The sequence below is a fragment of the Phyllostomus discolor genome, chromosome 8 (genome assembly GCF_004126475.2).
Source record: "Phyllostomus discolor isolate MPI-MPIP mPhyDis1 chromosome 8, mPhyDis1.pri.v3, whole genome shotgun sequence".
In the NCBI taxonomy this organism is placed as follows: Eukaryota; Metazoa; Chordata; class Mammalia; order Chiroptera; family Phyllostomidae; genus Phyllostomus; species Phyllostomus discolor.
Window position 1 is genome coordinate 63,898,403 of NC_040910.2, and position 143,705 is coordinate 64,042,107.

Sequence of the window (143,705 nt, forward strand, 5' to 3'; positions counted from 1 at the left end):
AGAAACATGTGTTTTGTTCCTAGCTGCCTCGAGTCCAGTTCTACCAGAGGGGAATGCAGGAATGGCTGCCCTATGGCTGAAATCCTTATATTTGTATCTTTTAAAAAAACGAAAACAAGAAATTTGGCCTGTCAAACCATGTGAAGGCTTTTTACAGCAGAGCTCTGGGATCTCGAGTCCTTCCCGCAGCCGCCAGCCGCAGACACACATGGTCTTCCACTAAGCCTACGCGGGACGAATGACTCACACAGGAATGGAGTTTCGGACCGACCTGAGGAGAGGCCTGAGCCTGCGGGGACACGTCCCTAGCTGAGTCCAGAGCAGCAGTAATCTCGAGGCCTGCCGTCACCGCAGCTGGCCCGAGTCCAAGCTCTGGGCGGAGCGGTGACTAACGGAGCTGCCTCCCGGAGGGAGGAAGCAGTAAGTCCGGGCGGCTGCAGTCGTCTGGGCGTGGCTGTCCCAGCCGGCTCGGGCTGCGCAGGTCCTGGCCCGGCTGAGGAGCAGGACGGCTGAGGAGGCAGAGCCTTCCAGATGGCTGAGCTAGACCTAATGGCTCCAGGGCCACTGCCCGGGGTCCCCGCTCACTCTCTGGTCACTCTCAGCCCAGACTCTGGGTCTGACAGCCCAGCAGAGGCCGAGGACCAGGGCTCCCTGGAGAGCCCCCCGGGGGAGCCCGAGGGTCTGGGCACTGGCTCTGGCGGCGAGGGGGAGGAGGAGATCCTGTGTGACTTCTGCCTCGGGGCCAGCAGGGTGAGGGCAGTGAAGTCCTGCCTGACCTGCATGGTGAATTACTGCGAGGAGCACCTAAGGCCACACCAGGAGAACAGCAAACTGCACAGCCACCAGCTGGCGGAGCCGGTGAAGGACCGGGACCTGCGCACCTGCCCAACCCACCACAGCCCGCCGGTCGCCTTCTGCTGCACCGACCGCCAGTGTATCTGCCAGGAGTGTGGCCAGGGCGAGCACAAGGGCCACGCCTCAGTCCCCCTGGATGTCGCCCGTAGGGACAAGGAGGCGAGTGCTGGGGCCCCTCTGGGAGAGGAAGGCGGGGAGGTGGTGTGCCCAGGGAGAGGCTGCGCGGTTGCCGCATCCCCAGGGCTCTTGCCTGCTCTTCTGTGCTCCGATTCACCTGAGGAGAACTTTACCCTGGTACCCGGCTCTTTTTCCAGCGTAAATATCCAGTTCCTTTGGCTTGGAAACCTGAAGTAGGTCGCTCTGCCTTATCTCGGCCCACTGCCCCTGCGCCATCTCCAGTCGTGTCTGCCTCTCCTCCTGCGGGTAGTTTCCTGCTTTTTCTCATGCAGCTTTCGGCGATTGTTAGGAGGTCAGGCCTGGGGGCAGAATCCGGGACGGGGTTGAGAGCAGTGATACTTCCCTCTGCCTGGATCTGTGTGGCAATTAATGAAGTGTAAACCTTGGCAGAAATTCAAGGGAAAAGAATCAGACCATCCCCCTAATTTCTTTTCTTCCCTCTACCCCAAACAAGAGACCACTAGAAAGTGTGGATTTCGGCGTGAAATCCAAGAGCTTGAAAGGACTAAGATTACATAGAGTTGGAAACCTAGCTCCAGGTACAATGTCAAGGACAGCAAACTAGGGGAAAATAAAAGTTCTTTATCAGATAGTGGTATAAGGAGAGACTGAAAAAAACAAACAAACCCCACCATGTGCATAGCCTGTAATATTATTCCCATCAGATGGGGAAGTTGTGTATAGAACAACTAGCCCTACAGGTGAAAACCCAGAGTTCTTGGGAATGAATTTAGCAGCTCTATATGCTTTGTTTCTCATACTTCAACTTTCCTAGAGCACTTGTTTTATTCTCAGTGGGAAACTGCAGGTGACTTTTGTCCCACATTCCTTAGAGTCACACTCCTGGCAGGTCTCCATTTGCATTGTGCATGGGGCGTGCAGTCCCACCCTTGGCCCAGGCTTCCTGGGCAGCAAAGGGAAGAGGCTTCTGGGAAGGGTAGTTGGCTTGCCAGGGCCCCACCCCCATGCTCCTCCTCAGGCATGGATTTTACCCCATGCTAGTGGGAATTATTTTGGAAAGCTGTGTAGTCCAGATGCCGGTGAGTCATTGTTTCCAACTCTGGAAACCACTTCTAGGGTGGTTTCTAGGGATTCCAGAGTCAGGGAATACCCCTTCTTTCCCTACTTCTGTTAACCATGAAGGGGCTCTGCACTAACAAGTAGGCAGATCAAAGGAAAAGTTCTGCATGATTGAGAAAATTGGTCTTCGTTGAGCATTGCTATGTGTTAAATGTTTCCCATGGCTTTTCCATCCCCAGATAACTCCATGAGGTTATGATCTTTTATCTCTACCACATTTGTCCAAACTCATACACAGGAGTCATGCAGAGAGGAATGAAGGGCTCCAGGAAGCTACCTGCTGGAGGGACACAAGGGAAGGACCCCAAGATCACAGTGTTAGAACTTTACCTTCTTTATTTTTGGCACTAAAAACCTACCAAATGTATAATAGAAATATTAAGGCAAAGTGTACTGCTTTTCCCTTTGGGTATAATATTTGAATTCCATTATACTTAACTGGAAAAGGGATGCATCTACTTGTTGGAAAACAATCTGCACCAGATTATACCAGAAGAAGTTCTCCCTCCCACCTGGATCCCTCATCCTCCCTCCTTGGAGGCAATCACCATCTTCTACACTGCCTCCTGTTTTCTTTAAGAAATGTTCTATGCCTGTAGCAGCATAGACACACTACGAATTTCAAACACAGCATAAACGGATGCATTACAGAGACTTAGGGTTATTGTGATTCTGAGCAGGAAGACTTGTGCACAGCATGTGTGGAACCCCAAATTCAGACATCCTAAGAGAGAACTGATAAGGTAAAATCAGGACACCTGGATAAATGTTCTAGGGTAGTTTTTAGTGATGAAAAGTGATCATGGTTATACATATAGTGTGATAGCTCCAGACCCCAGAGTTTTGGAGATGGCCCCAGTTCGTGACCTCTGTTTTCTGGTCTGCCTAAGAGTGTCCTTGCCCTTTCCACCCTGGGTTTTTGTTTTCAGTTCAGATGTTAAGTTTACCGTATAGGTGGCAGCCACACTCTAGATGGCTCTGCCAAATCTTAGGAGCCAAAAAATTTCTTGCCAGGAGCCCAAGAGGATTAGTCCAGCAGACTCAGTGCTCTGATGAGGCTACAGCTGCTACTGGGGTCATTTTGAAAGTTTTGTTAGACACAATGAAGGCTCTAGAAGTCCAACGTTCCCTTCAGGTGGCCCAGGTCTGCTGGTGTTACTTGATGAAGGTCACTTTGGGTCATGTTAAGGACTAATTACTCAGGCAGGCACGTGGTGCCTAGAAAACTGCAAATGGCAGGGTCAGCCACAGGGACACCAAGTGGCTGAGATCCTTCGCTGGGTCCGCAGAGCAACTTATTTCTCAGTTAGCCAAGTGAGCCTTTTCTGGAATTCCCATGGTCTCTAGCTGCGTCAGGGGCAAAAACTCTGAGTTTTGGGAGTTCTGGGTGTTCTTTGATTATTTTTTCTATTCTGTTTGACCCTTCCCAATGGGGAACTCAGCATGTCCCTTTGCTCCAATCCTGCTTCCCAAGCCCCCTTCGCTTCTAAGAGCAGCTGGCCTTGACTTCTCTTGGCTCCTCTGAATCTCAGGCTGGCTGCTGCCATGGAAATGGGCCCATGTGTGTGCATGTGTTGTAAAACTGGTGCTCCTTCGGACTGCCTTCCCTTTTTTTCTGACTCTCGAAATGCACATGACTCTTGTTTTCCCTCAAGTTTATCAAATATTGTGGAGTGCTTCCTAAGGGCTAAGTGTGAGGCTACAGTGTCTATCCTCAGGGAGTGTGGACTCTAATCAGGAAGCCAAGGCACATTCCATGGCCCCTGGAACACCAAATGGCTGGAGTAACACACTGCCACAGGTCAGAGGCAGGTGCAGTTGTGGTGAAGGGTGAGGTCAGGGCAGGATTTGTGGAGGAGGGAGAGTGATCCAGGCCCTGTCTCTGATCCTGAAGTTCATTAGTGACACGTCATTGCAGTCAACATCAGCACTGGTTCCAGAAGCTTCAGAGCTGAGTGTTGCCCACCGACAGAGTCCCCATATAGAACAGGAGCCAAGTTCCTGGGAGCCACAGGTGTTTGTGCATCTCAGGGGAGCAGTCAGCCAACATTGCTCGCAGCCTGTTTGCTCGTGTCCAGAAGGTAGGTGATTCAAGGCCACTCAGGAAAAGAATTTCTTCTAGAAATTTTGAGTGTGGCCTTGGACTCAGTGTTATGTAATTTGTTTTTTCTTAAACATTCTACCAGGCTGTATGTCTTTCGAGATCAGAGAGGATGTCTTATTGTACTGGACTGGCATGTAGTAGGTTCTGACCAACTGACTGAGCAAAGAAGTCAGATGTAAACCAAAGGCAAACACTCGAGAAGGACCAACATCTCATGGTTGGAAATATAAAGGAACTAACACCATCTGGAATTTTCTTCTCTTATCTCATGCCTTATGCTCTTCATATGTGCATCTCTAACCTGGTTCCTGGCCACCATGCTCTGGGTTGCCACCTTTGCCCTGTAGATAGAAGCAGGGACAATTCTGTTGACAACTGTTATAGCCCTATGCCAGACGAGGTGCCAGATGATTTGATAAAGATTGTACAGCCAACAATAGCAGGTCTTCAGGCCCCAAATATGGAACCTTTTGCACATTTGGCACTCCCCACTGAAGTCAGCAGGACTCCCTGTGCCCATCAGCATGGGGCCGTCTGTGCTCTTTGATGCCACTGTCCTGCTTGCCCCTGGCCTGAGATTTACGTGGCTAGCCTCTTGGGAAAGCCTGAAGCCAGAGTCAGAGCCACCCTATCATTTCCTAGGAGGAGGAATAACTGGAGATACTGGTTTCCCAAAGTGGCCCCACCTTTTGTGGGAAGCAGGAGTGACTTCCTCTGGGGTGACTCCCTCAGAGAGGTCTCCATTAGACACTTAGGAGCCACCTTCTCCTTTTATGGCAGTTTGCAGAGCTTGGAGAGAAGTCCCTCACTGGAGACTCTCTGGGTGTCCCCCTGTGGCTCAGGATCCTACGAGGGCTGACTGTGTCACCACTTTGTTACATCTGTGCCCGTGGCTAGGGTGTGCTGCTGGGGCTGCCTCCACCTTTAAACAAACAGTTTGTGTTTCCTTCTGCCTCCTCTGGGGCAGGTCACTGTGTAAGCCTTTTAGATTAGGAGTCCACAGTTGCCCTCAAATGGGGCTGGCCCTCTCCCCTTCCACTCCCCCTCCTCACTCTGGGCAGCAGGTCTCAAGTGTCAGGACTGGGAGGCCACTGGGGTTCCATCAGCTCTAGTCAGTGCCCCAGAGCCTGTGCCAACATTACCTGCATTCTGAGAGTGTCCATGTGAGGTGAGTCCCCTGCCTGCCAAGGCTGCCTTCCTTCCCTGGGATGCCCGGAATTCCCTGAATTTTGGTTTCAGTGGGAGAAAAGAGAGACACTCATTTATAACCTCTGAGTTCCATTAGGGCATAATGACTCACAGTTATGAATGCAGACATAACCTATTAAAAGTCATTAGAGCCATTCTTTTTCTTTTTTGCTGTTTCATGTCTTTGTGGAAGGAGGAAAGTGACATGGCCACTGAAGTTTTCAAAGGCTTAAGTTTCATGTCTCAGGACACTTTTTGGCAGAAAGTGCTAGGGAGTCCCAGGAGGCAAGAGTGGAGTGGAGTCATAGGGTCAGAGTGGGTGCCCGCCTTGGCTGGTCCGCTCTGCGGCCTCGGGGTGGACAGGAACGTGCGATGGAAAGCAGCCATGCAGCAGTGGGAGTAAGGACAAGGACACAGTGACGGTGATGATGGCATCACTGACATCGATGCAGTACTTCCAATGCAGCAGTGAAGTTTCCGTTAACACAGTTACCCTACAAATGAGGCACTTTGGTTGTCCCCATTCCACAGGTGAAGAAAAGGAGGTCTGGGTGGAGGAGGTAAGTAGATTTTTCCAAAGTCTCAGCAGCTAAGTAGAAAACCTGGGATCCCCACCATCAGCCCCAAGTCCATGTTCCTTCTTAGCTGATTTTAGGTCAGATGGCCTGGGCTCAACTCCACTGTTGAATGTGTGTGACCTTGGATTAGGTGACTCATTGTATCACCTGTAAAATGGAGATAATGACCTTTACCTAACATGGGTGTGGTCAGGACGATAGGAGGTAATTCATATGAATGCTAAAAATGATGACAAGCACAGCACGGTGTGTGTGCTCTCCGTATTTCAGCCAATTCATGCTGAGTTCAGCTCCAGGAGGTACAGGAGGTGCAGGAGGTGACCCTTTGTGCCTCCCTTTAGGGTGCTCTCGGCTGCTTCTCAGAGCAGCTTCTGAGGTCGAACTGTCCTTCCCATGGAAGTAAGTGGAGCGTGCTATTGCTCCTGTCAGCATTGGACTCCTCCTCTTAACACTGTCCTTTCCTTTTCTTAGGCTGAGCTTCGGGGCACCCAGTTGGACCTGGAGCGGAAACTCAAGTTGAATGAAAATGCCATTGCCAGGCTCCAAGCTAACCATAAATCCGTTTTGGTAAGACTGGTTTGGGTCACCTGTCAGGCTTTAGGGCTCCTGGGACCTACTGTAGGTTCAGTGTGGCCCAGCAAGGTTTTAAGACATAGAGCTGCAGGCTCCATGTCCACAAGCTACTTGGGGTCCCTCGGCAAATGAGAATTACGGGCACAGATAGAGTTGGCTACACCACTGGGTGGCCTAAACTTCCCGATGGGATTTGCTATGAAATTAGGTTAAGGTTCAAAATTGGGAAGTGAATTACTTTTTCATACTATAGAATAGAAGCAGACTAGTCCTATAATAACAGCATTCTTATTTTTACATTTGTGTGTGCTTTCTTGACCAGGAGAAAGGGTGTGGGGGAATGAGGGGGGTTAAGATAGAGCTCCCAGAATTATACATAGTCTTGGGTTGTCCATCTGCATGTGGATGTCACCAGTCGTATGTCCTGGCAGCCAGGAGAGAGTTGAGGACTGTTGGATTCGCAGATGGTGCTGTTGAGGTCAACGGTGTGCCTGGCTACCTAGTTTTAGTCTCTCTGATTTTATGACCACTTTCCACATAAACTCTATGTAGACCCCAACAGTCCCACAAATGCTTTCCATTAGTGGCAAACCAATAACCACCACTCAGTGGAGAATGCCATCCACCTACCCCATGGCCGTAAATCAATCAGCAGCATCATTCTTTGCATATCAGGAATGTTTCTGTGCCATCTGTCCGTCCATCCATCCCTCTGCCCACCTACCCATATGTAATGCATATATTCATTTCAACTTAAAAATTTTCTCCTTCTTAGTGTTTACTACTAACTAGCTACTGAAGGGTAAATACCTCTTTCTTACATAATCTTATGAAAATAAGAAAAACAATTACCCATTTAAAGCTTTATAAACCTTCACAGGTTGTTGATTTCCAGGCTCAACATAATCTGGTGAATCACACCCAGCACCTTGCCTTTTCCCAGTTCTTTCCTTTTCAGGCACTTTGATCCCTGTGCAGCTCTGTTCGTAATTGCATGGTGACTACAGGAGGTAGTTATCACACTGCCACCTGCAGTCAAGGGATGTGTGTACGAGGGACATGAAGACAGAGGGAGGTGATGAGACTTGTCTGTGAGCCTGGGATTGTTGCACCCTTGACCTGAGAGTGACTCAGTATATTAACAAACATGTATACCATCCTCTTTAAACCATTATGGTTGGTACTTGGGTATGTTTGTGGTCCTTCCTCCGCTTAGTATCTATTTATTTGTCCTCATCTGGGCAGTAAATTATACCCTTTATACACCCCATTTACATGCAAGGAAGAAGTGTTTCTCCCTGGGAAGGCTGAGGAATGAGTGGCTCCACACAGCAGAAACGCCGCCTGTCTACCCCTCTCCCTCAGGAGGACCTCAGGGCAGAGGGAGGGAAGGCATTGGGACCCTGAGGTTTGTCTTTAGTCTCTGAGCTTCACGGCATCATTCTTCTCTGAGGAACCTACATGCCATCAGTACAGGGCGTAAGTGGATTCTGCTCCTTTCTCACAACACCCCTGGCCAAACCAACATTGCCTTACACACCAGTGTTTGCAAAGCTACCAGACAGCAAACCTCCTGACACAAGGACTGATGGTTATGGACTCTCTTTCTGAAGACTGAATCAGAAACCAGCCATGTACAGCTAAAGAGTAACTCAGCTTATTAGTACCAATAGAAATTTATTTTTCTTTTATTTATGCAATTATTCCCTTCCTTTCCTCACACAGACCCCTTGCCTTCATTCTGTACTTGGGACACTATTTGGGTTTCTCTCTGAGCTGCAGTTCTTTTTGATTCCAAATAAATGTTTGTTAAAGATAAAGGATATATAAAATGAAGTCACTTTCAACGAGCTTCTAAAATTATTAACATTTTGAAAGGTGGGGCATGAGGAAATACTGTATTCTTATCTTAAATATCTTGGTAACTTAAATTTTTTTGAACTTTCCACTCCCGTGTCAATGCCTGGACACACATCTAGACACACACCAGACCTCCACATATCCCTCTGATCACCCCTTGAGGGACTTGCATGTCTAGGCCACCTGGCATCCACGTGACATCTGTTATCCAGATCACTGAATGTCCCAGACTTCCTGGGACTCACCCTCTAGAGCACCTGGCATTCACCATACAGACTAACTAATTTCTGACTGATGACCTTTTTGGACCTATTGTAGGGCTAAGAGCACAGCACTAATTATTTGGAAGAATGCAATATTTCTACTGCATTTCAAGAACTCTTAACTACAGTAAAAAAGAAATTTTTACTCTAAGAACTGTCAGCACCAGTACTTAAGAAGTACCAAAGAGAAGAGGAAGTCATTTAAAACTTGGACTGATACTTTAAATATACTCTTGGCTGAATGCATTTACAAAGACCGTTCACCGTGTGAGAGGACAGGGTCCCATGTGTACGAGTGCCATCATGTAAATCCTTAATGTTTTCCACATTGAGTTGTTTTATGTTTTATTTGACTGGAGCATTCCATTCTGTCCAGGTGTGCTCATCCTGCAATGTATGGGTACTGTGGTCACCCACACATACCCTGAACATTTTGTGCCTGGTTGGACTCCATAAACTTACATGTGCTTTTGGCTCTGATGGCCTCAATGGGCAATTTAACCAGACATAATGACATGCTAAAGAAGCAAATTCATGCTTTGAATTATATGAGGAAGCCAAATTATTGATTGACCACAATAAATATAAGTATCAAGTAGACGGAATACTTGAATTGCCCTAGTAGAAAACTTGGTTTGAGAACCATGAATAGCACCCCAGCTGTCAGATCTGGAAGGGGTCTCAGACATGTACAATGCATTCTCTCATCCAGCGGATGGGAGACTAAGTTAAAGATGGGTAAGTAGCCCTGGCTGGTGTGGCTCAGTGGATTGAGTGTCAGCCTGCAAACCAAAAAGTTGCTGGTTTGATTCCCAGTCAGGGCACGTGCCTAGGTTGTGGGCCAGGTTCTCAGTTGAGGGTGTGGGAAAAGCAATTGATCCATGTTTCTCATCATTGATGTTTCTCTTCTTTCCTTTTCCTTCTCATCTCTCTAAAAATAAATAAGATCTTTAAAAATAGATGGGTAAATAAATACTTGCATGCTGGGGAGTCAATATTGTTTCCCAAGAACCCTGGATTCAGATGAGAATAAAAGCTTTCTTTTGCAGTAGACAATTACTCCTTAATTTACAGGTTTATCAAGTTTACATTTCTGTGTGTTGAGTTTTGATAAAGTTGGACACCTTGCTAACAGGTTCTTCCTGTGTCCCCCTCACTCCCACCCACCCTGGTGCACCAGGTGTCAGTGTCAGAGGTGAAGATGGTGGCTGAGGAGCAGTTTGGGGAACTCCTTGCTGCTGTGAGGAAGGCCCAGGCTGATGTGATGCTGTTCTTGGAGGAGAAGGAACAAGCCGCCCTGAGCCAGGCCAATGGCATCAAGGCACACCTGGAGCACAGGAGTGCAGAGATGGAGAAGAGCCAGCAGGAGCTGGGGAGGATTGTGGCCATCAGCAACACTGTTCTGTTCCTGGAGGTACGGGTTTTGGGGCAGGGTGGAGGTGCCCATGAAGCTAAGGGCAGGGACCTAACTGGCAGATGCAGGAGTAGAACTGCTCTTTGATAGATGGGGTGCATAGGGGGCCTTCTGGACAGAGGGAGCAGGTGTTGATTCCGCAAAGGCAGGAGTACTGGAAGGGTAGGAAAGCCTTCCCAGAACGGCAAGCTGGAGCCAGCTCAGGGCAGATGAGTAATATTCAAAGAGAAGTGTGCTCCAGGAGATGTTTGAGAGAGCACAACTGGTTGGAGGGACTGGGTGCTTTCCCAAGTGATGGGAGATGGGGCTGGCCAGGACAGACTGCCTTCTGACGGTGGTAGAAGTTTGCTTTTCATCAGGAAGTCACAGAAGCCAAGGGAGGACTTCTGATGGGGGAGGGGTGAGCTCAGATCCATGTGCTTTGGAAACCACTCTTGACAGTGGGAAGGAGGCTGACCTGGCAGGGTGAAACTGGACACCTGTCCCATGTGGGGGGTTGAGTGAGCAAGGCCTGGCAGAGGACACAGGACTTCTCATTGCAAGGTACCCTTATGCACTAAGGCACATGCTATTAGGGCTGGGCCAGAGCACATGTAAGGGAAGGACACTGACTTGGGCATTAATCCTGTCATCTTGGATCTGTCTCTGACTAGCTCTGTAGTTTTTAGCAAGTCACTAAACTTCTCTGGGTCTCAAATTCCTCATTTATCAAACAGTCAGGTCAGAGTAAGTAATTAGTTCCTTCAGGCCTAATATTCCTAAATACAGATAATTTTCTTAATAGCATTTTTGAAAAAATTTCATTCCAGTTACAACGGACATAAATGTTTAGTGTGGAAAAACCAGACAGGTATGAAGGAAAACAGTCATGCACCCTCCCACCACAGTTTTAATGAGGGAGAGAGAGAAGCAGAGACAAAATACCAATGGGATGGCTTTCTACCAGTTCCTTGCTTTTCAGTATCAAAATGTGAAGAAAATATGAATAAAAATTGGCTTCCCATGTCATGAGTTCCCCCAGAGTATATAAATAATTTTTCTTTGTTTTTGTTTTCCTTTTATAACTGTAACATAAAAACTTTAATATGTACCAAATCTGTTTTAGTATAAGTTAATTCATTTATTTCGGTTAAAGATATCTTCCTTTCCCTGCACTTGTTAGCCAGTTGAAACAACACATATGGATAACCTATCCTTTCTCCCGCTGATTAAGATGCTTTCATCATGTATAGTACAGAATCTATACAGAGTTTTAAAATGTTTCTCTCTCTCTGTCTCCCAACAATCTGGTTTGGACTTTTTCTCCCCTCTGCTGATCTGTCTCACCATCTTGGTACCACGGTTTTCATCACTAAGTTTTATGTGTATCCAGTCTGCTCTTCAGTGCTTCAGTTGCATTTCAGTCTTGATAATAATGTGTTACATCTGAAAGCAACCTTTTCTGGTCATCACATTGCTTTGAAGTACAATTGGCTTACTGTGATTATCTATGTGGAAACACATTTTGAACTCTAAGTCACAGTAGAAGAGAGAGCTGTGATTGACAAGGAAAAGGCAGCAAGCGCTCCTGTCTGAGAACTTGTGTTTAAATTATTTTTTTAAAAAAGTCCTGAGGGTATGCATAGCAGGAATGTTACCTCCATTTGGGCTATTGGCACAGAATGTTTTTGTTTTTCCGTCCAGTCTGGGCTGTGTATTGGAGCTGTTCATGGACATCTAGTGTCTCTTGATTTTTAAAAACCCACTTTCCCAGTTTAAAAAATAAATGTTTTCTATGATGTTAGACCCGGAGCTGGACACATGACATACTTTCTTTGGGGAGTACACATCACACCAACCCACTTTACAGCTGCAGAGAGTGAGTGAAGAGGGCAGCCCAGTTTAGGAGATACAGAAACCAGGGCGGGTGCCGCCATGTTCCCTTCCCTGCAGGAGTACTGCAAGTTTAAGAACACTGAGGACAGCGTCTTCCCTAGTGTTTACATTGGACTCAAGGACAAGCTCTCTGGCATTCGCAAGGTCATCATGGACTCCACTGTGCACCTGGTGCAGTTGCTGCACAACTACAGGAACAAGCTGGAGGAGTTTGCAAGGGAAGGTGAGAAGCCTCCTGTGGGCTGTACTATGTGTGCCTCTCCAAGTGGTCCACGGGGAAGGTGAGAGAAAGAGCCAGGGGAGGAGGGCGAAATCAGGGGCACTTCTCATTTTCAAAGCCATCCTCCGGCTACACTATGTTATTAATGGGCACATCTTGATTTCACTTTATGATTGAGACCCAGGTAGGGTGAATTAGTCTGGTCTTGCAATTGGCTGGCATTTCTATGTTTGGCTTCTCAGATTGCTAATGCGCATACTTTTAAGTGAAATCCAAGTTAGTCTGGGATCTTTTTCAGCCTATTTTGCTTTATCCATGAGAGAAATGCAGCCCAGTGAGCATGGTTCCCTGAGGAGTGACTAGGTTCCAGCCCCACCTTCCTCCAGGAGACCGGGGAAGTGTGGCTGTGAAGACCCCCTTCTTATGTTCTCCTGACCACCTGAGCAGGTATGCATTCACACCTCTCTGATTTTCTAGAGGAGTATGACATCAGAACTCAAGTGTCAGCTGTTGTTGAACGCAAATATTGGACCTCAAAACCTGAGCCCAGCACCAGGCAACAGTTCCTCCAATGTAAGTTGTGAACAGCTCTCCCTTCTTTAGTTACTGATGTCAGTGGAATGCTTTGCGGAAGCAAGAATACCATCTCGCACATAGGGTTCAGGTTCTTTCAATCTTGGTCTATCCCTACATGGTACATTTTAAAAAATTTAATTGCAAAAATGTTTAACTTTTCACTTGAAACAATTTCAAACTTACAAAAACATTGCAAAAATAGGACAAGGAATTCCTATGTACTTCTCATCCAACTTCTCTAAATGTTAACACTTTACATAATTACAGCATATTCAGCAAAACCAAGAAATACATGTTGTTGCTACAGTGCTATTAACTAATCTACAGAATTTCACCCAGTGTTCCAACCAATGTCCTTTTTTGGGCCTAAAGTCCGTTCCAGGGTCACAGATATTTCCATGCCTCCTTACTGTCCCCTGTCTGGGCATAGTCCCTGAGTCCCTCTTTGTCTTCCGTGACCTTGGCACTTTTGTAGAGCCTGGGCAGTTACCAAATCATTCCCTGCTAAGTCTGGCTTGGGCAGAATTGCATAGCCCATCTTCCTGTTATTATGTGGCATTGAGCTGGTCTGTTAGCATTATTAAAAACACTGTATTTCCAATCGGTACTTCACTATGGTTAACAAGCCAGGGAGATTTCATCTGCCAGTAGAGGAAGGACTCCATCTGTACATTCAAGGCCATTTTTTATGGCATTTGGCAAGTTCATCTTTTTGGGACATGCATTGAATAATGCTTCTAATTGTTTCTGGAGGTGACTGGTGACTGATGAACCCTGAGGCCTCCTTTCCTCTGGTTATTCCATGCAGCCTCAGGTTCTGATGCCAATCTGCTCTTCCTGCCACAGCCCTGACTTTCCCAGGACCTCTTGATTTCCATAGTTTCCGTTATTTATTCTTCCCCTCTTCCTGACAGAAGAACATCTATATATCACAAACATATAATTAGTACAAGAACACACTTTATTCTTAACATCAAATAAAAATGACATGATATCCTATTATAAGCTATTCTTTTTTGAATGACAACTGTCTTTTTGTATATACAGTATTCACTTTTTCTCCTTGAGCATTGTTCTGAATCTTTAACTTTTTATAGACTCAGATTTTTTCCCTTTTCAACGTTCTGGGGCTCAAATTGCCAACTTGACCAGCTCAGCTGCTTGTACACTGGCTTCTTCCTCCTTCAAACATTGACATTCTACCCTTGATATCCCTAAAAGTATCATTGCTTGCTGGAATAAACCGAATGTTCCAGACACATTCTGTTTTTTTTTTTTTTTTGGTTCGAAAACATGGAATCACCTGGCCCCCAGGGAGTCCTGGGTCTCCTGAGTTGAGAGGAATATTATTGCTCAATATCTGCTCCTAAGGATTGACGCAGGAGTTGGTGGTGGGCGTGGGCACTGTTGGGGCCACTTTTAGTGGTAGCTGCAGGTGGTCCTCCATTTATACTCACTTCTCCTTTTAAATTCTTGGACTGCTGTGTCCTTGTTTTCTTCCAGGATGTGGTCTCATTGACCGCTAAGAATTCCTCTTACCAAAAGAATTTGGAAAGCTCCTGGGTGAATTAAGTTAATTTTTTTTAAATTAATGGATTTTGAAACAGCCTTTAATATGCTAATTCATTTGGCAAGGATATTTTGTGCATCTTCTCTGGACTGGAACCCCAGGATAGAGTCCCACATAAAGTGTGCATCTTCCAAATAAGAAGGAGGAAAAGCATGAAACAAACATACAAGTAGCTTATTGCAATGCTTTAAAAAGCCAGGGTGCTCAGTGGGAGTGACTCAGATCAGGGAGCCACTCTGAGGACACCGGCTTCCAGCCACAGCCTCAAAGGACCAGTAAGAACCACCAGGCTCAGGCTGGAACAATGTCGACATTGCAGAGGGAATGGTCTGTGCCAAAGTCCTGAGGTGGGTTCAGTGTTGGGTGGGTCTGAAGTCAGGGTGCTGGAGTGTGGTGATCAAAGGGGAGAGGGCAGGAGACAGGGCTAGCGACACAGGCCATATAGGCCATGGCGAGGGGTCATTGCTTCATCCTAAGAGCAAGGGGCACCATCAAAGAGCTGTAAGCTGAGCAACATGATTCACCTTCACCTACACCCTGAAACAAGCAACGCGGCTCTGTCGTGGGGAAGGTACAAAAGGGGAGCATGGGAGAGCAACATAATCAGTATGGAGCCTATTGCCCCAGTCTGGGTGAGATTGGAGGTGCCTTCTGTGGGAAGTGAAGCAGTGCCCTGGAGAGAAGTGAGTGGAACCTACGGGGCTTGCTGCTGCCTGCGTGTGTGAGGGGGGACGAGGCAGGGGTGAGGCTGTGGGAAAGAGAAATGTCAAAAGTGGCTTTAGTGAGATTTGAGCAGCTGGGTGCATGGTGGTGCTACCGTTTTCCAGGACAGGGAAGAGATGTGTGGGGATGACTTCAGAGTTCACCTGGCTAAATATTGGTCAGTTTTTAAAGTGGATTAAACATGAGCCCATGAAGGCCTGTTCCCCCAAACGCTTGCCAACACTGGGTAGAATGGTGCCTTGTCAGCACGTACTTGTTAAATGAATGAAACAGTGAATCAATAGATTTTATTCCTTGATTCAGTTCAGGAAATAATACAGGAAGTGCCAAACAATTTGATCTTCAGAAAGAAAGGAAGTGAAATGACTTGTTAAAAAGGGAGGAGGTGATTGGGACAACTGTAGTAGAATAACAATAAAATATTTAATTAAAGAAAAGAGTCTGGGACCACTTTTAGCATGTGTGGGGGGTTTCCCCAACAAGCAATCCTCCACGGCACCAGCTGGGTGTCCCACAGTTTAACTCAATTCTGCCACTGCCCACAGTTAAGGCCTCAGTCCCAGGAGACTGCCCCACACTTCAGATGCCAGTCACAAGGAGTAGGTTCATCAGAACTTCTGTCCAACCCAGCTACACATCAGAGGTTCTCATGACCCCATCCTCGGTCACATTAATTTGTTAGAGCAGCTCACAGAACTCATGGATATGTTTACTTATGTTTACCGGTTCATTAAAGGTTATGATAAAGGACACAGGTGAATAGTCAGATGTAAGGATACATAGGGCAAGGTCTGAGAGGGTCTTGAACTCAGGAACTTCTGTCCCCATGGAGTTAGGGTATGTCACTTCCCAAAGTGGATGTATTTACTCACCTGGAAGCTCTTAGAACCCCTTACAAATGGGATTTTTTAATGGAGCTTCTTCATGCAGGCATGATCAGTTAACTCCATTTCCCTCTCTCCTCTCTGGAGAAGTGGGAAGGGGAGGGGCATGGATGGCGCTGAAAACCCCAAGTTTCTAATCAGGGTTTGGTCTTTCTGGTGACCAGCCTGTCCAGAAACCCACCCAGAGTCTGCTCATTAGAACAAAAGACCTTTCTATCACATAGGAAATTACAGAAGTTTTAGGAGTCCTGTGTCAGGAACTAGAGTCAAAGGCCATAGATTATTAGAATAAAGATACTCCTAGTATCTTATCACTTAGGAAATTACAAAGGTTTCAGGAGCTCTGTGCCAGGAAGGGGTGGGGGTTAGGGACCAAGTATGTATTTTTCATTATAACTCACAGTATCACATTCGTGTTCCCTGTTTTCTGGTTGTCACCAACCTGGGAAAACTGAGAACAGAAAGAAGGATATTTTCTCGTACTTTGGAGGCTGGTCAGGTTTGACCTACTCTCTCTGACTTGTGTATCTCCTCAGATGCAAGTGACATCGCGTTTGACCCTGACACAGCACACAGGTACCTCCGGCTGCAGGAGGACAATCGCAAAGTCACCAACACTACGCCCTGGGAGCATCCCTACCCGGACCTCCCCAGCAGGTTCGTGCACTGGCGGCAGGTGCTTTCCCAACAGAGCCTGTACCTGCACAGGTACTACTTCGAGGTTGAGATCTCTGGGGCAGGCACCTACATTGGCCTGACCTGCAAAGGCATTGACCGGAAAGGGAAGGAGCGCAACAGCTGCATTTCTGGAAACAACTTCTCCTGGAGCCTCCACTGGAATGGGAAGGAGTTCTCAGCCTGGCACAGTGACACAGAGACCCCACTCAAAGCCAGCCCCTTCCGGAGGCTGGGGATCTATGTCAACTTCCAGGGAGGGGTCCTTTCCTTCTATGGCGTGGAGCCTGACGCCATGACTCTGATTCACACATTTGACTGCAAGTTTTCAGAGCCGGTCTACCCTGCCTTCTGGCTTTCCAAGAAGGAAGACACTGTGCGGATTGTGGATCTGGGAGAGGAGCCTGAGAAGCCAGCATTGACCTCAGGGGAGGCTGCTCCCTAGACTCTGGGATCCACAGTCCAAGCTTTGCTAACCACAAGGCAGTGAGTTGCCTTCTGAGGGTGACCTGGGGGCAGAACTCTCTACCAGGGTTCACTGGCTTAGAAATCCTGGGGGTCTGTGAATAAGGAGATGAGTCTCTGGCTTCCTTTCCCTCCGTGCTGTGCTGTTCCCCATGTTTGTAGTCATCTTCAGGTGAAGGCCCTCTTGCGTGATGCTTGAGTCTCCCATCTTTGATATTCTCCTGTCTGCTCTGGTGAACAGCAGTGCATTGGGCTCAGAATTGCTAACCAGGAATCTTCAGAGATCAAAAAGATCACAGATTAATCATAATAAATTGCTAACTTTATGCATTTCCTACGTCCCAGACACTGTTTTGAGTGCTTCCTGTGAATCTCCCAACCTGACCCTCATACAGTCCCATGGGCTGGTGTTCGTATCAGCCCCAATTTGCAGATGGGGAAACTGTGGCCCAAGGGGGAAGTTAACTTGCTCAAGGTCACTGGAGTCACATGGTGAGTAAGTGACAGAGCTGGGGTTCAAACTTGGAGGCCTGAACTTTTGAACTTGATGGTCTGACAGTGGACTTTTCACCACTGTACCATGCTGCCTTCCTCATTAGATTGTGGGTATTGTGTGTGAGGGAATAAACTACATGTTGAACTGTTCATGTGGAAGTAGAGCCTCCTCAACTGTCCTCTCAGAGTTTGACAATCTCTCTGCACCCCCCACACCTGACGGGGCGGTGCAGCTGTGCAGCAGCGGAGAGCTCACGCCTCCATTTGGGGGACAGCGAGGATTATAAGAAACGTGCTAGTGCCGTCCAAGTCTTAGTCCTCATGACCTCTGGGAAGGGCCTCATTCCTCTCTTCTGAGGTCACTGGAGTAGATGAGCTTGTCCGATTTCTTGTTCAAAGGCCATTTCTTTGAGTATTGAAGGGTAGTTCTCACAACACATCCTCCCAGGACGTTTTCCACACGGTATTTCCCACTTTTCTTGTTTACACACTGTCTCCCACTTTCCAGATCTCTCGCTCTCCTGGTCATTTCATCCTCCTTTCCACAGATGTGCTCCATAAAGTTTGCGGTGAGCATTCAGCTAGCCTTTAGGCAAATGACAAACTGTCTTTAAATTACTTTCTGAGAACATAGCCTGAAGCTCCTGTAGGAAATACAGCTTCTGGTTCTGTGTCAAGGCAAATCTGTTTACCCAGGCCACTGTTCCCCTGGAAAAGGGGAGAATGAGACCCAGAAAGCACAAGTGTGGTATTGTGATTTATAATAAGATATGCATCGTTTGTTCCTGCCCCACCCCCCCAAGTTCCTGACACAGAACTCCTGAAACCCTTGAAATTTCCTAAGTGATAAGAGCACTAGGAGCATCTTTTGTTCTAACACTTGTCTTGCCTTTGACCAGTCAGATGTTCCTATCTCCAGAGCACATTACTTCAGCACTGCTAGATCTAGGCAGGCCTAGGAGGAATGAAAATCATCAGATGAGAAAATGGCACCGTGGGAAGCTGCCTACAGACCCTACCCAGGAAGATTAGCGTAACAGGATGCAGCTTTCACCCAGCAGCTCTAGCCAATCAGACTCTAATACCCCAAACGCAGGTTTTTGCGTTTAAAAACCCTGACCTAAGAACAAGCGAGCAAGTCCCAACATCCTTTGGTTGGCACCACTTTCCTTTTAACTTCCAGTGGTTGGCTCCACTTTCCCTCTTATTACCCGCAAACAAACCCTGCTCTCCTTAGCTCGCTGCTTCTGTCTGGTTTCTTGAGTGACTCCGACCTAACAAGCACCACTGGACTTGTTGCCAGAAGCCCGTGCTATTATTTGTATGTGAGGATATATGTGGTGTAGGATTTGAACTTCTTACTGAATTTTTTAAAATTTGAATTTTATTGAATTCATTTTTTGCTTGAATTTTAAATTTCATTACATTATTGCTACTTGCTGAGATAGTTTTTTTTTTCATGATTCTATTTCCAATGTATTAGCTGTCCTTCTTGGCCTACAGTCACCTCCAGAGTTGTTAAACTTTTCTGTTTAAGTCTTGATCTTGTTGATATATATATATTGTTTAGGGGAGGGCCAAATATGGAATCTTGCAGCACTCACTCAGCCGACTGTGGGTTTAATTACTCAGTAAGCTCTGCATCCGTAGAACCCGATAATGAGGTGGCTCTCCTTTTGCCTCTCATCCACTGGACCAGAAAAGGGCCTTTGCAATGGCGAAGATGAAGGTCAGCTGTGGTTGCTCTCCATTGCTGCCCTGTCTGACAGTGCTCTCCAAAGAGAGAATGAGGTCGGCGTGGCCTGCTTGTTTTTATTGAACCCCTGTGGGTTGCTGATGTTCGTCACTTTTTTTTCTAAATACTCACAAAATATTTGATAAACCGTTTTAGAATTCTGCTGTGGGTTAACATCAAGTTTACTAGTCTGTTTTTTTTTTCCAGAATCTACCTTTTTTTTCTTTTTAAAAATCAAAACAATTTTCCTGTCCCCATCTACCATTCTCCTCAATTTTTCAAAGAGGAATGCCTGGTGTTTAATCACACTGGTAAATTGTCTCAGTCATGAGATGTCATTTCTTAGACCAGAATATTTGACTCATATAAAAGGACTGCTTTGGGTGTCTCCTTGCCTGTTGTGAGCTTTGTTTCCCTGTCAGCTCTTTTGTCTTCTTTCAGTTTCAAGACTTTTCTTCTTGATATAAAAGATCAAAGCAAAATTGAGAGTTAAGAATATTTGATTTCTTTCTGTCATTGCCTCAACAGATAGGCATAGTTTTTTTTCTTTTTCTTGGCCCACTAACTGAAAATTGCCTAAAACAAATAAAAAAAATGTTTAAAGAGAACAGAGGCCGATTTTATACTCTCTGTCACTTCCCCCTGCTGTGTGTGTCAGCCTTCTGTATTGACCTACATCTTTTCCCTCTTTCATTATGTGGAATCATTTTGGAAAAAAATAATCTGAAGTCATCAAGAGCTCCTTTTGGTGCCAGATTATTTTGTTCCATTGCCAGATTATTATTTGTGATTGGAGAGGCAGAATGCAGTTTTAGCTACTACATAAATTTATTCTTGTCAACTTTTTTCTTTTTAAAATCATATAAATTTTTTTCAATTACAGTTGACATACAATATTATATTCATTTCAGGTATACAACCCAGTAATATAAATGTCAGGTGACATTTATATAGCTTACAAAGGGATCAATCGCTCTGATAAATCTAGAACCCATCTGGCACCATATGTAGTTATTACAATATTATTGACTATATTCCCTATGCTGCACTTTACATCCCCATGAATATTCTGTAACTAACATTTTGTATTTTTTAATTCCTTCATCTTTTTCACTCATCCCTTAACCTCCTCTCATCTAGCAACCATCAAAATGTTCTGCTTATTTGTTTATTTTGTTTTTTAGATTCCACATAGAAGTGAATTCACCTGCTGTTTGTCTTTCTCTGCCTGAATTATGTCACTCAGCACAATACTTTCTAGGTCCATCCGTGTTGTTGCAGACAGCAAGATTTTATTTGTTTTTTTTAGTGGCTCAGTCATATTCCATTGTATATATGCAGCCTGCAGGTGGCTGTTACTTGTACTTTACTCTTTTTTCTCCATCTTCTCTTCTACCATCCTTTCTATTATTCTTTTCTTTGTCCTTTCTCATTTCTTCCATTTATGCTGTTTTAATCTGCTCCTCAAACTGGCCACTGTAACTTTGGGGTTTTTTGGGCCCCATCTCAAGGAAGTGAACTTCCAGCTTCGCCCCAGTCCTTTAAGTTCTATTTCCACTGAAATGTATTATTTGTCACACTAGTTTTCATCATTGTGGCCTTCAGCTTGGGCATTCAACCAGTGATATTTGGCTGTCTCAAGCATTCTGGGCCTCAGTTTCCCCACATATCAAATGGCAGTGTTAGACTCCCCACATATCTCTTAAAGTCATCCAGCCCTAAAAGTTGGCCATTTTCTTTAATTTTTTAAATTTTTATTGAACTTATTGGGGTGACACTGGTTAATAAAATTATGTAGGTTTTAGGTATATAATTCTATAATACATTATCTGTATATTGCATCGTGTGTTCACCAACCAAAGTCAAGTCTCCTTCCATCAATATCTACTTCCCCTTACATTCTCCTACTTTCCCCACCCCCTTTCTCTGTGGTAATCACCATACTTTTGTCTGTGTCAAAAATCACAGACACTTCATGAATTTCTGTCACTTTTGTGCAGGGGCCATGTTAGTCATCTCTGTACCATTACGATTTCAGTGTATGCGCATCCGAAGCAAGCACAGCCTGGTCCTTTTCTTAGTCACAGAACATCAGTGGCCACTTTTGCACCCTTAGCCAATACATCATTTTCAAGTTACTGTGGCATGATTTTTAGGGCCTTTATGAACAAACTGTGTGACTGGCACACAGAGGCCCTCACTATCCCTGGCAGCTCCCAAATACAAATAAGAACATGTAAGAGCATACTGAGCTGGTCAGAAATAGCAGAGATTCTGGGTCTGTTTTTCTCTTCAAATCTATCCCTGGCTACTATGTTCCTGTGCTGAAGTTTTGTTGAGGTCCTTAGGTATCCTCTCAAAAGCTTAGATTGTTTTTTAAAGATTAATGAGAAGTAGAAATGGCTTTAGAATTTGGAATAACATGTTTGAATACTATTTCTCACTTTTATCTCATTCAGTCTTTGCAGCCTTGTGAGATAGATAATATTTTCTCTATTTCATGGAATGCAGCATGGAATGGTGACTCAGCAAGGTTAAATAACTCAGTCAAGGACACTCAATAAAAAATTTTGAAAGAATTAAGCCTTATATTTATTTCTAAAGTGAAGTTATATTTTACAGATACTGAAACACAAGCATAACCTCTCTCTGTGGTTCTCAAAAGTGTGGTTTCCTGACCAGCAGCATCAGCACCACCAGAGAAGTCACTGAAATGCAAATTCTTGGGCTTCATCTAGGATGTACAGACTCAGATGGGGCCCAACACCCTGTTTTCATAAAGCCTCCACTGAGGTCCACTTAGGTTTGAGAGTCACTGGTTACACTTAGTCTCTGTCTCCTGTTCTGCTTGTCAACTATGAATAGCAGGTGCCTGCGAGTTTTAGTACAAACAAGAAGTTTTTGACTGCCTCAGGGGTACACAGTCTTGGGTTTTTCAACCTTTTTTTTTTTTTTAAGCTAGGCTGAGAACTTTTCTGTGTTGTCTTGGTTCTCCCTGTTCATTTCTAGCCAATGCTCTCTTTCCCATGTGCTTCTTTTTCTTCTTTTTAAAAAAAGATTATTTATTTATTTATTTATTCTTATTTATTTATTTTTAGAGAGAGGGGAAGGGAAGGAAGGGAGGGAGGGGGAGAAGCACCAATGTGTAATTGCCCCTACTGGGGACCTGGCCCACAACTCAGGCATGTGCCCTGACTGAGAATGGAGGAGGCAACCCTTTGATTTGAGTGCTGGAGCTCAATCCACTGAGCCACACCAGCCAGGGCTCCCACGTGCTTCTTGCTGTGGACAAAGGACAAACTGGCAACCTGGAAATTCGCTGATTTCTCATGGACACAGACTTTTCTCACTTAACTTGGTCATCCAGTGTAATATCACATGATCTATGGTTTTGCTTTTTGAAGTTTGTTACCTGCAGTCATCCATAATCCAAAAACATTAAATGGAAATTTCCAGAAATGAGCGATTCATAAGTTATAAATTGGGCATCAATTTGAGTAAAATGATGAAATCTCATGCTGTCCTGCTGCTTCCTGCCTGAGACGTAAATCTTTTACCCAGAATCTCCACATGGTACCCACTCCCTGCCTGTTAGTGACTTAGTCAATTAGTAGCCATCTTGGTTATCGGATCAGTTATCAGCTGCTTTGAGAGACAGAGATCACATAACTTTTTTTCAGTATATTGTTATAATTGTTCTATTTTATTATTATTTATTGTTGTTAATTTATTACTGTGCCTAACTTATAAATTAAACTTTGTCACAGGTATACATGTAAAGGGAAATACATGCTAATACAAAGTTCGGCACTATCCAAGATTTTAGGTGTTCACTTGGGGTCTTGGAACTGTACCTCCCACAGATAAGGGGAGACTAATTTTCTTGCATAGGTCTTCACACATTATAAAGTGCTTTTTCTAAAACATCCATTCATTTGAGCCTGACACCTGCCTGTGACCTGGGTTGAATTATAATTTCCACCTTACCGAAGGGGAGCAGGCTGAGAATAGAAAGTGCGTTATCCTGCTCTGTAGTGCAGCCTGGTTTCATTACACAAGCTCCTCCTCTGGACTCTGAGCCCTTCCTGACCTCCCACTGGCTGACCCAGGGCAGGTAGCTTTGGGGGAGAGCCAGAAGAACCTGGGTGCAGTGTTAGGCAGGACAGCACAGCAGGGGGTGGGGGGAGCAGCTGTCCTTGCAGGTTTCTCTAAACCACTTGGGAGGGTAGGAAAAGGAATTAGAGATTTGGGGCCATAAGGCAAGAGGATTCAGTCAACATCATAAACAAGGAATAATAGAAGGCAGAAAGGAAAGGTAGGGAATGGGTCTTCTGGCTGCTGGTAGCCTGGATATTTGAGAAATATCTACTTCTCAGCCCCAAAGCCTTCTTCTTAGAAAAATGTTTTCCTGTCCGATGAGACCTCTTTGCCTGCCTGCTTGCCTCTTTGAGGATCATAGATGCTACTCTTCTACCCTGGCTTATCCCATCTGGTCATCTAGTTCTGCCCTTCACCAAGGCCACTTTGTAAACTCTACTGCCAGATCCCAGATGGCTTCAACTTCCCTGCTGGAGTGAGATGAGAGGCAGTGTGTGCACACCTGTGTGCATGCAGAGGTGGGGAGTGGAGTGGAGTAACTACCACACTCATCTACTTGGTTACATTACAACATCCCACGGGCAGGGAGGATCATGTGCATCTACAGATAAGGAAATGGGGGCTCAGAGAGGCTGGAGTAACTTGATCATCACCGCACTGCTAGTAGGAAGCAGCAGTGGGATTCCACCTAGCCTCTGACTCGCAAGTCTGTGCCCCCCACTGGTCCTCTAAGTGTGAAATAAAGGCTGAATTGGGTTGGCAAGGCTGCTTCCTTGATGTATGTCAGCCTCACAGATTAAAATCCTGATTTATTTGGATCTTTAAAAACAAGCTACTTTTAGTCTGTAGCACCTCTGGGGGTTATATGTCCTTCCCGTTTAGGTACCCAAGCCTCTGCTTTGGGCCTCCCTCCTCCTGGCCACCCTCCTTTGTCCTGCCTCTCTGATGGATTAGATGCTGATCTGCTCTTGCCTTTCAGATACCTCTTCAGAGAGAACAGGCTGCACTGTGAGAACTCTTCTCTCAAGCTTGAGTCTTGTCCCCGACCCAACTCTTGGATGAGCCTGCCATTGCAACCAACTTTGGCAATGATTTCCAATGCCTTTTTTTTAACTGGGCCAGGCCTCCAGATGTGGGTGCTAGAAATGCTCATGACATTTAAACCTTTTGGTTTAATCTGGAGTAATAACAATAATAACAACAACAGTAGCAGTGACACCGGTCTCACACATTTGATATAATCCTAGAAGGTGTCTCTAATTTTTATTATCCACCTTCACCTCTGCCATCCTCATCAGTAGGGTGAAGAAACTGAGGCTTAGAGAGGCCAGATTACTTACTCAAGATCATAGAGTTCCTATGTAACAGAATCAGTGTTTGAACCTAGCCTTGTCTGAAGTGGAATGGTCTCAGTGTACCTTTGACCTCTTTTCTGGGCTGCCAACATTTGCAAGGGTATTTTGGCTGTGGTGACAAGCTGGGTAGCTGTGGTAGGTAGTAGCCTATTATAGTAATTTTTTTCCCAATTTAGCAGTGTATCTTTATTAGTTATTTTGAAAAATTTCAAACCTACAAAACCCCAGGAGAATGTAACAATAAACACTTACATACTCTTTGCCACATTCACCAATTATTAGCATTTTGTTACATTTGCTCTTTCCCTCAGTGTATGAGTTAGTGTATGTATTTTTTTAGTGGAACCTTTTGAGAATTATTTGCAGACACTCATCCTGGATATGTCAGCACTTAAGAGTGATTTTTAAATTGTTTTTTGTGCACTTCTGGCACATGGGCACAGGATCATTTCCCTTCTCACAACAAAAGCAGGGGCATTCTTGAGTCTTCAGGTTTGCCACAAGTAGAACCTAGAATCCACAGAAAGCATTTTGGAAATCACTAATTTAAATTTTGTGGATTTTGAAGCTGTTGTAAGACAGTGTCTGTCATCTCTAATGTCAGGTTTAAAGGTTTTGTCTTCATCAGAATAGCTCCATTGTTCTCAATAATTGCCTAGCTAACAAGTAAACTTTTGAATTAATGACATAACTTGGTATTAATGAAATATTATGTTTTTTAATGTTACATGTTGAGTCTTGACAAAAGATATGATTTGCAAGTAGGATTTTGCTCTTAGAAACTGTTGGAAAACCCAGTGAGTCCTTGGCCTTTTTCTGGGTCACACCTGACAGCTGAAGCCTTCTGTGGGGGAGCCCCCATGGCCACGTCCACCCATGTGTTGGCTCTAATGGCCTAAGTTGTCTCTGAATGGGTCATAAGCCAGGGCTAAAAGGTAAACATCAGGAAATAGGCAAGTCATAAACACACACACACACACACACACACACACATACACACACACATTACTTCTTTACATGCATCCCAGTGTATGAACATACACACATATGAACTTCATAGTGGACATTGTCTGGCTGCTCAGAAGAAAGATCCCAATGACAATGATGATGATGATGATGATTATAGGACCATAGTTAGCATTCATTGAGGGCTAAACACATACTAGGCAATCTTCTAAGTGCTTCACATGTGGTGCTCATCTAATCCTCACAGACTCTATAAAGTAGGCACTATTATTGTCTCAATTTCACAGAGGAAAAAACTGAGGCAGAGAGGATTAAGTAGTGTGCCTGTGTTCACAGAGCTACACCTATAAGTAAGCAGGTGGGCTGGAGTCCAAACCCAGGAGCATGGCCCAGACCTCGTATTCCTCACTCCCAAGCTGTAGCTGTATTGCCTCCCAGACACTCAGGTGAGCATGTGATTGAGGCTGGAAGTCCTCCGATACTCTCTTAGACACAGTGAAAACCCTTTCACTAAGGGGTGTCTTCCTAAAGAGGTTTCTGGCTAGCATTCTGAAGCAGTTCAATAACAAATTTACATTAAACATTTGTGTTTTTACTTCGATGATGAGTTAAGAAAGTGAATGTAAATATATTCTGGATCATTAGGATAACTACCTTATAACCAAACAACTATAACCATAAGAAGTTACATGTAATTTTATATTCAGAAATATTTAAAACTCAATAATAATAACTGAAGCTCAATACCAGGCTCCACATATTTTTTTCCCTTTAAAAGTGGTCTATATGTTACTTAAATTTGATTCACCCTATTCTTGTTCTAGAAATGAAGTGACCACCTCTTTCAGAATATACAGCAACTGCCTCCACATAAAGCAGTGCCAGGTTTAGGAGATTTACGGTAGAGCCATGTTTCCTAGGAGGTCAGTACAAAAAGCCAGACTTCTACCGGCAGTTTCTGGGAGAGATAAGCTTTCCATCCATGGTAGAGGTTAATTTTTTCTCTAGGAAATGTTTATAATAGAAAAGGCTCACTTGGGATATTTATCAGCTTCTCCTGTCCCTCTGCTGTTTGGTAGAATTGACCACAGAGAAGGATAAAATGAGCTGGTTACCTCAGGATCATGGCAAACCTGGAATCAAGGCTCAAGAATGCCCCCTATTTTCGTTGTGAGAAGGGAAACGATTCTGTCCCCGTGTGCCAGCGGTGTGACACATGCGTCTTGGCTCGGAAGATCTTCTTTACCAAAGAGTGGTTCCAAAGGATCGGAGAGATATCTCAGAGGAGGTTTCTAGTTAGCATCCTGGAACACTTAGATAGTTTATATTTGTTACACTATTTCCAAACTATCCTTCAGACCACACAGGGGAAGGATTTCATCTATAACAGGTCCAGGATCAACCTCAGCAAGAAGGAGGGGAAAATTGTGAAGTCCTCCTTGAACCAGATGTTGGATAAAACAGTAGAACAGAAGATGAGAGAGGTATTGTGCTGGTTTGGGACCACCACCCACAAGACTAAGGTGAAGTATACACTCTTGCTGCTGCAGATGTGTGACCCCAAGTTACTGCTCACGGCCGCTGCTGTCATCAGGGTCCTGTTTCAGAGAAAGCACAACAATATTTCAGGTACACCGGCCATGGGGGGAGACTGGAGGGCCCCAGGGACCAGGGAGCCAGGCTTTAGGACCTGTACAGAGACCAGAGGTGTGGACAAACTGAGATAGATGGGGACTTCCCAGAAGGCAGCAAAGAATTCTTTGCCCTGACACTTGATCCTGTTTACCAAAGGAGAAATTGCTGAATGTGACTTCCTTCTAGAAAACTGTCAAGTGACAAATGCAGAAGGGTGTATGGAACTTTTAACTGTCAAGCATTTAAATTGGATTTCTTTATCCCATTGACTCAGAAATGGGTGGTGTGTGTCTGTGTCCCTATGACTTAAGGCTGGAGTGGTGCAAGATCAGTGAGCTAGACATTAGACTGGCCTTGAGAGGGATATAAGGGGATAGCTATTGAATTGTCTTGCCCTTTACCTTGCACTGCACAAAAACCAGGCCAACTGGTCAAAACTTAGGGTTTTTTCCCAATTCATTCCACCATATTCCTTGCTTGCACATAAAATCCAGCCTTGAAGTGCAGTTTATCCAAAGCTGGAGAAAGTGAAAGGGCCAAATAAGACAAGCACTGTAGTTCTCACATTTTAGTTTGTATGTGAATCCCCAGGGAGGCTTATGAAATTCCAGATGGCTGGGCTTGCTCCGGTGTCCTGACTCAGCAGGCCTAACAAGTGGCATCTCTAACAAGCTCCCAGCTGATGCTGAGGTTGCTGGTTGGCACTTCACTTTGAGAGCCATGGGTCTAGGGTGTCAGTGAAAAGATCATGGAAATGTTTAGTGCACTCAATCAGGGAAGCAAAAAACAAAAAACAGAAAACAAGACAGGAGGCAAGAGATAGAAGATTCCACAGAGATCTGGGAGCGGAGGGTCCACTGTGGGAGGCACAGGTTTGGGGGGAGCAGGTAGGAGAAGGCTGGGGGGCGAGCAGTATCAGATGGAGGAGTTTCAGAGTCTTAGGTCCTGAAGGCTGAGAATACTTAATGTCCATGAGGCCTGATTTGTGGGTGTAGTTGTAGATTAATGGAATCCCAAACAAGTTTAAAGCTAGATGACCTATGGGCAGTTGGATCCCAATGTACGCCGCTTGACTTCTTTGGTGCATTAGGGAGGCAAAAGAACAATAATCTGGAATGAAGGAATGGTGAAAAAAATTAGAGACTCCTACAAATAGATTAGAGGTCAGGCAGGCCAGCTCCTTAATGTTATAGATAAGGAAGCCAAAGTTCAGGGAATCTGAGTGACTTGAACAAGGCCATCCAGCAAGAGGGTTGAGAACCAGGACTACTCTCCTGAGCATCTCCCACAGTGCAGTGCTGCTCCTCACCCCGGTGGGGCCAGGCTGTAGCAGGCCTGGCTTTCACCCACATACACGTTGTTCCATGGGTCTCTCTCAAAGGCTTTCCTCATTCTCCATAGGAATAATCTACTTATGTTAGAGTCGAATCCAGTTACAGGTTATGCAGTTTTCTCCTTTCCTAAGGAAGCTTCTCTCTTAAAACACTGAATTTTCTATTTTGACCAAAGATTAGTTATGAATATCATTGAAGAAAATTAGGCCAGAGCTTCAGAAGAGCAGTTTATCTTCCAGCTCTTGCCCACAGCTCTCCCACGCTCTCTCCTATATGGAGAGCTCTGATCAACTTTGCACTGTAGGTGGGCTGGCAAAAATCTATTTAGGGACTTTCTGTGATTTTTGTGTAGAAATTCAGAAGCCCCAAAGGAAAACAGACATAACTGGCCTGGCCCATTTTGTGCAGAAATAAAAGAAGCAAGTAGAAATTAAACCATTTACCTCTGTCTCTTTCTCCTCCACATACCTGCTTAAAGAACAACCTTGCATTGATCTTTTGTTTTTCAGGGCTCAATCAAGATTCCAACCATATTTTCTTCCCTGAAAAAGACTACAGCCGCCAGTTTGATACTTCACATGTCTACTGGGCTGCCAGAAACAAGAACACATCCTTCCCTTTGTTCAAAATTTCGGGAAAAGAAAGTGCGTTTGAAAAGGTTGGGAGGGAAGCATTGAATACTGGTAAGTCAGCTTGTGGTGAGAAAGTCAACAGGTATGAGACTGGGAAGTCCCCATGGAGGTGGAGGGGCTGAGACAGCAATAGCATCTGGGGATGACAGCTTCGGGGAATTAACATTCGTTTTTCACCTGTGGTGTGTTGGACCCCCCTGATATTTGTTCCCTCATTTAATTGCACATCTGGAAAGGGAAGAAGCAAGGACAAAATCACTCAGGATGACCCAAAAGGCCATGCTTTCACCTTTCCAGTGTTACACCTTTGAGGGACACCTGAAAACAGAAATCAGAAAGGAAGCTGTTGTTGAGGGCTTCTTTGGAAATCTCCCTCTGTCCCAGGCCACAGTCCCTTGTCTAGCCCCTGACCTGTGGCACAGTGGGCACCTCTAGAATTCAATCCACTCTTTTTAAAAAACTCAGGGGCTATTTTTGCAGCATTGGATTCCTTGAAGAGGAAATGAGTAGTGGGGAATTTGGACCCTGACCTCAAGGCCATCCTAAGTTGGTTTTCAAAGCAAGATGTGTACATGAAACAGTGACAGGAAACATGACACATGGGTTCTAAGACATTTTCTCTATAGAAAATGTCAGATTCCAAAAGTAGTTAGGTCGGTATAATAACCATTCACATAACCATCACCTCGCTTCAATAATTAACAGAAAAGCAAAGAGCACTGTGTGGTAGTTCAGATTTCTAACTTCTCTTGAAAGCTCAGATGGTCCGTGAGGTTGAGCTCCACAATCTCCCATGGCAATAATTAGCTGCAGCTGAGTGACAACTGGCCCCTTCAGGTGGGAAGTGAACCTCTTCATCACGATCCCATTGTCCCTTACTGTTCATACCACCCACCACCCTATTCTTATTTCATCCATGCCTCTCTTTTAAAATTGTTTAAAATACTTTCCTGTCAGAGTGATTTAAAGGAAATTCCAGACACCATGGCATTTCACCTGCACAGGGCAAGCTTTGAGGCTATAGACATATCCTTGAGCTGAGAAGGCTAAAAAGTATTCATATGTTTAATTAGGGAGTTTCTATTTTCATTTTGGCAGGAAAAAAATGACAAAATCCAGTAGCCTAAGAGAAGACTCTAATGAATTCTACTGGTTTGGAGTTTCCACAGAGACAAATCAACCATGCACCTTTCTCTGGCTTCATTCTAGAGGGACAATGGAAGTGTTCGCTCCAGTGTATTTCTGAGATGAATAGGCTATTTCCCCAAAAAGCAGACATGCACAAGACAGGGTGCACCCCCTCCGATCTGTTGGTTGACCTGGATGCTGTCAGAGACCTATCTTCTGGAGTCAGCAAATACCGGGACTTTATCCGTCACCTGCCCATCCACCTCTCCAAGTATATTCTAAGTATGCTGGGCTGTACTGGAGGATTTCTCAAGAGCCCTCACATTGCAATCCAGTTTGAAGGTTCCAATGTTTATCTTTTTTTCCCCTCAGGTATGCTTGATAAAAGCAGCCTGCACAGATGCACCTCTGTGAGCCAGCACTGGGCCTCACTGGCACAGCAAGTCAAGATGGACCTATCTATGCACACGTTCATCCAGAACCAGATTATCTTACTGCAGGTACTTTCTGCCTGGGAGGGGTGGCCTGAAGACCTGCTTCCTCACTGAGGCTAGCCTGGCTGTGAGCCTTCCAGTCCACTCAGGAGACCCTTAGTGGGGGGGGGGGGGGGGCCTCCTGCTCCCTGTTTGCTGCTTCATAGGTTTCAACAGTCATCTCCTTTTTGTGTGGACTCCCCATTAGTCACCATCCACTATACAATGGTATAGTGCACCCAGCAGGGACAACATGTACAGAAATCTCTTAGGAAGAGAAAGGCAGGGTCTGGTGAAACCTCACAAAGCAGGAAATCCTTCCCCATCCCCACACCAAGAACTGCATTGTGTTTTATGCAACCAGAAAGCCATTAGTATATTTCTAGGTCAGCCTGACCTGGTACACGGATATTTACAAGGCTACAAAGTCTGTTTTTAGGTTAAAACACAATTTTCCATGGTAATAGCCATTTCTGGCATTTTTTTGTACTTCTTGCCTGATGCCTAACTTGAATCATGGATTCTTGGTAGCTGGGACTTTCCCAGCAGACATCAGTGTGAGAAGAGGGACAGAGGCAAGCATGGTGAGAACGGCTGCACTCTGGAAAGCTGGAAATGACTGGCTATGTTTTTCTGGTCTCGGTCCAGAGTTTTGGCATCATTATTCCCTAACGCCAGTCTATGTACCTACTGGCCTACCTGGCCAGGCCCAGGCCTTCCTTAGCCAGAGCTTGTCCATCTTTCAGATTTGCTGAGCACTAGTTTCCCCTCGAGTTGGAGAGTAGGAACCAAGAGTAGCCATTTTCTGTTTTTCACTTCCCAGGGGTCCTACACAAGGGGAATAGATCCTAATTACGCCAACAAGCTTTATATCCCAGTTCCTAAAATGACAGAGGATGGAAAGCGCATGCGTGTGAAAAATCAGAAATGGAAATTGAGAACAAAGGTGGGTTCTGATGGCATCAGGGCAAGTCACTGTGAGTGTTACACTTTTATTGGCCATTGAAGGCTGAAGTCCAGGCTCAGTCCTCACATAAGAGTGTAGGACATGGGAGGACATAGGATATAGCATATGGATGTAGGATACTATGTGGGATACTCTGTATGGATATAGAGTTACTCAAGAGGAGGTGACATTCCTTAAGGGAGACCAGGGTTCTGTGCTACATGTTCTTAAGTACGTCACTTCCTTTTGTTAAGCCTTAAATGCTTCACTTGTTAAACGGGTGGATTGATTTAGTTGTCCTCTCATGGTTTGCCCTTACTTCAAATCCCGTGGCCATGTCCTATGTCCATGGCACCAAGTCACCTGGTGGGGCATTCAGAACTAGAAGCATGTCAGTGATAGCTGGGCTTTTCCTCTACTCCCAACAGCCCATGTATCTAGAGGCTGCCAGAGCCATGGCCTTGGGATGAGAGGCCATGAAAAGAGGGCAGGGCCAGTCCAGAATGTCCAGGTTCCAGGATCAATTAAGCTTTCTCACTTTTTACTTCCAGGTTCATTCTGACTCAGGGATGGAAGGGGAGAGTTACTCAACCACAGGCCTCCCACCCAATCTTGGGCAATATTGAAGAGCAGGTGGAAGACTCTGAACCCTATGATCTGCCTGTCTAGGCATAGTTCATTTCTAAAACCATTAGATTCCTGCTCCCTACTCTTTGCTCAAGGGCCTTCTATTTTGAAACTATTCCATGGTCCCCAAAGAATACCTAGTGAAAGGTAGTCATTAAGTACTGACTGAAGCTTCCGATAACAAAACTGTACAGTATAAGTTATAATTGGAGAAACAGAAGCATCCAGAGAGACCATCTAGTTCATATGTCTGTAGAGGCCAGACAGATTCCACGAATAAGGGAGGTGGGTGGTGTGAACAGTAAGGGATGATGGGACTGTGATGAATTAGAAAGTTCACTTTCAATCTGGAGCTCAACCTCACAGACCATCTGAGCTTTCAAGAGAAATTAGAAATATGAATTATCATGCAACACTCTTTGCTATTCTTAAATGCTGGCAACCAATGAAAAAACACTTAAATTATGCAGGGCCAAGGAAAACATTTGTTTACCTCATGTGACCAGAATTTTTTTTATCTTTGCATTGGCCCATTCACTCAGAAAAAGAAACTGAGGCACAGAGAGTTTCTGGTTTGTAGCCAGCAAAGTGACAGAGAACAAGTTAAATGCTGACCTGCTCATTTCAAGCCTGTTTCTCTATTAAGTATAGTGAAACAAGAGCACTTCTTCCTTTGGTGATGTAGCTATAATCGCCTGACAAAAGAGGACTACCAGGCAGTTTTTAATATTTTAGATATGTATAATTTAAGAGCAGAGGGAGGAACAGTTAACATGAGATGGAGACCAGAAGAGAACACATGAAGCAGCAAGACTAAGCAGTTAAGGGGTGTGCTAGGAAAAGGTGGAGGTGAGTATTTCTGAGTAGTGCTGATTGCAATGGGCACTGCGCTCAGTGTGCCAGGCATGGTGCCAAGGGTTTGTATACATTCTGTATTTTATCCCCGATATAGGTCGGGTAGAGAGCATTGCTCCCAGTTTATGGATGTGGAAATGAAGGTTGTGATGTTAGAAAACTTGCCCAAGTTCTCATAGTGTGACAGTGGCACAGCTGGAATTTGAACTCAGGTCTTGTTCTTCTCAATGACTCTACCATGATGCTTCTAGACCCTTTAAACTAAACTGATGAGCAAGAGCCAAGAATTCCAGCCTGGGTTGTGGGAAGGCAGGGAAGCCTTTTTAAATTCAAGGCAGAATATCAGAGTTGCTTGCACTCTGGAGTGGAGAGACTTCTAGGTGGATATCACCACTCTCTTACCAAGTGCTGATATCCATTAAGATGGAGAGTGAGCTGAGGAAAGCTGGTGTCCTGAGGAAGGGTCTACAGGCATGGAGGTGGCTAAGGTTTGGAAGGAGACTTAGGAAGAGATGTGTCCAGGAGGACTCCCAGATGCAAACATGAAGGTGTGGACCTCTTTGCTTTCATGATAAACTTACTCTGTTTGTTTTTGGTTTCTTGGTAGTATGATTATTATTCTCTGCTGTTGGAGGGTGAAGAGTATGGCTGGGAAGAAGATTGGAACTAGGAGTCCAGTCGAGTCATCTATGCCAGAATTTAGCATGCCTGGCATGCCATAGCTGCTCAGAAAGTGTGTGATTAAAGGAGGGAGGGAGGGAAGGAGGAAGGGAAGGAGGATCAAGGAAAACTGGTGTCCTGAGGAAGGAAGAAGAAAGGAAGGGAGAAAGGAAGAATTGAAAAGGGACAGCAAGCACTTCTGTTGAGATTTGATATATTGATTTCTCCTTTTTGAGGCTCAGACACCTCATCCATAAAATGATGAGACTACTTTGTGGAGTAAATGGTGTACTTAGTGAGGCCGCAGTAAGGAGATATTAAGGTTGCAGATGTATGAAAACTTTTAAGTGCAAATGCACAGAGTGTGTAGCAGTAATTTCACATATGGCCTGGGTTCCCAGAATATACTTTGTACTGTCAGATTCCTCAATGTAAATGTGAAAGCCCCTCTCTGTGAAGTGGTTGGTTAAAGGGCACCTGTGACTTTAGTTGTGAGCATACCCTTTGTGAGCTCATTTTTAGAAAAGTTGTCTTATCAGGGACATTGAAAGTTCATGGGATCAGGACACACAGGAAACAGAAAGAGGTGGAAGAAGAATTAGGACTCTGGACTCAACACCTTTGAACTCATAGATTACTTTAGTACCTACTCATTGGCCCCTCTGCATCAGCACCATGACAACAGCCTAAAGAAGAAGAATCCATGGGCCCTTGTGTCCTGACCAGGGGAGACTCTAGGATGTGCATAGGTAAAGTGGCTGCCATACTTTTATTCCAAGCATTTCTTTGTTAGAATGACTACAACCTGTGGACAGCATACCAGAACCAGGAAACGCAGCAGGTCCAGATGGAGGAGAGAAATGTCTTCTGTGGGACTTATAACATCCGTATTCTTTCTGATACGTAAGTACTAAGGTCTGAATCCAGATCTTCAGAGACCCTGAATTGCCCACATTGGCATGTTAGGGTTCCCATGACCCTTGTTTACTTGGAAAGGCTCTAGCTCCAAACTACCATGAGAATAGATGCTTGATTTTTGCACCATGTTATCAGCAGTGTACAGAAGACACTTCCCCTTATAAACTTTGGGTATGCTAGCCAACAAACTTTTGCAAAATTTATGTGCATAAAATCTTTCTTTTTTGAAATATCTTTACTGTTTTATTAGAATTTTAGAGGTAATATATTCTTAGTGGGAAAAAATCCACCAAATGACAGAAAATGTATAGAGAAAAGCAAAGATCTATAATCTTGTCATCTAGAGATAACCACCATTAATATTGGTATCTGTTCTAGATTTTTTTGCATGCATAAACATATATTTTAAATAGAAATGAAGTTATGCTTTACATATTTCTGTAACCTACTCTAGCATAACACTGTGGATATCTTTCCATGTTAAATATGAAAATGGTGTTTATGATAACTGCATAGTGTGACATCATTTGGATTTGTCATAAGAAGACCTTTTAATAATCAACTTTCTGCCATGCTTTAGGCCCAGGACTTCACTCTCCATTCATAAGGTTTGTGAAGACCATCCCTATTTTATTTTTGGCTCTGAATGGTACTAACTAACAAATTGCATCTTGACCAGTTCTTCAGGGAAAGACAGAACAAAGTGGGGAAAGTAAAATTTGAGTTTTTATGAGTAGTATGGTGATAAGTATTCTTTAGAAGAGAGGATGACTTGTTGAACTCAAAATGTGACAAATGCAATGAGGACAAAATTGCTCATATTTAGAGTGACCACACTTCCCATTTTACTGAAACGTTCCCGCTTTACTTGATGGTCCTGAAGTAATTAATGTGTCCCCTTTCACAATAAAAATGTTTGAACAATAAATCATTTGGTCATCCTGCTCATATTTTATCTATTTGCTAATAATATAATTATTGGAAAATTAACTCAACTCACCCTGTTTTACTGGACCGCAAGCTCATTGAGGGCAAGGTCCACATCCTACTTACCTTTGTATTTCCTTTGGTTCCTATAAGCACAGGACTTTGAACTTAATATGTGGTCATTGGATACTAGTTTTAAAAAAAGAAACAGTGGTATGTGCCATGGGTATAGGGCTTTCCAGCTGTGTTCCTCTGAGGTTTTCCATGAAAAAAGTTTTCTTTGGTTAAATAAGTTTGGGAAATGTTGCTTACTCTGTTCTGTCTTGGGGATGTATCTATCATACATTAGTTAGCAGAAGTTTTTGGGTGGGTTGCCATTTGTCTTTAGGTTTTAAATCTACTCAAAATGTATTTTTTATTATGGCAGGGCTCTATCAGGATCCATTAATACTAGGCCTTGTCTTCTACTAGTTTCTGGGCTGGAAGGCCTTGAGTTTTCTGTTTTATCTGCCATGAAAGCCACCATGCTAAGTGAGTTCCAGGCAGGGCACTAACTTTTTTTCACAGACCACCCTTTTCCCCGGCAACTCAGGTGGGACAGAAACAGAATCATCCACTATTCTGGGGGATATATGGTAGCTGTGTCATCCAATCGGAAGATCCAGCTCCTGGACATCCTACAAGTGAAGGAGGTACCCGTTGCGTTCCGGGGCCACGCTGGCAGTGTCCGTGCCCTGTTCTTGTGTGAGCAGGAGAACTTCCTTCTGAGCGGCAGTTACGACCTGAGTATCAGGTGAGTGGTCCAAGGAGGCTGTGGTTTCCTCACCCTGCCCAGTGCCAAAAGCCACCCGGTGAAAGAGGCACGCATGCTTTTTCCTTTTTGTATTTATTGGCAAGCTATCCTATGTGATACTAACTTCTAGAATAACCCACAACATTTTTTCTTTTTTGGCAAGGTAAAACCCCAAAATTTGTATATCATCTACAGTTTGAATGAGATAGATTTATAACAATTATGGAATCTATTTTCTAGTTGAAAACCATGAATCAAAATGTATCTTTTTAGCATTCTTTAGATAACGGCAAAATTTATATTTGTTTTTATAGATTCCTTCAGGGGAAAGTAGTTTTTGTAGGTATGAAATATGAAGTAGAAGCAAAATAATGTTTGAAGTGTACAGATACATTTATTTTTAAAGAATATAATAAACAACCATGCACTTATTACTCAGGCCACAAAACAACACATTATCCTTCACCAAGTCTTACTATGTGCCTTTCTCTTATTGCTTCTTTCTTCTCCCAGCTAGAGGTAATGGTATCCTTAATTTATACTAATTATTCCTTGGTATTTTTATAGATTTCTTTATAATTTTTCTTTTTATATATCTCCAAATATATTTATTATGTTTGTCCATTTTTGAAATTAACATAGATGGAACTGTGTTTTAAATGTTCATGTGAACTTGATTCTTATACTGAACTATGATGTTGAGATTCATCCATATGATGTAGGTAGCAGTAATTAATTTATTTTCACTGAGATATAGAGCATTTTATTGGATTAATGTATCTTAACTCATTTATTTATTCTTTTGTTAATGGATATGTGCATTATTTCTAGTTTTTTTGATCATTTCAAGGAGTGCTGCCATAGATGTTCTTGGATTTGTCTCTGGGTGCCTGTGTATATAAGTTTTTAGAAAAACATTGACATATAACATTTTAGTTCTAGATGTACAGCAAAATGATTTGACATATGTGTATATTGCAAATGATTACAACAATAAGTTTAGTTATATCCATTACCACACATAGTTACACTTTTTTGTTGTTGTGATGAGAACTCTTAAGATCTCTCTTAGCAACTTTCACATATATGACACAGTCTTGTTAATTGTAGTGTGGATTTTTTAAAGGTATATTCTTAGTAGTGGAATTTCTAGGTAGGAGTGCTAAATTATTTGCCAAAGTGCTTGTATTTACTTACAATTCTATGGACAGGGTATGAGAAGACCCTTTCTTATAAGTCCTCAACAGTATTGGCAGTATTAAACATTTTTGCCAATATGATGGGCATTCAATAAATCCTCATTGTAGTTTCAATTTTCACTTTCTTGATTACTAATGAGGTTGAACCTTTTTTTCCTATGTGTATTAGTCAGGATAATATGTATATATACACACATATATAAATTACAGTGAAGTAGATCCTGAGATTATGGAGTTCTGAAAAATAGCATCTGTGGGTAGTATGGGAGAGGAACCCTGCCAGCTGCCCTTTCAGTTCTCCCCCTAAAGCCCTAGGACCTAATCTTTTCTCGAAGGACTCTGCCCACTGTGAGCCATATCCCCTCTGCTGCAGCCCAGGGTTAGTGGCTGTGAACAAGATTTTGTGTGTTGGCCCTTTGAGAGCATGTCTTGGTTTTTGGCAGACTCCCATCTCTTTCTGGCATACAGAATCCCTGCTGATTTTTACAGCCAGATATTATGTGGGCTCCTCTTCCTGGCACTGGTGCTGTGGGCCAGAGAGCCTGGCATGGGGTTGAGACACCATGTTCCTAAGGTGGGACCTTTGCAGCTGAGATATTCTTCCTGATTCTCAGTTGCCAAATGTGGGTGCAGGGTTAGCCCTTTTTTGCATCTATGCCCTTTCTACCAGTCTCCATGTGCCTTCTGTATATCCTTAGTTACAAGACTTCTGTTACCTAGTGATCAGTTGGTTATTCAGGTTGATTGTTTTATATGTTAGTTGTAATTCCAGTTGGTCCTGGGAGGAGGTGAGTGTAACTTCCACCTGCTTCCCCACTGTCTTGGATCTCCTAAAAATTCTTAACATTGATGTAAAAGAAATATCAGTTTATTGAACTTTTTTCTTTTTCTGGTCTTGTGTCTATGATTCTTCCCAACTCTAGGTGACCAGGTTATTGTTAAACATTTTTTCTATTAACTTTATATTTAAGTTCTTTACTCTATTTTCAGTCAGATTTTGTATGTGGTATTAGGTAGAATTTCTGCTTATTTATTTATTTTTAAACAAATTGAGCAGTTTTCCCCCACAGTAGCTATTAAATAGCCTGAAATTCTCCCCCATTGATTTATGGTGTAATGTTTTCACATGTTAATTTCCCATATGTAGGAATTTATGCAGACATTTAAGAATGTCTTTGTGAGCTCTCTATTCCAGACCATTGGTTTGTTTTTCTTTCTTTGTAACTAATTTTTTTTTTAATTTTAAAGATAGTGTCAATAGAGCAGTTTTAGGTTCACAGCAAATTTGAGGGGAAGATATTAAGATTCCCTGTATGTTCCTCGCCCTCATGCAGGAATGGACTTCCCTGTTATCAACAGCCTCCAGCAGAGTTGTGCATTTGATAAACCTACACTGACACATTATAATCACCCAAAGTTCATAGTTTACCTTAGGGTTTACTGTTGGTGTGGTATATTCCATGAATTTTGATGAATATATAATGACTTGTATCCATCGTTATAGTATCATACAGGGTATTTTTACTGCCCTAAAAATCCTTTATGATCTGCCTATTTATCCTTCCTCCTTTCCCCAATACCTAGAAACAACTGACATTTTTAATCTCCATAGCTTTCCTTTTCCAGATTGTTCAATAGTTGGAACCATATAGTATGTGGCCTTTTTAGATTTGTTTCTTTCACCTAGTAATATGCATTTAAGGTTCCTCAATGTCTTTTCATGGCTTGATAAATCATTCCTCTCTCACACTGAATAATATTCCATTGTCTGGATATACCACAGTTTATTTTTCATTCTTCTACTGCAGGACATCTTGATTGCTTCTGAGTTTGGGCAATTATGAATAACACTGCTACACATATCTCTGGATAGGTGTCTGTATGGATATAAGTTGTAAACTCATTTGAGTAAATACTAAGCAGCATGACTGCTGGATCACGTGGTAAAAGCATGTTTAGTTTTGTAAGAAACCACCAAGTGTCTTCCAGTGTGGCTGTCCCATTCTGCAGCTCCATTAGTGACAAATGAGAGTTTCTGTTGCTTCACATTCTCACTGGCATTTGGTGGTGTCAGTATTCTGGATTTGGGCTATTCTAATAGGTTTGTAGTGGTATCTCATTTTTGTTTTAATTTGTATTTCCCTGATTGCCTATGATGTGGAACATCATTTCATGTGCTCATTTGCCATTCACATATTTTCTTTGATTAAGTGTCTGTTAAGATCTTGATTCATTTTTTGAATTACTTATTTCCTTATTGTTGAGTTTTAAGAGTTTTTATATATTTTGGATAATACTCCTTAATCAGGTGTGTTTTTTGCAAATATTTTCTTTCAGTTTATGGCTTGTCTTTTCATTTTCTTGATATTATCTTATGCAGAGCAGACATTTTTAAATTTTAATAAAGTACATATTATCAAATAATTCTTTCATCAGTCATGTCTTTGGTGTTCTACCTAAAAAGTCATTGTCATGCACAATATCATCCAGTGTTCTCCTATGCTGTCTTTTAGAAGTATTATGGTTTGGGGCTTCACATTTAAGTCTATGATCATTTTGAGTTAATTCTGGTGTAAGATGAAGTGTGTAAGGTCTGTGTCTAAATTCAATTTTTAACATGTGGATGTCCAGTCATTCCAGCATCTTTATTGAAAAGACTATTGTAATTCCATTGAATAGCCTTTGCAATCAGTTGATTATGTTTATGGGGATCTCTTTCTGGGCTCTCTATTCTTTTCTGTTGATGTCCTTATTATTATTTTTTTTTTTACTAATACCACAGTGTCTTAAATTATGGTAGCTTTATAGTAAGTCTTTTTTAAAAATAATTTTTAATTTTTCAATTATGGTTAATGTACCCTATTGTATTAGTTTCAGGTGTTTAACCTAGTGAGTTACATAACTTATAAAGAGATCACCCTGATAAATCTAGTACCCATCTGGCACCATACATAGTTATTACAATATTACTGACCATATTCCCTATGCAGTATTTTACATCCTCATGACTGTTCTGTAACTACCAATTTGTACTTTCTTTGATTTCTTTACCTATTCTCACTCATCCCCCAACCACCTTCCATCTGGCAACCATTAAAATATTCACTGTATCTATGAGTCTATTTCTGTTCTGTCTGTTTATTTTGTTTTTTAAATTCCACATATATGTGAATTATCTGGCATTTGTCTTCCTCCATCTGACTTATTTCACCTAGCACAACACCCCATAGGTCCATCTATGTTGTTGCAGATGGCAATATTTCATTTCTTTTTTATGGTTGAGTTATATTCCACTGTATATGTACACCACTTCTTCTATATCCATTTGTCTACTAATGAACACTTTGGTTATCTTGGCTACTGTAAATAATGCTGCAGTGAATATATGGATGTATATGTTTTTTTGATTTAGTCTTTTTGATTTAGTCTTTTGAGTTTCTTCAGGTAAATACCCAGAAGTGGAATTGGGTTCTTCTTTGTCTCTCCTCCTATTATAGCCTTTTTAAAAGTCTATTTTGTTTGGTGTAAGTACTGCTACCCCAGCTTTTTGTGTGTGTTCGTTTCCATTTTTACAAAATCTTTTTCCATCCCTTTACTTTCAGTCTGTGTATGTCCTTCAATCTGAAGTGAGTCTTTTTTTAAATTTTATTTTAATCATTTTTCAAGTACAGTTTTCTGCCTTTTACTCCCATTCCAGCCCACCCACCCAGCCTTCCCCACCTCCCTCCCATTTCTAACCCCACCCCTAGTTTTTGTCCATGTGTTCTTTATATTTGTTCCTGTAAACCCTTCTCATTCTCCCCTGAAATTCCCTCTTCTCTCCTCTCTGGTCACTGTCAGCCTGTCCTCTATTTCAGTGTCTTCAACTGTATTTTTCTTGTTTCTGTGTTTTGTTGTTTAGGTGTCTGTTAAAGGTGAGATCATATGGTATTTGGCTTTCACTGCCTGGCTTATTTTGCTTAGCATAACGCTTTCAAGCTCCAACCATGCTGTTGCAAAGGGTAGGAGCTCCTTCTTTCTTTCTTTCTGCTGCATGGAATTCCATTGTGTAAATGTACCATAGTTTTTTGATCCACTCATTTACTGATGGGCACCTAGGTAGCTTCCAGCACTTAGCTATTGTAAATTGTGCTGCAAACCTATGCACTGGGATGCATAGGTTCTTTTGGATTGGTGTTTCAGGATTCTTAGGATATAATCCCAGCAGTGGAATTGCTGGGTCAAAAGGAAGATCCATTTTTAGTTCTCTGAGGAAGTTCCATACTGTTTCCCATAGTGGTTGTACCAGTCTGCATTCCCACCAACAGTGCACCAAGGTCCCTTTTCTCCACAACCTCTCCAACACTTGTTGTTTGTTGCTTTGTTTATGATGGCCATTCTGACCAGTGTGCAGTGGTATCTCATTGTGGTTTTAATTTGCATCTCTCTGATAGCTAGCAATATTGATCATCTTTTCAAATGTCTCTGGGCCTTCTGTATGTCCTCCTTGGAGAAATGTCTGTTCAAGTCCTTTGCCCATTTTTTAATTGGGTTGCTTGTGTTCTTAGAGTGGAGTCATGTAAGTTCTTTATATATTTTGGAGATTAAACCCTTGTCCGAGGTATCATTGGCAAATATGTTTTCCCATATAGTTGGTTCTCTTTTTATTTTAATACTGTTTTTTTTAGCTGTGCAGAAGCTTTTTATTTTGATGAGATCCCATTTGTTTATTCTTTCCTTTATGTCCCTTGCTCTAGGGGACATGTCAGTAAAAATGTTTCTGCCTGAAATATCTGAGATTTTCCTGCCTATGTCCTCCTTTAGGACTTTAATGGTGTCATGGTTTATATTTAAGTCTTTAATCCACCTTGAATTTATTTTTGTGTAAGGTGGAAGTTGATGCTCAAGTTTCATTTTTTTGCACATAGCTGTCCAGTTCTCCCAACACCACTTGTTGAAGAGGTGACTGTTACTCCATTTTATGTTGCTGCCCCCTTTGTCAAATATTAATTGACCATAGAGACTTGGGTTTATTTCTGGACTCTCTGTTCTGTTCCATTGGTCCATGTGCCTGTTTTTATGCCAGTACCAGGCTGTTTTGATTACAGTGGCCTTGTAATACAGTTTGGTATCAGGTATTGTAATTCCTCCTACTTTACTCTTTTTTCTCAAAATTGCAGCAGCTATTTGGGATCATTTATGGTTCCATATAAATTTTTGAAGTGTTTGTTCTATGTCTGTGAAATAAGCCATTGGTACTTTAATAGGTATTGCATTGAATGTGTAAATTGCTTTGGGTAGTATAGACATTTTGATGATATTCATTCTTCCAATCCATGAACACGGTATATGTTTCCATTTGTTTGTGTCTTCTGTGATTTCGTTCCTCAGTGTTATGTAGTTTTCTGAATACAGGTCTTTCACCTCTTTGGTTAGGTTTATTCCTAGGTATTTTATTTTTCTTTTTGCTATTTCAAATGGGATTTTTTTTATTTCTGCTTCTGCTGTTTTATTGGTGATGTACAGAAATGCCTTTGATTTCTGGATATTGACTTTGTATCCCGCTGTTTTGCCAAATTCATTTATTAGGTCAAGCAGTTTTTTGGCCGAGTCTATAGTATTTTCTATGTATACTATCATGTCATCAGCAAACAGTAACAATTTTGTTTCCTCCTTTCTGATTTGGATGCCTTTTATTTCTTTTTCTTGTCTGATCACTGTGGCTAAAGCTTCCACTACTATATTGAATAGAAGTGGTTTAAGTGGACAGCCTTGTCTTGTTCCTGATCTTAGTGGAAAAGATTTTAGTATTTGCCCATTGAGTATGATGTTGGCTGTAGGTCTCTCATAGATGGCCTTTATGATGTTGAGGAATGCTCCCTCTATTCCCACTTGGCAGAGTGTTTTTATCATAAATGGGTGCCGTACCTTATCAAATGCCTTTTTTCTGCATCTATTGATATGATCATGTGGTTTTTCTCTTTGCTTTTGTTTATGTGATGTATTACATTTACTGATTTGCGAATATTGTACCATCCTTGCATCCCTGGAATGAATCCCACTTGGTCATGGTGTATGATCTTTTTACTGTATTGTTGGATGTGGTTTGCCAATATTTTGTTGAGGATTTTAGCATCTATGATCATCAGTGATATTGGCTTGATGTTTTCTTTCTTTGTTTTGACTTTATCTGGTTTTGGGATTAGGATGATGTTGTCCTCATAAAAAGAGTTTGGGAGTCTTCCATCTTTTTGGATTTTTTGGAATAGTCTGTGAAGGATAGGGGCTAGCTCTTCCTTAAATGCTTTGTAGAATTCTCCTGTGAAACCATCTGATCCAGGGCTTTTGTGTGTCAGGAGTTTTTTGATTACTGCTTCAATTTTATCTGCTGTTACTGGTTTGTTCAGGCTTTCTGCTTCTTTATCATTGAGTTTTGGAAGATTATATTTTTCTAGAAATTTGTCCATTTTACCTAGGTTTTCAAATTTCTTGGCATACAGTTCTTCATAGTAATTTTTACAATCCTTTGTATTTCTGTGGTATCAGTTGTAATCTCTCCTCTTTCATTTCTGATTGTGTTTATTTGGGTGTTTTCTCTTTTTTTCTTGATGAGCCAGCTTAAAGGCTTGTCGTTTTTGTTTATCTTTTCAAAGAACCAGCTTCTGGATTCATTGGTCCTTGGAATCATGCTTTTAGTCTCTATGTCATTTAATTCTGCTGTGATCTTGGTTATTTCCTTCCTTCTACTTGCTCTGGGCTGTCTTTGTTGTTGTTCTTTGAGGTGGATACCGGCCAACATTATCCATCTCTGCTGTGGATGCTCATTGAGATATGAGAAAAACATACACAGAGACAACCAGGTCCTGTGGGGAAATAGGGACAGAAGGGCCATTCTCTCTAGTGGGGAGCACGCTTTTCTCGTGTTTCAATGAGCATCCACAGCAGAGATGGATAATGCTGGCCGGTATCCGCCACAGTTCCTTGAGTTCTTGTAGATGTAGGGTTAGGTTGTTCGGAATGTTTCTAACTTTTTTAGGTGGGCCTGTATCACTATGAACTTCCCTCTCAGGACTGCCTTGGCTGTGTCCCATAAGTTTTGGGTTGTTGTGAGTTTATTTTCGTCTGTTTCCAGAAACTTTTTGATTTCTTCCCTAATTTCATTCTTGACCCATTCATTATTTAATAGCATGCTATTCAATCTCCATGATTTTGAATGTTTGGGGTTTTTTTCCCTTGGGGTTGGTTTCTAGTTTCAATTCCTTGTGGTCAGAGAAAATGCTTGGCATGATTTCAATTTTCTTGAATTTGTTGAGGCTCGTTTTGTGTCCTATCATGTGGTCTATCTTTGAAAATGTTCCATGTACATTTAAAAAGAATGTATGTTTAGCTTCTTTTGGATGGAGGGCTCTGTATATATCAGTAAAGCCCATTTCATCAAGGGTATTGTTCAATGCCATAATATCTTTGTTGATATTTTGTTTGGAAGATCTGTCCATTTTTGACAGTGGGGTGTTAAAATCCCCCACTATAATTGTGTTGCTGTCAATATCTTTCTTGAAGTCCTCCAAGATTATCTTTATGTATTTGGGTGCTCCTATGTTGGATGCATATATATTTACAATGTTTATGTCTTCTTGGTGGATTCTTCCCTTGAGTATTATATAGCGACCTTCTGGGTCTCTCTTTATGGCCCTTTTTTGGAAGTCTATTTTGTCTGATATGAGTATTGCTACCTCGGCTTTTTTTCCTGTCTGCTTGCTCGGAAAATTTGTTTCCAGCCCTTCACTTTCAGCCTGTGCAGGTCTTTTATCCTGCACAGGTGCGTCTCATGAAAGCAGCATATGTGTGGGTCATGTTTTCTTATCCATTCAGCTATTCTATGTCTTTTGATTAGAGCATTTAGTCCATTTACATTTAAGGTTATTGACAGGTACTTATTCATTGCCATTTATGTACGTGTGTTCCCCTCTGTCTGTCTGTCTGTCTGTCTCTTTTCCTTCTTTACCTTAAAGCAGTCCCTTTAGCATCTCTTGCAGAGCTGGTTTGGTGGAGGTATATTCTTTTAGACTTCCTTTGTCTGGGAAGCTCCTTATTTGGCCTTCTATCTTGATTGAGAGCCTTGCTCGGTAAAGTAGCCTTGGTTGCAGACCTCTGTTTCTCATTACTTGGAATAATTCTTGCCATTCTCTTCTGGCTTGGAATGTTTCCATTGAGAAGTCAGCTGTTAGTCTTATTGGGGCTCCCTTGTATGTTACTTCCTGTTTCTCCCTTGCTGCCTTTAAAATTCTCTCTCTGTCTTGAAATTTTGCCATTTTAATCATGATGTGTCTTGAAGTGGGACTTCTTGGGTTCCTCTTGATTGGGACTCTCTGTGTTTCCTGGATTTGTGTGACTTTTTCTCTCATCAAATTAGGAAAGTTCTCCATCATTACCTTTTCAAATAGGTTTTCTATCCCTTGCTCTTCTTCTTCTTCTGGTATCCCTATTATATGGATATTATTAAGTTTCATGTTGTCTTGCATTTCTCTTAATACCTCTTCATTCTTTCTGAGCCTCTTTTCCTTTTCTTGCTCTTTTTGGGTGTTTTTTTTTTCTACTTTGTCCTCCAATTTGCTGATCCAATCTTCTGCTTCATCAATCCTGTTTTTCATTCCTTCTACTGTGTTCTTCAGTTCAGAAATTCTATTCTTCATTTCCTTGTGGCCCTTGTTGATAATTTCTATTTCCTTTTTCATGTTGATATAGTTTGCAGTGAGTTCATTGCAGTTTCCCTGTAGTTTCTGGTAGCTCATTGTGAGCTCATTGAGCTTCCTGATAACCATTGCTTTGAATTCAATATCTGATAGTTGAGTTGCCTCTATTTCATTTAGCATTCTTTCTTAGGCTTCCTCCTTTCCTTTCACTTGGGAATTGTTTCCTTGTCTTCCCATTGTTTGCGAGACTCTTCTTGTTAACCTCAGCTTCTTAAATTGGTCTGTTGTGGCTCCCTGGGTTTATGGTGTGAACTTCTATGGTAGAATACCTGTGGGATTCAGTGGTGCAGTCTCCTTTATCTCCCTATCCGACTGGTCTTGGACTGTCATTTAAGTTGGCTCTGTGTTCATCTTTGGGTTTTGATTGTTGTTGGGTCTTTCTTTGGTGGGTCCTTCCCACCAGCTAGTTAACTGAGGGTCACTCTGTCCACCACTTCTTGTATTTTGTTGTGGTGGTGAGGGCAGGTTGTGTTGAAGCTGGTTCTTCCATTTGTACAAGGTTTTGAGGATTCTCTCTTGCCCTTGTTCAGTTGTTTGTTCTGGGTAATTTCTCTGCTATTTAGTTGTATTTCCAGATAAGCCCTGGATGGAGGTTTGTGTGGTTTCCACTTCCTCCTTCACCTTCTTTTGTTGTTATCTGGTAGTGGTTCTTTTTTCTTGGGTTTCCTCTTCCAGTGGGTATCCTGGTGTTCACTGCTTCCACCTACGCTTTTTTTGATCATTTGGAGGGGGAAGGCAAAATGATTTAAGACAGCAGGAGGGTATTCTATGATATTTATAGTAGCAGCAAGTAGAGAAGAGATAGGAGATCCTTTGGCTATGTATAATGTTAACCGTGATCTTCCACCCAACTGGCCACTATTTAGAAAGGATGGAAAGAAGATAAGACTCTTTTTGGGGAGGGAAGGATTGTGAGTTGGATCTAGAAAGCAGTGAGGTTGTGGGAGGTCAGATTCTAAGGTAAGGTGAGAGGAAAGAATAGTAAATAGGTGTAGTGTGTGGGAGAATAGAGTTAACCACTACAGTAATAGAGTTCAGGAAACTGTGAAGTGGGCTAAGATCTGGGAGAGGTGTTGTATAGTATTTACAATTGTATAGAACAGCTATTATTTACAGTAATATTAGATCAACAATCATATGACAGAATCTATGTGATCTAGATAACAAGAATAGGGAGTATAGGACCTTGAGTAGTGTGCTAATAGAACACAAGTAAAGTGAAGGACAGTAAATTAGCAATACACTATGAAAGAGAGAACAGGGGAAACCTGTCAAATAATACAATATGACCAGCCAAGCAAAGCAGATTATACAGAAAGAAGAATACAAACATGCTATTAAAATAAAAGATGTAAGAATAATGAAAAAAATAATACAAATATGCAATAACTTGCAGGTTCTCTGTAATAGCAAAGTGAAAATTGTCTCACTGTCTCAGCTGTTGTGATGCCCCTTTTTTTTGGTCCAACTCAGGTCCTTTCACTGTTTCAGGGTTTTTTGTTTGTTTGTTTTTGTCTCACTTTTAGGTATTAAAACAAAAAGAAAGGCAGATGAAGGAAGGAAGAAAGGGTAAACTTGGAAAGAAAGGAAGAAAGAATAAAACAAGAAGGAAGGAAAGAGAGGAAAAAGGAATTGAAGAAGAAATAAATAATAAAAATAAAAAATAAAAAATTATTAAAAAATAAAAATAGAATAAAATAAAAAAGCCTCTTGGTTTCAAAGTGGCCAAACTGGTTTTTTAGGTCTTTCTGGTTGCAGCAGGCTGAGAGGCGATTTGTATGGCTTTTCTTCCTCCCCGATCTGCACTCAGTCACCTGCTTGTACTCTCCTTGGAGCTATCCTGGCACCTCTCCCCTATGCCTTGCATGTGGGATCCAGGCCTTTCCCTGGGGTTATCGATGTGGGCTGGGGTGCGGGGGTGCATTTGTGTGTGCGCTGGGCCAGGCTGCCTCACCCTTCCCAGTGCTATGAGGGTACACAGGGTGTTCTGCACAACCTCCGGATTGTAACCTCCATGTAACCTCTGGATCACTGCCCTGCTGGGTGGCAGGGAGGCCGGAGTGATTGCTACAGGAGAATTCCCCAAACAGTGTCTCTCTTTTCAGTTTTTCTTTTTGAGAAATTCCTCCTTCTCAAGCCTGCCACTCCATACAGTGGTTGGCCTCTCCCACAGCCCAATTCTCTAGCCAGACCAGCGACTATCTGGATCAGGGCCTGTCAATGTGCGATTCTCAACTCTGAAGGCGTCCACAGACTCTGTGGGTGCTCACTGTCCCTGTGTGTTTGCTACTTAGTTGTCAGTCCCCTGTCTGTGACTTCAAGCAACCAGGTCTCTCCCAGTGCCGCTCAGACCTTGTTTGGCCTGGGAAGGAGCAGTTGACCCAGCTCTCTCCCAAGGACCCTGTGGTGGACCTGGCAGTGGGCGCCGGGCCTGTGGCTGCAGCCCCCCTGGACCCCTGGGACCTTATTGTCCTGAAGCACTCTCCTTACCGTCTGGTTTTTCAGTTCCACTACAATTTTTGGTCTCTTATTTTCATATATGCTGAGATACTGTTGTTTGTTTGCTCTTTTACTCCATGGACAGGCTAGGATTTTCTCCCACGTGCAGAGGAAAGTGGAATCTGCTCCCTCCTACCCTGATGCCATCTTCCTCTCTCCCATATCATGCTTTTGGTAATGTAGCTTAGCTATGGTGTATATTTTTTGAGTTATTAGTGTAAGTTTATTGACTCAAGAAAACCTAACTAGTTTTGATTGGGGTTGCATTGAATTCATAGACTGCTTGTTCTTTTTTAGAAATGAAAATGTAAAAAAAATAAAAGGCTTTTGTATTCTTATTTAATACCTAAAACTTTATACTTTTATTGCTGTTGTGAATGGTATCTTTTTTCCTTTGGTTATTGCTGGTGTGGAGAAATGATATTAATTTTTGTAGTTTGATTTTGTGTCCAGCAACCCTGATAACATTCCTTATTAACTCTAAAAGTATGTGTGTTGAGTTGATTTGTCTATGTAGATGATCTTATCAACTGGAAATAATGACAATATATTATGTTCTTTTTTAATAATTATACTACTTTTTCTTTCATTCTAACTTTTCCTAGGCTTCACAGGAAAGCAGTAGCAGTGGGTGTGGCCACCTGTGTCTTGTTCTCCTGTTTGAAGGGCTGAATGTAATTTCAACTCTTTAAGAGTTAAGGAGTAGTTGCATTTATACAGTCCTAAAATTATTTTGGCCCTTTGAAGGCAACTTCGAGGCTGATGTGGCCCTTGGTGAAAATGAATTTGACACCCCTGATCTAAAGCTTATGCTTATATTAAGCTTATGTTTGCAGTTATGACTTGGTTTATAAGTTTACTAAATCAAGGAATTTGCTTCTATTCCTGTTACTCTACAAGTGTTATCAAATATATTTTATGCATAAATTAAGAAAAACAATGTGGCTTCATGGTTGGCCATGCTGCTAGAAACAATAATTCAAAACATGCTTTTGGTCAGACTACAGGGACATGGCTAAACACATTGTGAATGCATAGTAGGCTCTGACAAACAGGTAAGGTCATAGCACTTTTGGTAACATTAGAAGGGAAAGTTTAACACATTCAAAGAATATGTTATTATTAATTATTATTTTGTGTTATTATTAATCATTTATTATTTTCCAAATCTAATAATAAGTCAATGAAGTAAGTAACACTATTGCTGCCAATTTCAGCTGAGACAACTGAGGAACAGAGTGGTTCAGTAACTTATCCATGATCACACAGCTAGGTAGTGCTGGGCCTGGGGTTGGATCTCGGGCATCCTGGCTTCAGAGTTTGCTACCTAAACATTACACTTAGCCCTGTCACAGGAGCAATCTGCCTGAGGTGGAAATCTGTCATAATGAGACCTCAGACAAGTTTGTTTATTAAAAAACCAGTGTGACTCACACATGTTTCCATATATCTCTTAGATATGTTTTCAGAAATATTCATAAAATATTTTAGATCTAAGTGGCTGCGGTAAATTGTTCTGTCATTCTCATTTGAAGATCAGCTCTACCATCCAATCAATGCCATGAGCCCTAGGCCTGGTGGTCAGTCTCAGGACCCTGTTACCTAATGCCAACTAACATTTACCAAGCGTTTTCTACACATTGGTCCTATTCTAATGTCACATGCCTTAATGCAGGGTCTCTCAACGTCAGTGGTATTGATGTTTAGGGCTGGAATATTCTTTCTGTGGAGATAGTCTTGTGCATTGTAGGATGTTTAACAGCATCCTTGAACTCTACACACTAGATACCAGAAGCACCTTTCTCCTCGCTTGTGATGACCAAAAATATCTCAGACAGTGTCAGAAGTTCCCTGGGGTGGAAATAACCCTGGGCTGACAATTACTGCATTCATATATTTAATTCTTCACAAAAATCCCATGTGGTAACTACTATTATTATCATTTCTGTGTTATCATTGAGGAAATGAAGCTGACACAGAAATTAAGTAATTTCCCCAAAGTTATACCTAATAAGTACTACAACTGAGATTCAAATTGGGCTTCTGAGCTTCACCTGGAAACTTTTGTGCCTTGCAACTGCTTCTTGATCTACAAGAACTCTCTACAGTATGATCCCTTGGGTGCTCAGAAAATGTCAAAAATATTTTTTTTGGCTTAATTCCTGCAGATACTGGGATCTGAAAAGTGGGGCTTGTGTACGAATCTTCAATGGCCACCAGGGGACAGTCACGTGCATGGATTTATATAAGAACAGGCTTGTATCTGGAGCAAGAGATTGCCAGGTGAAAGGTGAGAAAGAAATGCCCTAAACTTTCAAGAAGTTTTCCCCAATCCATTGGTTGCCAAAATACGTATTTTGCTCATTTCTCAAGGCATCATATTTACTCTTATTCATCCATCTGTCCATGTATTTATCTATTAATCCATCCCTATGACAGCTGTTGGTTGACCACCTACAATATGCTAGACACTGTGCTAAGTGTTAAGGGAAAATGAGTATAATATGGCTCTTGCAATATGGCTTTTTATTTCCTCAAGAAGCTCATCATCTCATAATGAAAAAATGTATGTGTATATAATGGGGATATAATAAAAATATGAATAATAACAACTGCCATCTATTGAGTACTAACTTTGTGACTGTGATAGGTGCTTTATATGTATTATCTTATTTAACCCTCACAAGAACACTATGAGGTGGTACAGAAGAGGGATCCAAACTAAGAGAGAAAAATAACTCGCTCTAAATTGAATCTGCTAAGTGGTAGAGTGGGGATTTGAACCCAGGGCTGTCTGACACTAAATCATATTGGTTCCTAATGAACATGCAGAATTCTAATGGACCACAGAAGTAAGAGCAAGATGTACAACACCACAGACAGGAAGCTATTTGAGTGTGGTCTTGAGGATAAGGAGATCTAAAGGCAGAGGTCCCTTTAACAGTTCATATAATAAGGGCTTGGTGGTGATGAATTCCTTTAACTTGATCTTACCTGGGAAACACTTTATCTTCCCTCCCATTCTAAATGAAAGCTTTACTGGATAGAGTCATCTTGGATGTAGGTCCTTGCCTTTCATGACTTGGAATACTTCTTTCCAGCCCCTTCTTGCCTGCAAGATTTCTTTTGAGAAATCAGCTGAAAGTCTTATGGGAACTCCTTTGTAGGTAACTGTCTCCTTTTCTCTTGCTGCTTTTAAGATTCTCTCCTTATCTTTAATCTTGGATAATGTAATTATGTGCCTTGGGGTATCTCCTTGGATCCAAATTCTTTGGGACTCTCTGAGCTTCCTGGACTTCCTGAAAGTCTATTTCCTTTGCTAGATTGGGGAAGTTCTCCCTCATTAATTTTTCAAATAAATTTTCAATTTCTTGCTCTTCCTCTTCTTCTTCTGGCACCCCTATGATTCAGATGTTGGAGTATTTAAAGTTGTCCCAGAGGTTCCTAAGCCTCTCCTCAGTTTTGTGAATTCTTGTTTCTTCATTGTGTTCCAGCTGAACATTTATTTCTTCCTTCTGCTCCACATTGTTGATGTGAGTCCTGGTTTCCTTTCCTTCACTGTTGGTTTCCTGTACATTTTCCTTTATTTCACTTTTCATAGCCTTCACTTTTTCTTTTATTTTGTGACCATACATAATCATTTCTGTGAGCATTCTGATTACCAATGTTTTTAACTCTGCATCTGATAGGTTGGCTATCTCTTCATGCTTAGTTGTATTTTTTCTGGAGCTGTGTTGCAATCCTTCAAGGCTGGGAAGGTTCATGGTATTCGTGCAGATGGAAAATGTTCACAGAGCCATTGGGATGACTGGCATGCCTTTATTCATGGGTGAGTGAGCCACACATGCTGCAAGCTGAATGTCTATCTGCATATCTCTGCATGGCACATGTCATCGCCCTTGCTCCCCAGCATGGTACCCATTGTGGCACCTGTCCCCTTGCGTGTCTCTCATCATCACACCCAGCAAGGAGTCCTTCCCTGTTCAAGTACTAGTGAAGAACAAAGCCATAAAGCTGCCATGACATGACATGACATGACATGACATCATACATAACTAACATAATATAATTCTGTTCATGCGAGCCCACTTCATGTTATGGGAACAGTTTATCAGACCCAGTCTCAAGTCTATGAGAACACTACTTATCAGGTCCATTCAAGTCTGTGGAAGTGCTGCTTCCCTTAGTTACCCAGACACCTGGGTGAGGAAACCAGACTGCCTCCATTTATCCTATAAGAACTTTGGTCTGTCCTTTCACTTGGGCCATTTTTTTGTTTGTTGGTTTTGGCAAGCTTGTTTCATAGTAAGGGGTGGAGTCTTAGGTATTCACTAGGCTGGGCAGCACAACCAACAATGCTGTGTTGTGGCACTGTATGTGGGTGAAGGGTCCGAGAGGGAATGATGCCACTTGCTCAGCTTTCAGTGGCTTTCAGTCACTTTCTCTGCTACCCACAAGCAAATTGGGCCCTTCTGGTGCTGATTTCAAGTGGGTGGTTTTGTGTACATTGTAGGACCCTGTGGCTGTCTCCAATGAACTCTCCTGTGAGTTTGGGAGTTTCTCTTGCCACCTGAACCCCCACAGGTTTTTCAGTCAGGTTTTTGAGGCTTTATTTCCCTGCACTGGAATCCTGAATTATGTGGGAGTATGTGGTCTGTCTTGCTTCCCAGTTGTTCCTCCCAGTTTATCCACACACTAATATGGGACCACCTGCTGTGCCAGCTACCACCTCAACCAGTCCACCAGCTGCCACCTTGTCATGAGTCCTCACCACCCAAGCTACCCATCTCTGCCCCTCCTACTGGGCTGGTTGAATGTTTCTTCTTTAACACCTTGGTTGTTGGACTTCCATACAGTTTGATTTTCTGGCAGTTCTGTTAATTTTTTATTTTTAAATTTATTGTTGTCCTTCTGTTGGTTCTGTGAGGAGGCACAATATGTCTACCTATGCCTCTATCTTGGTTGGAAGTCTCAAGTTAAGGAATTTTAAGTGGAGAAATTATCCTGGGTTTTCAGTGTGGACCCATGGGTAGTCACATGGATCCTTAAAAACAAACTTTCTTGTCTGTGATCAAAAGGACATGTGACTGCCATGATTGGTGTGGCCCAGTGGGTTGAACATTGTGCTGCAAACCAAAAGCTCACTGGTTCAAATCCCAGTCATGGCTTATGTCTGGTTTGCAGGCCAGGTTGTGGGCATGCGAGAGGCAACTGATCGATGTTTCTGTCACACATCTGTGTTTCTCTCCCTATCTTTCTCCCTCCTTTCCCCTCTCTAAAAAAATAAATAAAATCTTAAAAAAAGAAGGAGATGTGACTATGGAAGAATGGTCAGAGAGATGCAACACTGCTGATTTGTAGATGAAGGGAGAGGTTCATGAGCCAAGGGATGTGGGTGACCCCTAAAAGGTGGAAAAGGCAAGGAAATCAAGCCCCAGAGTCTCCATAAGTGAACACAGCCTGAACACAGCCCTGTCAACACCTTGATTTTAGCCTTTTGTGGTCAGGTCAGATTTCTGTAAAATAGTAAATTTGTGTTTTCTTCAGCATCTAAGCTTGTGGGAATTTGTTGCAGCAGCAATGGAAAGCTAACAAATTGAGTGTAGGATTCCTGAGGATATCCAGGTTAAAGTTGCAGTGGGAAGATGCAGGGGAGGCTATTACTGGTTTGGAGCTCCAGATCTGTCGATTTGGTGGTTTTCAGTTATAATGAAAGATGGAAGCCCCAGTTATGAGTGAGATGTTCTGTGCAAATCAGGAGGAAAGACTGAAGGGAAAAAAGCAAGGGACCCAGGAAACGACAGCATGTTAGGGATAGACGGAGGAAAAAATGTGGGAAAGGGAGAATGTGGTGGTGTTATGTTTGCAGATACATGTGCTTAAGATACTTCCTACCTCTTTGTCCTCCTCAGCCTGAATGAAAGTCTCATTGCCATCGTTGCTTTGAGAAGGAAAGCAGAAAGGATGAAAGAGGGAGGGTATGATGGTGGAAGGGCAGGCAAAGACTCAAGCTTCAGAGAGTCTTGTGGGGCCCCAGGTAGGACCATAATAGGGCAAGGGAAGTTAGGCCCTCGCCTCAGGTGTAAAACATCAGGGGGCACCAAAAAGAAAGCCTCTCAGTAATCAAGATACATATTTTAGTGCAGTATTTAAGAAGTCAAAACTAATGCACATGATGAGAAAATATCAAAAGATCTCTCTTACCCTAACCCTGGCTCTGGCCACCAGCCTGCCAGCTTCCCCTGGGCTTTTCCTACCTGCCTGGGTTACCAAAATAGAAAGAAAAAGTGACCATTGGAGATCTGAAAGGTAAGTCCCCACTTCTTAAATTCTTTAAACCAGGGCACCTTGTAATGAATATTTTAATTCCTCTTTCAATTTTCACATACCTAATTTGATAAAAGGGCCAATATATATGTAAAAAAGAAAAAAAAACATTCTCAGGTAGTTAAAGGTAGTTAACCAGGTATTAATCTACAGTTAACCAGATTAATACCTGGTTAACTTTACCATGTCAAAGTCAAGGGTATGGCCTTGCATCCAGACTTCCTGGGTTCAAATGCTACCTTAATCTGCTAACCACCTATGTGATCTCGAGCAGGTTGCAGAACCTCTCTATGCCTCAATTTCCTCACCTGTATAGTGGGAAAGAATAATAGTGGTTGTCTTGTGAAGATGACTTAATACATGTCAAGCACTTTGAATGATGCCTGGCCCATTGTTAGTGTTTATACAAGTATCAGCTGTGGTTATTTTGTCTTAGGTAATACATTCTGTTGCTTGGGAAGTACTTTGGGGGCTGATGAAACTGACTTTAATGTTCTCATTCCTGAATTCTTGGTGACTACTTTCAATATTTGCCTTTAAGCTCTGTTCTCCCACTCACCCATTTACTCTCATATTCACCCAACTTGCAGTGCCCTAGGCCAGAGGTCCCCAACATCTTGTTAGGAACCAGTCTGCACAGCAGGAGCTGAGCAGTGGTAGGCCAAGCCAGCAAAGCTTCACTCAAGTTACTGCCTGACCTTTGCCTCCTGTCTCCCAACACCCCACCACCCTGGTTCATGGAAAAATTGTCTTCCATGAAACCAGTCCTGAGTGCCAAAAAGGTTGGGGACCAGTGCGCTAGGCTGTTGCTCTGTCACCATCTATGTAGAAGCAGCATTAAACCTGCTCCCAGCTGTGACAATCTCTCAATTAGTAAAATCCTAGTCAGATTTGGAAATATTTAAAAATGTGAGTGAAAATAGATAGCTTTCTTTTCTTTAGGGGTAGAAGTGTTGGTCAGAAGCATAGCATCTGGGAAGAATGGTGCCACACAACACAAGCCATCATCATTCTCCCAACATCACCATAGCAAGCACTCTTCAGGCTTGAGGAGGAGTCTCATTGGCAATGAGCTGTCTAGCATTTGGACCCTAAGGCTAAGTTCCTTGGTTACACCCAGGGTCTAGGCATTGCTGGCTCTCCCATGAGCAGGAAGCTCTGTGTTGCATGTGGTTGGAGCTGTTGGAGAGCCTTTGGGGTGCCAGCCCAGGCAAAGGCTGTCTGGGGTCTGACTTGATGGGCTCCAATAGTCTTAGCTTCTGTAATGGGATGTAGAACTTCTCTGTAACCTGCCTTCATCCCCTTCTTACTCTCTCCCTTCACCCACCACCTTTCTCTCTCCCTCCTTTCAGAGTGGGATGTAGAGACAGGGAAGTGTCTGAAGACGTTTAAACACAAAGACCCCATCTTGGCCACCAGAATCAATGACACCTACATTGTGAGCAGCTGTGAGCGAGGGATAGTCAAAGTGTGGCACATCGCCATGGCTCAGCTGGTAAAGGTGCGGGCAGTGGGCTGCGGAGAGAATGGGGCCCTGGTGGTGATGGGTTGGAGGAGACTGATGGTCTGCCCCCATGTTGCTCCCTAGGCCACCCTGGAGAATCAAGTTACAGTCACCACATGGGCAGCCCAAAAGAGTTGAAAGGGAAGGCCCCTCCAAAAACTGAGCCGTTGTGTGTTGGTGGAATGTCAGGGCCCACGTGGTCGTTGGGGTGGTAGTGGAAGGCTACATTCTGACTTGGCATTATGGATGGGCTCAGGATATTTTAGCAGCAGTAAAGTACCTTTTCTTTTTCCAGAATATTCTACCCTGATTCAGGCATGGGTAAGGGAATGAACAAAGTAACAATTGTTTTTCCCCCTACTCTCTGATGAGAAGAATATTGACTGTTTTGAAAGTGTTTGAATGTTCACATACACAAAATGTTCTTGCTGGCATTGAAAGCCCCTGGCCCTAGTGGGTGGTGGTGAGGTGTCATTTATGCCAGGAGTGCAAGATCACAGTGAGAAGCCACTGGCAAGGTGGGTAGATTTTTTTCTACCAACCTTGTTGTCACTGTGGTCTAGTTAGAGTTTGCAGGCACAAGGATGCCCAGGTGCCTTCTGGGCCCGGGTAAGGAGCTGGGATGGAATACTCTGCTGGCAGTTGAGGATGATGAATCCTGGGCCTCTTTGGTGCTCCAGGAAGATGGAGCCTGTCTCAGCTGCAGACCAGCCAGAAGCCAGGCTTCTCCCTGAGAACATTCTTCTTTCGTGGGGGAGAGAACTATGGAGAGGCAGAGGCATGGACTCCAGCAGCCTTCTTAGAGCCAAAGCAGTTGGCTAGTTAAATACCCAATGAGTGGGGGTCATGGATGGGTGCAGTGTGGCTTTGAAATTTATCTGAAGAAGCTTCCAGCTTTGGCCCTTGGAGGAGTCACAGTTGGAGTTGAAGGTGGGCTGAAAACAGAGGCAGCTTTCCTTGCAGACTCTCAGCGGCCACGAGGGAGCTGTGAAGTGCCTGTGCTTTGATGAGTGGCACCTCCTCTCAGGAAGTGCCGACGGCCTGGTCATGGCCTGGAGCATGGTGGGCAAGTACGAGCGATGCCTCATGGCCTACAAGCACCCCAAGTACGTGCCTGCAACGCCCTGTCTGAACAATGTAGTGCTGTCTCCTTTCCCCGTCATAGCCGAGGCCTTGATTCTTGGCAGATCAGTCCCTCCGGCTGCCTACTGACCTGTTGTCCCCTTTGTTCCTCACCCATTTGTTTTTCCTTCTCCCTTGCCTGTTACCAATCCCCCCTCCACACCCTGCTCTGTTTGACCAGTCCTTCTCACCCCTCCCCCACACTTGTTTCCCTTAAGAAATAATAATACTCAATGTGGATTTTGAGAAATGTTTAGAAGATTATACTATGACACAGGTAATATACTTATATCTATTACCTACTAAGTACGTGAATATTTGCAGAACTGTTCCAAATAATGCTAATTCCAGTAAACCCAAAATTCTTGGAATTGGCCTTTTCCTGAGGAAGCTTGTGTTATGAAAGCTTAAAATGTTCCAAGTGACAAGGTTTAAAAATAACTGAGGGCTTTCTCTGCCTGACCTATTTCACTTATATGTGGAATCTAAAGAACAACATAAATGAACAAATAAAACAAACAAACAAACACCAAACTCATAGGTGCAGAGAGCAAGTTGTTGGTTACCAGGTGGAAGAGGGGTTCTGGGACTGGGTAAAAAAGATGAAAGGAGTGAGAAGTACAAATTGGTAGTTACAGAATAGTTGTGAAGATGTAAAGTACAGCATAGGGAATATAGTCAATAATATTGTAATAACTATGTATGGGGCCAAGTGGGCACTAGACTTACTGTCGGGATCACAAGTTTTATAAATAAATGTGTAAACACTATGTTGTATGCCCGAAACTAATATAAAATAACATTAAATGTCAACTCTAATTGAAAAAAAATAACTGAGGGCTTAAAGGAGCTAACTTAAAGTCTGTGGGCTAGATCCTATTCCAGGATAGCAAATGGATTTTATTTTACAGTTCCAGTCCCAATGTAGTGGTGGTGGCTGCTTAGAGCCATTTGAGAGGTAGTCTGAGGTCACACCTGGGCATATCTGGAAAGGGTATTGTGGTCAGTTAATGATTTCGCTGTGGCCATAGGTTTTACAGGCTTCTCTGTGCCATTCCTGTGTTACATGAATGATTCTTCTTCCTCTGAGTGCGATACAAACAATTCCAGGGGTTGAAATGCTATCCTGATTGATTAAAACAGTAAATGGACCTTCCATGGTGATCTATCAGGGGATAGTTATTTAGTACAATACATCCCTAAATTTCCTTATACTCTCAAAAGAACCTCTTGAACAGGCACATTGGCTTTGCGGGAGATGGAAGGGGATTTGGGTATCCATGTGTATGTTCTCTGTCTGTGGCATGGAGCTGCTTTCTTGATGGGTGGCTGCTAGGAAGGGCCTGTGTTCAGTGATTTATCCAACCCCTAGGTGATTAGCAGTAACTCGCTTGTATGTCATCTGGATTATCAAACATTGACCCCAGGAAGGGTGTCAAACCTTATGATTTCATCTGAAAATTGTAATTATATGCTTTTAAAACCTTCCAAGTACAATTCAGTAGGATTTAGTTTAAGTATTGGAAAGTAATTTGTTTCCAGATAACCCAATGATGAGATCACTTTTCCATGAATCCATGATCTTCCCACTCCATTTTAGCTTTGAAATCTCTTTAAACCATCCTCACTCCCACTGAATGGCAGCTCCAACATACCACTCACATTGGTCTTGATACCTTGCAAATCCACAGACATCTGGAGGACACGGTCAATACTCTTGTTTATATGACCTCCCCTCCTACTCATGGGTTTTAGTCTTGTACATGTATAAATACTCAGCAAATGTTTCTAACTGATTTGTGAGGACTAATTTGACAGATTGCCTTTCTGGAGAGTTGTTACAGTGATTGGGCTGATACCCAACTTTTGAATAGACATAGATGACAAAACAGATATAGTTGCTGTCTATCTTCTTGATCTAAGTTTTCATCCAAAATTAAGGCTATGCATACAGTGTTGGAGAGAATGGATGTGAGAAATACAATCAGAGGATATAAAGTAGGCTGACAGCAATGATGACCTGTAGAGAAGCTTATGCAGTCTGTCTTATCTTTAAAAAAATTCCTTGATTCCTTAATGTCTTTTCTACAGCTAATATTATAATAATATCTTTTTTCTTTCAATTTTTAAATTGATATAATTTATATAACATAGAAATCACTATTTTATTGGGCACAATCAATGGCTTTTAGTATACTCATAATGTTGTACAACCATCACCACTAATTAGAGAACATTTCCATCAGTCATTAGTGATGTCCTATTTCACTTCTGATTTTAGTCATTTCGATTTCCCTCTTATTTTCTTGGTCAGTCTAAGTAAATAATTGTCAATTATCTAGCTTAAGGCTTGTTCAAAGAACCAGCTTTTGGTTACATTGATTTTTCCCTTTTGTTTTTCAAATCTCAAATCCATTGATTTCTGTCCCAAGCTTTATTTTCCTTCCTTCTCTTTGGTTTGAGTTTAGTTTAGAAAAAGAAAAACCTTCTTTTTCTAGTTTTTTAAGGTGAAAGCTTAGGTTATTGGTTGAAGAAATGTAGGCATCTACTGCTATAAATTTTGCTATGAGAAAATTTTCCATATTTTTCTGTTATTCATTTTTAAGTTGATTTATTATAGTTGGAGAACTTTGTATGATTTTAATCTTTCAAAATTTATTGAGACTTTTTGAATGGCCTAGCATAAGGCCTATCCTGGAGAATGTTCCTTGTGCTCTTGAGAGTAATTTGTATTCTATTGGTATTTGGTGGAATGTTTTGTATATGTCTCTTAGGTCTGGTTGGTTAATAGTGTTTTTCACATCTTCTGTTTCCTTGCTTATCTTCTGTCTAGTTGATCTATCCATTACTTAAAGTGTGGCATTAAAGTCTTCATCTATGATTGCTGAGTTTTCTATTTCTCCCTTTAGTTAGGTGTTTTGCCTCATGTATTTTGGGAGTACTGGAGTGAGGCAAATATACATTTGTAATTGTTATATCTTTTTGATGAATTCACCCATTATATAAGTCCTTTATATATGTCCTTGTCACTGTATAATGTCCTTTTTAGTCTCTATTGACAATTTTGTCTGCAAGTCTATTTTGTGTGATATGAGTATAGCCACTTTAGCTCTTATTTGGTATGGAGTATCTTTTTCCATTCTTTTAACTTTTTTTGTGGTTTTGATTCTAAAATGAGTCTTTTGTAGACAGCATATAGTTGAGTCATGTTGTTTTGAATCTTTTCTTCCAATCTGTCTTTTATTTGAAGAGTTTAATTCACTTACATTTAATGTAAAGAATAACTTATTTTATAATTTTGCCATTTGTTTTCTGTAGTCTTATGTATTTTTGGTTCCTCAACTCTTCTACTGTGGCATTCTTTGGTCTTAAATTGTTATTTTCTAATATGTTAATTAGAGAGATTGGTCTGTGTTCTCCTCACCTGGTTTTGGTATTAGGGTAATGTTGGCCTCATAATATGAATTAGGGAGTATTCCCTCTTCTTCCAGTTTGATTATTTTAATATGAAAACTCTAGAAATCAAATCTCCCCTGTCCCCAGGGTTTGTTTTTGTTGTTGATTGTTGTGGTTTTTATTTGTTTGGTATGTCTACATTCTTCATCTTGTTTGGTCACTGCAGCCTCCATTTTATTGCCTTGGTGGTATACTAGTGACTGGAAAGAAATTTACTTGAACATCTGGAAATAAAATATCTCCAATTCTTTGCCAAGGTGCTCTGTGCTATTGATGGAAGCCTTCAATGCTCAGCCAGTCTGGTTAAAACTCTTCCTTAGCTCTTACTTCCCGTTTGTGTAGAACATCACAGTCAGCCAATAGTGAGAGCTTAGGGCTTTTTCAGGTCTTTCCCAGGGATGTGCAAAGCCCCAGGAATAGGCATTAGCTTTTTATAGCCCTATGGACATTTTATTCCCCAGATTTTTCTCCCAAGCTTTTTGGTTAGTCAATTGTTTGCCCCAAAGATATATATTGCCTTAAGCAGCAGTGATAAAAATATTAGCCTATAAATGTTTTCAGTAAGTTCCCTCAGGCAGCAGCTTTAGTACTGGGTGAGTTCCTAGTAAGGTAAAATAAAAAAAACCCTGTTTTTGTTAGTTTTCAGGAAACCATTAGACAGGTCAAATAATTCATAATGGATGAGGTCAGTTCTATTTCCTCCAATACCAGGAATGTGGGCTATTTTCATGGCTACCCCTGGACTGGGGAGTTAGGAACAGGACTAGGGTCCATACTGAGTCTAAGCCATCTTTCTTGTCTAAATGCTCCCTGGCTTGTTGTAAGCCTTTGATTATTTTCCAGAGTTCCTAAATATTTGATTCAGACAGGGTTGTTTTTTTTTTTTTTTTTTTTTTTTTTTTTTGCCATTTTTTCATTGCTCTAATGGAAGGGCAGATTTTTTTGAGTTCTTGCCTCCTCCCTTTTCATTGACATCACTCTTTGTAGTGTCTTTTGATAAACAAGGAACAAAGGAGGAGACAAATGACCTATTTCTAGAACAGAGATAAAACCTGAAAGGAGACTGGTCTATGCTAGGATCATAGTAACCACAATTAAGTCGGGTACTGAGCTGTTTTTGAAATACTTTCACTAGTTTAATCCCAACAATAGTTCTCTGAGGCAGAAATCACTGTCCACTCTTCGCAGAAGAGAAAAACTGGAGACTGAGAAGTCAAGTTACTTTCTCAAGGTTATATATACCACCAGTTAGTGGTAGAATGAGGTTTAGATCCCAGGTTTCTGATCCCAAAGCCTATGCTTTATATCAGTAGGCTATAACGGCATAGGCTGCACTACCAAATGTCACAGGAACCTGACATTTGAAATGCAGGCCCAGCTCAACAAGCTCAAAGGAGGTATAGAAAGAGGCAAACCCTTCTACCACAAGACACCTTTCCTAGTGCTGTTCCCCCTACAGGAATCAATAAAGGCACGAATAAAGTTACTGTATTTCCATCTTGGGAAAAACCTAGAACTTTGTTGGACTTTCTTATATTTAATTTATTCTGTCTATCACCTACCTATCACATGAGGAGGGATTCAAGCCACATTGGCCTCTTTGCTCTTCTTTGAATAGGCTAAATATGCTCCTGCCTTTCAAGTTCTTTGTTATTTCTGTTTTGCTAATGGTAGGGGCCTTGAAAAGTCTTAATCTGGCCCTTAGGTCTGATCAAGGCTTGCACCAAATGGTATGAAATGGATGCCATTTTTTTTCAACACATTTTAGCAATGATCATATTCTGAAACATGAGCCGACACTCACTTTTCAACAAAGATTTATTGAGGGCCTGCTATGGGCTAGGCCCTGTGCTGGGCATGCAAAGGTGAACGTGACCTAGGTTGTACCCTAAAGAATCTATCAGTGTACTTAAAGTTTTTGTGTGTGTGCATGCGAGTGGTGAGGGGGAGATGGAGATAAGAACTGGTCCTATGGGCCAGGCCATGGATGGACTTAGATGAGTAGAGATGGCAGGGGTGGGTGGACTTGCTTTGTATATAAAATCAATCAAACAAACTGGTGGCATCTGACTCAACTTTTCAGCATCATCAGTAGAAATGGGTTAAGTGCACCTCTCAGAATTGAACACTCCACATATCTGGGGTCCGACTGGGACCCAGCTGTTGTGAGGAGCATTTTGTTGGAGGCATCTAAGTCTTCTCTTGCTTCTTTCCCTTTTCTTGCTGGTTGTCACAGAAGGGAACTCATATATCCCCTGCCTGGGTACAGTTTTCCTTCAGGATGTTTAACTGAAAGAACAAAAGCCACCAATTTAAGACCCAGAAGAAACTGCTCAAATACCAGGTTTTGCTTCATATAAAGATGATCATTTTTACTTGTTTTTTTTTCTTTCTTTCTTTATCTAATAGTACTATTTGAAAGGGAATCAAAACATTAAATAATTTTCAGAATGACTTTTGTAGAAGTTAATAACTAGGAATCAAATAAAAAAGCAGGATCTATAGAACAGACCTCACACAAGTGTACTTGGCCTTGGCCTTGGCTACCTATGGAACTGTGACCAAATTGCAGGAAGAAGAGCTGTAGAATGGAAGGAGGGAGTACAGCCCTGTCTTGAGGGTTACTAGTTTACATACAGAATTCTAAAATGGTGGTCAATGTCACTTCAGGGACTAAAGTGATTAAAACCACTGCCTCCCAACCATACGCAAAGTACCCTGGACTACAAAAAACAAAAACAAAAACAAAAAATCCCACAACAACAAACCCAAGCAGTTTACTGCCTATGGCTCTGCTCCCTTCCAGGGAGGTGCTGCATGTGGCCCTTCTCTTCCTCCGGGTCATCAGTGCCTGTGCAGATGGCAAGATTCGCATCTACAATTTCTTAAACGGGAACTGTCTGAAAGTGATGAAAGCCAACGGCAGAGGTGACCCTGTGCTGTCCTTCTTTATTCAGGGCAACAGGTGGGTGGTAGGTGTGGAGGTCGGAGTGGTGAACAATTCTATTTGGATGATCTTTTTCTTCTCCTCTGGGATACCAGCCTTATATTTTCTGGCAGTGGGAGAGAGTAGGTTAAATTGGGCTTTCCTCCAATTTTGGCTGGAGGAGAGTAATAGTCTCATGGGAGACTAAGCAGGCTTTGCACCAGATTAGCAACCAGGGTGCACATCACTCTTAATTTGTTCTGGATGTCTGGGCAAATCACGCAGTGAGTGCAATATGGCTTTGCTGGGGGGGCCTGCAGCCTGTCAACTGCAGCACCCCCCACCCTCTGCCCCTTGCCCGACTGCTCCCTGGGTGTGCATTCTGCTGCCGGAGAGCTCCAGGAGAGCAACCTTTGACACCTCACTGCTGATGTGGACATGTATGGAGGCTGGGGCAGTGGGAGGTGGGGGTGGTGGCAGGAGGTCCAGTGTACAGTGGGACAGTGCTGAGCAGATGAGTTTACAGAAACCAGAACCATGACTAAACTAACTGTATGTAGAACTGTGTTTGTTATATGCCACATTCAGGGTGATATTATGTGAAAATTCCCAAATAGAATTAACTTTAAATCCTACCAGAGGCTTACTTCAGAAGTCAGTTAATCTCCATGAATCATGTTGCCTTCTCTTTAATGAAATGCTATGAAAACTATTTCTCATCTTAAAAGGAGAGGGCTAGTAATAAGTCCCAATAAATAAACACTTCTCAGTCATGAGACAATACTGTTAAAAAAAATCACCTCTGACTTGTTCTCATTCAGGACATTTGAAGACAGACTATTTCTTTTTGGCTTGAATTAAAATAAATCTGAAAGAGACTTCTAATTAGAATGATTCCCCAAGTTTTATTCCAGTGTTTTCAATCAAATCAAGTCACTGTTTTAGAGAGTCAATACGGACAGTTAAGGTCTTGACATTACAGTCTCCTGGAGCCGAGAGCACCCTGTAGGTGTTTCTGTTTCTTGTCTCTGGTAGCAGGAAGCCTACAGGCCCTGAGCGGGGAAAGCAACTTGATCTATGGATGCTGAGAACAACAGAAACAAATGCTGAGGTGTGAGGCGGTTCTTGGGGCGCCTAGGCTTGGAACTCCTTTCTTACCAGGTCATTGAAGTGGGGACTAGGGAGATGGAAGTCATCCTGCTTTATAAAGAAGAAATGTTCTGTCTAAATGAAGAGCAAGCACAGAGCCCCTGGAGTGCAGGAAATGGGCTAGGAGGTCCTGAAGGGAGGGAACTCTCCCCAATAAAGTTTTCCACTTCCCCAGCACAGCACTAGAAACATGGCATTTGGATGCTGTGCTTTAAAAAAGAGTGAATTTAAAGTCATCTGGGGGTGGAGAACCTAAGCCTCTACCTAAGCCACTCACTCCAAGGCTGGAAATTCTTTTAAAAATATTTGAACTCCAAAAGCAAAGTAATCAGAACATATGTGCCTTGCTCACTTTAATTAACAACAACAACAACAACAACAACAACAACACAACTACAGAGCCCGTGAGCCCTGCTCCGTGGCCTGTTGTGACCCTTCAACAGCCTGCACACCCTATTGGTATGGTCATTTCCTGGGGCATTTTCCCTAGGCCTGAGGGCTGCACAGGAGAGTAGCTGATGTGCAGATTGGGGTGGGGGTGGGGGCAGGCAGTGGCGGCCTCCAGGCTCCTATTGTGGGCAATCTTGTGGTTCCAGGATGTTGGTCAACACGGAGAGCAATATTCTCATGTTCCAGTTTGAGAATATAAAGTGGCAGTACTCCCAGGAACGGACCAAACAAAAGAAGAACAAGGACAGAGAGGAGGACAAGGAAGAAAACAGCCTCACAGAAGTCCTCTCCAAGGCTAGCACTCAGGTGTACAGCCTGAAGGGCTCCACATCCAGTAAACAGGTGGTGGCCCAGGAGTCCCTGCTAAGTAAACCTCACAGGTCTCGCATTCAGCTGAGGACAGTCAAGCTACCAACAGGTAAGAGGACTGACTCCTGGGTCCCCTTGCTACAGAACAGAGTGGGGGTGGTGGGGGTGGGGGGAGCTGAATGAGATAAAAGACCCTCCTTTTTTCTCTGGGGGCTCATCTCCACCTACTGGGTTTGTTTTGCCCACTGCCTGAGGAAAGATGTCTCTTAATACCAGAGGTCAGTGAAAAGGAAAGGAATTTATTATTTATTTGAAATAATACAAACTAAGGTTCCCCACATATCCTCCTGGCACCCTCTATGTGGCAAAAGGGAGCACTTCCAAAGCCTCATGGTCCCAACCAAGACACCAAAGCCTTGGTCCTAAACAGAAGCGTGGTCCCAAAAAGAGACGTCCAGTGGCTGCCGTGCCTCCATTTAAATCCCAGTGCCAATCTTCTTCTGCAGCCCCCTTTCTGGCTCCTCCCACAATTGGCCACAGCTGCCAGCATTCTGGGCAGGTGTGGCCCTGTGGTGTGGAGCCAATTATCTCCAAGCTCTTCTGGATTCTATTATAAATCCCTGTTTGGGGCTCCCCTCTTGGCTGCACCCTGTTACACCCTCAGCGGTAGCCAGTGGGGCAGATGATCGGCTTCCAGACCTAGTTTCTTTGTGAGATATTTTGGCCAGTGATTTTTTGATGGTATAAATTCCGTACATTTAAGGAAGTTGAGAGCAATTCTCTTTGATTTGCCAATCTGTTAGCCAGCTCAAGGGAACTCCCTGATTTTCAAGGCCTGAGTTTTCAGACTTATTGGAATCTTTGTACAGTAGCTAACATTAGCCCTTAGTACTTGCCATTAAAACAAAAAACAAACAAACAACATTCTCTCCCCACACCCCCAAGCCAAACATATAGTACATAATTATTTCTCAGGATAGATGACATATTATTATACTGCAGAAAAGTGTTCAATGCAGAGTGTGTTATCTCTAGAACACGGATTGATAATATGCATACCTGGAAAACAGTAGTTATAAAGTAGGTACCTGTGTGTGTGTGGGCGGGGGGGGGGGGTGGCGTGCATAGCTGTGGGTGGAGCGGCATGGCTCACACCATTTGTAAGACATCCGAAGAATAAATTGAGGGAGGCTTGAGTAGGCAGACTCCTTTCTTTTATCTGCCCTGTATTTGGCATGTGAAATTGGGCCCACAGATCAATAGATCACATCCCAGCATATTACACTACAGGTGGTCAGCTAGGAGAGAGTTTAGAGTTTTAGATAATGCTTACAGCTTAATGTTCAGTAGGAAAAGTGGGTGGGAGGGAAGTCAGGTGATCAAATTCTTAGGCTCCAGGTTTCATACGACAAGCAATAAATGTTGGTTTGGGTGAAAACTAATCAAATGATCAGCTATGCTCCCACTCTTCACACCTAACTGGATTATGTATAATTGCTATGGTTACCACTTCAATCTTTATTTGGCAGTGTCCACAGAAGCACTTCACAGTCAAGGAAAGTCAACATCACCTCGAAGAGACACCAAGAAGGGAGCGAGTCCTGTTTCTAAGGAAGCAAATGGCTTGGATGATGAGCAGGAGAGTTTGGAAGCAAAATCCCTCAAAGGAGATAAGATGAATGGTGATGCTTTACTCTGAAACAGTGGCAAAATCCAACTTTCACTCTCTCTCTTCCACCCCTCCCTTCTCTATTGCTCACTTTGTTCAGTGTAGTTTTTTAGCATATTGATACTTTGCTTATCTTTGAGAATTTTGAATGGATAAAATGCGCAGGTTTTCCCTAAGAGTGGTTGATTTTACTTAATTGTCTCTTTAGTGACTTGAGGCCACATAGTGAGCACCTTTGTAAGAGCCAAATTTCCAATTTTGGGCTCATAGCCTGCCAACTTTCCCTGCCACGCAGGCTCCTTGCTTCTTGGATGGTGTGTCATCGGCCTGAAGGAGGGAGCACAGAAGAAAGAAGAGGCAGTTGCAGCTGATTTCAGAGGGCATTTTAGGGGATTTCATGAGGGAGGAGATAGATTGGGGATAGGTGCTATGTATGTGAGATACAGAAATAAGAGAGAGAGAGAGATGGGGAAGGGGCTTTTAAGAAGAGTTACTGGACATCACAAATAGGATGTACCCTTTGTTATTTTTGAGAAACTTTGGTAAAGATTTAAAATGCCTTTCAAATAGTTTTGGTTAGTATAATAGTGTTTCTTTGAATCAAACTGCCTGCAGAGACTAGTTTCAAGGTGAGGATGAAACAATTACATTTTAGGAGGGCTCTACTAACAGTGAGCATCTTTGTAGGTACCTATGTCTGTGTCCTGTGTAGGCATACCTGTAGTGTAAAATCTTAGGGTGGCATTGCTGGGCCAAAGGATGATTTTATTTAAAAACTGGAAAGACATTGCCGTGGTTGTCCTTTGAAAATGATGGATCAATTTACCATCATCAATTACCAAGAATGAATGAGAGCTACCATGGCATCCACGCCAGTGCTGGGTGCTATCCATTGTTTTGTACCTGTTTGTTTGATAAGTAAAAATGGTATTTGCATTTCTTTAAGGATGATCACTAACAAGCTAAATGTCCATTGGTGGCAATGACTAAGTAAATACTGAAAAAATCCACATTATGCCATATTATACAACAGCTAAAATTGTTATCATGAGGACCTACATGTATTGGCTTGGAAAGGGATCCACAATACATTGCACAAAAAAAGACAAGTTAATGAACAATGAGTCATCACAATTCCTTTCCATAAAAGGAGAAAGAACTGTGTGTCTTGTCACACATGTTCACACATGTACACACACGTGTGGAGCAGTTTTTCCTGGGTTTGAAAGGGGTGGGGGGAAGATTTGACATCTTAATTTTATTTAGTTTTATTTGTTTTAATAAAATATTATTTAATTCACAAAGTAAAAGTCAGGGAGAAGTTTGAAATTTTATCCCATCCTACTATGTTCATACAGAAACATCTTGAGATAAAACTATTTGATCAGGGAAAATTATATGCTTAACACACAGCTGCAATTTATTTGCTAGTTATAGATTGGTATAACTTGGGGTACAGACTTTTACTTTTTAGGTTTGGCTAGACAAATGACTTCTACTTTTCATGACTCAGTTGTTCCTTTTGTAAAATGGGGATAACACTTTCTCCTTTTTCAATATATTTTATTGATTATGCTATTCCAGTTGTTCCATTTCCCCCCTTCACTCCCCTCCACCCTGTACACCCTCTCCCACCCACATTACCCACCTTTAGTTCATGTCCATGTGTCATACTTATAAGTTCTTTAGCTTCTACATTTCCCATACTATTCTTACCCTCTCCCTATCTATTTTCAACCTACATTCTATGCTACTTATTCTCTGTACCTTTTCCCCCTCTCTCCTCCTCCCACCCCCCTGTTGCTAACCCTCCATGTGATCTCCCTTTCAGTGGTTCAGTTGCTGTTCTAGTTGTTTGCTTAGTTTCTTTTGGTTTTGCTTTAGGTGTGGTTGTTAATAATTGTGAGTTTGCTGTCCTTTTACTATACATGTTTTTTCTTTATCTTCTTTTCTTGGATAAGTCCCTTTAGCATTTCATAAAATAAGGGCTTGGTGATGATGAACTCTTTGAACTTGACCTTATCTGAGAAGCACTTTATCTGCCCTTCCATTCTAAATGAAAGCTTTGCTGGATAGAGTAATCTGGGATATAGGTCCTTGTCTTTCATGACTTGGAATACTTCTTTCCAGCCCCTTCTTGCCTGTAAGGTCTCTTTTGAGAAATCAGCTGACAGTCTGATGGGAACTCCTTTGTAGGTTACTGTCCCCTTATCTCTTGCTGCTTCTAGGATTCTCTCCTTCATTTTTACCTTGGCTAATGTAATATGATGTGCCTTGGTGTGTTCCTTCTTGGGTCCAACTTCTTTGGGGCTCTCTGAGCTTTCTGGATTTCCTGGAAGTCTATTTCCTTTGCCAGAGTGGGGAAGTTCTCCTTTATTATTTGTTCAAATACATGTTCAATCTGTTGCTTTTCCTCTTCCCCTTCTGGTACCCTTATAATTCGGATGTTGGAATGTTTAAAGATGTCCTGGAGGTTCCTAAGCTTCTCTTCGTTTTTTTGAATTCTTATTTCTTCATTCTTTCCTGTTTGGTTGTTTCTTTCTTCCTTCTGGTCCACTCTATTGTTTTCAGTCCCAGTTTCCTTCCTATCACTATTGGTTCTCTATGCATCTTCCTTCATCTCTTTTATGGTAACCTGAATTTTTTCATCTAATTTGCGTACAAAATCAACCAATTCTGTGAGCTTCCTGATCACCAGTGTTTTGAACTGTGCATCTGATAGATTGGCTATCTCTTGGTTGCTCAAAAGGATGAGTCTTGGGGCATTGATCTGTTTTTCTGTTTGAGACATATCTCTGTCTCTGTCTCTCTCTTTTTTTTTTTGGTCTGGTTGCTCCTGTTATGGTAAGGGGTGGAGCCTTAGTGTTCACTGGGGCTGGGCACCTCAGTGGCTAGCTTGTGACGTTGTATGTGGGGGCAGGGGCACAATGGCGGTAGCTCTGTTCTTTGTGGACCTCAGTCCCTTCTCTGGGATCCTGGGTTGCGTGCTCTTCCCTGGTCCACAATCACCACCTCACTGGGTCTGCCAGCTGCCGCTTGCGCACTCAGGGTCCACCTGTTGCAATCTTGTGTGCCCCAGATGCCTTACGCGCTTCTGGTTGCCTTATGCGCCCAGTTCTCCCTGTTCTCCGAGCACCCGGCGCCCGGCTGTTCCTCTCTGCCCCTCCTACCGGTCTGGATGAACGGGTCTACTTCAACTTCTTGGCTGTCCGACTTCCATTCAGATAAATTCTCTGTCAGTTCTGGGTGTTATTCTGCCTCTAAATTGTTGTTGTTCTAATCTTGGTTGTGTGTGGAGGTACAGTGCGTCCACCTGTGCCTCCATCTTGCCGGAAGTCCGGGATAACACTTTCAATGTATCCATGAAGTATTGTAGGGATTGAAGTGACCAAATGAGATATAATACGTTTGATATAATAGATTGACTCACTTGGGAAGACATCTTTGTAAACTCAAGGTCTGAGGCACCTTGGAGGTCTTGACTGTTGTGTAGTATGAACAAATGAATCTCTGGTCCTTGTCAGCAGCTTTTGGACCCACTCATATTGTTCAAACATTTGGGAAATGTTCAGGAACTGCCTCTGGTCATGGTGTCATATTTAGCATTTCCCAGGGATGACATTTTTAAGGCAGTTTTGAATTGGGAAAATGTCCAAAGATCATTTGGAATAAAATTTTGTGATTTTCTTTAAAAACAGAGGTATTTCACTATACATTTATAAGGCCTGTTTTGTGTGAATCATAAAAGAGGTATAAAGTTTCAAAAATATGGAGCACTGAGATCACATATGTTCCCTCCAAAATATGCACATCTAGAGCTTAACACACATTTGCACACTAGCGTATTTGTTAAAGACTTGTATTGAATATGTCGTACTTGCTGGTATCATAGAGGATTTTTGCACACTTGATGGCATATCCATCAAGCAACAAAGATCTCAGTTTGCCTAGGTGTTAGAATTAATTTAATTTTCATGGATAGTACTTAATGTTCTGATGGTACACTGATTGGTTTTCTATTTTTTTTTAAACCAGACGATGTAGAGAAAGTACCAAAACAAGAACAACTGGAAACTCCTGGAGACCTGACCAGTCACTTACACAAAAAGTCCTGGCAAATCTCTATGTTGCCAGATGGGTTCCTCCTGACCATTAATGCCCTCCAGCAAGCCCATAATTCAGGGGAGTTTGCCTATCCCCGTAGGCCTCAGACCCAAGTCATTGATACCTGGGTACCTTCAATTTCGCACCCAAGGAAGGTCCTTAGTTTCAAGGGAAAATCAGTCCAACATGAAGTTCATAGGTTGAGAGCCAGCCACCCTCCCATAGATGTGAAACAAACAAGTATTCCCCTTGAAATCCAGAAACTGCAGCCTAACCTGAAGAAGTCTTTGCACAGTCCCCGAGTCCAGTCTACCATACCCCAGCCCATGATTATCCACACCAGGCTTGCTGGCAGCTTAAGGGGTGAAGACCGAGCAACCAGTTCAACTGACAGGACAGTGCATAGCGTTGGTCCCTTAACCAGCCTGCAGGTCATTAAGCCAAACCGCATGCTGCCTCCACCAGTAAGCACAACAGCCCACTCTGTCAAGAAAGAACGGCCTCATTTCTACACGGCCCTCAATCCTTTTAGAGTGAACACTGAATTCATGCTGTTGACCGTGAGGGAGGAGAAAAAGTATGAGGAAGCGAAGATGAAAGAATATCAGTCCAGAAAGCCCACTGAAGTGGTCAATCCAGAAAAAGCCAGCAAAGCTGCTTGGATCAGGAAGATCAAAGGCCTGCCTATAGATAATTACATGAAGCAAGGGAAAACAGCAGCCCCTGAACTTGGTCCAAATGTATTTATCTGAACCACCCATGGGAAATTACAATGTCTTGCAATAAAAAGGAAACTGACTGGATGTTGGTGTTCAGCTTCTTGTTTTTTTTTTTTTTTTTTTTTTACTATTCCCTGGCAATTAATGTGGGGACTCCTGATTATCTTCCTGTAAGCCAAAGAATTGATATTATCAAAGTAGGAAAACAGAGCAAGGCTTGGACAGATTAGCACTTGTATTCCCACTGAAAACCATTCACTGAGACTATGGAAGCCCAATTTTATGGTGGGGGTGGGGAAGTGATTGTTGGAGATTAAATACCGCTTATCACTATCAATTTTGTACTATCATTTTTATAACAAATGAACTGATGAGATTGTATCAGAATAAAACATTGGAGTTCCTTGGTATTTTTCCATGGGAGCCTGATGAAGCTCAGTGAGTTCAGTTAAGAATCTAATAGCAGAGGTGAAAGCAGACACCCTTATCTTGTTTCTGATCTTAGTGGGAAAGCTTTTAGGTTTTGCCTGTTGAGTGTGATGTTGCCCGTAGGTTTTTTCATATATGGCCTTTATTATGTTGAGGGGGGTAGGATTGAGGGTAGGAGGTGGGGGTGGATGGGTTGGGGGAAAGTGGTGGTGGGAAAATGGAGACAACTGTATTTAAACAACAATAAAAACTTTCTTGGAAAAAAAAGAATTATGTATTTAAAAAAAAGAATTTGGGTGACAAAACCCTGCCTACATTTGCACACAGATTTCAGAATTTTCAACAAGTGTATCAATTTGAAAATATTTACATTTGGCATATTAAACTCATAGCTTCTTTTTACTGAAGTCTCTAAAAAAAAGAATCTAATAGAAGCCCTCGACGGCATTGACCTATTCTATCTGAGAACATTATGTGTGCTTTCCTTATTAGGGATAATTCCTATGAAAGAAAATTAAACATATTTATCATGTTTACAAAGAGGGGTCACTAATATAAAATGTGTTGAGGTTTCTACTTGTACCTCCTCAGGATGGCATCAGGGTTCAGGCAGGTAATTTAGAAGAGGGCATCCTACCACAAGGGCATGGCCCATTGGGGACCTCAAGTCTCATCCAAAGGGGATAGCTCCTACTCAGTGGCTCAGCATGGCCACAGGATGCTGTGAGATAATAGAAAATATATATTGACCTCTGCCCCTGGCTCCTGGCCCAGAGCTCCCTAACCCCTTATAAATTCCTAAGTGATAAGAGCAATAGGAGTAACTTTTGTTCTAATGAGGTGACTCTGGGCAGGTTCCAGGACGGGATCTGGTCACCAGCAAGACCAAGTGATAATTAGGAGCTTGACATTTTCATCCCACCTTCCCATTCTTTAGAGAGGAAAGAGGGGCTGGAAATGGAGTTAATGATTGAACATGTCTGCATGAAGAAGCTCCATAAAATCCTAACAGTAAGGGGTTTGGAGAGCTTCCAAGTTGGTGAACCCATTCCCATTCTGGGAGGTTGACACACCCCAATTCCACAGGAACTCCTGCACTCAGGGCCCTTTCAGACCACACCCTAAATACCTCTTCATCTATCTGCCCATCTGTGTCTTTTATCATAGCCTTTAACAAACTGGTAAATGTAAGCAAATGTGTTCCTGAGTTCTGTGAGCTGCTCTTACAAGTTAATCTCACCTGGGGAGGGGTCCTTGGAACCTCTGAACCACAGCTGTTTGGTCAGAAGCACAGGTGATAACGTGGGTTTATGACTGGGATCTGAATGTGTGGAATGTGTGTGTGTGTGTGTGTGTGTGAGAGAGAGAGAGAGAGGGAGAGAGAGAGAGAGAGAGACAGCACCCCTGAGTGAGTCTTTTGTAGGATTGAGCCCTTAACTTACTGAGTGATCTGATGCTATCTCCAGGTACAGTGTCAGAATTTAATGAAATTTAGTAAAGACACACAGGAGAGAAACACAATAGGGAAGAACTGTCTTTTTTTTTTCTTTAGAGATGGTAATGAACTCAAATAGAATACAAAACAAAACAACAAAAATACCAACCCGATTAAACCCCACAATCTATACTTTAGACGGGCCACCAAAAACATGGCATGGGCAGTCTAGATGTACAGGTAACCTGTTCACAGACTCCACTTTTCACTTCTAAGTGCAGGAATACAACTGTTTGCCAAATTGAAAAACAAATTTTAATTATTAAGTTTAAAGTAGCATTGGCAAATAGCAATGTAAAAGTAGTGATATTAAGAGAAAGAATCCTCCCAGTTAAGGAATTGTGGTAGTACATATTATCCCAGGAGACTTCAACAGCAGTTTGACCCGTAAACCATATAGTTAGGATGCTGTTACAATCAGTGTCAAAGATTACTTACAGTCCCTGAATTTCAGGTCCTTCATATGGGCAAGATTGTTACTGAACCAAACCCCGAACCGATTTGGCTTCTTGTTTCCCCAAATAAAAAAAATTAACTCAGGGACACTGATAGTGAAAATAAGATTTATTTCAGCTCTGCAGAGGGAGGAAACTCTGGGAATCAGAGAGAGTTGTGCCTGTGTGTGTGAGTGCTCAGGCTTTTTATTGGGGTCAGAGGATAGAGGAGGCTCTTGCACTGGCGTGAGTTTCTATGGCTACAGGGTGCTGACCAATGTCATTTTCTCCCCACAGGTGCACCCTGGTCTTGTTTTTCTCCTTCTTCTTCACAGGGCTTAAGCCCTGTGAATAAGCTCAATAAAAGATAGTTGTTTATCTTGTGTTTCTCTTGTGATTTTCAGAACAGGACTGCTGAATTAATGGGTGAGACACGTCTCATTTTCCCTCCCTGCTTTGGTTTACTATCTATCCTGCCTAACATTCTTCTCTTTCCTGGACACCTGTGGTATCTTGCAGCTGCCAGAAGTATCAAAGGAAGTTCCCAGACCAGTGATTTAAGCTATGTATTCTCTGGTCAGGGAGGAGAGGTATAAACCATTAGCTCTCAACTGTCCTTAGTGGAGATAAGGTCTTGCAATTTACCATGAGACTGTAAGTTTCTCAAACTGTTTGGCCTTGTTTCATTTTCTTGTCTGTTTCCCCGTTCCTCTTGCCCAGGAATTTTCCTAGCTTCTCACTATTCTATCCTCTCACAAGATCACAACATCAGCAGCTAAACTTAAAACAGCAGTAAGAATACCATTTTCAGTTTACTACGTACTTACCCTGTAGGCTACTATTATCAGACCCACTTTACAACTGAGGAAAGATGTACACGGAGATTAGATAATTGGTGAATGTGGGGATGAGAGCCTGTGGAGGGAGGTGGGGCGGACTCAAACCCAGAAGCTCAACTCCAGAGCTAGTTCTCAAACTCTGTTTCTTACCGTTTCCGAGTCTCCCGGTCTCATTTTCTTCCCATAGTATCACCTTTCATGATTTACTCAATCCTCCTGCCTTGTACCTCTTAATAACTTTTTACCCCTTCTCAGGACCACATTAACATTTTTCAGTTGTTTCTAAAATGTAAGGTACAAATAGGATACTGTACAGGAAAACATGTCCAGTAAAACGTTCAAACAAAATGCAACCATGGAATAATAAAGCCATCCACCCTAGCCCCGCCTTCAGGGACACCGATGCTGGTGGTAATGACAGCTCTTAGGGAGCAACAACAGCTCCACGCGACAAGCCACGAAGCTTTCACTCTGAATCCAACAGCGGGACTAAGGATCTCTTCCCAGCTTGTTTTCCCTCGGTCTTCCATCAGCACTCTACCAGGACCGCACAGCTAGTCTGGATCTCTGGTCGCCCCGCCCACTTTGTCGTCCCGCCCTAGCCCGCACTACGCTACCCTCCACTAGCACCCAGACTTCGAGCACTGCCAACCCCTGGGTCCCCGCGTCCAGGAGTCGCTCCGCCCCCTCGCTTCGTCTTACCCGAGCGCCCCGCCCACACGCTCGCCCAGTCCCCGTTTACGCTCCGCCCGCGAGGCGCCTAGAAGCGGAAGTGGGATCGGGCTGGGGTGTACTTTGGCTCCACCTGGTCTGACGTGGCGCCCGGAAGTGGGACTGGAGTGGGGTCGTGATGTTGTCGCAGGTGAGGGGGTTTGGCGCGTCGAAAGGGTGGCGGTCCCTAGGGGCTGGCCCTGGAAAGTGGTGTGGCGCAAGTGGAGCGTCCCGGGGCCGTTGTGTCGGCGTCCTGGCTTGCGGCAGGAGTTGGAGGAGGAACGGGGTGGGCGGGAGAGCCGAGGGCTTCTGTCCGGGGGACGTGGCTGGGCGCCCCGAAGCCTCTGGTGGATCGTGACCCAGGTTGTGCTGAGGGACAAGAGATCCCGGTGTGGAAAAGCGCGTTGTCAACTCGCGCGGAGCGCTGCTCGTTTCTGTGCCCGCCCGCTGAGACGCCCTCGCGGGAGGTTGCAGTCTTCTCAGCTGTCTGGGGACAGGCGAGTGTGGGGTGGCAGCCTGACCTCTCTGGGTGCGTTGTGATCCTGTAGTAATGGGAGCCTCCGCTTGGGCCTTGCTTTCAAGTTTACGTTGCCAAACTGAACCTGAATGATGGCGGTAATGGATTTAATTACAGTCCACAACTTGACAACCAGAGACTAGTATGAATAGTTAAATACTCTCTTCCTATTTAAAAAAATATTGTAAAGTGCACTTCCATTTAGATTATCATTGGTGTTTTTTCCCTTGGTGGAGGATTGCTATGGCCCAGACACTACTGTTACTGAGGTCCCCTGTTAGAAACAGTGGCCACTTTTCCATTTTACTCTTGTGGCCTCTGCTTTCATGGTCTCACCACCTTTCCTGACTCCGACCCTCCTGTGTTTCTGTTATCGGGACCATTCTAAGTACATCACTGGGGCCACCTGGATGGCCTTCATCTCAATATCCTTAATTTAATCACTTCCTCGAAATTTGTTTTGCCAAGTAAATGCACATATTCACAAGATCCAGGGATTAGAACTCGGGTTTCTTGGGGTGATGTGAGAAGGACACATGATTGGGTCTACCACACCTTAATGCACTGGGTGGCCTGAGAAAGTTCGTAGAGGTGGGTAGGGGCCAGATCTGGAATGTAGGGACAGGAGTCTGTTTTTCAGCCAAAGTGCTGTGGGTTTTAAACAGGGGAATGACATGACCTACTCTGAAAAGATCACCTTGGCTGCAGGATGGAGATGGCACTCTTTCAATCAAGAGCAGCATACAGTAGATCTCAATCTTGGCTGCACATTATCATCACCTAGAGAGCTCTGACAAATCCTGATGCCCAGACCATCCATCTGAACTTTGGGGTGGGGCCCAGGTATCAGGTTTTTAAAATTTTTACTTATTTTTAATGCACGCTGTGTAATTATAGTCTATAGTCGAGGTTGAGAACCACTAATCTCATAGGTTTGAATTCATTTTACCTTTCTAGCTTTAGTTCCTACCTTACTTTTTCCACCGTTCACTTACCCTGTGGGCTCCTTGGTCTTTCCCTATACATTTGTGTGTATTCTCGCTTCTGTACCTTTGAAAGTGTACCTAGTCGAGGGACTAGAAGGAGCAGGAGACTTACTTGTTCTGTCGAGGCCCAGCTGATAAACTGTCCTGCAGGAAGCTTCTCCAGAGCCTCTTTCCTGTGCTCCTATTTGCACTTATGTTTCTCCTGGCACTGTTCCCAGTCTGCCACATACTACAGGGGATCGCCTCCTCTGTGTTCTTCATGCTTCAACAAACACTACACTGCCTGGCCTGGCGCTTTGCTAGACATGAGGGCTCCTCCCGTAGCGTCTGGATGGAGGTAGGAGTAGGCTTGCAGGAAGGACGTCCAAATGGCAGTTTGTTCAAGTGCTGTGGTAACAGGGGAAATGGTATGCTTGGGGATTTCAGGGAAACTTTCTCTGCTAATTCAGTATTTGAGTTGAAATTTAAAAGATGATTTGGTGTTTGCCTAAAGGTGAGCTGTGTAGGGGGTGGGGAAGGGAAGAGATTTCTGGGTAGAGAAAACATGAAAGGCAGGAGGAGGGGAGAGCATCAAGTTTTCAGAACATGCAGTAACTATCACTGTACTGTCCAGGGAAGGAGTATCAGAAGGTGAGTAGGGGGATCACATCAGGAGATCTATGCTGTGTGTGAAGGAGTAAGTTTTATCCTGTACATGTAGGGACGCCATAGAAGAATTGGGAAAGAGGGTAATGTATTATTTCCATGTTGGGAGGTTTACTCAGTGGATAATGAGAGGCAGGAGTAGAGCTGAGCATATGACTAGAAATGGAAGCAGGGAGGCTGGTGACTGGCTGGCACAGTAAAGGTATAAACAGCAGATATCTTGTGGTTGAAGCTGAAAATCAATTACATTGAGTTGAAATGTGAACTGCTCTTAGGAGCCTAAAGTTGTGAAAGGAAGGAACACTGTAGGAAGGAAGGTAAGAAGATAGCCCTGGCTGGTGTGGCTCAGTGGATTGAGTGCCAGCCTGTGAACCAAAGGGTTGTTGGTTCCATTCCCAGTCGGGGCACATGTCTGGGTTGTGGGCCAGGTCCCCAGTAGGGGGTGCTCTAGAGGCAAGCACACATTGATGTTTCCCTCTCTCCCTCCCCCTCTGTCTAAAAACAAATAAATAAAACCTTTAAAAAAAGAAAAGAAAGTAGAAGATAGAAGGAGAGATTCAGGTTAGGGTTTCTTAAAATTTTTTTCATGCTATAAAGCCACAGACCCCAAACCTTTAGGGACTGGTTTCAGAGAAGGGGGGTGGGCGGGATTTGCTCTGCTTGCGGCCCTGTTCCTAACAGACTGTTACTGGTCCAACGCCTGGTGGTTGGGGACCCCTGCTACAGGGGACCCCTGCTACAAGGGACCCCTGCTACAAGGGACCCCTGAAGAATTTTATATGCTAATTAGACCCAGTAGAAACCTTTGAAGGTATAAGAAAGTGTAAATAAAATTGATGGAACAAGCCCCTAAGGAGGCAGGAAAAGAAGTGATTCTGAGCAACAAATAGATGATTTTGCTTTTGGAGGAAAAAGAGAGAGTTGTGAGAACGGGTCAGGGAAATAATGCAAGTCAGATGATTCTTGGAAAGAGCCAAAAATACTGAGTTTATCCCCCATAGCCTCAGTGGTCTCTAACTTTGCAGGAGCATCCTCTATACACTGGTGGTTTTCTCACAGGGCTCAATAGCTTGGGTAGGGATGGAGACAGCAGATACTTGGATTATCATGTGGGGGTTTTGCCAGATGATTTGGATGGGTGAAGGAACTGCGCTTTTCCTAGGTTGTGAATTCCAGTTGGCTTTGACCATATCTTAATCTTGTTCTCCATTCTGACTAGCATGCTGCCTTGCATGCAGTCAGCATGCGCATACTGAATTCATTTTGCTTCATGGCTATTTCATTTTCTTATTAGGATAGTAATGATGACACTGAAGATGTTGCACTGTTTGATGCAGAAGAGGAAGCAGCTGCTAGACCCAGAAAATCCAAAATCAGGTATGAAGATAATTTCTAAGAGTGGTGTTTATGTCCAGTGCCGTTATGCTTGTAGACTGGTGCCAGCTGATTCAGGGAAGACTGGTTGTGATGTACTTGTGAATGTTGTATATCACTAGTGTGATCTTAGATCTGAGGCAAAAATGGCATTTCAGATTTTCTTTGGGAATGAGTGGCATATGGAATTTTACTCAACACTGAGTTTTCAAATCTGCAAATCCAATTAAGTAAACATTAGTGTGCTCATTCTAGCTACTGTGCGCTAAGAATGCACCATTTCTTTAGATGGCTTCTGTAGATGCATTATGACATTTTGATTTATTGCACAAATTTCAAAATTACATCTTTTGTATAAACTGACATGAAAATATCAAGGCAAATATTTCTATTTCAAATTTAGTTCTCTCTAAAGAAATTCACTTAATGAAATCAAGTTCTACCTAAACCTTGAAAACAAGAGATGCCAGTCACAAAAACCACATATTGTACAATTTCATTTATATGAAATGTCCAGAGTAGGCAAATCTATAGAGACAGAAGGTACATTTATGGTTGCCTAGGGGTAGAGAAGGGATGGGGCTGGGATAAATGGGGAGGGACTGCCAGTGGGTACGGGTTCCCTTTGGGGTAATGAAAGAGTTCTGAAGTGGATTGTAGTGATGGTTGTACAGTCGGTGAATACATAAAACAAATAGGTGAATTGTATGGTATATGCATTATATCTCAGTAGAGCTGTTAAAAAACAACAACAACTCTTCCTGATGGTTATTTTGTCTAAGGCCTGAAGTGGTTTCTGAGGGACCTAGAAATTTTTTTGTCATGATTTTGGACATAGGAAAATAGGATATAATCCTGAGAGTATGGTTACCATATTTCTCCAAGCTTGGTTAAGTTTCTCTTATATATTTTGTGAAAGTTTATATTCAATGAGGTATTAACGTCATGTTTACATAGTGTATTGACTGTGACAGCAGAGCTTGGTCAAATAATGGGATTACTAAAAAAGAAAAGTACGTGGTTTGCTTCTTCCTTACAGCATCTCTTTTATTTTGACCAAACTGCATGGTTATGCTATGGCTAAAGATTTTACATCAACATCTGCAGTACCTAAGTGTAATTGCATTTCTTTTTTTATGTTTTGGTTTTCAGACATCCAGTGGCATCATTTTTCCATTTATTCTTTCGAGTCAGTGCAATTGTAGTCTATCTTCTCTGTGAATTGTTGAGCAGCAGCTTTATTGCCTGTATGGTGACAATTATCTTGTTGTTGTCATGTGACTTTTGGGCAGTCAAGGTAGGTTTGATTATTTTTATTTGAAACCATTTAATATGATGAGATTGAATGGCATATAACAGTAAAAAGAAACCCCTGAAACTTAGCATTTTGGATTTGCATTAAATTATCTTCTTGTTAAAGTGCCAGGTATATCAGATCACATGTAGGTTATTCTACTCACTTGTGTGCGCCTTATGTCAACCTACATCAGCCTTAAAATTAAATAAATAGGACCGCAGCTGCTTTACCTGCATATAGTGTCTAATCCAGTTCTTAGGTTTTGCTTCAGGGTCACCTCCAGCTGTGCCATATATGATTTCTAGAAAGACCCCAGGGTAGTTTGTTCACTAATACTTCAGGAGTACCCATCATTTGTGAAGGCTGTAGGGCAGTATTTCTTAACTGGGGCCAGTTTTGCACCCTGGACACATGTCAATGTCTGAAGACATTTTTGGTTACAACGACTGACGTGGGGGAAGTGTGCTATTTGAAACATCTAGTGGGTAGAGGCTAGGGATGCTTCTAAACATATTAAGATGCACAGATTGGGCAGCTCCCCACAACAAAGAATTATGTAGCCCACAATGTCAGCAGTGCTGAAGTTGAGAAACCCTGTTGTAGAGGATAGAGAGGAGTGTAAGAAGCGGTTTCAAACTCAAAGGTGGTAAGTAGAGGGATGGATGGGTACATGGATGAATGGATATATGATGTAGTAACTTTCAAAATATTAACTATGGACCCTCTGTGTTCACTGCAAAACTAGACTTATCTATGTGTTTTGAAATTTTCATAGCAAAATGGTAGGGGAAAAAAATCAAAGAAAAAAAAAAGCAAGAGCTAATTTTTGAATTTCAGAGACCTGTATATTGATTCAAAGACCAGTAAGATGTTACAAATGTGTTCACATCCACCAACGCAGCTGTTTCAGATCTTTTGATTCTTACAGATATCAGAAGTGATTGGTTTGCTGGCAGCTGGTTTCCATAGGTCACAAAATGCTGAGAATAAAAATTATAAAAGTCTGTTTTCTCTAGGCTTTCCTTTTCTACTTTTCTACAGTCTTCTTTGGCTTGGTTTTCTTTGAATTTCTTCTTTTGCTTTATGCTCTAAGGTGTTTACTGTATCCTGGTCACAATTTTGTCTTGAGGAATGTTTTTTTTGTTGTTGTTGTTCATGTAATTTCTGTTTAGCCACATAGAACATGGCCTTTACTCAGTTCTTCCTGGTAATTTCCAAGTTCTTAAAATTAAATACTTCTGGGTTTAGGGTTTTAAAAAATGTGGCCCAAAAGTATATTTTCTGATAAGCAGTTTTTTTTTAATGAGGGCTTAAAAAATGTCACCTTTTTATCTGCGGCAAAATTATTTACAGATATTCAAACCAATGCTATGTGGAGCACAATTAAAAAGTCAAGGTGGGGAGATTGTTAAATAAACTTGGGAAGGGGGTAGGCAGGGTTCCAAACCTAGTTAGAACATAGATGTGTCACAATTATATAAATCTCAGTACAGTTGTCAAAAGAAGAGATAGAATCATTAAAAAATAAAATAAATAACCCTGGCTGGTGTAGCTCAGTGGATTGAGCGTGGGCTGCTAACCAAAGTGTCGCAGGTTCGATTACCAGCCAGGGTACATGCCTGGGTTGCAGGCCATAACCCCCGGCAACTGCACATGAATGTTTCTCTCGCTTTATGTTTCTCTTGTTCTATCTCCTTCCCTTCCCTCTCTAAAAATAAATAAATAAAATCTTTAAAAAAAATAAAATAAAAAGATAAAATTATTTTTAAAAATTTTAAATTTAAATGTTAATGGCCATATGTTGCTATTGTTTTATTCCTTACTCTGATGGGGTAAGAAATGTTAAATAATGGTTTTAAAATTTTAATGATAGCTATTAGTAAAATTTAAAATAAGTTATGTATTTTATTGGAGAAGATAAGAGCAATGAAAACATACTTTATAAAGCAAGAGAATGAAAGAAAGTACATGTCGAGGAAGCTTAAATATCACAAGACATAGTACAAGGTGATTGATGGAAGTGGTAGCAAATTAGTTACAACAGTGGATGTGATTTGATTAAATCTCTTCTTAAAGATAAGAATTTTCGGATTGCGTCAAAAATCAAAGTCCAACCAAAAAATTCTAACTAAAATCATGACATTATAAAAAGTGTAAAAGGCAAAGATAACATCAGACCAGTTCAAACAAAAAGAAATTTGTCATTAGAATATTGCCATTAGACAAAATAGAAATGAGAGTAAGACAGCATTCAGTGAAACAGAAAAGGTTATTTTATGAATCACAGTGCAGCTCATTCACAAAATCACATTATGTCAAACTACGTGTAGTTAAAAACTTAGGGACACTAGAAGAAGATGGAGGGAACATTATGATAGGGTTCTGTTCTAACAAGCCCCTGTCTCTGATTGATCAAAACAACAAAAAACAAATAATGTCTAAAGGACCTGAATGAAGTAAAAAGGTCAATTTAATAGCAATATTTGAAACTTTTTATGTACAAGGATAATTGGCAAGAGTTCAGTTCCTGTGCAACATTTGTACAAATTAATTGTCACTATAAAGAAAATTGAAATATATTGCCTAAAGCAGGTACATTTTCTAGCCCAGTGCAACAAAATTAGAAATTAATAAAAAATAATAGTGAAAACTGGAATTTTAAAAAGAGCCAACTTGCTAAATATCTTGGCTTTAAAAGAAAACAAAAAGTATAAATAATAGATTATACCTAAAGATATTTTAAAAGTATAAATAATAGATTATTTATACCTAATGACAATGATCATCTAACACATAGACTTTGGGAATGTGTATGAAGCTGAATTCAGAGGAAAAAATAGATGACAAGTTTTTATTATTAGAGGTCCAGAATTTTTTAAATTAAACTGTTTTTAATCCTCATGTGAGGATGTATTTATTGATTTTAGAGAGAGAGGGAGGGGGAACGAGAGAGAGAGACATTGATTGGTTGTCTCCCATATAAGCCCTGATGGGGGATCGAACCCACAACCTAGATATGTGCCCTGACCAGAGACTGAACCTGAAACTTTTTGCTGTATGGGAGAACGCTCTAGCCAACTAAGCCAAGCAGCCAGGGCAGGTGCAGAAGTTTTAAAAACAAAAGCAATCAGCTTGAGAGAAATTAGGAAAATTAATATTGATAAAAGTAGAAAGTAAAGAATTGGAAAATGGTAAAATGGAGGAAGAAACATTCTAAGACCTGTTACTTGAAATGCCAATAAAATAGACCTCTGGCTGGTCTTGGTGTTTGCCAGCTCTTCTCTTTTACTTATCCTGTAAATGTTAGCACTTCTACCAAATGAATTACAGTCTTTAAGGCTCCTCCTTTTCTCCTCTATTCTTTTCCTAAGTACTGTCATCTATGCTTCTGATTTCAGATGCGTATTTCTAAGCCAGGTTGACTCCCAGATCTGTATCTCCAGCCCAGGTTTGTCTTTGCTATTCCAGACCTATCCATCTGTCTTTTTAAAAATATATATATATTTTATTGATTATGCCATTACAGTTGTCCCATTTTCCCCCTTCACTCCCCTCCATCCTGTACACCCTCTCCCACCCACATTCCCCGTCCTTTAGTTCATGTCCATGTGTCATAAGTTCTTTAGCTTCTGCATTTCCCATACTATTCTTGCCCTCCTCCTGTCTATTTTCTACCTATCATCTATGCTACTTATTCTCTGTACCTTTTCCTATTCTCTCCTCCTCCCACTCCCCTGTTGCTAACCCTCCACGTGATCTCCATTTCTGTGGTTCTGCTCCTGTTCTAGTTGTTTGCTTAGTTTCTTTTGATTTTGTTTTAGGTGTGGTTGTTAATAATTGTGAGTTTGCTGTCATTTTACTATACATGCTTTTTTTATCTTCTTTTCTTAGATAAGTCCCTTTAGCATTTCATAAAATAGAGGCTTGGTGATGATGAACTCCTTTAACTTGACCTTATCTGAGAAGCACTTTATCTGCCCTTCTATTCTAAATGAAAGCTTTGCTGGATAGAGCAATCTTGGATGTAGGTAGGTCCTTGTCTTTCATGACTTGGAATCCTTCTTTGCAGCCCCTTCTTGCCTATAAGTTCTCTTTTGAGAAATCAGCTGACAGTCTGATGGGAACGCCTTTGTAGGTTACTGTCTCCTCATCTCTTGCTGCTTCTGGGATTCTCTCCTTCATTTTTACCTTGGCTAATGTAATTATGATGTGCGTTGGTGTGTTCCTTCTTGGGTCCAACTTCTTTGGGGCTCTCTGAGCTTTCTGGATTTCCTGGAAGTCTATTTCCTTTGCCAGAGTGGGTAAGTTCTCCTTTATTATTTGTTCAAATACATGTTCAATCTGTTGCTTTTCCTCTTCCCCTTCTGGTACCCTTATAATTCGGATGTTAGAATGTTTAAAGATGTCCTGGAGGTTCCTAAGCTTCTCCTCGTTTTTTTGAATTCTTATTTCTTCATTCTTTCCTGTTTGGTTGTTTCTTTCTTCCTTCTGGTCCACTCCATTGATTTGAGTCCCAGTTTCCTTCCCATCACTATTGGTTCCCTGTGCATTTTCCTTCATTTCTCTTATCGTAGTCTGCATTTGTTCATCTAATTTGCAACCAAAATCAACCAATTCTGTGAGCATCCTGATCACCAGTGTTTTGAACTGTGCATCTGATAGGTTGGCCATCTCTTGGTCACTTAAAGTGATGGGATCTGGGGCTTTCATTTGGTCTTCTGTTTGAGCCATCTCTCTCTCTCTCTTTTTTTTTTTTGGTCTGGTCTCGCCTGTTATGGATGAGGGGTGGAGCCCTAGGTGTTCACCAGGGCTGGGCACCCCAGTTGCTAGGTTGTGATGTTGTATGTGGGGGTGGGGTCAAGAGGGAACAATGGTGGTTGCTCTGTTCTCCGTGGGACCTCAGTCCCCTCTGCTGCTTCCCCCAAGCAAACTGGGCCCCTCTGGTGCCAATTCCCCTGTGGTTGGGCTTGTGCACGCCGTGGGACCCTCCAAGGACCTCCCCTGTGAGGCTGGGTGTCTCTCCGTGCTCCTCAACTCCCACAAGTGTCCTCAATCAGTGTCCTGAGGCTCTGTTTCCCAGCGCTGTGATTCTGGGCTGTGAGCACTGCCTTGCTTTACAATTGCCTCCTCACTGGGTCTGCTGGTTGCTGGTTGCCACCCCTGGGCTGGGGTCTGCCAGCTGCCGCCTGCACACTCAGGGTCCACCTGCTGCGGTCTTGTGTGCTCTGGATGCCTTATGCGCCTGGACCCACTGCTCTCTGCTCTTCACGCTGCAACCTGCGCCTGGCTGCTCGTCTCCGCCCCTCCTACTGGCCTGGATGCGCGGGTCTAATTCAACTTCTTGGTTGTCCGACTTCCGTTCAGATCAATTTTCTGTCATTTCTGGATGTTATTCTGTTTCTAAATTGTTGTTGTCCCTATCTTGGTTGTGTGTGGAGGTACGGTGCATCCACTTATGCCTCCATCTTGTCCAGAAGTCCCTGTCTTCTTGACAATTTTATTTGGCTTTCTTGGAGGCACCTCAAATTCAACATGTGTGAAATATTGCTTCTTGTCTTCCAGGCCCAAAATGCAGCTCTTCCACCAGGGTTCCCTTTCATAGGGCCTTGGATCAACTTTTATTTTTTCTTTTTATGCTAGCAAGCCAAAAATATATGAGTTGCCTTCTTCATACCCCATATCAAGTTAATCACCAAGTCTCATGAACCCATAGATTTTACTTTCTTCCTAAGGGCTTCCACGCCTGCTTATCCACCTGGTGGATTGTTCTCATTCACACATTACCTCAACACAGTGATTCCTGATCTGTTTCTGTGCCATGGGTTTCTTTGGTAGTCTTATGAAGCTATGAATAGCGTTTTTAAATACAGAAAAGAAAACACATTAAGATTAAATATCACTATGGAAGTCAAAGGAAGTCACTTATATTGAACTATAATGAAAACATTAAAATGGCACATTTTCTGATTTAATGGTATGTACTTTATTTATGTACTAAATAGTAAGACCTAGTATTAGGCCTAATTACTCTGAAAGCAATGATGAACTTAATATTTTGTGATATCTGCAATAAGTATAGTATAATGTGAAAAGTATCTGTGGTTTTATTGTGATAATACCTCAGGTACTGTTAATTCTACCATGGTTAATTGTCTACATTCATAATTGAAAGATAAACTGTATTTTAGCCAGAAGTTAGTGAAAATAAAGATACAGTTTTTCTCCATCCAAGTTCACAGAACCCCTGAACTCTATTAGTGGATGCCACTGATTAAAAATTTCTTGCATTACTGATTCCTACTTATCCTTTACATTTCATTCCCAGTGTTGATTCCTCAGATACAGTGACTAGGTCATTTTTCCCTGTTAGACTTGTGAAGCCCACCCTTCTCCCTCACAGTACTTAGGATGTTCAGTAATGGAACATACACACATTGGTTGACTGTCTCTCTTCCCCACAGCACTTAAATCTCCACAAGGACAGGAAATGTACCTGCTATCACCATATTATTACACACTCAGTAAATATTTGTTGAGTAAATAAACATTAGGAATGCTATCAGAGTAATTTGTTATGTTACTAGGGAAGAGAACTTGGTACCTTTGAGGTACTGAGTGAAGGCTAGTACCTGTAACCATTGTCTTTCTCAGTCGAAAGCTCTCCCTTGATTCTTTTTTTTTTTTATCTGAAGAACATTTTTTTTTATTTATTTTTATTTTTTTTATTTTTTTAAATTTTAATCATTGTTCAAATACAGTTTTCTCCTTTTTACTCCCAACTAATCCTATCCATGAGGGCTCCACCCTCATGACCCCATCTAATCCTTATCACCCCCTAACACCACATGTTGGGGGGTTCTGTATGTTTCAACATACAGAATTGTGGGGAGCATAAACATTCAGCCCATAACAACCATTTTTAGAGATATACAGTTACAAAATACATGTAGCTACAGTTAGGATATATAGGAAAAATAGGTCAGAGTGGCTAATGAGCAAGGAGCTTAGGAACACGTTAGGGAACGGGAGAAAGGACAGGAGCTCAGGAGGGGAAGGGGAGGGTAATGTTGGTGAAGGTGTTTATGCTGTCACCCCCACCCTCCCACCCTGCTGGTCCTCCCATTGCCATTTTGTTTCATCTTTTACCCAGGCCTGGTGTGTCATGGTATAAAACTGAGTATTACGGAGGTAAAACAGGCACTATTTTGTTTATGAAAGGTGACACTGAGGTATGACCTTATGGTAGATCTGTAAATAATGTTTTTAAAGCGTATGTATATTAATCTTTACCAGAATGTCACAGGTCGACTAATGGTTGGCCTGCGTTGGTGGAATCATATTGATGAAGATGGAAAAAGTCACTGGGTGTTCGAGTCCAGGAAGGTATGCTCCTCTCTCCTCCTGCTTTGAGTGCCATTCAATAAATTAGTTGTAGATTACATTAGAATATTTATGGGTGAAGTATTTAAGATTGAAAGTACTATCCCAAACATTTGACATGTCCACACTAAACCAGATGGCCCTCTAAATCTATTTATATTTTTCTGACCAGTTCAGACCAGAAACAGTGTGTGTATAGGAAGAATCCTTCGAGGGTGGACTTAACACTGTGTGCTGAGCTTTCTGTTTGGGGCTGCTCTCTGATAAAGGGTCTCTTTCTGATGCCCTCAGCTTTATGTTGCCTGGCCTGGAATAACTGCTTCTCATAGCTTGCTCTGTCCCTACTCCCATGGTCCTTTTCCATTGTGGGCAGGAAACAAATGGAAGGACTGCAGCTGGACAGAAAATCTGAAGTGATCGGAGCAGTCTGTTCTTTAAGTTGGACCTTCAGGGGCTCTAGGGGGGCTCTGGTCTGTTTTGGGTTGGCCTGCTTATCGATACTGAGCTTTGTTTCCCTGTGGAAATCAGTGTGGGTGGCAGAGGACAAAATTCTTAGATAATAACAGAGAAATTGCTTGCCTCCTGCTTGGAAGCACCCTGACAGGCATTTCTCACAAAGCAGCAGTATGCTTAGTGAACCCGTGGTCCTTTGTATTGTCAAATCTGCCTAATAAACAACTCACCACTCTTCTAAATGTTGGGTTTTGATAAGATACTCTGGTCATTGTCCAGAATGGCTTAATTCCATTTTTTTCTGGACTGTGACTTGACCTTTTAGGAGGACTATAGCCTTGATTTCCTTGAATTTCCCCTGAGAAAGTATCATTTAAAGCTTCCCTATGAATGAAGAGTATAAACACAAGGATAGAATAGAAGCATATCAGACCACCTTAAACTCTGCTCTGCCCTGAGATGACAAATTCTTGATTTGAAACAAAGTATATTAAAACCAGTTCCTAAAATTATAGTAGTGTTAGATCTACTAACTGTTTTTTTTTTGGGGGGGGGAGGGGGAGTTTCTGACTTAGGACTTAGGATGTCTGTGTTAATTTATTTGAATTTGAGGGTAAGATGTTTTTCATTAAAAGTGTAAAACTTCATACTGATATCACAAAACATTGGTTATTAAATTCATGTTCTTTTACAGGCATCCTCTCAAGAGAATAAAGCTGTTTCAGAGGCTGAGTCGAGAATCTTCTGGTTAGGGCTTGTTGCCTGCCCTGTGCTTTGGGTGATATTCGCCTTTAGTGCTCTCTTCTCCTTCAGAGTGAAGTGGTTGGTGAGTATCAGGGCAGAGCTATAGGGAGTAATCCATTAAGGTGCCCGAGGGCTAATCACAGCAAGCAGCCATCTAGGCCAACTTTCGGGACCTATGTTGAATAGGCAGCCTGATCATGTATTTCCCAAGTTTGATTTCCCAGTCTGCTTTTTAAGTATTGTTGAGCAGAGCTGTGTTAAAGACCTCGCTTCACCAGTTTTCCAGGTGCTCAGCATAATTTTAATTGAACCCACCTTGTAGAGAGATGACTGTATTTATCACATTGTCTTGTTGGACGAGATGTTCAGTAAACTCCGAACAAACATTTTTAGCTTAATTTGGAACTAACAGAGTGGTCTTTTTGAAAATATTGCTTGGTAACCTGTTCTGGCTGTCTATTACTTATATAGCAAATCTTGTCAAAACTTAGTGGCTTAAAACATCAACAGTCATTTTATGGTCTCTCACAGTTTCTCTGATTCTTAAGCCTGGATGGCCATCTTCTCCCTGCATCCTCACATGGTCTTCCCTCTGTGCATATGTCTGTGTCCTCTTTTCCTCTACTTATACGGACATCAGGCGTATGGATTAGGGCCCACTCTGGTGGCCTCATCTTATTTTAATTACCTCTTTCAAGACCCATCTTTAAATGTAATCACATTCGGGAATCCTGGGGTTAGTACTTTAACATATGCACTTTAGGGGACACGATTCAGCCCATAACAACAGCCTAGGCTCAGAAGTTGGCACAGCACCACTTTGCCACCTATTGATGTTCAAGGGGTTGGGAATTGGGCTTTGCACCTTGATTGGTGGGAGGTGGAGGTAGGTGTTAAAGAGCTTCTAGAAGAGCATGTGGACCAAGAGATATTGTTGCTACCATTTTTGGAAAATGTAATCTGTTACTTGCCCCAGACCGTGAGTCTTATTCTTTTAGTAAAGTTTGTCTCAATTGTTAATAGCAGATATATTTTGGCCTTACTGATGTGTTTTTCTTCTTTTCTTATCTCTATTTTGCTGTATAGGTTCTCTTTTTCTTTGTATGTACATATACATAAATCTTTTTTTGCAATTTGGAAGGTTTATTGTCTACTTTCAGTTTTTCTAATATTGATCTTAATTACATGTTTGTATCATACAGTCTTTCATGAATTAGAAAGTGTGCCTCATATCTGATTTCTGGCTGTGGTATGGGGATGGTCAGGTTAACACTCATGGTTTCTCCTACCTTTCCTCCCTGCTTCCACCTCTGTATTTTTGTTGATCATACAGTTGGCCCTTGAACAACATGGGAGTTAGGGGTGCTGACCTCCTGTGCAGTCGAAAATCTGTGTAAAACTTTTGACTCCTCAAAGTTTGATTGTGTAGTTTTATTTTAGTTATTTTAAGCAATACACTTAAACCTGCTTATTGACTTAACAGACTGTTTAGAAAGGAAGTGAAATACTCTTAGGCTCTCTCTTTTGTTTCTTCCCTTTCTATTGTCTGAGTTTTTTTTGTTCGCTTTATTTTTGCTGTTAAGGTTTGTAAGAATTACCTTTTGAACTATATTTTGGACTGTTTGTTCAGTCTTTGATTATAGTATTTTAAAATACATTGATGGAATCTTTATTGGAGCTTTTCCTTTTACCTCCTGAATGGTTAGCTACATTTCATTGCTGGGTGATTTTTTTCAAAAAACTTATAAGTGTTATTTTCCTTTGGCTCTGTCATGTTTAAGAATATGAGCCTGTTGACTTTATTCTTGAATGACAACATGGCTCGGTGAATATTCTTGGGTCACAGCTTCTTTTGTCATTTAGAAGACATTATTTCGTTATTTTCTTCTATCAAATTTTGCAGAGGAATCTGAGTCCAGGCTTACTTAACCTCCATGTAAGTGAGTGAATCATTTTTCTCCCTGGACAAAGAATTTTTTTATTATTCTTAAAGTTTTAAAATATCAACCAGAATGCCTTTGTGTTTCTTTCTAGATTGATTTTTCTGGAAACTGTGTGCTCCTCTAACATGCAAGTGCAGACTTTGCTTTGAATCAGGAAAATTGTCTTCTGTTAAGTCTTTACATTTATTTATGTTCTATTTTTTGGTTTCTCTGATTCTGAGGTACTGGTTATCTCTGTTGGATCATTTTTGTCTGTTCTCATCTACCATCTGTAATTGCTTTGAGCTCTCAGTTTTCTTCTCTTTATTCACTCAGCAAATATTTTTATGAGTCTTCTATATGCCAGACCTGTTCTTGGCACTGGATATATTGTCAGCAGATGGATAAACAAGGAAACTGCTCTGGCAGGCCTTATGTTCTCTGGGAGGGTAATGTGGACACCCAGTAAGTAAGAGAGGAGAGGCTCTTTGATAATGATACAAGGTAAGAGTGGAGTGTGCAAGGGAGAGAGTAACGGGCTACTTTGGGTTGGCAAAGGCTTCTTTCTGTATGTCCTTAGCTCTGCCAGCCTCATTATCTTCTCCTGTTGTGTTATCTTACCTTCATTCTCTCTGAGTTCTTACTTTCAGATTCTTGCATAGGTCGAAGTATTTCCAGGAATACTTTTTATTTTGATGGACTGTATTTCTTTCAGAATAGATTCTTAACCTATCTCTTGCACACTATGATCTTTATTTTCACTTATTTGCTATAGTATTGCAGAGACACCTTTCCCTTTGTCCCTCTCCATTTTGCTCCAGCTTGTAGGCAGCTCTGCCCGGACCTTCTCTTTATGCTGGTTTAGTGTGGGTGATTTCCCCTGACTGCCGTCCCCTGTATCGGAGGTATCTGAGCTCCGCAGTGAGCTAGACTTCAAGAGCCTGAGGCACGAGCATGAGGAAGAGAACAGAGCCAGGCCTCTGGCTGCCTGAGCTGGCTTGCTTGGGTTTTGCCTCTTTTTATGAAGTGGAGTTCTTGTTTCCTGGTTGGGTGTGTGTTCTGTTCTGGGTCTCTTCTGCTTTAGACCCTTTATGAGGCCCCGGAGCCTTAGCATCCATCTGGGAGAGGCAGCCCAGTCTTTCTTTTATTTTTTCCTCCTTTATTTTTACTGTTGGCTCTCTTGCCGATGTCCCCGTTTTGCTCCCCTTTGCCCTCCCTCTCCCATCCCAGCTCCCCTTTCCCTCTGGCTATCACCACACTGTCGTCTCTCTCCATGGGTCATCATATATGTTTTTTTCTCTAATCCCTTCACCTTCTTTCATACAGTTCACCCCCCCACCCATCCCCTCTGACAGTTGTCAGTCTGTTCCATGTGTCTACACCTCTGTTTCTGTTTTGTTTGTCATTTAATTTTGTTCATCAGATTCTACATATAAGTGAGATCATATGGTACTCGTCTTTCTCTGACTGGCTTATTTCACTTCACATAACACTCTCCCAGTCCATCCATGCTGTGGCAAACAGTAAAGATTTCTTTTTTTATGGCTGTGTAGTATTCCATTGTGTAAATACACCAGACCTTTTTTATCTACTCATCTACTGATGGGCACTTGGGCTGTTTTCAGATTTTGGTTATTGTAAATAATGCTGCTATGAACAAAGTGCATATATTCTTTCGAATTGGTGTCTTTTCAATACATGGTATTAGGAAAATTGGACAAATATATGCAGAAAAATGAAACTAGACCACCAACTTATACCACACACAAAAATAAACTCAAAATGGATGAGATCTAAGTGTAAGTCACCAAGCTATAAAGATCCTACAAGAAAACATAGGTAGTTAAAATCTCAGATGTTTGTGGGAGCATTATTTTTGCCGATATGTCTCGCAGGGCAATGGAAACAAAGGGAAAAATGAACAGATGGGACTACATCAGACTAAAAAGTCCAGTCTTTCTTTAGCAGTGTCCCACTTCCCTAAACCCGAGCTGGCGAAGGCGATGAAAAAAAGGAGTCTGGGCTCATGTTAAGACCTCGGGGTTGGAAGGCGGCCTCACCCAGGCTCTTCATGAGTCTCTCCCACTTTTTGTTCCCTTAAGGTCTTCCACTTGATGACTGGTGGTCCTTCTGTGCTTCCTCTCCTCCTTGTCCTCCTCTCCCCTACCCCCCAAACAAGGGGTCATCAAATGTCAAGTTGCTGGGATCTTCCTGCCTCAGTTGGGTTGGAAGGGGCTGCTGCTTTCATATCTGTTTCTGCGTTTTCTTCTTAGGGTTATCTGTTTCCTCTGGCCTTTTGCCTCTGAGTTTTTAGGGGTGCTGATTACTAGTAAAACTTTTTCTTCAAGCTTCTTTGGACAGTTAGGAGCTATATAGAGCAACACCACGCTGGCCCTTTCTCTGACAGCCAGCCCTTTTTTATATTTATTGGTACCAGCTTTTTTGCCTTTAAAAAAGTTTGTTTGCTATTTATATCTTAGAGGGAGGGAGATCTTGTTATCTGGCTTTACTACACCATTGTAAACCAGAATTCTGCTTGTTTTAACTTAAAAATACATTTTCAGGCCCATTGCCATTGGATAACATTGATGCCTCGGTGCTTCTCATACTCAGTCTGTGCACTCAGGGGCCCTGGCGTGTTGGTGACACTTACCAGGAGTGTCCCAATTTGAGAACCATGGGAAGTGGAAGGAAATCTATTTCAATAAAACAATTTTTATTCAATAAAAATAGTTTTAAGTTTATTTAGGTAACTAGCAACCTTATATAATTCTAATGTGTTTATTTCTGTGAAACATACATTTAAAACAGAAAGTACAACTCTACATACTTCCTTTACTAAAGATTTGAACCTATTCCTTAATTGAAACATTTAAGTCCTCTCATCTCCTTAAAATCACCTGTACAGCCCATTAAGGACAGTAAGCCTGGATTGGAAAAAGAAGTTCTTTTCAGCTATCTCACTTTTTAAAGGTGTAAATGTTCCCTAGGTAATCCTTTCACTAGCAGACAAATTGGTGACTTGGTTTTTTTCAAGAACATGTTGGCAAATTATGGCCTGTAGGCCAGATTCAGCCCCATTCAGGTTTTTGTAACTTTCCTTTGGAACAGCATGTTGTCTCTGGCTGCTTTGGGGCTTGAATGGCAGAGCTGAGCGGTTGCAACAGAGATTTTATGACCCACAAAATGTTAGTGGCCTGGCCCTTTACAATAGTGGTGTCAAACTCATTTTCAGTGGGGCCACATCAGCCCAACGGGCTGGATGTAATCTTAGGACTGTATAAATGTAACTACTCCTTAACTGTTAAGGACATGAAATTACATTGGGCCCTTTGAAGGCAACTGCCAGGCTGATGTGGCCCTCTGGGAAAAATGAATTTGACAGCCCTGCTTTACATGAAAACTTTGCCAGCTCATTCTAGAATATTTAATCATGCAATCTCCTTACCTTGCCCTAATTAACTTTATTTTCTTAATGTTTAAGAGTAGGCTTGAGTTTTTTATTCTCAGTCCTGAATGATCTTAGTGGGTTCATTTGTAGGATCCCTGAGGTAGCCACCAGGAAACAGCAAGGCTGCCAAAGTGCACTTCCTCCTAGTACTCGAGCCCCTTCACCCCATCTGCCCCCCTCTCTCAGAAGACAGACACACCTGCTGATGGCGACCCAGAGGCACTGATTTGCTCTCCTGGGAGCCAGCTGAGACACACAGTTAGAGTAGAGCAGAGATTCACCTCTGCATGCGCTTAGCTTACTGAATTTGATCTATTTCTTGACCATTCTTATGTAAGTAGTTCTTTAAGGAGTAATTAACATTTGAGCCTCTTCTCAGTCTCATTTACTTTTTTTATATCTTTATACACGGGCCCTTGGAAAATGGAGACAGAATGGCACCCCCACTGCATTCCCGGGGTTGGCCTGGTGCCTTCATACAGCATATGTGTTTAATAAGTATCTGCTAGGTGGCTGATGTAGTGCCTTGTGCAGAGCATATGTTGGGTCAATCTGCTCTGGCAAGTGAAGCAGTCTTATTGGAGCAATACCCCCATTGTAGAACTTCCTTTTCTTTTTCCTATGATGCTCTGCCTTGTCTCACTCATGGCATAGAGAAAGGTTAATCAAATTTAGGCCAGTAACCATCCATTGATTATTTTTCTCTTCCCCAGGCAGTGGTTACCATGGGTGTGGTTTTACAAGGTGCCAACCTGTATGGCTACATCAGGTGCAAAGTGGGCAGCAGGAAGAATCTGACCAGCATGGCCACATCATATCTGGGAAAGCAGTTCTTAAGACAAGTAAGTGTTTTCTGGATGGGAGGTGTGAGTTTGATGTGGTCGTGACTAATGCAGTGATTTCTAACTTCTGTAGAGTTTCATTTTTATGAAATGCTTAAAGTTTTTTAAGGCACCTATTTAAGTATGAGATCATGATGATAAAGATGCTTTGATTGCTTTTGGGAGGCTTTAGGACATTCTAGAAATGTATTGTCAGTGTCCTGAAAATATTTTAAAACCAGAGATAAACTGTCATTGATAACAACTTATTTTTTTTAAAGTATCTTAAGTTCAGTAGCTTTTCATTAATTGTAGTGGCTCCAAAAGTTTTGAAGACTGCTGTTGTATGGTTTTAGGGTTTGTATAGTAAGAACAAGTAGAAGCAACATAAGATTAAGGATTGTTTTAAAGTACTTAGATTTTTTTTTTTAGAACATACAGGTCTTATTATAGTTCCTTAATACGAGTATTTAAATCAGGGTTTTCAGTGGGATAAGCAGTATTTGTTAAATCTCTTGGGAAAAATGATGGCATCTTGGTTTGCATGTGGTAGGTTAGGCAAGCAGTGTCGTGCTGGACAGTGGTGCTCAGACCTGAGCGTGTATCAGGATCACCTAGAGGCTAAAACACAGATCATTGGGTCACACCTTCCAGCTTCCTTATTCAGTGAATCTGGGAGGGGGTCTCATAATTTGCATATCCCCAGTGGGTACTGATGCAGCTGGTCCCAGGACTGTGTTTAGAGAACTAAAGCCCTGAGAGATGAAGTTCCTACTCAAGTATATACAGCTAATAAGTGGTATAAAACTAGGGCTTAATTCGGCTCTCCTCTCTTGAAAGCCATTGTTCTTTTCATTCTACTGTTCAGTTTCTCTTGTATAAAGAAGTAGGGAAAACGAATATTCTTGTAGGGACATGATTCTCCTCCCGAGGGTTTTTGCGCAGTCCCAGTATATCTTTGCTGTGGTCCACCTTGTGCTAGTTGTCAAGTGTGTGCTTCAGTGGGGTTTTTCCCTTGGGATTTCCAGTGTTTCTGAAGTGGGGTGGCCGTTGCATACAGGTGAGCCTAACACAACATGTATAGGATTAGTAGGCTTACATGGCACCTGGTGATACTTTGCTAAAATGAGACTGGCTTGCTGGACATTTGGGTGGATCTATTGATTTGCTTCTCTAACATATTTGTAATTATGTTACAAATTTTTAACCTAATTGGGCTATTGAATGTAAGTTAATATAATAGCTAGCTCTGCATACAAATACAGAATATTTTCCTAGTGCTTTGAAGTCTGGTATGTTAAGTAAAATAGCTTTGTTTTTTTATTAAGGAGTTCTTACTCTTTTGCAGAACACTGGAGATGATCAGACCTCCTGAGGAGAGAGAAAGCCTATGTGTTCTGTTACATTGGGAGAAATGAAGAGATTCTTGACTCTGAACATTTTAGAACTCAGTACATGTTGCAGAGAGGAGTGTTGGGTTTGTTTGTTCATTTTAAAATTTACTTAAAAAAAAACAAAACATGGTTTTCATATTAGGTTTTTATTTCTAGCATCGGGGGCTTGAAAATATGCTGCTAGAAGCATTATCAGAGGTGGGTTCACGGTGTGCATGTGCGCGCACAGTCATGTAATGTCCATGTATTGCACTTGGTGAAAGTGTTTATGTTCATGTACATATGGAATGAAGACCTTTGCATTTTGATCCGTAGAACGTAGAAGGATGTTCTTAATCTCATTTCAAAACTCTTATGTGTTTATATATTATTTCTGTAGATTATCTTCAGAAGTAAGTTTTGTTTCCATGGTAAGGGTGAGTGCTTTGGCTTACGTATAAGTTAGAAATAATTATTAATTTTACAACTTAATATATACTCATGGTGAAATTTCTTATCCTAGGCATTCATAGGCAGATTAAAACCAAATTTGAGTCAGTGGTGTGAACTAGTTTGTAAAATTTTATTTATTTTTATTTGTAACAAGTCATGTATTTTTGTCCCAATTCATATAAATGAATCTTCACAGTTTGTGTGTAAGGGATGCCTAGAGATTGTTCTAGGCCGTTCTGTTCATTTTTGAGGAAGGGTAGTCAGACTTTACTTGGAACTTCCTGGAAGAGCTTCAGTGGTATTTGGCCTAATGAAATCTGTCTTTTACCACCAAAAGAGTATTATTCTTATGTCATGGTAAGAATAATCATTTAAATATGTGGCATAATAAATGTCTAAAAGACATTTTATTTTATAAATCTTTTTCTTCTTGCTGTAGTAGGGATATTATGAATCATGCATTTGTATTAATATTTCTTAAAAAGCAATATATGTAACAGTCTAGAAACTGTTATAGAATATGTAAATTCTCTTGTGGGTATACTTAAACTTCCCTGGAGTCTTAATCAACAGATTATTTTGTTAGTGTATTTATACATTGTTAAAAATTTGTAAAAGCTGTTTTGTTTAATTGGAGTGATAGCTTTGAAGGTGCATAACTTTATATTTGTATAAAACTCTACTGTTTACAAAGCACTTTGACACGTGTAGTCTCATCTGATCCTTGTGACAGACCTGTTTTGTGAGACCTGTGTACAGGTGATGAAATGGAGCTTCAGGTTAGTGAGTGACTTGCCCAAGGAAACATGGGTTACAGGAAGACTCATTAGGGTACATTACTGTTTTTAGAGGAAATACTTGTCCCTAATGTCTTTTTATTCTTTCTTAAGATGTGTGAAAGAAACATTGATTGATTGCCTCTCTCACGCCCCCAACCAGGGATCTGGCCCAAAACCCGGGTGTGTGCCCTGATTAGGAATCGAACCAGTGACCTTTTGCTTTGCTGTATAATGTCCAGCCAACTAAGCCATACTGGTTAGGGCTCCTTGGTATTTATTTCAATTTATTTCAAACTTATGTCCACACAAAAACCTGCACATGGATGTTTACGGCAGCTTTCCTCATAGTTGCCCCAAACTGGAAGCAACCAAGATGTCCTACAGTAGGTGAATGAAGAAACTTTAGTCCCTCCAGACAGTGGGATGTTATTCAGCACTAAAAAGAAATGAGCCATCAAGCCATGAAAAGATATGGAGGAACCTTAAATGTATATTAGTAAGTGAAAGAAGCCAATCTAAAAAGGCTGCATATTGTATGATTTCAGCTGTATGATAGTCAGAAAAAGGCAAAACTATGGAGGCAGTAAAATTATCATTGGTTGCTAAGAATTGGGGTGGAGAGAGGAATGGAGCATAGAGGATTTTTAGGGCAGCAAGATATTCTGTGTGATATTATAATACTGGGATGATGTCATTATACGTTTGTCCAAATTCACAGAATGTACAACACCAAGTGTGAACCCTAAGGTACAGCATGGACTTAGTGTGATTATGATGTGTCACTGTAGGTTCACTGATTGTAACTAGTGTCAGGGACGTTGACAACAGGGAAGGCTGTGGATGTGTAGAGAGTGTGTGGGAAATTTTTGTATCACCCTCTCGATTTTGTTGTGAATCTAAAGTAGTCTAAAAAATAGTCTTAAAAAATACCAGAAGAGATTTCAGATCAATATTCTAATCTTTTACCTCAGGAAACTGGAAAAAGAAGAGAAAGCAAACCCAAAGGAAAGAAAAGGAAGGAACTGACTAGGAAAAAAAGACTAAAATGAATAAAATCAATGAAAGAGGAGACATTGCCACTGAGGAAAAACAATCCTTACTGAATACTTTTGTGAAGTAAATGGTTGCCCCAATAGAACATAAAGCATTTTATACCTATTTTGTGGTGTTAACATTGTCATATAAGCATTCAAACATTGTGCTTTTTCCAAAAAGTTTTTTTATGTGGCTCATTTCATCCTCATAGCCTTCTTAGAAAGCAGGAGGTGTTGCATGGAGAAAGATGTGGTCGTGAAGAACTTGTGTTTGAGTCACGCCGACCCTGGTTGTGGATCCAGTTCTGCATCCTGGTTTTGACTTTGAACAAGCTACTCATCCCAGTGTTACAGACGAGGCAGTAAGCTGAGAGTCATAAGTAACATTACCTACCTTTTAGTGTGGGGGGTGGAGGGAGAGGTCCCTAAGGATTAAATGAGATAGATAAGCCACATAAATAGTTTAGTCTCAAACACATGGCAAGCACTTGGTAATGGTAACTCATTCAGAAAGCAGAACAGAATTGCTTAGCTAATTAAAGGTAGGGCCATCAGAAGTCTTCTCTTTAATTTAGACTCACTGCCAATCTATGGCATGGAGAATTCAAAGAGAACAAAGCAGTCAGTTACAGGAAAGCATGTGGATTCTTTTTTATTTCACTTAGAACAAGTTATAGATCATAAGACTATGAGCTGGTAACTTACTGTAACATTCATTTATAATTTTTTAATATTTGATACACATCCTGTCATGTTCTTCAGATTATTGAAATTCAACTGTGCTGTGGAATCGTCGTATTTGTAACTTGCACATTGTCCACTAGATGGCAGCACACCATCATAAACTGCATATGAAACAACAGCTACATTGCTGCACCTTATTTACTTGTCTAATGGGGAATGATGGTCTTCCTGGAAAATTAGCCTGCAAGTAGTGCTTGAGGACTAAATCCATGTTTCCTGTTGTGCAGTTAATTAAAATCAGTGCTGATGAATGAACAGATGCTGGATGAATAAATACACTAATATATTTAGTACCCACAATGTACCGGACACTGAGATAGGTACTGCGGACACAGAAATGCAGGAACTATCTGTGATACATGCCAGCCTTCCTCATACCACCAAACACACCCACCCCTTTGAACAAACGAGAACACTGAGGATTAAAGGGCCAGTAGCTTTCCCAGGGTCATACTGCTAGAGAGAGGTGAAGCCAGGACTTATCAATCAATGGAGGGGTGGGGGTAGAGGGAGAAGATGACTTTGAATTTAAGATATGTTGGGTTTGAAGCCAATTGTCACAGCCAGGTATCAGAGTGGGATGGAAACCTGGAATTCTACTTAAGCATTGGGAAAAGGTATATATTTGACAGGCATTTCTGTAGAGCAAAATTGAAACAGTAACAATGTATGGAGCTGTCTGTGGCAAAAGTGTCTGTTGAAGAGCAAACAGCTGAAGAGCAGGTAGCAAAGTGATGGGCAGAGGGCGAAGGGTACCTGCACTGGAGGCAGACCCGAGTGTGAACTGTGGCTTTTTACTCACCGGCTGTGTGTCCTTGGCCAAGATACTTAATTCCTTTGACCCTTTGCAATAACCCTATGAGGGACATTTATCTTCATTTACAGATGGGGAATGGAGGCTTTGAGAGTATAGGAACAGGCCTAAGGTCATGGCGTATCTAATACGTGATAGCTCCAAGATTTTGACTTGGGCTTATGCTGTCAAGCACCCACACTGCCTAGAAATTACTCGTGTGTCTGAGTCTCCTTGTATCAGTTGGGGTTCTTGAGAGAAAAAACCGGCAGGAGAGAGAGATACGTATTTACATATCATAGTTATATGATATATTCCTTGAAATATATCTATAAAAATATCTGTATACCTAGCATGTATGCAAACAAACACAAAGAGATTTAGGTCAAGGAATGGGCCTGTGCAACTGTGGGAGCTGGCAAGCGCTGTTCAGTCGGGCAGAACCGCAGGCTCGCGCTCTTGGGCAGGCAGTTGGGTGTCCTGCAATCTCAGGCCACATTTCTTTTTCCTCAGGGAACAATCCGTTTTGCTTGGGTCTTTTTTTTATGTTGTTTATTTATTTTTTAATTTTATTTTAATTAAAGATATGAATTAATTAAAATTGTTCAAGTACAATTTTATATCTTTTACTCCCATCCCAGCCCACCCACCCAGCCCTCCCCCTCCTCCCATTTCCACCTGCCCCTAGTTAGTTTTTGTCCTTGTGTCCTTTATACTTGTTCCTGTAAACTCTTCTCCTTTCCCCCTGAAATTCCCCTGAAATTCCCTCCCCTCTCCCCTCTGGACACTGTCAGCCTGTTCTCTATTTGCTTGGGTCTTTTAACTAATTGCGTTAGACCCACCCATTTTATCTAGAGCAAACACTTTTAGTGAAGGCAACAATTGAAGATGTTAACCACGTGCACAAAGTACCTGCACAGCAACATGTAGGTAACCGAATAAATAACTGGGTACTGTAGCCTAACCAGGTCAACACACAAAACTAAGCGCCACAATCCTACAGCTGTCTACAGGCTCTGCAACAGCAGGAAGCCGAGTTTTCTGGTTTGCCTTTCTGTTCCCAGTGCCTGGCCCAGTGCTGGGCACCAAGTGGCACTCAGTGATCCTTTACTGAGTGTAAGTGAACATCTGCATCCTCCTGTCAGCTGTAAACCTGAGCCAGGCTGCAGACTCCAAGTTCCAGATCACACATTCGTTCTCTGGGGCCCCTGTGGCTGTGTGCAGGGGCTGCCACCACCAGGACCTGAGGAGGGGTCCTTGTAGGGCACTGTGCTGTGAGTGTGTTCTCTTTGTTTTTTGGTTTCTGTTGGCACCTATTTCTAGCTCCTGAGCCTATTTGCAACTTTGTCTCTTGCGGTGAAGCACAAAGGTTTTCAAGTTGAGGTTAGGTCAGGCGGCACACCCTTGGATCTGAGTACCTGTGGCCACTGAAAGACCAGCCCTGTGAGCATCCTTCTGAGACCCAGCAACCCTTCTGAGAAAAGACAGAGACTGGACAGTGGGCCCACCCAGATGGTGATAACATCGACCAAGAATTAGGCCACAAATGCCCTCCCTTTGGGAGCCCTGAGCATCTGATTTTACATCTCCCTCCGCTTTAAAGAGAATGGCGTCACCTCCTACTTGGTGAGAATTGAAAAACATCTTGGAATGCTTGCTTATCTTTTTTCCTCCATTTTCTAGGATTACATCATGCTGCCTTTCTAGAATTCTGTCTTTCACCCCCTTCCTTAGATTTATCTACAGGAATAGTCTGGCAACAAACACTCGTCTTGATATTCTATACCCAGGGCAGAGGTAGACTTGTAGGAAATGTGGAAAGACTTGTACAGATCTCAAAGACCTGCTTAATAAAATAGGACTGGGGAGGTAGAATTCTTGCCAGGTCTGACCTGTTTACCCTCCCCTACCCACAATTCATAAGTTGAGGCCCTAACCCCCAATGTGACTATTTGGAGATAAGGCTTTTAGGAGGTAATTAAGGTTAAATGAAGTCATAAGGGTGAGGACCTAATCTGAAAGGATTGGTGGCATTATAAAAACAAAAAGAGAGGGGTCTTCCTTTCTGAGTGCACACAGAAAGGAAAGGCCACGTGAGGACACAGAGAAGGTGGCTGTCTGCAGGCCAAGGAGAGAGCTGTCATCAGGAGCTGAACCGGCTGGCACTTTGAGCTGGGGCTGCCAGGCTCCAGAACTGAGAGAAATTCTGTTGTTTAAGCCCCACAGTCTGTGGTACTCTGTAAGGGATGCCTGAGCTTACTAATCATAATGAATTGTTATATTTTAGAGCTTGTCTAATAGAGGACGTAAAATGTGACAGAGAAGCATAAAGGAAGGAAGAACTAATTTCATGAAGTTGGGCATCCTAAGTCAAAGGAACTGCTTATACAAAGGTGTGGACAGTAGTGCGCAGGTGTGCACGCGCACACACGCCCCACACCCCACTGTGTGGCTCGGCCAGGGGAGGCTTCTTGTCCTGCAGTGTGCCTTGTCATGTTCCCTCTGGTCTTTTGTCATGTATAGAGACATCTTTTAAATGGTCTGGATATTTATCCTTTGCAACACCTGTTGAAAATACCTTCTTCAGGTCTACAACTTCAACTTCATTTAGGGGATTTTTGGCTTATACAAGTTTGTTTTTTCTTAAGGTAGTCAAATTTGCCCCTTTTATGACTTCACGTTTCAGTATTCATTTGAAACACTATTTCCTTAAGCAGTGCATAATGAACTCTACATTTTCTTTTAAAATGATAAATGATGCATGTTATCTGTAACTTTTTAAATGATCCAGACTTATTTTGGCGTTTTGTGTGAAATGGAGAATGTCATTTTACCTTTTCCCACTTAGGTGGCCAGTTGTTTCAGCACCTTGTACTGAGTGGTTCAGATTTTTCTCACTGATTTGTGATGTCACTTCTGCCAGATACCAAGTTTGCCATGAGTATGAGTCTGTTTTTCTTGTTTACTCAGAAGGGTGCTCTGTGTATGCTGATACTATTCTTTGCCATCGACATTTGTTGTAAATGTTGTATCTCAGTTTGAAATCCTGAGGAACAGACGTTTTAAAATCATAAGGTTGAAATTATCAGTTTTTATAGTTTCTGTTTTTATGTATCATACTTGGGAATTCCTTTATGACACAAAGGATATAAAGATATTCTCCTAAAAGTTTCATAACTTTGCCTTTTATATATATGTCTTTAAGCCTTTAAGATGAACTATTATGTGTGGTGTGAAGTAGAGAGCTGTAGTACACTTCATGATTTGCTCACAATTCTTTCTTTGCTTCCTGCCCTTGTCTTGGCTTATCGTGGGCAGAATATCCTTCACTCCCCACTGTCTTTGAACATAGCCACGTGACTTGCTTCGGTGAATGGAACATGGGCAGAGGCAGTGTACACCCCACCCAACAAGAAACTTTAAATGTGCTGTGTTGCATAGCTTACCCTGTTGGATCCCTTACCTGCATGGGAGGTGCATGTCCCAGGTGGCCACTGCTCCTTCAGCCTGGTTGAGATGAGAGATACATGGAACAAACCTGAATCTGAACCACGTATATGCTGTAGCTGACTCCAGATGTGTGTGAGACGTGGGGGTGCTTGTTGTGCGGCACCACTGCATCAATGTGGCCGGCCAGCAATGATTTATTTTTAGTTTCAGTGGATAACCAACACGGAACTGTCCATCCTTTCCACTATGATCTCCAGTACAAACGCCTTCATTTATTGTGTTTCTCTGTGTATGTAGATCTGTTTCTGGGTTCTTTTTCTAGTTTCATTTCTCTATTTGAGTATCCCTGTACCAAGACCACAGTCCATCAGTACAGATTTATACATAATAATTCCTAATCTTGTAAGGAACATTCCCCTGAACTGGTTCTTTTTTTTTTATTTAATCCTACAAGAACATGTTTCCATTGATTTTCAGAGAGAGGAAAGGAGAGAGAGAGACATCGATGTGAGAGAGAAACATCAACTGGTTGCCTCCCACATGTGCCTCAACCAGGGACCAAACCCAGCACCTAGGCACATGTCCTGACGCTCCAGCCAACGGAGCCACACAGCTGGGGCAGTTCTCAGTGTTTAGGAATACTATGGTGTTGTTGTTGTTGTTTTTGCTTTCTTTTAAATAAATTTCAGAGTCAACTGGTTAAATACCAAGAACCCTATTGAGATTTTAATGTAGACTGAAGGTGCATACCACTTGGGAGAATTCTCATCTTTGCAACATTGAGTCTTCTGATCCATGAACACTGTGTATCTCTATTTCTTCATTTCTCTCAATACAGTTTTTATAATTTTTTCCATAAAAACCTTTTATATGTCTGTTGGCTTTATTGTTAGGTACTTTTAATTTTTTGTTGTTATAAGTGTTATCTTTTACAATTGTATTTTCTAAATTCTTGTTTTAACTTTACATACTGTAGAATTTTGTGTAGACACTTTGGATTTTCATGGAGACAGTCACTCAGACTGCAAAAAAAAAGACAAGTTTGTTTCTTCATTTCCAATTTTTATATTATCTATTTATGCCTTAATACACTGGCTGGGAGCTCCAGTATAATGTTGCAAAGATGTGGTAATAACACATACCCCTGCTTGTTCCCGATATTAAAGGAAATGCTTTAAACGTTTTACCACTAAACATATTTCCTGTATAATTTTTGTAGACATCATTTACCAAGATAAGGAGGTTCCTATCTAATCCGAGCTCCCTGAGAGATTTTGTCACGAGTGGGTGATGACTATTATCAAATATTTTTTTCTGCATTCATGTGAAGGTAATTTTGTTTGTCTCTTTTACTGGTGAATTATGTTAAATAATTTTCTAATGTTAAACTAACCCTACATTCATGGGTTAAGCACATATGTTCATGATGCCTTACCATTTTTATGCCTAGCCTAATTGGGTTCACGTTTGTGTTTTAAAGTAATTTCTGTGTCTGTGTTTATGAGTGAGATTGATCTGAATTTTTTTCTTGGCTGTCCTGTGGAGGTTTGATATCCTGGGTGTTGTTGCCTCGTGAGCGAGTCGGTGTGTGCGCCCTCGTTCCCTGACGCTGCCGAGTTCTCGGTGTGACACTAGAGGTACTGTTTATGTAATGATTGATGCTGGAGCAAGCTCTTGAGCCTGATGTTTATTTTGTAGGGAGATATCCAGGTTATAGTAGCTTCATAAAATCAGTTTGGGGGATTTCTTCTTTTTTCTTTGCTTTGGGACATGTCGTGCAAAGTGTGGTGTGTTCCTTGAGCATTTGGTAAAACCTCTGTGTGTGTATTAAATTCCTGATTTAGTTAGTTTTATTGTTATTAGTCTGCTCAGGCTTCCTATCCTTTTTCTTTTTTAGTCAATTTGGATTTTTATGTATGTATTTTAAGAGAGCTGTTTTCCTTTGCCTTGTTTTAAAACATGAGAGTGCAACATAATCAGGCTGGAGTTTCAGGAAGGCCTTCAGGTCAGGTCCCGTCACGGCCACTAGACATCATGCATTTTCCTATTTAAACTTTGACCTTAGGTGTGCGGTTAGGAGGTTTCGACTTAGAGGGGTGAGGCCTGCATCTCTCCTGGCCCTGTCCTCCCAGGGAGGAGTTTGTGGTGGAGATCAAGCTTGTCAGCCAGGATGGGTCACCGAAGGCGCTGGTGGGCATGGGGCTTGCTCACTTGTAACCTCACTACTCTCTTCGAGCCTGGTTTCCTCATCTAACAAAAATGAGGATAATAATACCTACCTGATAGAATTGTGAGGATTGCATGATAGTATATGTGCCAGTGCCTGGTAATACATAAGATATACAGTCAGACATTCTAAGCCACATCGCTGGTGGGACTCTTAAAAGGGCTCAGAATAACTTTCAAAATCTCAAATATGTAGAAAAATATATATGTTGTGGGACTTCCACTTCCAGCCATAATGTTGCAACAAAGGCTGGACTCAGTTCCCCACAGAAAGCCATTAGGAAGCTGGAGGAGATGCATAAATAAGGTAACTCTTTCAGGCATTGGACAATAGGTAGTGTATGACAGATGCCCAGGAAGAGGGAAGTACATGAAGTGAGCCTTGTAACTGCCTGGCTTACTGCCTGGAGGAGGTTTCTGATGATGAGATCAGGAGGGAGGGATGCAAAGAGGGCCTGGCAGCCTCTCTGAGTTGAGGTCAAAGGCCACCCAAAGAAGCAAGTTAGGTCACCTGGAAATCAGTGGAGGTCCTGGGTCATCTGGCAGACAGTGAATGTCCTGGGGCTGTTTACCTGTGAGGAGGGAAGACTCCAGAGGGACCTGCAGACTGTCTTCATGGCTTAGGAAGACTGTTAGGCTCAGCAGCAGTTATTCATGTTCTGCATGGCCCTGAAGACAGAATTAAGAGGGCTAGATGGAAGTCAGAGGAAGAGGCTCTGGCTAAGCCCAAGGAAACACTGCAGCCACCAGGGTGGGTCAGGGTCAGGTGGGAGTGGCTGCCTTCCTTGGTGGGCAGGCAATGGGACTGAGCGGGCACGCTAGCTGCTGCCAGAGATATTCTTGCTGCTGGCAAGGGGTGAACCACATGCCCCCAGGGCCCCTTCTCAACATTTGTTATAGTTTGGGTTTTATTGCTTGGCCTCTGTAAGAGGCATGTGATACTAGCTGACTATTTTTGAAGCATATTGAGAAAACTAGAAGTCCCTGAAGACCCCCACCCCACAGGAATATTAGAGTACATAGGGTTTTCAAACAGAGCAATTCTCCCTACACGTCACTTGTATTTGTATTTTTCATTTCATTTCTCACCTCTGTGTACCATTTCTTGAAAGTAGGGCCATGACTTAATACACATTTTCATGTCACCCTGTAGAAAACCATATGGATACCAAATGCTTCCTCAATACCTGAGTGAACACAGCAGTTTGGCTTGAAGAAGTAGGCAAACATGCATTATCCTGCTATGCTCTCCCCCTGGGCTCCTGGCAGACATCACTAGTCAACCTCAGAGTTCCCTCTTTCCCACTGAACTTAGCCTTAGCCATGGTTCTGGACAGTCGCTTCTGGTTCATTACAATGGGTACTGACAGTGTTGAACCATTTGCCATCCTGGGGCTGGAGGGGTGCTTAGGATTCTCTAAGGCTCAGTAACCACCCTTCCTAGTCATGGTCTGTGTCTTTAACCAGCTGTGGGGGGGGCCCAGTTGTCATCTGCTCTCCAGATGTAGGAGCTACGTAGGCATAGCCTGCCTGCGGATGGTTTGGCTGGGCACCAAAGGGACACTTTGGGGGCAGTGAATGCCAGGGGTGCCTTTTGGGTGATGCAAATGGAAAACCTTCTGAGCTTGGATGTGATGTTCGTACTGTATAGAGGGTTGCAATGGTATAGGGTAGGAGTTGGTCACATCTCAGAACCCCATAATTTTGGGGACAGCCCAATGCTGACTCTTAGTGCCTGTGGGGGCTGCTGCACGTAACTGGCAATGTTCTTGGCTGAGAGTTACTGTAAGCCTAACCTGTGGTGCAGAAGAAAGAATGGGTGTGCGATTCCGCTTGGAGTTCACGTTCTGACTCTGCCACTTCCCAGTGGAGCGGCACATTGCTTGCCTTCACCAAACCTGGCTGCCTGCTCTTGAAGACAGGGATGGCAATACCCACCTCAAAGAGCTGTTTGGAGGTTTAATGGGACCACCTAAGTCAGGGGCCGAGTTCACAGTGCATATTACACATCACCGGCACCTACATAATGTTTACTGTGTGCCCTGCACTGCTCTAAGTCCTTTACATATATTAATTCATGTAATGTTCAGACTCTATGAAATAGGTACTCTAAGTATCACCTTAATTTGATAAGAGGAGGGAGACAGACACAGAGCGGATGATTCCGCCCAGCCGCTCACAGCTTCGCAGAGTCAGGATTCTGACTCAGGGAGCGTGACTGAGGCCGATGCTCTAGACAGCCCTACTGTGAGCTCGTAGGGGCCAGGCCCTGTGTCGCCTGTGTGACTGTTGACACACATTTATTGGTTGCCTGATCTGTGCAGGCCACTATGTTAGATGATGGGGAAGATACATTATTAATAAGATACATTTAGGAATGACAGTTACATTTAGAAATGGATGTGAAATCAAGTAGAATACAGTTTCCAGGCTGTGGAAACTGTGGGGTAGTGGACAGGGGACAGAAATCCAATTAGTCAACAGGGAAGGAGTGTCCCATGGAAATGACTGGCACTTATTATCCTTCCAGGAGTCCCTGTGGGAAAATTGTTAAACAGGCACTCTCATTTACACAGGGGCATGAACTGACTCGCTGGGGCGTGGCCTGTGCTGGGTAAACGGCATCGCCAAATTTCTGAACTCGCATAGCTGGGGTACAGCGTGAGCATCCCTGCCTCACTGCTCATGTCGAAGCTCCCAGTAGGCATGGAGGCCTCCTGAGTGGAGAGGGGCCACTCCCCTGGGCAGCAAGTTCTCTCTCCTGGTGCCTAGCAAGTGCCTCTTTTTCCTTTCCTTTTTCCTTTCCTTTCTCCTTTCCTTTCTCCTTTCCTTTCTCCTTTCCTTTCTCCTTTCCTTTCCTTTCCTTTCCTTTCCTTTCCTTTCCTTTCCTTTCCTTTCCTTTCCTTTCTTTCTTCTTTTTATTTTTTTTTTTCAATTTTTAGAGCTAGAGGAAGGGAGGGATAAAGAGAGAGAGAAACATCAGATTGACTGCCTCTGACTGCCTGCCTCTTAGGCAACTTGGAGCCACCGAGCATGAACCTGCAACCCAGGCAGGTGCCCTAACCCGGAGTCAATGGAAAGCAAGAGGACACCCAACCCACTGAGCCACATGGGTCAGGGCAGCAGGTGCCTCTCTCACCTGGTGCTTGTCAGGGCAGGGGGGGGGGGGTCCGGCTGCCTGAGTGGGCGCTGAGATGAGTGTTTGTGGGTCAGCGCATGTCCTGGTACCAGGGGAGTCACCTGCAGGAGTGGGAGAAGAAGCAGAGCAGGAGTGGCTGTGATTTTGGGCTAAGATGTAAGTCAGCAAGGGGAGCTCTGGAGTGTGAGTCAGGCCTAAGTTACAAGTTTGCCCATGGGAGCTAAGGTTAAGGGAACTGGGCTTTCCTCTGTCCTTCCCATCAATCAATCGTTGGCTAAGGGCCACACCCACTGTGCGGGTGGAAATGCCCGCCTCTTCTGGCAGAGGGGCTTCAGCAGCCCAAGGGCAGCCCTTCAAGAGAGTCAAAGCCATGGGTGTTTGGAGGAAAAGCTCCCTAAAACTGGGCAAAGGGTGTACCTGCACAGTGAAAGGGGTCAAGGGGATCTGGGTGGGGCATGTATGGGTCCACTACAGGCCCTTGTGCACACCTGAGGTTGGAGCCGCCCAGGACCAGGGTTAACTACTGGGACCCCACCCCTCAGTCACACTGTTGTATTTGTCCTGTCTCTTTTTGTTGCCTGTGTATTTCCGGAAGCTGCCATAGTAACTCGGTAGGGGCATCACATGCAGAGTAGAGTGAACCCTATCCAACGTGACAGGATTTCATGCGTCATTTGATGTGTTTCACGTTTGACCCCAATGGTTTAAATTGTCCCCAATAGTTCATAAGGCAGAACTCTCAGGTTTACCTTTAACTGTCTGCAGTAGTCTCTTCCATGCTGATGTCAGCTCATCGATTTCTGCATCAACTGGAATTTTGTGCTCCCTAGCTCCAATGTGTTTTCTTTCCTTCATGCTCTCTGTATTACATATAGCTTAGCTTTTTGTATATTATTCTTAAAAGTAATAAATGCTACATGAAGTTCTTTAAGCCAGCAAGGAAAATCCTTAGACATGTGAACAGATCTTACAGACATTTCAATGTCTGGGACTAAGTTAAGAAGAGGTGATTGTTTCGTGTTACATGTTACAGAATCTTAAGATTTGTTTTTCAAGATTAAGTAAATCAATGTTTAGAAACAGGTGCAGTTCTTTTAAAGTGTCCCCCTCACTTGTCGTTTACCTTGTCAATATGTATGTCACAGATACAGCTTTCTTGGGAACACGGAATTTCCATCTGTCGTGAAAAGCACACCCAGGGGAACCATGGAGGAAACCCCCTCTGTCCCTGTGACAGATAGGGAGTGGTGCTGAACAGGTTTGGGACTCACACCCCCTGGGGCAGACGCCCTGGTCTCTAGGTTTATTGGCTCTGAGCATCCTCTCGGACAAGTCATTCGAGGACTCAACGCCTCGGTTTGATGAGTTTCGAGTGTGGATAGCAGTGGCAGTCGCAGCCAGGGTGTCCTATGGCCCTACCAGCCTGCACAGCCTCCTCCAGGTGTCCGTGGCCTCAGGGCCAACTACGCCTGTGGCTGAGTGTCCACCGACTCCCATGGTCCTCACCGCCACCCTGGCAGGCACACCCACATGGTGCAGATCGGCATGCGTTCATCGAGTGAGCTGGCCGAGAACAGGCAGCCTGACTTCAATTCACCCCTTCCTGGCTGTGTGGCCTCGGACCAGGCTACAGGGACACTGCAAGGGAGGTGGGGGCCCGAGTCCCAGCCTGGGCCAGGAGAGCCCAGCAGCCCCACCTCAGCCAAAGCAGAATTTATCTGGATCCATAATGACCTCCAAGAGAAAACAGTGACTTGAACAGACTGGCCTGAGCAGACTGACCACTCTGGACTGAGCACTGTGGACAGTGGTGACTTTGACACTTGCCTGTCACATCTGTTCCTCTGGCCAGAGCTGGCCCCTGACCACTGCACAGCTCCCACCACAGGTAGCTTAGCCACACCTGGCACATCATGCCTCAGACACACCTGGCCCTGGGCACCCTGCCTGCCCTGCCCTGTCCCGCCCTGCGCCACCGTATGGGGAAGGGACTGGCTGAGATGGCTTGCAGGCTCTGGTTGGCAGTCTGCCATCTTCTACCACCTGCACTATATGCTTAGGTGTGTTTCCCCAGATTTCAGCTGGAGTGCGAAGACCATCTTGCTAGTGTGCAGGGTTGGCAATGAAAGGTGGGAATGAGGAACTGTGTGCACTTTCAAGCCTGTCGTGCAGCCAGACTTTGGCCAATCTGCTTAAATATCCTAAAATGCTATTTAGTCTTAGATAGCTATTGCCACTCTGCCATGATTTGGTCAGCGTGCTCATCTGAGAGGAGTGAGATTGCCAACTGAAACAGAATTAGATGAGAATGAAAGAAAAAGCACTGATGCTTCAGTGCTAATTGTGAAGATCTGCCAGAGAGGTGCAGAGCTGCTCCAGGTACAACTGGTTAGAGAGAGAAAGTTGGTTCCAGGTGTTTCATTTTGGTGGGATGCTATTATGCAGGGCTAATTAAGTAAAGCCAGGTGCAAATAATGTGTGTAGAATGCAGGTGGCAAACACAAGGCCCGTGGGCCGAATCCGGCCTCCACCTTGTTTCATCCACCCGGCACCTTTGTTTCTACCTAGCAGCAGCGCTGGGCTCCTTGCCCCTAAAGGAGTAGTTACATTTATACAGTCCTAAAATTACATTTGGCCCTTTGAAGGCAACCACGAAACTGATGTGGGCCTGGTGAAAATGAGTTCGACACCCCTGCTTTAGTGTGAAAGGTTGCAGGGGGTGGGGTGGTGATCCTCAGGTACACATTTCACTTGTTTCAGACTGCTTACAAATCTCTTGCTCAGGTCTCCCTGGGAGAAGGCAAGTAATACCAAGAAATAGTATTTGGCAGATGCTAACTCCTGGTTGAAGAGCACCTTCTGTCCTGCTAGTTGATGCTGTGAAGGGAATTGTCAGCTAGTAGTCAGAAGGAAAAGAGAAAGCATTTTGCCTCTTTGCTTTCAACATGTCAGTTGTTGGAGAGATTTAAAGTTACAAGTCTTGGTTCTCCGGCTAGAATCTTCGGACTGGGTGGCCCTTTGATCTGTGATGTTGGAGCCCCCACCTGAGGCTTGAACCCCCTCTGTAGTTCTTATTGTTTCCAGTAGTGGACATCTAAATAAGGGAAATGCAGAACTGTTTTAAAGAAGAAATGCCCAATTGTTTTCACATGGAAAGTTTTTAAAGCGCAGTTTAAAAATCAGTCCACTCTCAAGATATTTTTAGTCTCTTGAGAATGTTTCAGATCGCTGACTTAGTAAGCCCAGGCTCTTAAAAATGCATGTTTTCTAAACTCCACAATGGAACATTGTGTAAGCTCCCTGCCATTTGAGCCTGACCGTACAGCCTGAAGTCTGCCCTGGTTTCCTAGGGGCTGTTCTCCGCCTTTCTGAGCATCCAACACCCCCTAACTCAAATCCGATGATGGCGCAAGTTCCTGGCATAACACTGGGAAACGGGGACCAGCAGTGGCATGCTGGAGAACAGAGAGGTACTGTTCACAGCAGTCGGAGCCCAAAGGGCTCCTGAGCCTCTGAATGTTAGCACCCTCACTGTGCAGGAGAGGAGCTGAAGACCCAAAAGGAGACGGCCTTGGCCCCTGAGGCCTCACGCTGCCCCTGTTAGTCCCTGCCTCTGCCACTGGAGCAGGAGCGGGAGCAGGGGTGTGCAAGCTTTGTCTTTCTTGATTCGGTGCAGCCCATAATCCGTGCGCTTCCTTTGGTACAATTAGGTTTATTCATGATAGTAGGATGGGTTTGCTTAACACACAGTGAGTACTGAGCAACTGGTAGGCATTTCCAAATCAGAACTAGATTACATTAATAAAAGTATGTCAATGATCTTCTATGGGCTACTTAAATATATATATTTTAATGTATATTATTTATGTATAGTGTTTATCCAGTAATCAATATGCACAGCAGAGAGAGCACTCCCAGTAGTTTCAGGTTGTAGCAACACAAATTACTTCCACTTGTGCAGGTGCCGCCAGATGGGACTATGTCAGCCTCTTCGTTATGAACCCCTGGGCCCTGCAGGCTTGTGAGCACTGTCTTAGTTACCAGCGAACTCCCCCTGGCCCCTTGGCCCCTTTGAATCCTGCCAGGAAACGTCCCTTCAGGACCCCTGGGGGACAGACAAAACCTGGTTTTACCAGAACAACCCCACTCATGATTTCTAGCTCACTGAGGGAGAATGTCAGGGCAAGTACATAATCCGACTCAGAGAAGCTTTGGCCAAGGTTTTACAAATGAGACTCATCACCTGCCCAGTATATCTCCTCCACGCTTTTCCTAACCCTAGCCCCTTTGCTATCATAATACCCACAGCCCAGGAAAAATAGAAAGGAAGGCCTTGGTGGTTTCTGTTTCCTGGCTCTTCCAATAACTGCTGTTTAGGTCAGTGGCTCTCAAAGTGGGATCCCAAGGCCAGCAGCCCTGGAGCCCCTGGGGAGTCCTCAGAAATGCGAGTTCTGGTATCTCACCTCAGTCCTAGGGAAGCAACAGCTTGGATAAAGGCACCCAGTGGTCTGAGTTTAAACATGGCTCAGGCATCCGATGCTTGTTATGGCTTGAGAACCACTCTCTAAATAACCACGAAAGAAACCATATCTCCAACCCCCTGAGTCTTCTTTGCACTTCTATTATTTAAGCTTGATATTATGCTTTAAAGATATCAGATTGCCCAACTTTTACATATTTAGATATTGTAATTATTTTTCCAGAGTTGCAAAAACACTGCTGAAAGGGGAAATGAAGAGCATAACAGTGGCGTTCTCCTGCCTCAAGCAGAGTCAGGGGAAGCCTGTGCTCCACGCTGAGGCCCATTCTGAGTTGGAGAAGGGCAAGGGCTGGAAGACTTTTCTGCTTAAAACGAAGCAAACTGGGAAAATGGGACCAATTTTAAAACCCTGTATCCTCCAGCTTATTAATGGTGCAGAGACCTAAAATTATAGGACTACCAGAAATTCTGTTAATGCTGTATAATTCTTAGTGACTCCAATTCTTCAAGACCTAAAAACAGTTACTTTGGGTTCCTGGAAGCTGCAGAAACTTGGAGGATGCTTTTCCATTAACGATTTCAACCAGGCACTCTCTGATGGCGCCAGTGGGGTGTGTTTATGCCTTGACACCAGGGACTCTGTTGCTGTTGTGGTGACACACTGGAGTGGAGCAGGACCCTTGTTCTTGATGGCAGGGGACGCTTCGAACCTGCAGTGTCATTGTTTGCCCATGATAAACTCACAGTTGTCTGGCTCTGACGTTTTCAAAGCTCTTTGACATTCCATCTTGTATTTTTTCTTCATAAAACACTTCTAATGTCGACTGGGTACCTGCGATGAACTTCTGCGATCCTGTCTCCTCAGCCTTGAAGTGCAGGCAGTGGCTTGTCTAAGTTCAGGTGACCTGCAGGTGGCTGCCCCTCTCATTATCCTTCTTAAAATACAGAGGGCCAGTGACACTGGTTTTTTATTTTTTAAGGTAATATGTTAATATGTATGAAAGAGCTGGCATGTAGTTAGCCCTCCATAACTGTTGGTTGTTTCCAGTTTCTTGTCATCATTCATTCTGGGGAATCTCGGAGTGGGTGAGGGGATTTGTGACAGTAAGGCCTTCGCAGAGCGGACATGACTGGGCCCTTAGCCCCAAAGCCTTCCCCTGAACTACAGGGAGCAGACACCCCTGACGCTTGAGGAGGACTTCACAACTTCTATTCAAGTCTCCGCTCCTCCACTCTTACCTCAATCTTCCTTCTGCCCCTGCTCCCCTCTACTACTTCCTCCCCTGGAATTCTATTCTAGAACCTCCAACAAAGCACACAAAGACACTTACTGAATATGAACTGCATGCAGAACACTGCCTAGATAAGTCTCTTTAACGGGAACCCAGGGAGCGAAGGGTGCACAAACCCATGTATTCAACAGTTCTCTGCCTGGGCCATGGTTCCTGGGCTGACTGGGAGGGAGCTCCCAGGGCCCAGTGATGTTTTAGGACCTTTGGCCAGGCCTGATGTGTTGGGGACAGAACCACATTCAGATGAAATACACACACAGCTAGGGCTGCATGCTCTGCTTTCAGGAGACTGGGCTCTTTATCCCTTTCCCTGGAAAGTATGACCCAGGTTTCTGTGCTGGTCATCCAGCCCCAGGTTGTGCCTGGCTCCCTGGGGCTGGCACTTCACTCGTGTGCTTCCCCCCAGTCCTTCCCACCCCCGCCCACTGTCTCTTTCAGTGGACTTGGAGTCCACCTGTAGCACAGTGCTGCCATAATTCACCATCTTGAGAAACTTTCCTTCTGTTTGATTAAAATGTCAATGGCCTTTTTAGGCTGGCCTTGAAAAGCTTCATGGTGGCTTTCCTCCCTGACAGTAACAGGACCGTTTATTTCTACTGGCTTCCTTTACTTTAAATTTCTTTTCTCTGCTGATTCAATTTCACCAAGTCACAGACTTACTAGTTAAATTGCATGCAGTCTTGTCTTGGCTAATTTTGTTTAACACAAGACGCAAAAATCTCCACCCTTCAAAAGATTTGACATTAGACACAACCCAGCTGTGCTCCACACTGGAATTGAAAAAAAAAAAAGTTTAACTAGAACGTAACAAAGGAGCAGAATGAGACAGCAGATTGTCCTAACGTGCCCATAAATCTCTAGTCTCCTCATTGTGCATTTTCAAGGGCCGGAGCTTTCTAATTTATATACTCCCTTGCTCCAGTGGCTCCTCAACAGATAAACCAAATTCTTCCACCCAGGACTTGTGAATTGAGCTTTTTACTGGAAACCTCCAGCCCCACCCTAAATCCTCCTGCTCTTTGCTGAGCTCCATGCAACTGCCAACAGGTGGCGCCAGGCTGCCTGTTTTCTCTCTGGCCTTCTGGGTGAGGGGTGGGGTGGAGGGGAGAGGCCCAGTGGCAGAACTGCTGAGTCTTGGCCAAGATTTCTTCTGGCATCTGGAATGCATTAACAACAGTCCACAAATTTGAATCTCATCCCCTTAGGGGAGGGGGGGAGAGGAAAGGAGGGGGAGGGGGGGAAGGAGGGAAGGAGGGAGGGCTAGAGCAAAAGAGGGAGGGTGGGAGGTAGAAAGAGGAAGGGAGAGAGCAGGAGGAAATATTAGGGAGGGGGGAAAGACAGAGGGTAGCAGGGGCCTCGTTACTGGGAAGGGTGGGCTTCCGCCCTGGCTGGGTCCCTCCAGCCCCCAGCACATCCACTCTGGTGGAGGGCATGGCCGGAGGAAGGAAGCAGTGAGCCAGAGATTCCAAACAAAGGATGGCAGGACTGGGTCCCCGGAGCTCTGGGCCTGCCAGCCCCTCTGTACTAGCAGGCTGTCCCTCCTAGGTGGAGACAAAGAGGGAAGTGGCGGGGGCCTGCCACCTTCCTCCTTTGCATGGCACTTGGTCCATTTATAGAATGACATGCTCTTGCTTCTGTGGGTGACTAATAGGTAAGGCTAACTGGGTCAAATTCCAGAAAATGTGTATTTCTATCACCCCTCCCCTAATGTGATTTCATCTTTTCTTTTTTTCTGGGACTTTATGATGAAAACAGTTTTACTGATTTCACTGCTTAGTGTCTAAGTGCTGGCAAATACTGCCAAGAGGTCCAGATACTGGTCTGGGTGGGGGAAAAGATCAGAGGGAAGGGCAGGGAAGGAAATGGGGGTACGCTAGCTGGGCACCCCCTTCCGGGTTGTGCTTCAGGGGTATCTGACTCTTCCTCCTACTGCCAAGGCCAGAAATGCCTTCGTGGCTAAGGTGGAGAGGAGCTGGCTTAGCTTATGTACAGCTCTGCCCATGGAGAGGCTACACTTGACCTCAGGTGAGTCCTGAAATCTGATCAGTGTATGCCTCTACATGTACATCACATGGTTTCCACCCCCGGCCCAACTGCTGGCTGCCCCACTGCAGACAACCCTGTCACTCTCTCACTGCTCCTGGAGGCTGTGTGCTGGTGGTCAGTGTGGAAGGAAGGGTTTAGAGGTATGAGACAGAGCTGCCAGGCCAGGCTACGCTGACTCCTTGACCCTTTCCTGCCTTATCTGCTCTAGGGGACTCCCCGAGGAATGGTTACCAGTAGCAGGTCATGAGACTTCTGGTTGGAGGTGTACTGCAGCCAGTCCCACAAATGTGATGCATCCATGGATGCATTCGATGAAATAGACACTATTGTTAGTAAGTTGCCAAGTCAGCTCAAGGTGAGGGAGGTAGGCATTGTGAATATGAAATTAAAATAATTTCCAAGTGGTCAGAATGAACTCCACAGAGGAACAGAGGACAGAAGAAAAGGATCTAGTGATCACAGTGAATCCTAAGTTGAAATGAGTCAATCAATGATGAGGCAGTGATGAATGGGGAGAGACACTAGGAAAACCCTGGTAGAAATACTTCGACTCCTCCTGAACCTTCCTACAGTTGTTACAGGATGCTAAAGTCTTGGTCTAAGAAATTAAGGGGACATACATATTGTAGACTAAACAAGTTATAAGCTGTTTAATGGCAGAAATTGTATCTTCCACATATTTTGCTTCTCCTATAAGGCTTAAAAATTAATAATTCCATATGTCCTTAAGATGTAAGGTTTGTAAGATTTTCACATGTAATTTTTCAACAAATTCTTTCTAAAACAATGAATGTATAAATTGTAGACTGAAAAACAATTTTGCAAGTTCTAAGAGCTCAAATAGTTAAGAGTCTGCCATTATAACAGTCATACATTCTAGGGTCTGGATCGTCAAACCTTCCATGACTGTGTCCCTTCACTTTCCTGCTTTCTGTTCTTTCCATGTAACACGCCTCTCAATGGCTTATGTCACTTTTCCCACTGATGAGACAGAATGATGTGAAAATGGCTGAGATTTGGAGTCAAGTGATTCCTAGGTTCCAATCCTGGCTCAGCCACAGACTAGCTCTAAACTTGACCAAGTCACTTACATTCTTTGAGCTGCAGTGTCATTATCCATACAATGGGGACAGGGAGAGGGCTCTCCCAGGACTGCTGAAAGGGTTAAATAGGATTCTGTGGGTGACAGAGCCTTGAAAAGCCTTCTAGGGTGGATTGATGGTATTCTGTAGTGAACTGCAGGACCTAACATTCCTACCCAACTGGATCACATCCAATACAAACTGATTAAAGCAAATGATAAGCTGCTCTCAGTACCCTGGCATTGGCAGGGACGGGCCTTTCTTCAATGCAGGGAGACCCTGGGATGCCTGAGTCTGTCAGTGTAAATTCCCACTCACATATCCTCAGAGGAAGATCCATCTACTGCTTTGGAAAAGGACTCACTAGTTTTGAGGGGAAGAGACACAGAGCTACTCAGGAATTTCCTTGGGGGTTTGAATCATCACGGTTTAGGCTCATTTCACCAAAGGGAAAGGAGGCACAGAGCCACGAATAATTGACCTGTGGTCTGATGGCCGGTTACTGCAGAAGCAGTGTTCAAACACACAACCTGAAAACTGTTTCTTAGCTGGGAGCAGGTCCGGATCATAGTCAGAGAGGAGCTGGAACCAAGGTCATTCAGCCCCTGGCTTAGCGGGCAAAGTGCTGACAGCAGCGATGGTGCCCTGGAGCCACCGATCCAGGATTTCTGGCCTGGGAAAGCAGGCCTCTTCAGGGGGATGACCAGGGCAGAGCAGGCTCTTTCAAGGGCAGCTTGATGAGCCGGGCACAGAATGAGCCAGGGTTCCCTTCTTCCCTTGGCTGAGTCTGGAGGATCTGGCCTCCAGCAGGAGCTGCCTCAGGCCACAGCCTGGATGCCACTTGGGCAGCCATGACCATCCCATGGGGCTGTCTTGTTCCCAGTGTTCATGCTGAGCTTAATCAAGGAGAGACTCTGACACGAAAGGGGCTCTGATGGCACAGCCTGGGCACTCTGAATCCTTGCCTGCTCACTGAATGAGTTCCGACAGCCTGGCTTCGCAGGACCATCCTTGCTTTCTTTACCCTCTGTTCCCTGGTGCCCACCCTCTGCCAGCATCCTGTCCCTCGGTGCATCTCCACTCTTAGTGCACCTCCCACGTCATGTCAGCCACCACCTGCTCCTGCCCTGGTGTGGAAGGCCTGTAAAGAGCTGGGACTTAATTTCATTGTTGTTCCTCTGGCTGACAGCACTGCCTTTGGAGCCAGTGTCTGAGGTCAAGTTTTATCCCTGTCTCTGTGTGACTTGGGACAGGTTAATCTCTCTGAGCATTGGTTTCTCATATAAAAAATGGGGATAATAATAGCATCAACCTCTTTGGGCTGTTTCTTGGATTACATGAGTTAATATGTGTAATTTGCTTAGTGCTAGACACAGGGTGAGTGCTCAGTAATATTAGCTGTTATTAACATCTTCCTACCTTACACCAATCTGGCTGCTCTCAGGGGTCCTGTTCTGTAGGGGAGGGAGTGGGGGAGGCAACAGGATTAGTTTTCCAGGCCAGTGGTTTCCAAAGTGAGGATGAATGTACCTCTCAGGAAACTCAGTAGCTCTTTGGGAATAAGGAGGTAGTGAGGGACTTGAACTTCTGTGTTAGCATCTGCTAGGTGTTCACCCAAACCCATGGCCTTGTCCTTGCAGGCACAAGCCAGGCTACATTTCCCGATCTCCCTTGCAGTTGGCTGAGACCATATGACCGCATTTCCACTAGTGGAGTTGGGGCAGCCCTGATGCTGTGAAGCTGCCTGGTTCTCCTGTCCCCACTCCCACTGTGAATCACTAAGGCTCCCTCTCCCCACCCTTCTACTGGTTGAATGAAGAAGACCTCAAGGCCCTGGAGGAGGGAGGAGCCCTAGGATGGAAGGATCCTGAAACCCCTGATGCATGCAGGGAGCAGAGCCCCACTGACAGCCCACCCCGGACTCTGACATGAGCAAGAGATAGACTATTGCATCAAGCCACTGCAGTCTGGGGATTAGCCCGTGCTGACTGAATCAACTTCTATTAAAATTTATTTTTTAAAGTGTCATCTTTTAAAATTTTCTATCCTTGGTGCACATGTTTCTCTATCTAATATCTACATGGGTATAATAGACTCTATAATTTACTGCTCAAACATTTTAGCAATACATGATCAAAACATTTGCAAAGCACAGCTCAGGACTTTGGGAGCAACTCTCTTTGTTGTACAGGGACTCGGCCCACCTTGGCACTTGGGAACCCCTTGCCCCTTCCCCTCTTCTGGGCCACACTGTTGTGTTCTACTCCCTTGCTGTGTCCTGCTGTCATCCTGGAGCAAGTCAGAAAAAAAAGCCCACAAAAACAACTCAACATTTATTTGGTTTTGTTTTTAAAAAGCATTAGCAATGGAGCTGGAGGACCAGAGTTCTAGTCCCAATTTCACTCCCGACACCTTACTCAGTAACAAAAATTAGGGCATGCCGCCCCTGGGGCCCTGGGCCCTCATCAACAGAATGAGGTCGCCAGACTGGATAATGTGGGAAGCACTTCTCAGCTCTGATATCTGATGAGCCTGGTAGTCTGTTGTTTTCTGTGAGTGTGTGGTGAATTTTGGAGCAAGCTTTAAAGGGAGGCTTGGAAATGACTGGCTGTGTACTCATGTTTCCCCACTCCCTGGGACAGGAGGCTTCGGCTAGGCCACCACACAGGCCTGACGTGCTGCTTCCTTGGGGTTGGCACCTGCACGGGAGCCCAAGACAGCACTTTGATGCTGTTTTTTTTCTACTGAGAGAATCCATAGGCCCCTTGAAACCCTAACTTCTTGTAACCATCTCCTCTTTCCAGTTCCTGGCCTTCACCCCAGTTTCTGTAAATAAAATTCTAGTGTTTTTGAAGCTCCCAACACCCAAGTGACCTGCTCCAAGGAAATGTCCTGTGACAGATGTTCCTTCTCAGTGCTCCCCGGGGCCAGGGCTCTCCCGGTGCCGGCACCCAGCATGTGACTGTGTGGTGGTCAGGATGGAAGCCTTGGCAGATCAGCTGTCCCCAGGTTTGGGTTTTTAAGTGTTGGATGTTGGTGCCTCAAAAGCAAGCCTCCCCTCTCCAGAGCCCTGATAGAAATCCACATCTTCCTTTGAGCTTCTCTATTTCCACTAAGTTCAGGAGTGCAGTGGGGCTCCGACTTTCAAATTTTGTACTTAGCCTTGTAAGAAGAAAGCTCTGTTTATTATAATCATTACATTAACACTAGTAGCATCATTAGATTCCAGATTCTGAGGCTCAGTTCCAACTGAGAGCAGAAAGCAACCTTGCTAATTCAGAGTATTAGGGGTACACTTAGTTGCGGCAGGACTTTTCCATGTTTTCTTTTCTTTTAAATTCAGCTCTAGGGTTCTGTCACTTTTCTTGTCTTTCCAGAAAGGTGTCTGAATCCAGTTACCCATTATCTAACCTGGACAGGGCATGGTGAGGAGAGGCATCAGTCTGAGGGATGTTGTGGTCTGCACTGGTACCCACTGATGTATCCTTGTATCTTTTTCCCCATCAGCTTTCAAGTCCCATACAGCCCCATGCAGACCGTACTGCATGGGCTTTGGTGTCCTGGCTCTCAGCCCTCCTCCTTCCCCTCTCTAAGCATGCAGCCACTCCTCTGTTCCTGGGAGAGGGACCAGTTTGCCACTGAGAATGGAAATATTCTCACCTAAGATGAGATTAAAACTGTCTTTGGTTTGGAAAAGAGAAAGATGAAGGGGAAGGAAACAGTTAAGTTCTCTTAAGAGGCTCCCTGCCTACTGCCCACAAGGTTAACTCCAAAGCATAGAGTGGTGGGGGATACAAGAGCCCCCAGTGGGTTTAGAAATCCAGCGGCAGAGAGAGCAGCCCCAATGCTCACTATCTGGGACTCCAGCAGGCAGCAAGCCCACTTCTGAACTCTATTTGCTCCAAACGCGAGTTTAGCTTTTGTGTTGAAAATTCATCCTGAACATATTGGTGAGATACACCACCCCTTTAAGCTACTTGGGGTCCTGAGAATGGCCTTTCTTGACATATTTTTCAAGGCAAAAGGATTGTAGCTTAAATACTCCTTTCAGAACTTGAAGAAAGTACTCTCCCCCTGAGTGCCTGAATTCTGCAGGGTGGAAGAGGAGAATCTTGAACTTGGGCTCATTTCCTCATAATACAAACTTAAGAGATGAACTTCAAGTGACCACACATTGATCATATTCACAGATTTCACAATCTACTTCAACACTGAGGCATGACGGGAGGAAGGTTGTTGGCCTGGTCTCTGCTAGGCAAGCAGGTGTGTGTAGGAAGGCTGCACATGTGTCTGATCCTCATCATAGGGAAGCCGAGGGGCTTTGTGAACATCAGGGATCAGAAAATAATCATGCTCGTAACAACAGTGTCTCTTCGTCCATAGCATGAACTTTCAAGAAAAGATAGAACAAAAGTCTTTTAAGTTTTTGACTTCCCCTTTTTCCCCTTCCCTCCCCTCCTTTCTTTCAGTCTATCTATCCATATGCTGCACATCAGTGGTTTAAGCCAGAGATTATCAACTTCAGCTCTACTGACATTTTGGGGCCAGACAATGCTCTGTTGTGGGAACTGTATTTTGTAGGATATTAGCTGCATCCTGGCTTTTCTACACATGGGTGCAAGTAGCACTCCCCCCTCACCCTCCCTCCCCAGACATAACAACCTAAAGTATTTCCAGATATTGCCAAATGTCCCTGGGGAGTGGAGGGGTGTGGAACATGGACCCCAGTTCAGAACCACTGGTATAGACACGTTGCAAATGAAAATACAACTCACCCAGTAGTAATTTCTTGCACATTGATAGTATCATTTGATAAAGGAATTTATTGCTAAATTCCAAATATAAATTAGATCATATAGTACTTGCCTTTCTCTGTCTGACTTATTTCACTTAGCATAATGCTCTCCAGGTCCATCCTTGTTGTTGCAAATGGCAAGATCTTCTTTTTATGGTTGAGTTATATTCCATTATGTATATATACCACATCCTCTTTATCCATCTATCCATCAATGGGCACTTAGGTTGTTTCAAGTTTTGGCTATTGTGAATAGTGATGCAGTGAACATATATGGCTGCATATATCTTTTTGAGTTAGTGGGTTTTTGCAGGGGCGGGGGATAAACACCCAGAAGTGAAATTGCTGGATTTCTATTTTTAATTTTTTGAGGAAACTCCATGCTGTTTTCCATAGTGGCTGCATATAAATATTTACATTCTCCCCAACAATATACAAGGGTTCCCCTTTCTTCACATTCTTTCTAACATGTGGTATCTCTTATTTTTTGAAAAATAACCATTCTAACAAGTGTGAGGTAATATATTATTCTGTTCTGACTTGCATTTTTTCCAGTGATTAGTGATGTTCAATACTTTTTTTGTGTACCTGTTGACCAATTGTGGAAGGGTCTGTTTTTACGTCAGACGATCTGGATTCTAGAATTAACCTGGCCTGGCTATAATCGTGTCATATTGAGCCCAACATCTTCTACCAACTGATTAGTTGGAAAATAAAAACCGCCCACTCTGTGAAAGGAGGGTTTGCCTGCTGGAAAAAGTATTGGGCTGGCAGTTGGAAGGAATTCACTAACTTGAGTCTAACAACGTCACTAATATTATAAAGATTTTGGGTCAATCACTTAACTTTTCTGAGACCATTTTCTTAATTTTAACATGAGAAGAATTTAGAGATCCTTTGCAGCTCTAAGGCTAAAGATCAATTTAAAAGGAATAGCCCTCAGTGTTATATTTGCCAAAAACTTTCTTTTAAAATAGTCTGACAACCATACAGGACTGACTCTCTTTGGCGGTAAAGCTCCATGGTCTCTACCACCACCAACAGGAAAACTCAGATGGGATTATTACCCACTTTTCCAGCCTTCCAAGGTGGTCTTTGGGGAGGTGTGTTGTCACCTTCTCTCTGGGTAGAACATGGGTGATTCCGGTCAGAGAGAGTTGAGTGTTACTTGGACCCACCCTACGATGCCTCCTGTAGGCAAACCACATCCAGAGGAGGCATTCATAAGGCCAATCTAAAATCTGGTCCTCATGTCCCATCAGTACCCTCTCTCCATCCAGGCCTCTTGTCCTGATTTAGTTTGGAAAAAATGGTCACTATGGTGATGGCATTGTTGCTCCTACAGACAAGAAACTCAAGGGAAGAATGAGTCAACTCTTCCTGGACTAGCAAGAGCCTCAGAGTACAGGGAGGAGGACAGGGGAGAGGAAACAAACAGAAATCCTAGAGAGACAGTCCTCGGAGCTTTCGTCATGGGTCATGGGGCTGATTCCGGGACACTCCCTGCAGAGTGACGAGGGACCATTGATCAGACTGAGGGAGGGAGTGGCCCTGAGTGGGTGACATCTTGGACAAGATGAGGCACAGATGTCTGTGCTGGCTAAGATAAGAGGATTCTCAGGAAGCCTGAGTCACCTTGGGCCAAGGCTTTTTGAAGCGTGGAGACTTCACAGCAGCACAGCTCAGAGGCAATGCCACGCTTCCTTCCAGCTTGGGGACCCTGGGAGTCACCATTTCCTGTCAGTGTCCTTTGACCTGCCACCAGCCCTGGGGAGTTTCCAGCCACCCTCACTCAGGTACTGTGAGTCTGGTGTTAACAGGTCTTGGTCTCTCTACTCATCTTGTACTTGTTTCCTTTGGAATGTTCCAACTACCTCGTATCACCCTGTGCCAGGAATCTGAACATTCCAGGGTAAGCAACGCCTCGTGTTACTCACCCCTCCGTGTGATTTCCCAATGGGGGATCCAGAGACACGAATTCCAGCCCAGGTCTACAAGCTACTGATGGTCATGGGCAAAGCCTGTTTCTGAGCCTTAATTTCCTCCTATAACAGTTGGGGGTGAGGGTAGGATGGAACAGTTTTGGGAAAACGTATTGTTAGAACTTCATGGTATCAGAGCCCTCATGCCTCCTGCACATGACGTGCTGCCTGCTGGCTGATGCCTGCCATTCCATCATTAGGTGGAAAAGAAACACTTTAGGCTGTTAACATGCATGAGCTCCTTAGTGTAAATGAAGGCTCTAAGTGGATTCCTAATGGAAGCAGAACTAACAGTAAATTACACAATGACACGGGCTCCCTTCAGGGGATGGAGTAAAGCCCTGGTGAGGGCTGGGGAGGGAAAGACACACAAGTAGAAGATTCCGCTCCACACGTTTTCTTAGGATGTGACCTAATGACTTTCAAAGATTATGACATAAGGGAATAAGTGTTAGAGCAAAAAAAAAAAAAGCCTTTAGAAGTTAACTAATCTACCCTTGATTTTCCAAGTAAGGAGACAATGACTTCATCATCTTACCAAGTCCCTAAAGCCAGGAGTAGTTCACAACTTCATGGCTCACAACTTTGGGCAAGCCATTCACTCTCTCAGGTCTCAGCTTCCTCAGCTGTTGAATGGGGATGACAGTAGAATTGTGAGGAATGAATGAGACTATACATACCATGCCTGGCATTGGTAAGCACGCAGTGTTAGAATAATAATAATAATAATAATAATGCCACCCAGGTCTCCCAACAACAAGTCCTTTCCTCAGGATCACAGCTAAACCATCCTAACGAACACTCTATATCTTTCTGTAAGACTTTTCAGAAATGGGGGTAATATAAAATAGTTCTCAAATAAACTTAACCCTAATTTTTCACAGCCCTGTTTGCCCAGATGTACTGGTAGCAAAGATGAAAGCCCACCAATCACAATCCTGCTTCCTCTTGGTGGGTCCCTGTAAAGGCCATTCAAGGGAACAAAAGGAGCAGAGGGACATGGAGACCTTTCACAGGAGGGAGCAGACCACCCCCACCCATGCCTGCCTCCGGCTTAGAAGCTAATCAGCTGGAAGAGGGAGAACTGCTGACTGGGGAGGACGGCATGTGCTTTCCAGGCACCAGGGAGTCCAGCCACCAGGGCCAGGGTGCCCCTGGGTGGCTGCTGGGGACCGTCAGCGCTGGGGGCAGCTCCCACTGCTGAGCTGTGCTGCGCCCTGAGGACATTGGGCTTTGTCAAAGGAAGGGATTTGGGCAGCTCAAACCCCACAGGGCATGGGCATTGTGTGCCTGTCTGCCTGCATTTCCACTGTGGAGAGAGCAATTCTCTGGTCACATAGGTAGCTAGGGCAGGAACAGCAGCAACATGCAACCTCAGCCTTCTGTGCCCAGAACATTGTGGGCTTGGAGCCAGGGCCCTGCGCTGTGGGCATTGAGCAGGTTCACAGGATCTGGAGCCACTGCCCCTGCCTGCTGGGTGCTTGCTGTCTCACCTGGAGGAGGAACCCACAGAGTCTGGAGGAACAAGAATGAAGTGCTGTCTTTCTTGAGCTCTGCTCTTATTTGAATTAACATTACTGATGGTAGTTCAGCCTTTCCTAAGGTAGGCATTGAAAACTAGCAACAGCCCTGGAGGCCACCCCATTGAAACCTGAGATGCTACCAATAATGGGGCTATCCTGAGAAAAAAAGCAAAGTCAATCACTCACCACCTTACACACCACTGAAAGATAAAATTGTCAACCAAAGGTTATTGGCATCAGTTCAACACCAACAAAAATCTCCAACTTGGGGTGTATTTAAAATGGAAACTTTATTCAGTGCAAACAGCTCAAATGTGACCCCATTTGCTATAAAAGCAGGTAGTTCTGAGTCCAGGTAGTTCTGGGTGCAGGTCCCTCTCGGGTTCTGTTCCACTTGTTGCTCAGGCAGAATGCTCCAGCCAGGGAAAACCAGTCTTCACTGGAAAGGGAAAGTATGCTTTCAGAGTTAGAAGGGAGCTGACTGATATAGACAGAAGTCCCTGCCCATGGTCCCTGATTGGTTCATCCTTATGCAGATAAGGACTCCAAAGCCTCACAGTTTGATTGGCCCCAAAGGCACTGTCATGATTGGTCAGAATGGAGCTGTTTTGATTGGTTAGTGAAGAAGCTGATGGGTGGGAGGTGTATAGCTGCATAGCTCTGGTTGGATAAGGAAAGCGTCAGTCCTACTGGTTGAAATAGGATTCTGGAAATTCCTTTATAAGGGCTGCTCCGGTAGCAGAAACACAATGCAAGTAGGCAGTTTGCCTGAGAGGCCCCTGTTTAAAAATGGCTGCTAGGCTCTGTTCCTAAAATTTGAGACCAGCTAGTCACTGGGTACTCTTCTTAGTAGGTACCTTCTTTCTCAGGGTCCAAAAATTAAGGAAGTGTATGTTCCTAGTACTTATTACAGTCTAAATTGTTAAACGTGAAGTCTGGGTACAGACTCACGTTTGTACCCAGATTAATGCTCAACTTAATGCTCAACTGCATTAGGGTATTCATCTTGGCTAACTTTCATTTGATAAGGTATGGTTTATCTCAACTAATAGCTTTTAGTCATTTGTGGGTTATTTCTTACAATGTTTAGGGTTTTTTTTTTTGTTGTTATATTGTCTTATGGTACAGTGCCACAGCAAAAATGAATCAGGGGCCCAAAGCAGTTCACTGTGGAATGAAAGTAGTAATGAAAGTGATGACATAGGGTGTACTCAGAAAAACAGGAGAGGAACAGAGCACAGCTTAAATAACTAGGCGTAGGTAACTGTAAGCATAGCCTCAATGGGAATTTAGACTGAGAATCTATAAATACTGTGAGCAGTAGCAAATTCACCAATTTCCAACACAATGACAAAAAATAAAACATGAATAGGAATTATGGCAACTGACATCTTAAAACTGAATTTCGCTGGGGCAACAATCCATTCCTACATTCAGTGGATTGTCAGTTAAGAAACTATTACATTACTTGCAGGTCCATAGATTAATTTTTTGTACAAGGGCAGTCATATTTTTCAAGGAAGGACTAATTTTGTCACTAAAGGTGAAGAATAAACCAAAATGAAGAGGCATCATTCTAAGTTATACTTGAGCTGCAGAAACAGTTCATACCATTTCTAAGATACTGGGCAATAAAAGACTTAAAAATAATGACAAATATTGGCTCAGAATAAAAGCACATGCTTTTATATCTGGAGTGTAAAAACAACCAAATTCACAGATACAGAGAACAGATTGGTGGTTGCCAGACAGAGGGGTGGGGGTTGGTGGAAAGTGTCAAAAGGCGCCAACTTCCAATTATAAGAGAAATGCATCCTGGGGTTGTGATATACAATTTGGTGACTAAAACTGACAATGATGAATCTTGTACTTGAAAGTTGTTAGGACGAGAGATCTTAAAAGTTCTGATCACAAGGGGGTGGTGGGATTTCAGGCAAGGTGACCCCTCCCCACTCAGTCCCCCACCCTGCACTTAGTTTCTCCTCTGGATCAAATGTGTAATACAGAGAATGTTTGAGGAAAACAAGTTCTGATCACAAGAAAAAATAATTGTCAGTTTGAGGTGATGGCTGTTAACTAAATATTGTGGTTATTATTTTGCAATGTATACATATTGCGAATACATGTGCTACACCTAAAACTAATACAATGTTATACATCAATTATATCTCAATAAAAATGGGGAAAGGACTTTTAAAGAAATTCAAGACATGAAGAATGAGAATAGTTAAGTAAGAGACGTCCAGGACACTAGCCCCTCAGCAGCCAGAGAGCCTGAGAAGGGAGCTGAAAGGGTGCTTCCCAGTGGGGTGCCTTCCCACAGGGAGGGGGGCCAGCCTCCTGAGGGCTGGCTCCAGGAGCACAGGCCTTCCCGGGGCCCAGCGCCAGGCTGCCCTTGGGAACCTTCCAGAAGGGAGGTCTCATCGCTGCCCTCCAGGGCCTTACAGCCTAGTGTTGGAGGCAGACATATAAACCATCAGTTAGGGCTCAAGTGATAACTATGACATATGCTTTATTCATATAAATAAAATTCTATAGAAACCAAACGGAGTGAGAGGTTAGTTTAGAGGAGGAGGAGGAGGAAGGCTTCACAGGCTCTGCGTTGGCCTGGGCTCCTAGGGCGGAGGAGGGTGGAGGATTTCAGCAGTGTCATCTCCACAGGGCACGAATTGCTTCTGGGTGGGCAGCGCCTTGTTCCCTGGAACTCTAATCCTTGGGAACCAGCCACTAGAAAAGGGTTCCTGGGCCAAAGGCGTTGGGAAGGTGGCCTGGGGCCATTCACGGAGCCCCAGTGCACCCGGGGGAGGCGGGAGGCTCGCAGCAAAGCAAAACTGGACATGGCCTGTTTAACTGCTTTAAAGCAAAGGAAACCCCCTTTTCTTCAGAAAACGTTTACCTTCATTTTGGGGAACAGGACTCATTCTGGCCAAGGGTAGGGAAGGGACGTGTAGTTTAGCTTTTAAAAAGCCAGCATCTGCCAAGGAGTTTGAGATTTCATCCTGTTGGCTGTGGAGAGCAGTGGCAGAATTCTTTTCCCTTCTCTAACATTTCCCCTGGACTAGGTAAGTAATACGTATTCATCACAGAAAACTTGCAGGAGAAAAGAAGCCTCAGAAAAAAAGCCACACAGATCTAACCATTTAGTCACTGAAGAGATACCAGATTTTCGGACTATAAGATGCACCCCCCATTTGGGAGGAAATGGGGGTGCATCTTACAGTCTGAATGTAGCTTTCCTGGCTCCCTGTGGGGTAGGGGGCCGGTGGTGGAGCGGGGGCACAGGTTATTAAATATTTTACCACATTTTTTGCTTCAAAATTTTTTTCTCTATTTTCTTCTTCTAAAACCTAGGTGTGTCTCATGGTCCGGTGCATCTTATAGTCCTAAATATATGGTAAGTATTTATTGACTGCCTCCTGGCTGCCAAGCTCTGTTCCAAGTCTCGTGGATTTAGCAGTGAACAAAACCAAAGCAAATTCCCACCCTCGTGGTAACTTACCTTCCAGCCTAGACGCAGGCAACAAACGAAAGCATCGGTAGTGGGCTGGATGGTGAGAAGGATGGTGGAGGAAAAGGAAGCAAGAACATGGTCAGAGGAGACACTGCCACTGGAGACAGGTGTGGTCTGCCAAGGAAGGCCTTGTGGGCAAGGTGAGGAGGTGATGTTCACGTGAAGAACTGATGGAGGTGAGGTCGAGAAATAATCAGGCCCTGTACTAGACCCTGGCCCATCGCTGCCTCATGGCCTTTGACAAGGGAATTCAGCTCTGATAGCGACTCTGACAGAACTGAAAGGCTTGACCTCAAAGGTGGCTCATCAGAAGTTCAGGAATTAACTCTTCAGTGGAATAGAGACCAAACTCCTCACCCAAGCTTGCAGGCACCTGCACAGACTGGCTGTGCCCTGTTCTCTCTCCCCAGCCGCACTCCCTCATCTGGGTCCCTGGAACTCACCAAGCTCTCTCTGGCTGACCTGCCCACCAGGCAGTTCCCTCTTAATACCACAGAGGCTCTTAAAGGGATACAAGTCCAAAATCCAGCTGACTGACTTCTGCTCTGAGAGAGACTTTTGAGAGAATGAAACGACAAACCCCAAACCGGGTGAAAGTATTTGCAAAAGACACACTGGACAAAGGCTTTCTCTCCAAAACACACAAATAACTCTTAAAATGGACAATAAAAAACAAACATGCCAATTAAAAAGTTAGCAAAACATCTGAACAGACACTCCACCAAAGATAATATACAGATGGCAAATATGCTTATGAAAAGATGCTCCACATATATCTCATAAGGGAATTGAAAGGTAAAACAACGAGAAATGATTACACACCTACTTTAAAGGCTAAGATATAAAACAGGAATGATGCCAAATGCTGGTGAGGATGTAGAGCAATAGGAATGCTCATTCCTAGCTGGTGGAAATGCCAAATGGTACAGCTACTTTGGAAGACAACATGACAGTTTCTTTCACAACAAACGTACTCTTACCATGTGATTTGTACTCCTTGGTATTTATCCAAATAAGTTTAAAACTTATGTCACACAAAATCCTATATAGGAATGTTCATAGCAGCTTTTTAAAATAATTGCTGAAACTTGGAAGCAGCCAACATATCCTTCAGTAGGTGGATGGATAAATAAAACTGGGGCATATCTGGACAATGGAATATTATTATTCAGTAATAAAAAGAACTGAGCTGTCAAGCCACAAGAAGACATGGAGGAAACAAATGCATATTGCTAAGTGAAAGAAGCCAATCTGAAAATGGTACCTACTGTATGGTTCCAATTATATGATATTCTAGAAAAGGCAAAACTATGGAGACAGTAAAAAGATCACTGGTTGCCAGGAGTTTGGAGGGAGACAGAGATGAATGAATAGATGAAGCACAGGAGCAGCAAAACTATTCTGAGTGGTACTGCAATAGTGGACCTGTGACATGACCCATTTGTCAATACCCATAGAATGTACAACACAAAGGGTGAACCCTAATGTGAATTATGGACCTTAGTTAATAATGCTTTATTGTTGATTGGGCAATTATAACAAACCGCACTCATGCAAGGTGTTAATAATGGAAAACTAGGAGAGAACTTGTGGGGAAACTCTGTACTTTTTTCTCAGCTGTCCTGTAAAACTGAAACTGCTATAAAAATGAAGTCTACTTATTAAAACAACAACAATGACTCACCAACTACCTTCTCCTTAAAACCAGCTCCTCTTTCAGTGTTCCCTAACTCAATCAATGAATCCATCAAGCATCCAACTATATAAGCCAGAAATCCAGAAGTTGACCTTGATACCTTCTCACATTCAATCCTGCATCTAAGTAACAGAGTGATCTGCCACTCTGCCCTCTTAAACAACTCTGGGTTCATCCTCTTTTCTTCTTCTCCCTCCACCCCATTCCAGTTCATCCGCCTTCATGAGTGCTACCACAGTAGCCCCCTTAGTTCTCTGCCACCTTCCACCTTGACCCTCTCATTCTTTTCCATGTTGTGTCTACCATGAATGCAAAACACAGATCTGAATGTATCACTCACTGCTTAAAAACTTAGTACTTTCCTATTGCTCCTAGGATGAAGACCAAGCTTCTTCACGTGGCTCCTCTCCAATGTCTGTCCCTGCTAGCTCTTCTAGGCTCATCCCCCACTGCACCCTCCCTTGTGTATTTCCAGCATGCTGAGGGTCACTCTTCCTTACTACTAACCTTTGTACATTCTGTTCTTTTTCCTGGAAGGATTCCTTCTCCTTTTTCTTCACTGGATATTTTCCACTCAGTCTTTGAAATTTCAGTTGAATGATCACTTCTCTGCAACTGTTATTCAGAAGTTTTCTCTGACTCCATTCCCCTCAGTTGGGTCTATTCTCCTGTTTATGCTCCAAGCAACCCAAAATTGTATGTTTATTTGGAATTGATTGATGCCACTATAGTCTGAACAGCCTATAGGCTAGGACAGGCGATAAGCTCCATGATAGAAGAATCTGTTTTTGCTGATCGTTGCTTCTCATGCCGGGGCACAGGGTTCAAAAAAAAATATTTGTTGATGAGTGAATAAATAAATGACTAAAAACCTATTGATGATGTTGAAGGTGGTGAATATCCACCTAAAGCCTTCAGCAGTGGCCATCGTCTTCACCCTTGGTTCAAAGCGAACAAAAAGACTGGGTCTTTTGCTTGGGGAAAAGGGAACTTTATGAGTGATTCAGACTTTCAGAGGGTGTTGCATGGGTTGAAGCTATTATTTTAGAATTTTGCTTTTTCTCAAAGCTCCCCACCTCAGCTGCAAGTACTCACTCCATTTGTGATCTCACTTAGGGAGGGAGCATTTTGGATTTAAACATATTTGGCTGTTGAAGAATCCTGATTGCAAAATAGGATGACTTCATGCTCTTCTTTTTTTCCCTTGGAATAATCACAGTTTTCTTCACACCAAGGCAGCCTGGCAAGGAGTTCCCTGAAGGAACAGAAAAACAGTATTTAAGAGACATCCAGCTTGAACTCCATAAAAGGACCATTGTAAAAGGGGTTTTGCATGTCCACTTTTTTAAATCAGTTTTCTGTGTGCCTGTTGTGGAGTGTTATATCACTAAGCATTAGGCTTTCCAATATGGATGAAGTTATTCATTATCACCTTCTGGGGTTCAGAGATTCATCCATCTCTTTCTCTACTGAAATCCTATTTTATATAGATTTGGGAATCCCATAACCCCATTTCCATGAGCTTTCAGATGTAGCTGGAATTCAGGTGGCAGATCCATTTGTTCTCATTTTCATTCATTTACTTATTTAACCAGCACTTGGAGCCCATGAGCTATTAGGCACTGCATTTGCCATGGTGATTTCTTTGGCTTTCAATAACCCCCTCTTCCTCCTACCAGAGTGTTAGCTCCAGGACAGTAAGGATCTCTGTCCATTGTGCCTAGTAATGTATCTCAAATACCTAGAACATGCTGTGCACTTGATAAATACTTGTTGATTGAATGGAGGTCTGAATCCCTTATGTTAAAATGCAGTCTAGATACCTTCCTATGTTTTGCCTGCCTATCATTCAGCAGCATCCATTTCTCCTTTTTGGGATTATAGTCCTGTTTTTTCCATGGGGAAAAATCCTTATCTCATACTCAGACTCTGGGGGGCCTGGGTGGGTAAAGGCTAACCCTACCCCACCCCCCAAGATTCCAGTCACTAGGACTTGGTTCCAGGTCTTTTGTCGGAATTCCTAAGAGAAACTTTCTCCTCAGAGCACTTGAAAATGAAAGGCTGTAGGTCTGTCACTTCTCAGGCCACAATGTAGTGACAGATTGCCTGGTAGTGGGGCCCAGCCTGAGGAAGGCAGAGCTTACAGGAACTGAGAAAACCTGGGTTCTGATGACACTGCTTTTCCTGCTTCAGCTAGTGTCTGTCTGTAGTAGCTTCCTAGAGCTGTTCTAACAAAGTACCACACACTGGGTGCTACCAAAATCCAGTTATTTTGGATTAGAGACCACTCTCATGACCTAATTTTAACTTGATTTCCTCTGTGAAGATCCTGTTTGTGAATCAGATTACTACACAAGTACTGGGGGGTTAGGACTTCAACAACTTTTTGAGGGGGGGGGCACAACTCAGCCCCTACCATACCTCTAGTGGCTGAGAGCCTTATATGCTTAATGTTTCTGCTTCATAAAGCAAAGTCTACATTTTGTAGAAAGCCATCCACACAAAGAACAGACAGTTTTTTCCATACAATTTTTCTTTTATTGATTGGGAGGAAGGAGGCCAGAAATGAAATAAACAACAAACTGGATTTGAGCAGAAGAAGGGAGCACCTTATATATTTCTTGAGATGTACATATAAATTCCCATATGCATGTACAGAACATTTTATATATATATGAATTTTATCTATATATCCATATCTATCTATCTATCTATCTATCTATCTATCTATCTATCTAGCTAGCTATCATCTCCACACTTATGGTACAGAATGTCTCCCAGTTCCTATGCTCCCTCATGTGTTAATCCTGGAATAAAAACATATCTAACCTGGCTACTCTTCGTCCACACAAAAGGCTTCCTGCATTTACCTGGTGCTTTTAAAATCTCCTCCCAGGCAGCTGGTCACCCAGTGCAGTAGCAGCTTGACATCTGAGAAAAGAAGGGCAGAGGCTCGAGTTCGGGGCTGTCCCAACATGGGCAGTTGATGTCACAGATTGGCATCTCCTTTATGACAGGTGCACCTGGGGCTGAACTGGTGAATGATGTCTGCAATTCTCTCATTAGCCAGTTTCTTTGCAAGTCCACCAAAGAATAGCAAGCATCTCTCCTATGTCAAGCACTGTATTCTGGGTGCTGATGCTGCCCCAGTAAACCAGAGAAACACAGCCTATAATATTAAGGGGCTTACACTCTGGTGAGGTTTCTGTTTCATTCTGGGGTAGTCTGGCCAATGCCAGAAGCCCCAGCCCACACTTGAGTGAGAACCAAGGCAGAGAAAAGTCTCACTTTTGTGTTGCTCTTGAGGTAACCCTGCCATGCTCAGCCTGGTAGGGGTGACGTAAGGTTTGGGTGCCAGTCCTTCCACTACCTGCCTTTGCCTCCAGCCAGCACACCTCCAAGTTGGGAGATGTCACGGCATCTTCCTAGTTTCTTCTTTGCCTCTTGTCGCATTGTCTTCCTCTCCGGAAGGGGCCTTGGCTTCCATAAGTCCAGGCCTGTGTGCTCTCTGCCCAGCTGTGGATGACAATGTCCCCCTTCCTGAGCCCATGTAGGCTTTCCCGATCTTTTGTTTCCCGTTGTCATTTCAGCTGATTTGTGCAAGGGCTTGCATATGGGGTGCACACTCTGGCGCTGCTACTTCCCACCAGGGTTCCTCTGGGCTTTACATCGCTTACACCCTCTTCCGAAAGGAAGTCTGATTTTTAGTTGTAATCTTTGGTTGCTGTTGTTTATGTAACCTGGATAGTTTAATCCACTTACAGTATTTTCTGTACCTTAAAATAGCACAGACCACAGCTTTATGCTTTAATATGTAGCAGCTTTTAGCTCCATTGTTAAAAAAAATCAACTTTTAAGTGTTGGACAAATGTTTTGGAAATGCAACAAATACCTAAAACATAGGGTGTTTTGCATTTTTCTTAAAGGCTGGGACAAAGGTTAATCATGACCCCTGCAGGGAGCTGGGCTCCCAGGAGAATACAAATGGCCTCTGTTCTGTCCCCAGAAGTGAGAGTTCAGAGTGGCTCCTCACCCAGGGCTGAACAAGCTTCTGAATGGCCCTGGGACCCCCAAAGACTCTCTCTGGGGTGGGGCGAGGTGAGGCAGGAATAGACCACCATGGGTCCTCAGAACCCCTGGGTTTCAATCTCAGTCCAGCTGCCTCACAGTGGTGGTGTTTGCAGGCCAGTCCCATGGACTCAGTTTTCTCAGCTAGAAACATTGAAAAAAAATTCCAGTTTTTTGGGATTGTTTAGGAGGACTCTTTGTGGTTTGAGTGGGTACAAGCAGGGGCTTCTGAGAACAAGTGCTCCCCAAGAGGCTATTCTGCTGGGAGTCCCTGCCTTACCCTGTTCCCAGGTGGGGTTCCTATTGCAGCAGCTCAACTGGCACATGCGCCAAGAGCTTTAACTATTGTTAAATGAAAACCAGATTAAAATTGATTCAATTGCTCAGTGCTACGTTAGGGAATTGATTAAACTTACTGAATTTAGGGTCTCAAAGTCTGACTCTGTCACTCTCTAGCTGTGTGTCTGAGCAAATTACCATATTTTGCTGCATGTAATGTGCACACTTTTGCTGAAATTTTTGAGGGAAAAATAAGGATGCACATTATACATGGGTAGTACTAATTCCATATCTACATCAATGTTTTAAATTCTTTTATTTATGCTTATGCATTGAAAGTGTAACTCTAGAAAGCAATAACAACATCTGTATGAAAAATAATACCCTGGAATATGATCATTGGTTTTATATATAAATAAAAAATTGAATTAAAAAATTAAAATGAAAGATTGTTTTCCTGAACATTGGTGTAGGGTAAGTAGAGGCAGTCTGGCTTCCTGGCTCAGGTGTCTGGGTAACTGAGAGGAGCAGTGTTCCCATAGCCTTGGAGAGGCCTGATAACCAGTATTCTCACAGCCTTGAGACTGGGTCCGATAAACTGTTCCCATAACATGAAGTAGACTCGCATGTGCAGAATTATTTATGTAATGTTCTGACAGTTTTCCAGCTTTGTTCCCCTCTAGTACTTAAACCAGTAGGGATTCCCTACTGGGGGTGATGATGATGAGAGACAAGCAAGGGGACAGGTGCCACAATGGGTGCCACGCTGGGGAGCTGGGCCACAACATGAGACATGCAGATAGACACGCAGCTTGCAGAGTGCGTGACTCACCCACCCATGAATAAAGGCATGCCAGACATCCCAACGGCTCTGTGACTATTATTCCATCTGCACGAATACCATGAGCCTGCCTGGCTTTGAAGAGTGGCAACACAAATGGGCTAAAAATGGGGGTGTGCATTATACATGGCAAAATTAGTAGTTACCCTTTCCATGCCTCAGGCTCTTCATCTGTGAAATGGGAGAAATATCAATACACATCTTATAAAGTTGTTAGTTACTAAGTCAGCACTCATAGAGTGTTTAGAGTAAGGCCTGGCACATAATAAATATCCAATAAATGTTATTTGTGATTATAAACTCTCCACTGGGAAAGAGTAGTTAATAACCCCAGTAGTGGCTTTCAGCTGGGAAGGTGGGTAGTGTATTGTATCAGAATCACAATACTGTACTCAAAGCATCCTTGCAAAGAAGACAGGGGTTATTCTGATGTCTCTTGTTTAATGAAGAAACTGTGCTCTCTTAGAGAAGGAAAGGCACCTTCCTAAGATTGCTGCGTTAGTAAAAAGCAGAATCTAAGCCCTTCCTATTGAGTCACAAGGTGCTTGGAACCAGAATATGTACTTACCGCCTGGGGTTCACAGGCATTCAGTAGCCATGGGAGAAATAGGTTAGGAAGAGATGCTGCTGTGCCAGGTCAGGGGGCCGAAACATGGCTTATGGGACAAGCAAGGGCATATAGCATTTTGTAATCCAGGGCTCCAAAGGAAATGAAAAACTGTCAAGTTTGTGTTCCTACAGAAATACCACTATTTTCTGGCATTGGTTAATCTTAAAGGGATTTTGCAAAAAATTAGCAAGTATTTTCTGAACACTCTGAATAGTGCTGATGTATGCACAGGGTTTGCTGGAGGCCAGGAGCCACAGGACACTCGGGGGTTCCTAGAACTATAAAAAGCAGAAGTGAGAAAACAACTTTCCAAACTCACTGTGATATTTTTGATGCTTACATTGAAAAAGTAATGCTTTTTTTTTTAAGATTTTATTTATTTTTAGAGAGGGAAGGGAGGGAGGGAGGGAGAGGGAGGGAGAGAGAAACATCAATGTGCGGTTGCTGGGGGTTATGGCCTGCAACCCAGGAATGTACCCTGGCTGGGAATCGAACCTGGGACACTTTGGTTCCTAGCCCGCGCTCAATCCACTGAGCTACGCCAGCCAGGGCTGAAAAAGTAATGCTTTTATTCTTCACATTGTATATCATCAGGGAACTGCAAATTAAGACACCAATGAGAAACCACTACACACCTATTAGAATGGCCAAAATCCAGAATACTGCTGACACCAAATGGTGGTGGAGCAACAGGAGCTCTCGTGCATTGCTGGTGGGAAGGTAGAATGGTCCGACCACATAGGAAGACAGTTTGGTGGTGTCTTACAAAACGGAACACACCCTTACTATTTGGTAAGCAATTGTGCTCCTTGGTATTTATCTAAATGAGCTGAATCTCTGTCTACACAAAAACCTTCACATGAGTGTTTATAGCGGTTGTATTTATAATTTCCAAAACTTGGAAGCAACCAAAATGTTTTTCAGTAGGTGAGTGAGTAAGTCATGGTACATCCAGATAATGAAATTTTACTCAGCGCTAAAAGAAGTGAGCTATGAAGGCATGAAAAGACACGGAGGAACTGTAAATGTACACTAGTAAGTGAAAGCAACCAATCTGAAAGGGTTACATACTGAATGATTCCAATGATATGATATTATGAAAAATGCAAAACTATGGAGATAATATAAAGATCAGTGGTACCAGGGGAAGGGTGAGGGAGATGTACTGTGTTTTGCTGTGCACCCATGTTTTTGATCTAAACTTTCAGGAAAAAAAACACTTTGTTTTAATTTTTTAATTCAATTTTTTCTTTATATTTAGAAACAAACCCGATGACCATATTCCAGGGTATTATTTTGCATACAGATATCATTATTGCTTTCCAGGGTTACACTTTTAATACATAAGCATAAATAAGAGAATTAAAAACACTTATATAGATACAGAATTAGTACTACCCATGTATAATGCACATCCTTATTTTTCCCTCAAAAATTTGGGCAAAAAAGGGCACATTATACATGGCAAAATATGGTAAAACACAGAGGATTTTTAGGACAGTGAAAATATCCTGTGTGATATAATGATGGACATATATCATTACACATTTATCCAAACACGTAGAATATACAACACTAAAAGTGAACCCGAAGGTAAACTATGGATTTCAGGTGATTGCAATGTGTCGGTGTAGGTTCATCCTTGGTAAAATACATACCACTGTGGTGAGTGATATTGATAATGAGGAACACTGTGCATGTGTGGGGGAAAAGGCTATCCTGGAAATCTCTTTATTTTTGTTTAAAATCTCTCAATTTTGTTTAAATTGGAAACTGCTCTAAAAAGGAAAAATCTTTAAAAATAGGTAATGCTCTTCAATATAGTAAAACTACAGTGTAATATAAATGCACTGTTTTAATGATAGGATTTCTAAAAAATCATAATTCAGTAATGCTCAGCAGGATGTATACCAGGCACACTGCCAGCCCTTGTGCCTTGGATGTTGTAGTAACTAAAACACAGTTGCTACTCTTAAGAAACTATTGACCTATTGGAGTAAACAAATACTTGAAGAACCAGCAATATTACTGTGAGTTAAGTATGAAGGATGTGTTAGGAAAATTTGAAAGAAGTGATCAGCTTTGCTTGGTGGGATCATGGAGGCCTCACAGAAGCCTAGCCTTCAAGAATGAGAAGGGTTTTGCAAAGTAAAGAGGAGGCCATTCCAGGTGGATGGAAAGGCATGAATGTGCCGGCTGTAGCTGGGAGTCATTAGCATTCTGGAGCAGTGATTTTCAACCGGTGTGCTGCAAGAATTTTTAAACCAAGCAACACCTGACTATTGAGTCGGGGTACTGACCTTTTTTCCCTTAAATTGTCAAATAAAAAAATGACAGCCAACAGCCAACACAACAATAGCTGTCCAGTGTGAATCAATCAAAATTTTACTTATTTTTGTCATATTGGCAAAAATAAATTTTTTGGTGTGCTGCATACTTTTAGTAGTTTACATGTGCCATGAGATGAAAAAGGTTGAAAATCACTGTTCTAGAGCATCACACTGACACCACAAGCTTGGCTTGTAGAGAAATCCTCTAAAGGTTCTGTTTAGTTCCTACGGGACAAGATTTTGCTTTCATGTTTCCAACCTTTTATGAAGTATTTGAGTCCCTCCTCCCTCTTGGTTCTGGGCTGTTGAATATACAATAGGTGTCCATAGTTGATGGGTCAGTGAGGGTCCACACTTGAGGTCAACTTGACACAGAGTTACTTCCCTTCACTGCTCCTGGACTTTGTTTCAAAGAACCTGCTCTTTCTTCTGTTTTACTTCTTCTTCCCTCTACCAGTGCCCTGTGTAGCTCCCAAGTTTCTTCTGGGAGCATGAACTCATATTAATAGTTGCCAATGGAAAGCATATTAGATATGTGGATCTCTTGCAAAATAAATTACGCAAAGTGTTCCGAAGATATAAAAAATTCCTATGGTTTTGCCTGCTATTCTGGATAACTAGATTGCGCATTTTTTCTTGAGTTGAAAGTTGAGGGCTGACTGGGTGAACTACGAGCACCATCCAAAGATGAGAGTTTTATGTATTCAATATATCTAAGAGAATTAACAGACAATCTAAACAACTTGGAAAATCAGAACCAGCAAGAAAGTGCTGAAGGAGCTAGTGGAGGGAGTACTAGTGTATATATGGCTTGGTGTTTGTACTCTTTCTTTGTTGTTTGCCAACTTCTTAATAACTAAGCAACTATCATAGTTTGTTGATAGATCTTTTACTCTCTCAGGTTGCTGATCTTGGAAGGGAAAACATGAGGAAAAAAATAAATAGAAAACAAGTCTCGATCCATTTATGATTTATTTTAGATATCTGTCTACCTACCTAGCTAGCTAACCTATCATCTGTTGTTTATTGACTGTATTTTTTTTCTTTCTCATCTAATATTTGGTATATATTTGGAAAGATTATCAAGACATTTTTTTAAACAGCTTTATTGAGATATAATTCACATACCATGTAATTCACCAATTTAAATAGTATAACTTAATGCTTTTTTAGTATATTAACTGAGTGGGAGTGGTAAAGCCATTACCATAGTCCATTTTTAGGACATTTTAATCACCCCACCAGGAAACCTCATAGCTTTTAGCTGCCACCTTCCCAACTGTCCCACCCTCCTCCAGCCCCTGGCAACCACTGCTCCACTTTCTATCTCTACAGATTCTTCTCTACAGATTCTGGACAGTTCATATAAATGGAACCATAAAATTCAATGTTTTTTTGTGGTTGGCTATTGTCAACCCTGAGAAAGATACCCACTAAGAAGGACTCCTGGTGGTTGATTTGAAACAGAGCCTAACAGCCATTTCTAAACAGGAGCCTCTCATGCAAACGACACTTCATGGAGGAGAAAGAAGCCTGCACTAAGTTTTCTTACTCCCACATTGAACTGCCTGCCAACACCTTGTTGTTGCCATCTGAGCCAACCCTTATAAAGGAGTTCCTGGAATCCTATTTCAATCAATACCACTGGCTTTCCCAGTCCAATCAGACCTGTGCAGTTATATCTACATTAGCATCTTCACTGACCAATCAGGACAATGCTTTTTGGGCCAGTCAAACAGGGTGGTTTTGGAATCTTCATCTGCATGAGCACTGCCCAATTCAGGAACCAGGGGTGGAGACTTCTCTCCATATAAGTCAGCTACTCTCTGGCTCAGACTGTACACTTTCCCTTTGCACCAGAGACTGAGGACTGTATTTTCCCAACTGGAACTGAAACACTAAAGATGTCTGGCTGGAGAGCAGAGCTATTTAGTTGGAGAGGGGCCTAGCCTGTGGGATGCCTCATCCCTGGGTCTCCTTGCCTCTGGGCTGCCTTGTAGCCATACTGTTCCACAGCTGCGCTACTTTGTAATTGAGCTGTAACTCTGCTGAGAGCTATTCCACAACCAGGCTGTCCTCACAACTGTGCTGTATCACAAGTGAACTGTTTTCACAGAATAAAATTTCCTTTTTCACTGCACCCCAAATTGGGGATTTCTGTTGGCATTGAATTGGTGCCAACGACCATCAGTTGACATTACATGGCACCCACGATGGGGCTCTGAAGTGACAACCTGACACCATTCTGAAATCAACACACCTGGTACCTGCAGGACCTTCTTACACTTGAATTGTTTGTTTGCCAGTACTGCAGTGTTTTGGGTAAGTTCTCTCAGATCCAATATCTTCCACACTTGTAGTTGAGGTCTTGGAGATTTTATTCAGTTTAGGTAGGGGACCCTCATCTGGTAACTTCTGTTCATATGTTTTGAACGAGACAGCCCCTCCATATGACCTGAGTTTGGTGCCTCGAGGGTTATCCCTCAGTTGCATTTGGCATCAGGAAGGCATTATCCAGGTGGGCTTTCCTCCCTTGTGTTTGGTACCAGGCCTTGTCTATAAAGTTTGTGGGGATGCCCAAACTAATAGGCATCTGGAAAGATGCTTCATATAGAGAGGTGATGGGTACTCAGGGGAGATGTTGCCTGTGAGCAATGCAAAATGGGTAACCCATGCTCTAAAATGCTCATACTCATCAACCACCTCCTGGAGGCAGCCGGGGAGACTTTGGCTGATTGCATGTATAAATATTGCAGTCTAGAACATTGTAATTGGCTAGGCATCTGGGCAGAACCACACAAGATGATCTCAAGTTTTTTTTTTTTTTTTTTTTTTTTGCCAAGATGGGCTTTCTTTGAA

The 143,705-nt window shown here is 42.9% G+C and overlaps 3 protein-coding genes and 1 non-coding gene across 10 annotated transcripts; 3 read left to right on the forward strand and 1 right to left on the reverse strand.

Annotated features, from left to right (window-relative positions):
* Positions 1-380: 380 nt before the first annotated feature.
* On the forward strand, positions 381-17,725 carry TRIM16 (tripartite motif containing 16). Of its 2 annotated transcripts, XM_028534623.2 has the most exons (6): positions 386-1,014; positions 6,454-6,549; positions 9,859-10,092; positions 12,025-12,190; positions 12,665-12,760; positions 16,477-17,725. In XM_028534623.2, the coding sequence occupies exons 1-6, from the start codon at positions 532-534 to the stop codon at positions 17,058-17,060; spliced, it is 1,659 nt and encodes a 552-aa protein (XP_028390424.1). In that variant the 5' UTR covers positions 386-531; the 3' UTR covers positions 17,061-17,725. The 2 variants fall into 2 exon arrangements, with proteins under 2 accessions (XP_035888847.1, XP_028390424.1); XM_036032954.1 differs by lacking the exon at positions 9,859-10,092 and having other exon boundaries at positions 381-1,014.
* A 3,542-nt stretch (positions 17,726-21,267) lies between these two features.
* On the reverse strand, positions 21,268-21,372 carry LOC114515427. The gene has a single exon (XR_003686178.1). It is a non-coding gene; the product is annotated as a U6 spliceosomal RNA (small nuclear RNA).
* A 3,919-nt stretch (positions 21,373-25,291) lies between these two features.
* On the forward strand, positions 25,292-72,906 carry CDRT1 (CMT1A duplicated region transcript 1). Of its 2 annotated transcripts, none has more exons than XM_036032955.1 (14): positions 25,292-27,358; positions 29,208-29,381; positions 30,540-30,740; positions 30,831-30,958; positions 31,755-31,877; positions 34,813-34,922; positions 36,457-36,657; positions 51,256-51,377; positions 56,767-56,915; positions 57,882-58,024; positions 64,303-64,461; positions 66,168-66,439; positions 67,857-68,012; positions 72,035-72,906. In XM_036032955.1, the coding sequence occupies exons 1-14, from the start codon at positions 26,854-26,856 to the stop codon at positions 72,853-72,855; spliced, it is 3,264 nt and encodes a 1,087-aa protein (XP_035888848.1). In that variant the 5' UTR covers positions 25,292-26,853; the 3' UTR covers positions 72,856-72,906. The 2 variants fall into 2 exon arrangements, with proteins under 2 accessions (XP_035888848.1, XP_028390172.1); XM_028534371.2 differs by having other exon boundaries at positions 67,860-68,012.
* A 3,831-nt stretch (positions 72,907-76,737) lies between these two features.
* LOC114515217 (Golgi apparatus membrane protein TVP23 homolog B) lies at positions 76,738-98,842 on the forward strand. Of its 5 annotated transcripts, none has more exons than XM_028534554.2 (7): positions 76,738-76,881; positions 80,173-80,255; positions 81,405-81,549; positions 88,843-88,932; positions 90,077-90,208; positions 96,213-96,341; positions 97,669-98,842. In XM_028534554.2, exons 1-7 carry the CDS (start codon positions 76,870-76,872, stop codon positions 97,693-97,695), a joined length of 618 nt encoding a protein of 205 aa, XP_028390355.1. In that variant the 5' UTR covers positions 76,738-76,869; the 3' UTR covers positions 97,696-98,842. The 5 variants fall into 5 exon arrangements, with proteins under 5 accessions (XP_028390355.1, XP_035888849.1, XP_035888850.1 ...); XM_036032956.1 differs by having other exon boundaries at positions 96,217-96,341; XM_036032958.1 differs by lacking the exon at positions 76,738-76,881 and adding an exon at positions 77,927-78,090.
* Positions 98,843-143,705: the final 44,863 nt, after the last annotated feature.

Coding starts and splice junctions, on each gene's coding strand:
- LOC114515217 (XM_028534554.2), top strand. Junction 81,550..88,842: donor GTGACTTTTGGGCAGTCAAG/GTAGGTTTGATT, acceptor AATCTTTACCAG/AATGTCACAGGTCGACTAAT. Junction 90,209..96,212: donor CCTTCAGAGTGAAGTGGTTG/GTGAGTATCAGG, acceptor TCTCTTCCCCAG/GCAGTGGTTACCATGGGTGT.
- CDRT1 (XM_036032955.1), top strand. CDS start 26,854: ATGGCAAACCTGGAATCAAGGCTCAAGAATGCCCCCTATTTTCGTTGT. Junction 30,741..30,830: donor CCTCTCCAAGTATATTCTAA/GTATGCTGGGCT, acceptor TTTTCCCCTCAG/GTATGCTTGATAAAAGCAGC. Junction 30,959..31,754: donor ACCAGATTATCTTACTGCAG/GTACTTTCTGCC, acceptor TTCACTTCCCAG/GGGTCCTACACAAGGGGAAT.
- TRIM16 (XM_028534623.2), top strand. CDS start 532: ATGGCTGAGCTAGACCTAATGGCTCCAGGGCCACTGCCCGGGGTCCCC. Junction 1,015..6,453: donor TCGCCCGTAGGGACAAGGAG/GCGAGTGCTGGG, acceptor TCCTTTTCTTAG/GCTGAGCTTCGGGGCACCCA. Junction 12,761..16,476: donor CAGGCAACAGTTCCTCCAAT/GTAAGTTGTGAA, acceptor GTATCTCCTCAG/ATGCAAGTGACATCGCGTTT.